Here is a 123,591-nt window from a genome sequence, read left to right as displayed (position 1 = left end):
GAGGGTGACAGTGTTGTCCCCACACCTGAGGGTGTACAGTGCTGTCCCTCACCTGAGGGTGACAGTGTTGTCCCCACACCTGAGGGTGTACAGTGCTGTCCCTCACCTGAGGGTGTACAGTGCTATCCCCACACCTGAGGGTGTACAGTGCTGTCCCTCACCTGAGGGTGACAGTGTTGTCCCCACACCTGAGGGTGTACAGTGTTGTCCCTCACCTGAGGGTGTACAGTGCTGTCCCCACACCTGAGGGTGTACAGTGTTGTCCCTCACCTGAGGGTGTACAGTGCTGTCCCCACACCTGAGGGTGTACAGTGCTGTCCCCACACCTGAGGGTGACAGTGTTGTCCCACATCTGTGACAGTGCTGTCCCTCACCTGAGGGTGACAGTGCTGTCCACACCTGAGGGTGTACAGTGCTGTCCCCACACCTGAAGGGTGTATTCTCCCCATTTTGCAGCTGGTGACAACCAAGACTTGGGCGACCTCCCTCAGAGGGAGAACACGGTACTGAGAGATGAACCACGTAAGTGAGGCCACACGGTGGCTGCCTCTGCTCTGTGGCTTCTCTGTCACGGGCTCCCTCCCCGCACCTGCCTGCTCCTCTTCTCTCCAGGACCTCGCCTCTACCTTCCTAGAAGTTCTTTTCCGTCTTGAGATGTGCAGCCACCTTCCGTTCAGCACAGGAGCCACCCTCACTCCTTACAGAGCTCTCGGACAAGGACCTGTTAGCCCCAACTGAGGAACTCAGCAGGACAGGGGGGCAGGGGGCACAGAGGGTGCCTTGGAGAGGCTCAGAAGAGGGGCCCCCAGCGCTGGGTCTCGGACCCTGAGGAAGGGTCCCGTGTGAGTCTGAGGGGGTGAGGAGGTACTGGGCAGCGTGGAAAGGAACAGGAAGGACACAAGAACTGGAGGTTGAGACAGGAAGCAAAGAAAAATCAGGAAGCAGAGCAGGAGCAGGAAATGAAGCAGGAGTAGGAAGTACAGCCGGGACAGGAAGTACAACCGGAACAGGAAGTACAGCCGGAAACAGGAAGTACAGCCGGAACAGGAAGTACAGCTGGAAGAGGAAGGAAGGAAGGAGCAGGAAATGAAACAGGAGCAGGATGTACAACAGGCTAGAGAGCAGAGCAGGGACAGGAAATGAACAGGAGCAGGAAGGAAGGCGGGACCAGGAAGCCCAGCCGGAACGACGGCTGGAGCCGAGTGCCTGTCCCTCGTGCCTCAGGCGCTTGCCGTGTCCTCATTACTCCCCTAACCACCATGAGGGGGTGTTGCTGTCACCCCCACTCCGTAGATGAAGACATGGAGGGCGGAGGTTAAGCCCGCGGTCACCCAGGGCTGGGTTGGGATGAAGCACGCGAGGCTGGTGGCGCCGAGGCTGACGGGGCCTCTGCTGGGGCCTTGCCCTCCTGCAGTCTGGCGTCCCTGGCACCTCGCCCCCCTCACCTGTGCCCTGTGGTCTCACAGCTAGTACCCGCAGGGTCAGGACTGAGGTCCGAGCCCAGACTCCCTGCTCTTACCCACGAGGCTGAACTTCGCAAACACCTTAAAGGGCACGAAAACGCACACCTACGAGGGCTCATTAGACGCCGCTGAATTCCGCCCTCTGAATGTGGAGTGTCCATGGTGGTCATGGCCTTGACCAACCTCTGCTCTCAGGACAGCTTCCCCCAGGTACCTCGTTTGCTGCTGGGATTCCTGCGACCCCTCCCCTCCCGGGCAACCACAAGGGAAGCTGGTCTTCCAAGTTTCCTCCAGCCAAAGGCCAACTTAAAATCACAGAGTGACTGCAAACAGCTCTGCTACGAACGCCCCTGCTTTATTGTCCTTGGCCCTGCTTTATTGTCCACTATCACGGACATGAACAGGGTTCAAACCCCCAATGTGTGACTTTTTAAAAATATTGTTATTTATTTATTTGAGAGGCAAAAGCTACAAACAGAGGGAGAGAGAGAGAGAGAGAGAGAGAGAGAGAGAGAGGGGAGAGAAGAGAGGTCTTCCATCCGCTGGTTCACTTCCCAAATGGCCACAGCGGCTGGAGCTGAGTCAATCCAAAGCTAGAAGCCAGGAGTTTCTTCCGGGTCTCCCCTGCGGGTGCAGGGCCCAAGCACTTGAGCCATCTTCTATTGCTTTCCCAGGGCATAGCAGAGAGCTGGATTGGAAGTGGAGCAGCTGGGACTCAAACCGGCGCCCATATGGGATGCAGGCACCGCAGGCGGAGGCTTAGCCCGCTGTGCCACAGCACTGGCCCCTCAGTGTGTAATTTAAAGATTTTTTTTATTTGAAAGGCAGAGTCACAAAGAGGGGGGCACACGCACATGCGCGTGCACACACACACACGGGGTGGGGGAGAGAATATTCCATTCACTGGTTCTCTCCCCAAATGGCCTGGGCTTAGTCAGGCTTAAGCTAGCACCCTAGAACTCCACCCAGGTCTCCCACAGGGGTGCAGGGACCCAGGTATTTGGGTCATCTTCTGCTGCTTTAGCAAGGGAGCTCAATCAGAAGTGGAGCAGCCAGGACTTGAACCGGCGCCCATTTGGGATGCCGGCACTGCAGGTGGCGGCTTTACCCATTACGCCACCAACGTGCGACTTAACACTACCCCAAATGAGCCCAAGGGCCGTGGTGGCAACATCCATGGCCAGGTACCCAGTAACCGAGGCTGGACTTTTCCACGGAAGCGCCAGGTTTTAACAGTCCTCACAGAGGCCAGTTCGGGCCGGGCTTGTCTCTCTGGCCTTGGACTTGACTTCCAGCGACCCAGTAGTTTGTTGTCCACAGGGAAAGGCAGTTCCCCTCTCCGTGAACAGGAGACAGGAAATTGAGCCAAACAGATGCATTGCTTCTGCTAGGCCTGTCTGTGAGCAGGTGAGTCCCGGCCACGTAAAACCACGGAAATGGTGCTGATCCCACCCCCCAGGACCTTCCTCTCCTGCCAGGTCGGGGGCAGGTCTGGAGACAGAGGACAGACAAGGCCCTGCCTGGGTCCTGTGCTGGGGCAGCAACACCCCACATCTGGACATCTGACCTGCGGGCCGACCACAGCCTCAGCTGGCCACAGGGGGCCACCAAGCACGGAAGGTGCAGCCACTGAGCCTGCAAACCTCACTTTCCCTCGTGAGTTAGTATCTTACGGCCACGTGTGGCCAGTGGGTTCCCTGTTAGTGCAGGTCTGAAAGGACAGAGGAGACAAAGTCCAGAAAGTGCACCTCCCGTGACGGTGCCGTGCCAGGCGCGAGGGCCACGGCAGGACCGGGCCTCCCTCGGGCAGCCGACACTGCAGGACGTGGGGACAACAAGCCGAGGGGCAGAGGGAGGAACCCCAGGCAGTGGGGAGTGCAGAAGGGACAGATGCGACGGCAGGGCCTGGGGAGGTGGCCAGGGAGGCCGTGCTGAGGCGGCGACACCCGGGCAAGATGCAAACTGCCAGAGAGGAGCCGCCAGGCAGAGACCCCGCATGGAAGGGAGGGCCCAGCAGTGGAGTGTGGGAGCGGCTTTGCCACGCCCCTCGACGCCTCCCGCATGGCGGCGGGAGGGAGGGACATTTGCCACACAATGAGGCTGCTAAGAAGGTTGGACGCTGTTCCTGTGGGGCTGGGTCCGTTTCCACGAGTACAAGAGTGCGCCATTACAGAGGGAGCCCACGTCTCGTGGGGCGTTTGGCCTCGCTGTTAGGAGCCAATCAGTGAGGCTGGCGTTGTAGTTTAAGCTGCCTGTGACGCCGACAGCCCATGTGAGCACAGTTCACGTCCCGGCTGCTCCACTTCCGATCCACCTCCCTGCTAACACACCTGGGAAAGCAGAGGAAGATGGCCCAAGTCGTTGGGGCCCTGCACCCTTGTGAGAGACCTGGATAAAGCTCCAGGCTCCTGGCTTTGGCCTGATCCAGTCCTGGCCATTGCAGTCATTTGAGGAGTGAACCAGCGGATGGAAAAATCTCTCTCTCTGTCTCTCCCTCTCACTCTGAAACTCTGGCTTCAAATAAATAAATAAATATATTTTTAAAAAGAGCTGCGTCAGACGCCCTCACCTCCCACAGGAGAGCCCGGGTTCAACACCAGCCCCAGCTCCTGACTCCACTCTCTGCTAATGCATTCTGGGAGCAGCGCTGGTGGCTCAACAGCTGGAATCCTGCCGCCCACGTGGGAGACCCAGACGGAGTTCCAGGCTCCCAGCTGCGGCCTCAGCCCCACGATTTGTCAGCACCTGGGAGTGAGCCAGAGAATGGAAGCTCTGTCTCTCTTTGCCTCTCAAGTTTAAAAAGAAATGTTGTGTTTTGCCGTTCTCCCTGGAAGTTTTGAAGTCAAAATGGAGGCCCCTCATGTCTCCCTCACGCACACACCGCGTGCCTCTCTGTTCTCCACCGGAGCCACAGAGGCCCCGGCACCAAGAGCTCAGGAAGCTCCCTCCCGACAAAGCAGCCGTCTCAGAGGCTCTGTGACAGCAACAGCGGAGGATTGAGGCCTGCACGCCACAGCTCCCGTCCTCTGCCACCCCCTGCAGCCATGGTGCCACCGCTCACCACACACTGCACCCCTCGTCTCCCAGACCTGAGCCACGCCAGGCCCAGCCAACACTGAGGAGCCACAGCTCTGGCCCACGCCACAGCCTCCGGTTCCTTCCACAGCTGATGCACTCCCCCTCCCTTCTCGAGGGTCCAGGATAACTGTGCACAACACGCCTGGGGCCATCTACTCCCGCCCTGGGGTGCCACTCGGCACGCCCCGTGAGAAACCGCTCACGGCGAGAAGGACCATCACTCTCGGTCTCCAGGCCACAGAGCAGGGCTGAAGGGGGCTCGGGGCCCCATTTGCACTGTTTGGGAAAACGTGCGGGGCGCCAGTGCCACACAGACCCGGACACGCCAATCACCCCCACCTGTTCCAACAACCGGCCTTTAAACACTCGCTCCACGCTTGTTAAGAACAGACTGGAGGTGGGAAGGACCAAGCCCAGGTCACCGGTAGCCCCAGCGAGTCAGCTCTGCCCCCACTCAGCAGAGTGAGTGTCCAGCAGGATGGGAGCCGGGCCAGCACAGCCCCGACATCACTGAGCCAGCAGAGCGAGCAGGACCCCAGGATGGGAGCCGGGCCAGTACAGCCCCGACACCACTGAGCCAGCAGAGCGAGCAGGACCCCAGGATGGGAGCCGGGCCAGCACAGCCCCGACACCACTGAGCCAGCAGAGCGAGCAGGACCCCAGGATGGGAGCCGGGCCAGCACAGCCCCGACATCACTGAGCCAGCAGAGCGAGCAGGACCCCAGGATGGGAGCCGGGTCAGTACAGCCCCGACACCACTGAGCCAGCAGAGCAAGCGGCACCCCAGGATGGGAGCTTCCGTTCCCACCACCGCTCCAGGCCCAACAGAACCGGTGACCGCCAAGACTTCAGGCTGCCTCTCCCTCCCAATGTGCCCGTCCTCCAGCCCCCAGGACAGGCCTGCAAGCCGCCCCAGCGCCCAGAGTCCATGTGCTCCTGAGCCTCCGAATGTGGCCTCATCTGGACGTGGGGTCTGAGCAGGTGCAAGCAGCTAAGAAGAGGCCTCTGCACGCAGTGACCGGTGTCCACACCGGAATAGACAGACACACGGGGCGAAGGCCACGGGGCCCTGCAGCCACAACACAAGGAGCTGGGAGACCCAACGGGGCTCTCCCTTGGAGCGGGAAGGGAGGGGCCTGGGGACACCCTGGTCTCTACCGCTGGCCCCACACTGTGAGGAAGGACATTCCCATTGTTTGAAGCCACCTGAATTGTGGTCATCTATGGTGGCAGCCAGGGCACAATGGAAGACAGTGGGGAGCTGCCGCCAGCCCCGGGGTACAGGATGGATGGGGGGAGCTACCGCCAGCCCTGAGGTACAGCACAGGACAGGGGGAGCTGCTGCCAGCCCCGGGGTACAGGATGGGACGAGGGGGTCTGCCGCCAGCCCTGGGGTACAGCACAGGACAGGGGGAGCTGCCGCTAGCCCTGGGGTACAGCACAGGACAGGGGGAGCTGCCGCCAGCCCTGGGGTACAGGATGGGACGAGGGGGGCTGCCGCCAGCCCCGGGGTACAGCACAGGACGGGGGAGCTGCCAGAGTACAGGATGGGACGAGGGGGGCTGCCGCCAGCCCTGGGGTACAGCATGGATGGGGGAGCTACCGCCAGCCCCGGGGTACAGGATGGGACGAGGGGGTCTGCCGCCAGCCCTGGGGTACAGCACAGGACAGGGGGAGCTGCCGCCAGCGCTGGGGTACAGCACAGGACAGGGGGAGCTGCCGCCAGCCCTGGGGTACAGGATGGGACGAGGGGGGCTGCCGCCAGCCCCGGGGTACAGCACAGGACAGGGGGAGCTGCCACCAGCCCTGGGGTACAGCATGGATGGGGGAGCTACCGCCAGCCCCGGGGTACAGGATGGGACGAGGGGGTCTGCCGCCAGCCCTGGGGTACAGCACAGGACAGGGGGAGCTGCCGCCAGCCCTGGGGTACAGGAGGGGACGAGGGGGGCTTCCGCCAGCCCTGGGGTACAGCACAGGACAGGGGGAGCTGCCAGAGTACAGGATGGGACGAGGGGGGCTGCCGCGAGATGGGGCAGGGTTGGCGGGGGGAGCTGCCACAGGGCCGCCCTACACACACCTTGCAGCAGTGGGATAGAAATGAAGACATGCTCCTCTCAGCCCTGGGCTTCCGAGCTGTGTCACCGAAGCTGATGAGGACGGGGGGCAGCAGAAGCCACAAGGGGCTGGGCTGGGGGCCCCGAGACGGGACAGGGTTGGGTCCTGCACTCCCTCCATTCCCGACCACAGACAGCAGAGTCCGGCGGAAGCAGCTCAGAAGACGGAGCCAGGACAGCAGGACTCACCCAGAGGGCCTCCACGGGACGCCCCCACAGGGGCCCCTGGCCTGACCTCCTGAGGCTGGGCCTATCCATGGTCCCTCAAGTCTCCCGACACAGCACGCTGGGACCTGTGCGCCCACCTCTCCCCCCAGCTCTGCCACCACAGGCCCTTCACACCTCGGGACCCCTCTCTGCTCCTGGAGCCCACCCAGCAAATGCCTGGCCCGGGGTCTCCACCCCAGCAGGGCCTGAGTCAGGCAGCTCAGACCCCTGTCCCTGGTCTCTCTGGCGACCACCTCCCTCTACCACCAGCCAGTCACCCCGCCCCAAGACCAGGTGTGTGTTTCTTTGTAGTTCCTCACTCAGAAATGGGCTGTACTTGGTTTCTTGCTGCTGTGTCTACGGGGGAATTTAAGCTCGGCTGGGCAGGCTCTCAGCTGCTCAGGGCGGAAGCCCACCAGCAGCAGCAGACTTGAGGAATATTTGAGGGTGTGTCTGAGGCACTGGCCTGGGACCCACAGGTGTGCTCCATGCTTGCTGAGACCTCCTGCCTCAGGGCACTGCCGGGCACAGAGGAACCAAGACCCAGCTGCGTGAGCAGCCACAGCGGGGCCAGCAGGGTTCACACCTCGGAGACGGTCGGCAAGAGCGGGCACAGACAGCCTGCCGCCGGGCAGGCACCACCGACTTGGTCCCAGCCCTGCTCTCGATGGCTTCACTGCCCACTTCCTGAAGGTCAGTCAGGACCAGCACAGCAGTGGGCGTGGCGCAGCAGGGGGAGCCGCTGCTCAAGACACCCCCATGTCGTATCACAGGGCCCGGTTCAAGTCCCGGCCAATCCAGCTCCCTGCTAATGCACCTGGGGAGGCAGCAGAAGACGCCCAAGTGCTTGGGCCCCTGCACGCACGTGGGAGGCCCGGGGGAGTTCCAGGCTTCAGTCTGCCCAACCTTAGCTGTTACAGGCATTGGGGGGCGAGCGCCAGATAGGAGGCCTGTCTGTCTCCCACTGTCCGTCCTGTTACTCTGCCTTTCAAATCAACCGATCTTCAAAAGGGGTTTAGGGACTCAGGGTGAGGACACCGAGACTCGAGCTTCCCAGGAGGCCGTCCCACAACAGTGGAGCAGGGATGGGGAGGCAGGGTCCCTCGCCCAGGGCTGAGCAGGCCTGGGTGGTAGGCCCAGCACGGGAGAGGGGCAGCACGGGACAGACCCCGAGACCAGGCGTCCTGAACCGGCCCCGGCCTCTCAGGACACACGAGGGCAGGGCCCAGCAGGTCTGTGGGAGACCAGGCGTCCTGAACCGGGCGCACGGGGAGGGCAGCGCCCAGCAGGTCTGTGGGAGACCAGGCGTCCTGAACCGGGCGCACGGGGAGGGCAGCGCCCAGCAGGTCTGTGGGAGACCAGGCGTCCTGAACCGGGCGCACGGGGAGGGCAGCGCCCAGCAGGTCTGTGGGAGACCAGGCGTCCTGAACCGGGCGCACGGGGAGGGCAGGGCCCAGCAGGTCTGTGGGAGACCAGGCGTCCTGAACCGGGCGCACGGGGAGGGCAGCGCCCAGCAGGTCTGTGGGAGACCAGGCGTCCTGAACCGGGCGCACGGGGAGGGCAGGGCCCAGCAGGTCTGTGGGAGACCAGGCGTCCTGAACCGGGTGCACAGGGAGGGCAGCGCCCAGCAGGTCTGTGGGAGACCAGGCGTCCTGAACCGGGCGCACGGGCAGGGCAGCGCCCAGCAGGTCTGTGGGAGCCGTTCAGAGGTGTTTATTTCAGCGCAGATTCCCTTTGAAGTCCGGGCATGGTTTCTCACAGCGTGCACGTCCCTGGAATTTCTGAAGCCCCCGCTCCACCACGGTGGAGAAGTCACGGCACCTTCGCCCTCCCACGGGGTGACTCGTGGCCCAGCTCCCCACTCTGTGCCCCAGGACACCTGCACGGCGGCAATGCCCGCAGGGTGCTGGCACTAGGCCCTGCACAGAATCGCAAAGCAGGCAGAGGCCGAGCCACACGGAAGACCTCCCTGCCTCTGGGGCTCCACACACAGGAGCCCACGACCCCCAGGTCCCTACCCCAGTGCTCCGGCTTTGAGAAGCAGCGGAGGGGAGGCTGCTCCCCACGCCCTTCAGCACCTTCGACAACATCAGCACTAACTCCGACCATCGAACACCCAGCTCTGGCTTCAATCCACCTCCGCTCACGGGCAGAGTTGATTTGTGTGTTTTTGTGTGTGTGTGCTAGATTTATTTATGTGAAAGAGTGACAGAGGGAGGGGGGGAGGGAGGGAGAGAGTCCACCTGCTGGTTCATTCTCCAAATGCCCACATCAGCCAGGGCTGGGCCAGGCTCTCCGTCCCTGTCTCCCATGTCGGTGGCAGGGGCCCAGGCGGGCGAGGATGCCCTCTGCCCTCTGCCCTCTACCCTCTGGCCCCAGGGTCTCACCGCGGAGGGTGAACCCCACAGGCACCACGCTCTGCTCCCTTCGGGCTGCGTCCTTGGCTCTGCTGCCACTTTGCTCTGATGGGGGGGGGGGGGGGCCTTTGGCCCCAGACACAGATAAAGGAGAGCGAAGATGTCCAGAAACCAGAAGCCTGGGGCCACGCGGTGAGAACCAGCACCGGGGACCCCTTGACATCAGAGGAAGCTGGGGCACAGGGCGGCCACGCAGCCCGCGGACCGCACGGCTGCCTGGCCGCGGGACTGGCTGTAGACCCCGGGGTCCCCTTGGGGTGCCACCATGAGAACGCGTGTCTGGGCTGGCGGCCAGGGCCAGCTGCCCCCCTGACCTCCGCCGCCCAGGGGCCGCCGCCCAGGGGCCGGGGCCAGCTGCCCCCCTGACCGCCGCCGCCCAGGGGCCGGGGCCGGTTCCTGGGAGGGCCGCACAGACCCTGCTGAGTGAGGCCGCTGTGGTCACAGCCGCGGGCAGCTGCTCCCTGACTGAAAACTGCCAGTTTAATCACCTTTAAAGTTTAAATGCCGACTCTCACAAAACAGACCAGTGAGCACGTGGCGCTGCGGCTCCCTTCTTGGTTCACAGATGGCGTCCCTTCTGATTGGTTGGCCCCTGACCACTGTCCATTCTGATTGGCCAGTACCTGGGTAGCCTCTGTTCTGACTGGTTAGTCCTTGAATAAGCTGCGTCCTGATTGGTCAATGGCGCTCAGTGTCGGTGCCTGGAGGCGTTCCAATTACAGAAATGAGAGCGTTGGTTCGGTGGAGAAGGCTCGCTGACTCCCGCAGGTTCTGCCCCCTCTTCTCCGTCTGGGGCCTCGACCTTCTCTCCGGGGACCCAGCAGCCTGGGCCTGCACCCACCCTCCCCTGGCCTGGGGCCTCGGCACCTTCTCTCCGGGGACCCAGAGGCCTGGGCCTGGCACCCGCCCTCCCCTGGCCTGGGGCCTCGACCTTCTCTCCGGGGACCCAGAGGCCTGGGGCCTGGCACCTTCTCTCCGGGACCCAGAGGCCTGGGCCTGGCACCCGCCCTCCCCCGGCCTGGGGCCTCGACCTTCTCTCCGGGGACCCAGCGGCCTGGGCCTGGCACCTGCCCTCCCCTGGCCTGGGGCCTGGCACCTTCTCTCCAGGACCCAGCGGCCTTGGCCTGGCACCCGCCCTGGCCTGGGGCCTCGCACTTTCTCTCCGGGGACCCAGAGGCCTGGGCCTGGCACCCGCCCTCCCCTGGCCTGGGGCCTTGACCTTCTCTCCGGGGACCCAGCGGCCTGGGCCTGGCACCCGCCCTCCCCTGGCCACTGCACCCATTAGCAGCCCCGGCGGGCTCAGCAGCCTCAGCCAGGCCACGCGGCCAGGAGCGAGTGCGGCACTGGGGTGTCCGGCAGGAGCAGGGCGGGCTGCCCTGGGGGGTCTTCCCCAGCCTGCACACCTCCCGGCCTGAGCGCCAGAGGTCCGGCCTCCTCGGCGGGCCCAGACACAGAGAACTGGAGCTGTCCTGCTCCCGCACTGCTGACCGGCAGGTGACAGGTGCCCTGCCTGTCAGAGCTGTCAGGTGGCTTCCAACACTACCGCAGGTGCGGGAGGACCCTCGGGGGTCCTGCAGCCGTCACCCGGGCGGCCCACGGCCGTTTGTGGGCAGACACGTCTGCCTTCCGTTCTTGCTCGGCCTGGGTCTCCGGCCCCCTGTCGCGGGGTCCTGGTTCCCACAACTACGTGCTCCCCCTCTTTCATGTGGTTTCTCCTCTCTACTGCCCACACTTCCACGACCTAACCCCTCCCACCCCCGCTTCTCCTCGGGTGTCGTCCAGGCCCTCGCCTCCCTTCACTGTCGAGTCCACCCCACGCAGGCTTTCGTCCCCAGCTCCCTGTGGACGCCTCGGCCCCGTCGCCTCCCAGCCCGGTGGAGCCTCTTCCTCCCCTCCCACAGCCGAGTGCTCCTCACACCCTCCCTGTCCTCCTGCCACCATCCCAGCCTCCTTGGAGTCCTCCGCTTCCAGACTTTTAATTCTGTTTCTTTCTCCCTTTGGAAGGCAGTGAGACAGAGGCAGACAGAGCTCCCTGCTGGCTCCCTCCCAAGAGCTTGCAGTGGGCTGGGCAGGGCCAGGCCGCCCACGTGGGTGCAGGGAGCCAAGTCCTCGAGCCATCGCGGCTGTCTCTCAGGCACATTAGCAGGAAGCTGGCACCAGGAACGGAGCTGGGGTTCAAACCCAGGCGCTGCAGCAGGGAGTGAGGGAGTCCCACCCCGGCATCTCAGCACCCCAGCTCCCAGCCCTGCAGCACTGAGTAGCCTCTCCACGCTGGGACTTTCAGTGTTACTTCATCCACCCTCTCCCCCAAGCTCTAGCCTCCTATATTAACTTTAAAAATATATATATATTTATTTATTTGAAAGAGTTACAGAAAGAGAGGCAGAGAGAGAGAGAGAGAGAGAGAGGTCTTCCATCTGCTGGTTCACTCCCCAAATGGCCCCAGTGGCTGAAGCTGGGCCAATCTGAGGCCAGGAGCCAGGGACTTCATCCAGGTCTCCCATGTGGGTGCAGGGGCCCAAGGACTTGGGCCATCTTCCACTGCCTTCCCGGGCCACAGCAGGGAGCTGGATGAGATGAGGAGCAGCCGGGACTTGAACCGGCGCCTATCTGGGATGCTCGTGCTGCAGGCAGAGGCTTAGCCCGCTGTGCCACAATGCCGCCCCCCCCCCCATTACCTGTTAGCTTAGTCTCTAATAGGCTAATAGGCTGATTATTTGCCAGCAAACACTTTTCCCCCGTTTTCTCCCCCTAGCACGTGACCGGTTCACAGGGTGGGATTCCTGGGAGCCATCTTTGGCTCAGTGTCCCACCCAGGAGCACAGGTTTCTGTGAAGAGCTTTCCAGAACAGCAGCTCTCAGAGATGTGAGCAGTGAGGGAGCCGGAGGCCAGGCTGGAGGGCAGGAGATGAGCAGGATCCTCACGGGGACCCTGCCAGCAGCGGGGCCCTGGGAAGACACCCGACCCCTCCTCCTCTCCTGGTGCCTCCTGTGGGCCACACGTGGGAGTCAGCGTCTGCCGTCTACCGAAGATCTGAGCGAAGCCACCTGGGAAGGAGGGCGGCTGCTTTCTCTCCCACACAGGGAAGTTCCCGGCCCGACACCCGGTGGTCCCGTCTGTGGACGTCCACTTAGGCCAGAGGACAGCACTGGGGAGCACAGCGAGGAAGGCTCACGGGACAGCCAGGAGCAGAGACAGGGAGCACTCATACGAGCCCACAGGACCCCTCCTCAAAAAGCCCCGCTGACTCCACCAGGAAGGCTCCGCCCAGCAGCCTAATCCAAACGGATCGCTCCCGGAAACCCCGCCTTCAGATACCAGGATTGGATCCAGTCTGCACCCTCCATCCATGAACCATGAACACAAGACTGTGGGGACCAAGGCTTTAACCCACGGCCTGGGGGACCCCAAACCACCCAAGAACCAGAAGGAAGAGAACAGGCTGGCACGGCCCACAGGGCCCAGGTAGGGGCAGAGAAAAGCAAGCCCACAGCCACAGCCTCACTGCGGCACCTGGCCCCGCCGAGCCACCCACCTCCGAGCCCAGGAGAAGGCCAGGTGGAGGACTTGACCACGGCCTGTCCCCGACAGCAGAGGACAGGAGCCTGCCCGGCTCACAGCAGCCGACACTACCTGTGTCACGTTACTGGCTGTCTACCAACCCACACACAGGAACAGCTCTGGGAGGAGGACTTAAAATAAAAACAAGAAATTTCAAAAACTGATCAGGAACATGACCACTGCATATAATAGAACAAATTTTCTAGACAAAGAAAGAAACATAAAATCGACAAACAAAAATACAGCAAGAACCACCATGTTTGAGTGGGGCATCGGATACTAGAATCACTCTATCATTTCAGATGATCAGCTTTGAACAAGAAATTATAGGCCATGTCAAGAAGCATGGGTGTGGGAACCCCCGCCCCGAACACACACAGGACAGAAGGCCAGAACAGAAACCACCCCTCAGGCCCCAGATTTTCAACTTATGGGACAAAAGAACAAAAGGAAACCAAACACCTAAAAGTGTGACAACAATGAATCAGTAGAGTCTCAAGTATGCAAAATTTTTTAAAAGAACCCCATGAAAGTTCTAGAGTTAAAAGTTCAATAACTGGACCAGCATTGTGGCCCAGAGGGTTAAGCCACCGCCTGCAATGCCAGCACCCCATATGGGCACCAGTTTGAGTCCCGGCTGCCCCACTTCCAATCCAGCTCCCCGCTAATGCACCTGGGAACGCAGTGGAAGCTGGCCCCTGCTCACCCATGTGGGAGGCCCTGATGGAGTTCCAGGTTCCTGGCTTTGGCCTGGCCCAGCGCAGGCCATTGTGGCCACTTGGGGAGTGAACCAAAGGATGGAAAACCCCTTGCTTGCTTTTTCAAATAAATAAGTAAATATTTTTAAAAATAATTTAACAGTTCAGTAGTCAAAATGAAAAATGCAGTAGGTCTCAGCAGGAGACTGGAGCTGGTGGAGGAACAACGCACCTCAAGTCAGAACAGAAATTGTCCAGGACCACAGACTGGAGAGGAGTACTGGATGTAAACGAACAGACCCGGGACAGGCAGGCGACGTCGGCCTGCCAGCACACCCGGCGTCAAGCTCGGGACGGTGTGTGGTGCTCTTTTAACTAGGCATGGTTTTCAATTCTTTTGGACTAGAATAACCCTATCTTTTAAGTCCATTTTTCCACAAACTCTTTTTAAAGATTTATTTACTTCTATATTCATTTGAAAGGCAGAGTTACAGAGAGAGAAGGAGAAACAGAGATTTTCCATCCACTGGTTCACTCCCCAGATGGCTGCAACGGCCAGGAGCCAGGAGTTTCATCCGGGTCTCCCATGTGGGGGCAGGGGCCCAGGCACTTGGGCCATCTTCCACTGCTTTCCCAGGCCACAGCAGAGAACTGGATCGGAAGTGCAGCAGCCGGGACTCAAACCAGCACCCGCCCATATGGGATGCCGGCATCACAAGTGGCAGCTTAACCTGGCCACAGCGCCAGCCCTCATGAACTTTTGGGGTTCCTGCATACAATACGGGTGTCAAAAGAAAAGAAGACGGGGGGGGGGCAGAAAAAATGGTTGAAACACAGTGGCCAAAAACCTCCCACACAGCGACCCACACTCCGGCACAGCCACATCCTGAGAGGTAAAGCTGTCTTGGAAGCAGCGACATGACGGCCAGGCAGTGTGCACAGGACACGGTTGGGGGGGGGGGGGGGCGCTGGGAGAACAGAACCAGACACCCAGCAGCACTGACCTCCGGGCCGAAGGGCACTTGGACACTGCTGGCAGACCCGGGTACGAGAAACGCTGCAGGAAGCCCTCCGAGCTGCGGAGGGAGTAGAGCGCCCCAGGCGGCCCCGTGTGGGTGAACTGAACAGCTGAGCGGAGCGGCCTCCTTAGTTCATTAACTCCCTCAGAAGACACCAGAACGCGGACCCTAACATGACCCAAAAGGTGTGACGAAGTCTCACAATTCAAATAAGAAGACAACCAATGTAAAAGGTGCACACCTTCTCGAGGAACCACGGGAATGGCTTGCGAGCACATGACCCAGGTCACCTCACCAGTCGGGAACCAGAGACCCGATGGGGGGCGCTGCCGCCTCCAGCGCAGCTGTGTGTAGACAGGGAGGGGGCCGGCGCCACGACTAGGCCACCGTGTGGGCTGCCTGGGGTTCGAGTCTCGGCTCTGCTCTCCACGCCAGCTTTCTGCTAGCGCACACCCCAGGAAGCAGCCGGCGATGGCTTGAGAGGTTGGGCCCCTGCCCCTCGCTCCTGGGAGACACAGGTGGAGCTCCCAGCTCCTGGCTCCGGCCTGGCCCAGCCCCAGCTATTGTGGGCATTTAAGGGGTGAACCAGTGGAGGGAAGGGGTGTGTGTGTGTGCGTGCCCACACGCCTCAGCCGTGGCAGGAATGAACCAGCAGATAGGAGTCTGTGTCACCTATGTTCTCCCTGACCTGTGAGAACTGACAGAGCACCTAAAAGGCGATCTACAGACATGAAATTGACACTTTGAGAAGCAAGGACTTGACAGCCCTCCTCTCGACTATTGTGGGACAGGTTTGGTTTTTTTTTTCATACTATCTGTTCAACTCTTAACACAGAGATAATCATATGTGTATAAAGTTAATTGAAAATAGATCATAGTAAAAAATACAAATGGGAATAGGAGAGGGAGGAGGAAGGGGGTGGGAGAGTGGGGGGAGGTGGGTACAGTGGGAAGAACCACCCTGTTCCTAAAGTTGTAATTATGAAATGTATGAAGTTTGATTCCTTAAACAAAGGTTTCTGGGGGAAAAAAGGTAGACCCCTGAGGTCTCAGCGCCCCACTCCTCACTTTGAAAAAAAAAAAAAAACCCTTCTTGAGGGGCAGGCATTGGCCCCTAGGACACTCACGTCCTGCAACGGAGAGCTGGGGTTCAAGTCCTGCCTTCTGCCTCCAACGTGCTGCTAATGTGGACCCTGGGAGGTGGTGCCTGATGGCCCGAGTAGCTGGGTCCCTGACACCCACGTGGGAGATCTGGGTCCAGTTCCCGGCTCCCAGTTGTGTGTCCTCCCCTCCTCACCATCATGGACATAATATGGGGTTGAGCCAGAAGTTAGGGGTTCAATCTCTTTCTACCTTCCAAACTTTTTTTAAAAATCTTTAATCCTTTCTCTCTCTGCCTCTGCCTCTCTGTAACTCTGCATTTCAAATAAATAAATCTTTTTTAAAAATTAAAATTAAAAAACAAATAATCATAATAATAAAGGAACCAAGTCTGGTAGCTGCCATACACGGCTGGGCCGCCCTAGCCCAGTGCTAGGAGTCAGAGACTTCATCACACGGGCGTCCACTCGTGAGCAACGCCCAGGAAGACAAATGTGCAGATCGAGAGCAGTGGGGCTTAATGGCAGGTGGACCAAGAACCCCTCGGGTGGCAGATGAGAGGGCCGAGGAGGTCACGGGACGCTATACATCTACTCAGTTACGACGGATGGATTCCTCATGGAAGACCGACCTGGGGGTGGGCTGCCAGGAGCCGCGCGAACCTCGTCACAGGACCCAGCCCTGCGTGGCCCACGTGGGCTGTGCACCACGCTGGTCCCCACCGTGTGCCCACAGAGCCCGCTGCATGGCTGCCAGCACTTCCCTCCGCACACAGCCTCTGCTGCTTCTCTAGGTTTGACCCTTGAAACCAGGGCTCACTGGCTGAGAGGCACAGCGGGAGAACTAGCCCAAAGCCAGGCAGCGCACACACCCCCTCCAGGGAGCCTGCCGGGATGCGTCCATCCCCGGATCTCCACTCCTCTTCCTCACTGCCCCCTCTCACACAGCCAGAGGCCTGTAGAAGGGACACAAGCACAGAACGATGGGCCTGTAGCCCGGCCTTCAGCTTACAGCTCCAAGGAAGTTCAGGGCACACTCCTGACGTTCCCTGACAAGGCTGTTTCCAAAGCTCCCCCGACAACAATGAACTCAGCTCTAGCTAATGCTGCTGCCTGGGACGCCCACATCCCACGGCAGCGCCTGGGACCACTCCTGGCTCTGCCTCCAGCTGCATCCTCCTGCTAATGTGGACCCCGGCAGCAGCAGGGACGGCTCAATGAGTTGGGTTTCTGCCACTCACGTGGGAGACCCGGCCCCGCTGTTGTGAGCATTTGAGGAAATGAACCCGCAGATGGAAGATGAACATTTTTTTGAATACATAAACCAAGTGCCACATCCCACCCATTCTACACTGCACACACAGCAGCTACTGTGAACGAAACAGTAAAACCTGAACCGGACAAAAGAAACATTGCACGCTCTGTCTCATACTCACCACGGCCACGTTGCAGCGATAAAGCTGGCCCTGGAGGCTGGGCTTCTGCACTTGCTCGAAGAACTAGACGCATCTTTGTATGGTCTCTTCTGTTCCTTGGTCTGCTATGGCCTGGGAAAGCAGTAGAGGATGGCCCAAGTCCTTGGTCTCCTGCACCAACGTGGGAGACCTGGAAGAAGCTCCTGGCTCCTGGCTTCGAATTGGTGCAGCTCTGGCCATTGTGGCCACCTGGGGAGTGAATCAGCAGATGGAAGACCTCTCTCTCTCTGTCTCTACCTCTCTATATAACTCTGTCTTTCAAATAAATAAAATAAATCTTAAAAAAAAAAGATGGCCCAAGTCCTCGGGTCCCTGCACCAGCATGGAGGACCCAGAAGCTCTGACTCCTGGCTTTGGATTGGCCCAGCTCCAGCCATTGAGGCCATCTGGGGAGTGAACCAGCAGATGGAAGATCTCTCTCTGTGCCTCTCTGTAACTCTGCCTTTCAAATAAATAAATAAACCTTTAAAAAAAATTTTTAAGGGGCCAGAACTGTGGCACAGTGGGTAAAGCTGCCACCTGCAGTATCAGCATCCAAATGGGCACTAGTCGGAGTCCCAGCTGCTCCCTTTCTGATCCAGCCACCCTGCTAATGCATCTGGGAAAGCAGCAGAAGATGGCCCAAGTCCTTGGTCCTTGAATCCATGTTGGAGACCCAGATGAAACTCTGAGCTCCTGGCTTCAGTCTGGTCCAGCCCTGGCCATTGAGGCCATTTGCAGAGTGAACCAGTGGATAGAAGACTTTCTCTCTCTGCCTCTTAAATAACTCTGCTTTTCAAATAAATAAATCTTAAAAAAATTTTTTTAAATAAAAATTCTGGTTTTTGAACATCACTTTCACTTAAGGGTTAAGGAAGTAAAGAAATCCCTCCAAAAGAGGGGGTGCAAGGAGAGAAGGCCAGCACTGCCCTGACCAGGACGGACAGGCCCTGGGCCCGACACTTCCTGTCTGTCGTCCGTAGTACGTTCCGGTGCCCCACAGCACAGTGGGCGACTGCCGTCCACAATCACAGCCCGTCCTTGGTGAGGGCCTGCAGGAGGGCTGCCAAAGGCCTCAAACAGAAACCGTAAGATGGACATTAAAGACCCCGACCTGGACAGAGCGCGCCATGTGCCTGTGTTCACACACCACCCCGACCCCAGAACACGTACAACTGCAGTTAATCCAGAAATTTCTTACAAGGGAAAAAAAGGAAAAACCCTAAAAGAGAACTCAGAAGTAGGGAGGATGACGACACAGGTCCTGGGGCCAGGGGCCGGGCAGACACCACTAAGAACCTGACAACGGACAGTGAACTGACAGGGTCTGAGACGCGGCCTCGTCATTGGTGATGAGCAGCAAGAATTCAGGCAGTCTCCTTAACACACGGTGCTGCCATCCGAACAGCACATCAGAAAATAAGGCTCAGAATCACCTGAATTAGTCTGCATCCGTTTACGTAACAGTAGACACAGGGAAGAGGGATGTTCTTAGAACAATTTATTAACGGAACGGATATGCAACAATGTAAGTTCCCAAAATCTTTCCAGAAACGACAACGTAGAAAGCAAGTATTTCTTTTTTGCTCCTCTGGGAAGTTTTTAAATGTAAACACGAAGTATTTGAGGAAACAATAAAAAAGTAACAAATAAGTCTGTAAATATATTGCTAAAAATCTGATTTCAAATTGGTACATGAGGCTTCAACATAGAAACACGTCAGCTACAGGAGACAGCAGTATCTACACGTAAATCAGGAAGCATTTCCGTGACTTCAACAATGAAACTCAGGTGCAGGACTACCTCAAGTCCATGAAGAAGCCCGTGAAGGGCGGGACGAGCCTGAACTTGGACACGGAGGGACGCGAATGGGACGGCCCACCCAGCGCAGAGGCCTCTACCCGGGACATAATCGTGTGGACAGAGACGTGGCGTCACAGCAACACAAGCATGATCTGTAGGTAGTCAAATACCCTCAAGGCAGGCACGAGCCAGCGAGCACTTCCTACCTCCTGGCTGTGTCAGAGCTGGGTTCCTCCCACAGTGAGCCCAGGGCCACGTGCCTAGAGGCCACTGATGCAAGGCACACATACAGTGGGACGTGTGAGGCAGGACGAGTGGGGAACACGGCTTCTGGTCTGTTCACTGAGCGCTCACTCTCTCTGGAATCAACCACATGGTGTTGCGTTCCAGCCGGAGGATGCTGCAATACAGCCGCCTGCTCACACAGTCACCCACGGGAGTTAGAGGACTCAGCTACCTCCTGCGTGCCTCTCACGTGGTCACTGACAGCCTCACCAGTTCCTCTTTTCACAGATGTCCATCGTACAAGTCTGAGAACGAGCCCTGTTGTTACACTGAAACATTAACAAGCAATCAAAGCCTGACTCTGGATTCCCATAAACTCTGGGATCACCTTCCTACCTCCAGCAACATACGAGGCACGCACCAAGGGCACTCGAGGGATGCGTACAGCAGTGTAGGCCTGGGAGAACACTCCATGTCTAGCAACAACTTTCTGGAGCCGAGAGAGCACTCTCACTGGGTCATGTGCCTGAGCTTAGCATCATTAACTTACACAGGGCAGCACAGCCCTATCGTCATGAACAAAGAAGAGACCATGTCTTTCCAGAGCAGTAACTAGGTGTTTATTATCGCGGGTGGTGGGACATAGAAATGGAGCTAAATACAATCATCCGGAGTTTTCTGGGGGACCTGCGAGTCAGCACGAACAAAGGCACTTGGCGGGAGTTCTAAGGGCCGTGCAGCCAGTGTTCCTGCGACACCAGCCAAGCTGTAAACAACGGGCAATGACGGCGCTAGCGTCATGAAGCCTCCTACTTCACTCAGAAGGCAACAGTGAGCACAGAAAAGCAGGGTAATGACGACATTAATGTATCAAACACTTACAAATGCTCAAAATTACAGGTATCTTACAAAACAATTCTGTGATAGTGAAAACTATTTCTGCAAACAAGACCTAAACACAAATTAAACACAGTACAAAAAATATCTTATTAGCACATATTAGCTGGGAGAGGCGGAAGAGAAAGCCTTAGACCAGAAATCTAACAGCTTCATAACCTAAAGTATTCCTAATCAAAACTTCACTTACATTTTTAACACTGAAATGTTTTTAAAAATTGAAATTTTCAATAATTCCTTATTTCAAGGCCACTGAGACAGGTTTCACATTGTTAAGCATCCGCGGCGTGCGGCTCGGAGTCCCAGGACGCTGGGGCTCCCTCCGAGCACCCACCTGCCCGTGGGGCTTTCCCTGAACACACCCTGCTGTGCTCCACTGACACAGGAGCCAGTGTCAACGTCACAGTGGCTGCGATGCCTTCATCAAAGGACAGGATGTGGATTTTGTTGCTGATGTGGTCTGGGTCTCCAGGGATAGACAGCTCTTGGGAAACGGTTGCTAGGACAACGTTGTTGCTAGGATAATTCCAAGGATCACAAGCAAAATAATTACACAAATAATAATGAACATCATTTTCTGCAAGATAAAGAAAAACATTAATTTGCAATGTATCAAAGAAATCAGCAATGTCATTTCCCACAAAATCCTTCTGAAATTGTGGGTGTTTAAAAGACACGCCTGTTATCAGGAAAGGGAAGGAAACTCCGGAGCAATGCCTGCCATCCTAGTTACAAGTCCATGAGTCAGAATCGGTAACTAAAACCACAGGGAGGGGTACCATGTGGTTACCATGTGTTTGTTAACAAAGACCTTCCTTCAATCTTAACAAAATTCCAGAACTGCTGATAATGGGTGTACTGTGTATCTTTCTAGAACTTTCAATCTATTTCTCACTGGCTGAAAAAATTCGATTGATCCATTTTCTTTACCTTTTGATAGGATGCACCTTAACTCAGTCTGCCAGCCCACCCATGGCCCGGAAGCAGGGCGCACAGCTTGGGTTTTACTTCTGATTAACAAGGTCCTCACACTACGGATGGGGAGCGCGCCTCCTCAGGAAACCTTGCTGAGGGAGAAGGGAAGGAAACGAGGACGAAAGGCCCAGCGCTTTGTAGAAGCAGACACTCCTCGCTCTCAGTTACGAAGCACACAGCCACAGGGACCCGCAGGAACCCCCAGCTACCCCACGGACTCGCAGCCGAGAGCTCAGCTGGCCGTGCAGTGACCAGTCCCAGACAGCCACTCTCAGAATGTGGGGGAGTCGTGGCGGGATACCCCTGCCTTCACGCGCTACACCTACTGATGGGGTCTGCATTTCCCAGACAGCCCCAACCACTTCTTCACGCTCACAGACTCCACAGGGATCCACACCTTTCTGTAGACCTCCATCGACCTCCCCCTTCCCTTGTATCTCGACAGCCGCCTCTCGGGCCCAGCAGGCCGGAGCCTCCGTGCAGAGCGACCTGCATCGGACACAGGCCCCGACGCCACTGCGGCGATGCTGTCTGCCATCTCCTGGTCCCTCACGTGTGTCCTTGCCACAAACAGCTCTCAGACGGCTGTGAGGCCCCTGGCATGTCCTGTGCAGGAGTTCAGCTGTCTTTCCTGCACCCTAAGTGCCCTGTGTCTAAAGAGCCATTCCAGCTCTAGCTAACGGTCACAGACAGATGCATGGACTTCTCTCTCAGCAGAGAGAACCTTGAGAGTCAACGCGGTCCTGGGTTCAAGTCATGACTCTCACTGACCATGGACCAGTGTCTCAACCTGTCTCCTTACACATGCAATGGGGCACCACACTCGTGGTGCAGGGTTCTGCACGTTAGGACTGTCTCTACCAGGAGGCCTTAACCCTGCCCATCCTCCAGGGCAGGCAGGTGGGAACAGCACCCAGACTGCAGGTAGGCACTAAACAAGTATCTACTGAAAATGAGAGAATGAATCAACTTTTAAAGCATAATTACAGGGGCCGGTGCTGTGGCGTAGTGGGTAAAGCTGCCATCTGCAGTGCTGGCATCCCATATGGGCGCCGGTTCAAGTCCCAGCTGCTCCACTTCCCATCCAGTTCTCTGCTATGGCCTGGGAAAGCAGTGGTTGATGGCCCAAGTGCTTGGGCCCTTGCATCCACGTGGGAGACCCGGAAGAAGTCTTGGCTCCTGGCTTCAGATCAGCACAGCTCCAGCTGTTGTGGCCAATTGGAGAGTGAACCAGCAGATGGAGACCTCTCTCTCTCTGCCTCTCCTTCTCTCTCTGTATAACTCTTTCAAATAAATAATCTTTTTAAAAAAAAAAGTGTAATTACAGCCAACAGCCTCCACTCCATATACAGAACAGGAGGCATGCACTTTGACCTGTTTCTCTTCCATGGAGAAGCACCTGTGTTTACTCTTCTTGACAGGCAGTAGGGTGAACCCACCAGCCAGGCCCAGGGCAGAAGGCATGTCTACTCCCCATGGGTCAGACCAAGAGGAACCTTCCAAACTAAAAACTGTAATTTTTCCTTACTATACCCACCTTGAACTAATCGTGTATTATGGTTATTGGGAAAATAAAGAAAATACATACTTGAAGAAGAATTATAAAAAAGTATTGAAAAATACCATAGTGGTAGTGAAGAAAAATCACATCCGATTTTTCATCAGAGCTAAGCAGAAAGCATGAAGGAAGACAGAGAGACTCTGCCGATGAAGACAGGCTCTGAGCACTCTTCGCCCTCTCAGAAGGGACTGGACAAGCCTGCCCGCCCAGAGCTTCCTGCTGGCATCAGTGTTCAATGAGACCTGCAAAAGCTGCTCATCTACTACCTGGGCACTCAATGTCACAGGACTCGCACTGAAGAATCTATCTGAGAGACAGGACAGCAGGGACCAGCACCGAGGTACGGTGGCTTAAGCTGCTGCTTGTGTTACCAGCATCCCACAGAGTGCCAGTTTGAGTCCCAGCGACTCCACTTCCACTTCAGCTCCCTTCTAATGTACCTGGGAAAGCATAGGATGTTAGCCCAAGTACCTGGGACCTAAACGCCTACGTACCAAACCTGGAGCTCCCGGCTCCCGGCTTTGGCCTGGCCCCGCCCTGGTTGTTGCATCATTTGGGGATTGAACCAGCGGATGGAAGATCATTGACATCTGTCTTTCCCCCGTCCCCCATCAAATAAATAAATCTTAAAAAAAAAAAAAAAATTTGAGGGGCCAGCGCTGTGGCACAGCAGGTTAAAGCCCTGGTCTGAAGCGCCAGCATCCCATATGGGTGTCGGTTCGAGTTCCAGCTGCTCCTCTCCCCATCCAGCTCTCTGCTGTGGCCTGGGAGAGCAGTAGAAAATGGCCCCAGTCCTTGGGCCCCTGCACCCACGTAGGAGACCTGGAAGAAGATCCTGGCTCCTGGCTTCAGATCGGCGCAGCTCCAGCCGTTGCAGCCAACAGGGGAATGAACCATCAGATGGAAGACCTCTCTCTCTCTGCCTCTCCTTCTATCTGTGTAACTCTGACTTTCAAATAAAATAAATAAATCTTTTGAAAAAAACTGAACAGCAGGAGTGAAATTCAACCATATAAGTGATTTCTTCCTGTTTTATCTTATTTTAATAAAAATACCAGTGACTACCAGTCTGCAGCCACCTGCATAACATCTAAGGGGCTCAGCAGGGACCACCTGCTGTGCACCTGGGGGACTGCACACATTCTCATCAGCGATGACACCAACCCAGAAATAGCTGGACGTGCAGACTTAACACCAGGCAGCATTCTAAGAGTTAACGCCAGTAGGATGCTCTAATGCTTAAGAAAACGTGAGGGAAAACACAAAGCTGAGCTAGTGTGTGGCACAGAGGGTTAAGCCACCAACTGTGCCACAGGCATCACGTATGAGTGCCAGTCCAAATACAGGCAGCTCCACTTCCGATTCAGCTCCCTGCTAATGTGCTAATGTGCTTGGGAAAGCAGGGAAGACGGCCCAAGCGCTTGGGCCCCTGCACCCACGTGGGAGACCCAGGTAGAGTTCCAGGCTCCTGGCTCTGGCTTCAGCCTGACTCAGCCCTGGCTATTGTCTGGGAAGTGAACCAGTGGGTGAAAGGTCTCTCTGTGTCTCCCTCTCTCTCTGTAACAATAAATCCTTCTGAAAAAATGCAAAGTCAACTCAAGTCTGGGAAGAGGTGATACACAATGAACAAAAACAATGATATTTTAATAAACTGAGTTTCTTTTACATTCAGAATCTTGTTAAGAATCAACAGGCATGTCAACTAAATAAACATGGTTTTCATTTTAATAAGGATATTTTAATATAAAGATTAATTTAGTTGCAAGGCAGTTACACAAAAAGGGGCGGGGGGGGGGGGGGAAGATTTCTTACATCACTGGTTTACTCTCCAGATGGCCACAATGATGGGGGCTGGGCCAGGCCAAAGCCAGGAACCTAGAACACTGTCCACTTCCACAACACGGGTGCAGGAACCCAAGAACTTGGACCATCTTCTACTGCTTTCTCAGGCATATTAGCGGAGAGCTGGATCCAAAGTGAGCAGCCAGACGGAAGACAGTACGGAGATACCTCAGAAATCTGAATACAGACCTACCCTGTGACCCAGCCATCCCACTCCTGGGCATTCACCCACGGGAAATGAGATCAGCACATGAAAGAGCTGTCTGCACCCCCATGTTTACTGCAGCTCAATTCACATTACCTAAGACACGGAGTCAACCCAAATGCCTGTCAGCAGAAGACTGGATAAAGAAATTATGGGATGTGTACACCATGGAATACTACACAGCAGTAAATAAAAAACCAAAATCTGGTAATTTGTAACAAAATGGATGAAACTGGAAAATATCATACTTAGCGAAATAAGTCAGTCCCAAAGGGACAAATATCATATGTTCTCCCTGATATGTTGCCTGTCATAATTAATAGAGCACCTAAAAGGCAATCTGTAGAAATGAAATTGACACTTTGAGAAGCAATAACTTGAACAGCCCTTGTGTCTACTATTGATGAAGTTTTTTTTTTTTCATACTATTTGTTGAACTCTTTACTTAACAGAGTTAATCATATGTGTATAAAGTTAATTGAAAATAGATCTTAGTGGGGCCGGCACTGTGGCACAGCAGGTTAAAGCCCTGGTCTGAAGCGCCAGCATCCCATATGGGTGCCAGTTCAAGACCCGGCTGCTCCACTTCCTAACCAGCTCTCTGCTATGGCCTGGGAAAGCAGTAGAAGATGGCCCAGTCCTTGGGCCCCTGCACCCACATGGGAGACCTGGAAGAAGCTCCTGACTCCTGGCTTCGGATCGGCGCAGCTCCAGCTGTTGCAGCCAATTGGGGAGTGAACCATCGGATGGAAGACCTCTCTCTCTGCCTCTCCTTCTATATGTATAACTCTGACTTTCAAATAATAAATAAAATAAATATTTAAAAAAAGAAGAAAATAGATCTTAGTAAAAAATAAGAATGAGAATAGGAGAGGGAGGAGGAAGAGGGATGGGAGAGTGGGTGGGAGGTGGATACAGTGGGAAGAACCACCATGTTCCTAAAGTTGTATTTATGCAATGTATGAAGTTTGAGCTGGCACCGCAGCTCAATAGGCTAATCCTCCGCCTTGCGGCGCCAGCACACCAGGTTCTAGTCCCAGTCGGGGTGCCGGATTCTGTCCCGGTTGCCCCTCTTCCAGGCCAGCTCTCTGCTGTGGCCCGGGAGTGCAGTGGAGGATGGCCCAAGTGCTTGGGCCCTGCACCCCATGGGAGACCAGGAGAAGCACCTGGCTCCTGCCTTTGGATCAGCGCGGTGCGCCAGCCGTGGCGGCCATTGGAGAGTGAACCAACGGCAAAGGAAGACCTTTCTCTCTGTCTCTCTCTCTCACTGTCCACTCTGCCTGTCAAAAAAAAAAAAATATATATATATATATATATATATATATAAAGTTTGTATTCCTTAAATAAAAGTTTCTGGGAGGGAAAAAAAAAAAAGAAAACAAAGTATAGCAGCTGGGACTCGAATCGGCACTCATATGGGATGCCAGCACTGCAGGCAGCGGTCTAACCCGCTGCACCCAATGCTGGCCCCTGATGATATATTTTTAAAGAAAATCGATGTTGCCAAATAGAAAAGTTATACAAAAGATTTTAATTACAACCAATGTTTTGTATAAGTTAATTTCAAAGTTACAATTGAAGAGAACCAGTAAGATATTAAGTGCTGGCTCTAACTGACTAGCCCTGACCAGCGTGGGTGGTTCTGACCTCTGGGCAGGGCTGCTGTGTGGAAGAGACAGAGCTGGCGTCTGCCTGCCTATCCCAGCACACTGATGGACGAAGACTCAGACATTTAAAAGGACCTAAGGGGGCGAGTGCTATGGCACAGCAGATCGAGCCCCTACTTGGGACACCCGCATCCCATATGAGAGCCAGCTTGTGTCCCAGCTGCACCACTTCCATTCCAGTTCCCTGTTAATGGCCTGGGAAAGAGTGGAAGATGACCTAAGGGTTTGGGCCCCTGCCACCCACTTGGGAGACCTGGATGAAGCTCCTGGTTCCTGGATTCAGCCTGGCCCAGCCCTGGCCGACATGGCCAACTGGGGAGTGAACCAGCAGATCGCTCTCTGTCTCTTCCTTTCTTTCTCTGTAGCTCTTACAAATAAGTAAATAAATAAATTTAAAAATATTAAAAAATCAAATAAAAACCATGTAAGGCAGCACCTTTGGATTAAAAACAAATGGCCACGTGGCCTGTGATCAAGCTCAGTAAGCAGAGCCGCTCGGCTGGAGACCAGAACCCAGCGTGCGGGGCAAACAGGTCAGGATTGCAACAGCCAGCAGGCAAGCGTTCACAATCTGAGTAAATTAAGGTCGGGCAGGCGCAACGAGTGGCTAACGATGAATTAGCTGGTTAGTTACTTACTGCCACCCTGGCAGAGAGCCATGCACAGTGATGTCATCCGCACCATCATTTGCCAACTGATAAACCAATAATTAGAGCAATTATGGCAACCAGAACCACCGACACAGCAACAATTATCCACTTTTTCTGTCAAAGAAAAGCAAGCTGGTTACATCATGGTTAATGTTGTGTCACCATATAAACACACATTCTTCATTTAAAATAAACGATCTGTCAGAACTTACGTTAACATCCTACTAACAGGACATCTGCCTCCTGTGGTCGGTGGGCTCGGTTCTCAGGGGTTTAACTGAAGGTCGCTCAGAATGCCCGGTGCAGGGCCTCACTGCTGCGGAGGGAGCAGCAGGGCCACGGCACGTGCGGCAGACCCACTGCTAAGCGCTGCACCGGGCAGGGCACACGGCCTGCTCCGCACACTCCGGGATCAGTCACCTACCAGGAAGACGTTCCAGCCACACTGTGGGCCTCTTGGGCCACAGTTCCCCGGGGGAACAGCACAGGACACCAGCAGAGGGCGTGATCCACATGCAGCCAGAAGCGATCAGAGCAGTGCGGGATGAGCGAAGCAAGGAGGTCTTAGTGACCTCCTCTGGCCAGGCCACAGTCGGGGGAATGTGCACCCCCAACATCGGACACAGCCGCAGCCACTTCCCTCTTGTAAAAACAATGACCTTTAGACGGTGTGTCCGCAGGGTGACACCAGGTCATGGAGAAAAGGAATGCAGCTGCCTTTTCTGGGAAAGGCAAGGCTACTCGGTGCTTGGACCTACGCCAAGCACTTCACACCTGGCAGCTCAGCACCACGATGTATGCCGGGGTAACTTACAAAGTGGGAACACAAAATAGCATGAGGAGCCATGTCATCCATTTCACACAGTGGACAAGCTCCGAGGCTGAGGCTGCAGCCCACAGACGGCTCTCCACGGCGCACGCTACACGCTGCACGAGCAGCCCCACTGTACACGTGCCCCTAGCTCTGTGAGGCTCTCTACTCAGCCTGTGCTGGCACCACTTTTGAAACACTCCCCTGGGGCTGGCGCTGTGGCACAGTGGGTAAAGCCGCTGCCTTCAGGGCCAGCATCCTACATGGGCGCTGGTTCTAGTCCCAGCTGCTCCACTTCCAATCCAGCTCTCTACTATGGCCTGGGAAAGCAGTGGAAGATGGTCCAAGTCCTTGGGCTCCTGCACCCACGTGGGAGACCCAAAGGAAGCTCCTGGCTCTGGATAGGCGCAGCTCCGGCTGTTGCGGCCATCTGGGGAGTGAACCAGTGGAAGGAATACCTCTCTCTCTCTCCCTCTCTGCCTCTCCTTCCCTCTCGGTGTAACTCTGACTTTCAAGTAAATAAATAAATATTTTAAAAAAAGGAAGAAACATCCCCTGCCCTGAGCACTGAGCAATCAGCCTCTGAGGAAGGCACTGAAAACCCAGGTCACCCGCAGGGAGGTGGGAGCACAGCACCCAAACCACACAGGCGTCCTGTGTCATTGTTGCTCCACGCGAGAAGACAGCGGAGGAGAGGGGCCGGTGTTGTGGTGCAGTGTGTAAAGCTACCGCCCACAATGCTGGCACGCCATATCAGAGTGCTGGTTCCAGGCCGGGCTGCTCTGCTTCCAATTCAGCTCCCTGCTAATATTCCTGGGAAAACAGCCAAGCACTCAGCCCTGCCACCCTCGTGGTAGATCCGGATGGAGCTCCTGGCTCCTGGCTTCAGCATTGCCCAGCCATGGCAATACGCAGCCATTTGAGGAGTGAACCAGGGATAGCTCTCTTTCTCTTTCTCCAATTCTCCACCTCTCTCCATCACTCTCCCTCTCAAACAAATAAATCTTAAAAAAAAAAAAAAAAAAGTCAGAGGCAATAATAAAAGATCTAAACAAGTAGAATCACTTTCAAACTCTGGCCCCAGTAACAAAAAAAAAAAAAAAAAAAAAAAAAAAGAAAGAAAAGAAAAGAAAAAAGAAAAAGATGCACAAAGGAGCCCTTTACCCTTGTGAAACCTCTGAAGCAAAAGGGGCTCCCTTCCTCTGAGGACCCAAACGGGTGCTACGCAAGGTGTTAGGCCACAGTCTCAGACCATTCTCTCCTCCAACCAAAGGATTAGCAAGTCATCTGAACAGGAACAAATGGATAAACGGTCGCAGCAGCTGGGTAACCAACAGTCTAGGAGACTTTCCATCTCATCAGTTTGCAGCTCCCTGCAAAGAGCGACCCAAGAAACAGAACTCAAAAATTCAATTCCATCCAACCTAGAGGAGGAAACCAGCCCTGGCTGTTCGTAGAGGGTTCTGATTCCCTGGAATACAAAACGGCCTGCAGGCTACAGGACTCTGGAAACTGTTAGCAAAAAGAACCATTTCAGTTTTAAAACAAACATCATTAAAGGAGTTTTTATTTCTTGGAAAACCTTTCAGGCAGACTTACATTACTGTATTGAGGACTGAAATCAAATGAGGAGGAAAAGACACATCAACTTAATTTAATTAATTTGATTTGGTTAATGAGACCCAAACTTACCCTTCTGGCTTTGCTGTGATATTTAATAGCTTTCTTAGTTTCTTCTTTAGCACGTTCTACATAGTCCGCAGCATTCATAACGTTTTTTTCTATGTTGTTGATCATGTCACCCTTAAAACAAAAGTTTCAAACTTAGAAGGTTTTTCAAATGACTTTACATATCTTAAGACAGCCACATGACAAAGTGTTCACACATGACGTGAGCATGTAAGGTGCATGAACTTTTCCACGTTCCCAGCGAGGTGAAGGGTGAGAGCACCATGAAGGGGCCGACACAAAGCAGCCGACATCCACTGACATTTCAGAAAGGACTGAAGGGACGGGCAACAGTGCCGGCCCCGAGGCCACCTGAGACGGCTCCCCCAGAGCACAGCACAGATGAGCCAGGCGAAGGCACAGCAGGGGGCTTGGGTTACACCAAGAGTTTACCACTGTGGACAAACAGAACATACAAAGGATGACATCCTTTCCAACAGGTAGAAAACGGCGACTTCTTTACAACAGCACTAAACTAAGCATGGCTTCTGTTTGACACTAGGTTGGATACATTAATGAACAAAAATGTAAACGGAGGTGAAGCCAGTGAAATGTTAGGGAAGAAACATGTACCTGTTCTCTGGCCAGCAGCAGACAGGATCTGCAGCACAGCATTGAAAAAGAAGGACAATTAGCTCACTCGTTCACAGCAACTGACCAGCAAGTGACCACCTGCCATGGGCCTCAGGCAGGTGCCCACGTGGCAACACTGACTGCTCACAAAGCTAAGAATACAGCGGCTTTCTATAGAACAGGATGGTGAAAACTTCAGGTGCAGTGCCATCCTGAGCAGTCACAACAGCCTCCTATTCTGTCTACCTGGTCTCCTCTGGACTACGTCCTGAAATGACACACTGGTGGGCGCCTGGTGACCATGTCTTAGATCACAAACGCAGAGTTAGAACAGACTGAAACTGAGCCACCCCTGCCCCTGGGTGCACGGTAGCTTTTCTAGCAAATTCATGATTCCTGAGCTTTTCATACAGAAGTCCCTCAAAATAAACAATGTTCCACAGGTCAGGAAGCCCTGAGGTGGCAGTCACAGGAACAAGCCCATCACATGGGAGCCCTGGCAGAGGACAACTCCAGCCAAACTGGCCCTGAACCCCTCCCATGAGGACCACCGGTCAGGCGCCTGCCCTTCCTCTGGTGGTCAGCAGAGTGCCTGCCTCCCCTCGGGGGGGGGGGGGGGAGGGACACAGCTGGGAGTCACAGGAGCACACCCACAAGTCTCACGGAAACGGGTGATCAGGTGTTTTACACGGGAACTGTGTTCTCACTAAAAACTGCACTCATTCTTTAGTCTGCTCAAAGGGCCTTTCCCTGCCACCTGGCACTCCTGGCCTGGGCCTCTGCACAGCCTGAGACGTGATGTGATCACATGAGCTGTGACTTGTGGGAGGGGCCGTTTCCCCTCTGGGGCTTACGGTTTTACATGCTCTGCCAAGTCACTACAACAGCTGTCCTTGTAGGAAACTTGAACATACAGCTATTTAGAGGATAAAATTAAAATTCCACTGTCCCCCTGTGACCATGCTGTTTGTTTTCTCTGTGAAGCCTGTTTTATGTAGCTAAGTTCACGCTTTACGTTGTGTGTGTGTGCGTACACGCACCTGTTTTTGTGTATATGTATGGGTATCTCCCTTTCGCTACTGTAGCAGAAACATTTGTCTGTCTCATTAGAAATCTTCCCTGAACAAGCGTGGTGTTGCTGTGGCTGGGGAAAGGCGGACCCACACCCATACCTTCACTGTTCAGAGCTCAAGTTGTTCCTAGCACTCCTACATTACATATAACAGTGCAATTCACTTTTGAATTTTGAGATTAGATCCAAAATAACGATGATTCCAGAGCGTGGGGGTCACATACAAGATGTGGAGGGAGACTGCTGTGCCACCACCTGTGTCTCGACGAACATGGCCATGTCCATGAACATCTCGTGCAGCTCCCGGATGCTGCTCTCCAGCTTCATGATGTCTTTGTGGCGCGACTCAATCTCATTGAGAGCTTGTCTAGTAATCTGCGAGTCTGATAGAATCTTTGAAAAACAGGAAAGAGAACTCATGAGCTGCGGCTGGTCTGGAAGCTGGAGGGAAGCAGCGTTTAGCGAGGAGCCCACGGCACTGTGTGCACACTCACGTCGGAGATGAAGACGGAAGGCTTCCCGCTCTCCAGCATCTCCTCCAGCTCCTCATTGGTTGTCGTCCTCCCAGCTGGAGAGCAACAGGCAAAGGCTCCACTCAGGGGCGGCCTCTGACTACGAGACCACAGGGCCCACGGTGGAGCACCTGGTTCTACACCCGGCCCCAGCCTAGCCCCAGCTTCCCGCTGATGCTGACCCTGGGAGACGGCAGGCATGGTCCAGCACATGGGAAATCTGAGTTGAGGCCGTGGGCCCTCGCTTCAGGACCCCAGCAGCTGAGTGAGCTCGCACACAGGAGCACTTTCCCTCTGTCGCTCTGCTTCTGTACCTCTCCCTCTCAAAGAAATAATTTTAAAAAATCTCCACCCAGAATGTAGAGTTACTAAAAACCAATGACTTGCTCAATGATAAGTAAACAACTAAAATCTAACAGAGTCATTAACATTTTTCAACTGTATTTTTGTATTCCTTCAATATATTTTGTTAGGCAGGTGTGACAGATGAGAGAGAAAAGAACCCGAGACTCAGAAGCAGAAACCTTGTAACTGGGGTGAAGGAAACCTGACTTTGGTGTTAATGACAACTAAGTGTACAAAGGAATCAGTAACAAAGGAAATCAGGAGCTCAGGCTTTGGCACAGTTTTCCTAAGAGTTTACTTCCGGCTCCCACAAAAGGGCACTGTGCTGAACACAGCACCTAGGACGTGGACAGGCAGAATCGGGAGGTGGCCACCCTCCAGACACGGCAGGACAGGCTGAAGGACAAGGGATGCACAGAAATGCACTGCCCCGACTTCCCATTTTCTGAGAGATGTAAATAATAACCAATAAAGTTTGACTTATTTGGGGCCGGCACTGTGGCGCAACAGGTTAAAGCCCCAGTCCACAGTGCTGGCATCCCATTTGGGAACCGGTTCGAGTCCCGGCTGCTCCACTTCCAACCCAGCTCTCTACTGTGGCCTGGGAAAGCCGTAGAGGATGGCCCAGGTCCTTGGGCCCCTGCACCCTCATGGGAAACCCGGAGGAAGCTCCTGGCTTTGGATCAGCTCAACTCCAGCCGCTGTGGCCATTTAGGGGGTGGGCCAACGGATGGAAGACCTCTCTCTCTGTGTCTACCTCTCTCTTTAACTGTCAAATGAATAAAATAAATATTTTTTAAAAAAAAGTTTGACTGATTCAAGAACAGAAACCTATGAAAAGTTGAAAGTAGAGATGCAATTCCTTTTATGAAGTTGAAGTACTCTGAGGAGACTGGGGGGGGGGGGGGGGGCAGGAGACAACTCCAGACAGAAGCCCAGGCACTCACTGATCTCCAGCTGGCGCTGTATGCGGCCTTTGCTGCGCTCCCGAAACAGAGTCTGTGCTTCGTTGTACTCCGTCATGACTTCCACAAACTTTCGAGACAGCACTGAATGCTGACAACACAGAAAACAACTACATGAATATGTAAACGCGCAGTTCTACTAAAAGTCATCGATAAGACCATGACGCTTTGGAAACTAAACTACTGCACCGTCCCTCAGGTGAGACGTGAGAGCAACAGCGGCGTACTGCAGCAGAATGGATGCGAGAACGGACCTGCACTCCCTTCCTCACGTTCAACGGCCCCACTCTACTCTTCATCTCTCCCGCACAGAGGAGAGAAAACATGAATGAGAGAGGTCAACAGACCACAGCTCAGATTTTAGTAACCAAGACTTTACTAGGCTGTCCACAGGGCTTACATGCGTGGCCCGGCTACAGGCGTGGAAGCCAAGCAGGCTGTCCACAGGGCTTACATGTGTGGCCCAGCTACAGGCATGGAAACCGAGCAGGCTGTCCACAGGGCTTACACACATGGCCCAGCTACACGCGTGGAAGCCAAGCAGGCTGTCCACAGGGCCCATCTGCCTGAACACTGTTAAAAAGAGGGCCAAGTGCTATGGGCTCCTCTTGGCTGCTCCATAAACTTATGATGAGAATCTTCCCAAAAGTGCTGAGAATAAACACATCAATGAGAACGCGAGAGAAGAAGGTGAAATATCTACCCACGGACATAATCACAATATCAGTGAGGTTGTCAATCAAACCTGGGTTCTTCGTATCCGAAGATCCACAGAAGTTCGGGTTCCACTCTCATCCTGATCAAAACTTTGTTCAATGGCTAGAAACATACAGGAAAGAGTTATCTTTTCAATTTAAAAACCAACGTTTTTCAAGCCAAACCTCAAATTGCTTTTCTTTCTTATCTTGGAAGCATATCTTCAAAAAACTGAATGTTAAAGCCTAGGTGACCTTTTAAACTAATCCACTAAAAAGACTATCCATCGGCCGGCACCGCGGCTCACTAGGCTAATCCTCTGCCTGTGGCGCCAGCACCCCGGGGTTCTAGTCCTGGTCGAGGCACCGGATTCTGTCCTGGTTGTTCCTCTTCCAGGCCAGCTCTCTGCTATGGCCCGGGAGTGCAGTGGAAGATGGCCCAAGTGCTTGGGCCCTGCACCCCATGGGAGACCAGGAGAAGCACCTGGCTCCTGCCTTTGGATCAGCGCGGTGCACCAGCTGCAGTGGCCATTGAGAGGTGAACCAACGGTAAAGGAAGACCTTTCTCTCTGTCTCTCTCTCACTGTCCATTCTGCCTGTCAAAAACAAACAAACAAGAAAAGACTATCCATCAAGAGAAAAGTGTTTCACTGTTCCTGATGGCTGTGTGTGTGTGCACACATATGTAGTACACATGCAAACATATTTACCCATGGGGGGAGAAATGGAAAGGTAACCCACAAACTTTAGCAAAAAAAAAAAAAAAGGCATCAGTGGGAAAGGCAAAATAAGGTGGGGAGGGAAAGAAAGAAGCTAGACTTCTTTGAGTATGTTTTATTTTATAGATTTGTGTGACACAGATAATTCACATAACTATAACACAAAATTAAGTTTTTAAAAAAGTAACCCTTAAAAGTCAAAAGAAAAATGAAATAAGGAAATCTAACAGTAGGTCTATTTAACAGCAAAATCACACAGAACCACCACTGAACGTGACTTTAAAACAAAACCATCTGTACAACCCAGTGGGAAACACCTAGAGACATTTTAAGTAACCCACACTTGACGGCAAGTGTTGGCATAGTTATTTTGGATCTGGTGTGTTTTTAGGGCAAAAAGAATAAATATCAGGAAAGCTAGGATTTCAGGAATGGCTAGAAGGAAGGAAAAATGCAACGCCTCTCAATTAAGCAAAAACCCTGCCTTAGTTCTCTAATTTGAAGAACTGCAATAAAAAAAATCATGGTTTATTTTATCATTAAAAAAAAAAAAAAAAAGAACAAGAAGAAGAAGAAGAGAGTTCTAGCTCTGTCCATTGGAGGAAAAAAGACCAAGACCTGCCCCGCGCCATATTCCCAGCATGCCACTCTCGGCTCTAATCGTCCCTCTCAGCTAAGGGCGCAGCCTCCTCAGAAAGCAGGTGGCCCAGACCCGGGGCAGGAAACGCAGCGATGGTGAGGGTCACCTCGCCATGCCAACAGGGGCATCGACAGGACTCGGGCGGCAGCACCCTGCTCAGAGTCGGGAACGTGAGTTTTAAGGTTAACTGCAGCAAGGCAAACACCAGGTATGTTTGGGTCCACATACCCACCAATAGGAAAAACAGAAAGTCTCAATGGTTAGCCAACAGCCCACAGAAACCACACAGAAGAATCTAGCACTGATCCTGTCTCTCCCGTGGAGTCTGTAACTCAGACAGCCCACACAGTGAAGACAGAAGTTTCTTCACAAAGAACTGTTCCTGGGGTGGGCGTCTGGCCTAGAGGTTAAGAAGCCTGCAGTCCGCATCAGAGTCTCTGGGTTCAATTCCCGGCCCCAGCTCCTGAGTTCAGCTTCCTACCCTAGGAGGCAGCAGGGAGGAGCAGATAACACCACAAGCACTTGGGCCCCTGCCATCCACCTGGGAGACCCAGATGGAGTTCCAAGCTCCTGGCTTTAGCCTTGCCTAGCCCTGCCATTGCACTCATCTGGGGAATGAACCAGTAGATGGATGAAAGTTGTCCTTCTCTCTCTCTCTCTCTTTCTCTGTAACTCTTTCAAGTAAATAAAATAAATTTTTAAACAAATAAATGAAAAATAATAAAAACAAAACCAAAGGCAACAGGTAATGGCTCAAGTTGTTGGGTCTCAGCCACCCATGTGGGAGACCTGGACAGAGCTCCAGGCTTCCAGCTTCAGGCCCAGCCCCAGCTGTTGTGGGCACCTGAGCACTAAGACAACAAAGAAGAGCTCCCTCTCTGTCTGCCTCTCTCCCCCTCTGCTTCTCTAATTGATTTATTAATTGTTTAAAATAAAGAACTATCCCAGCTACTAAACCAAGAGGGGACAGTAAAGTCAGGGTATCACTGCTTCGGACTCCTAATAAACGTATGGATCTTGGAATGATTATCAGTCATTGATGATACAATGAAATAGAATGTTACATCTTAATGCAACCATTAACATTTTTTTAAAAAATTATTTGATAGATAGATTGTTGGAGAGAGATCAATCTTCAATCCACTGATTCATACCCCAAATGCCTGCAACAGCCAAGGCTAGGCCAGGCTGAAGCCAGGAGCCAAGAACTCCATCTAGTCTCCCACGTGAGCAGCAGGCACCCGAGAATTTGGGTCCTCATCTGTTGCCTCCCAGGAGCACTAGCAGGAAGCTGAGTTAGAAGCACAGAGTAGGGATGCAAGCATACTACACCATTGCCCCAACCATCAACATCTTAATGTAGCCATTAACACACAGATCTGGAGTCCGATCTTGTATCTCAACATTAAAACCCACAGAGCCACCTGAACCTGATCCAGCTTGAAGAACTCGTGACAAACACAGCAGCAGAGGACAGTGAAGCTCGTGAAACGACAACACACAAGCAGCAGCAAACGCTGAGACGAATGCCTGCGGTTCCTCCAACCAAGGAGGAAGTGCTGGGGAAGACGGAGGGAAAACCTGACCCAAAAAAGCCATCACCAACCACAGTGCAGAGCCCTGATTCGGGGCCCCGTTCAGGCACAGGGTCAGAAGCAGCGTGAAACTACTGGAGACCAAATAACCACCGTGGGCCGGAGTGGGACGAAGCTGAGGAAGCCCAGGGCCCGCCATCTGCCTCCCAGTGCCCAGGGGGCCGCACAGCCCAGCAGTCGGCCCAGGAAGCAGCTCTCTGCTTCTGAGAGTCCAGCTTTTCCATAATGAAATCTACAGACTGTTCTTGATTTCAACGATATTCTGTAAAAAGTAAATATAATTTGTCTTTAGCTTATCAAGAAAGTTTGAAAGAACTCATCAACTAAGAGAGTCATTCAAGAACTTGGCAGTTCACTTTCAAGGCAAATTCCCCTTCTCAAGTATCTGCAGTTAGCCTACCATGTCATCATGTAATAGTATAACAATTGTAAGCAAACAATCTTATTGGATATAAATTAAGACTTTCAAATATATGCAAGTAATTTTTAAAGAAAATGGAAAAGAAGAAAAAAATGTAAAGAAAAAAATAACAATTACTCATATTCCCATGATCAATAAACTTCACACTTACATTTTAATTTGGCTCGAATTTTATTGGCAGTTTTCTTGATTTCTTTGTTCAGATCTTCAAGCTCTTCTTTTATTTCTTTAAAAATGTAACATAAGGCATCTCAGCTTTGACATCCAACATAAATAATATTCAATAAATTTAAATGAAACAGCACTCTTAGCACATGTAAGTCTATTTTTCTTTCTCTGTAAGAAAAGCTTTTGGGGCCGGCATTGTGGCATAGCAAGTGAAGTCATCACCTGCAGTGCCAGCATCCCACATGGGCACTGGTTCAAGTCCCAGCTGCTCCACTTCTGATCCAGCTGCCTGCTAACGGCCTGGGAAAGCAGTGGAGGATGGTCCAAATGTTTGGGCCCCTACACCCACATGGCAGACACAGATGAAGCTCCTGGCTGCTGGATTTGGCCTGGCCCCACACTGGCCGTTGTAGTCATTTGCGTAGTAAACCAGTGGATGGAAGATTTCTCTTTGTCTCTCCCTCTCTCTCTCTCAAAATAAATAAATAAATCACTAAAAAAGAATACTTTGTACATTCTAAATATAAATTCTTAAACAAATATATATTAAAAAAAAAAAAAACACTCTTGGGGCCAGCACTGTGGCGTAGTGGGCTAAGCCTCCACCTGCAGCACCCACATCCCATATGGACGCCAGTTCTAGTCCCAGCTGCTCTTCTTCCAATCCAGCTCTCTGCTATGGCCTGGGAAAGCAGTAGAAAATGGCCCAAGTGCTTGGACCCCTGCATCCACATAGGAGGCCGGGAAGAAGCTCAGCTCTGGCCATTGCAGCCATTTGTGGAGTGAACCAGCAGATGGAAGACCTTTCTGTCTGTCTCTCTGTCTGTAATTTTACCTCTCAAATAAGTAAATAAAATCTAAAAAACAAAAACAAAAAACCACAAACTCTTGCTGGTACCAGGGCCCTGCAAAGTGCAGGAGGCAGATTCAGCAGGAGCACCCAGTCAGAGACGTAGCTGGGGTGGGGTCCGGGCACCAGATGTAACCTGACCTCCAGGAGCACCCAGTCAGAGACGTAGCTGGGGTGGGGTCCGGGCAGATTTAACCTGACCTCCTCATGATGACAGCACACACCAAAGTCTGAGAATAGCTGGTTTATGTCAACTATTTGGTGAAATAGTTTACCAGACCCACAGCTAACACCCAGGTCTGAAAAATGAAGCAGAGATTCATCATCTTTTTGTTGGTGGGGTGGGTGGGTGTCCCTACATGTGTCTGGTTTTTTCTTCTGCTGTCACTGTCTGACCAAGGCATATACATTTGTCCCGGGTACCTACTGTGCGCTGTAGGCCCCAACTGCTGGTGCTGTCTCTCAACCTTGTTACTGCCAGCTAAGAAGTGGGAGCCACCCTCATCCTCAGGGATCCTGGCACTGCAGAGCCAGATCAGGTACCATTATTCTCCAGAGGTGAAAGGTCACGATCCCACAATTCCATGAACATTTTCTGAGCACTTGTGTCATCTAGGGAAGGTATAAAGATCACCAAGGAGTCTGTTTGCTAAGAGATTAGAAACAAGCATGACAGCCAATGAAAAACAAACACATCAGGCAATCAATCCAGAGGGCAGCTCTAGAATGGCACCCTGCAGGGGAGCCGTTAGACTCCGGAGGAAACCGGCAGCAGCTCTGCTGACATGCTGGCTGTCTCATCTCCAAGACAACCCAGCCCCCTCGGTTTGCATTTTAGCTGTCACCTTCCCAAGCATTCTCTGACTTATCCAGTACAGTCATGCGTTCTGGATTTCAATATGTAAACTGTTTCCATTTATATCTCCTTCACAGCAGTTTGGCCTTTTCACTTTTTTTTTTTTTTTTGAAGAGTTATTTTTATTTATTTGAAAGGCACAGCTACAGGGCTCTGGTGTAGTGGGTAAAGGTGCCACCCGCGGCGCAAGCATCCCATATGGGCAGCAGGTTCCAGACCCCACTGCTCCAGCTCTCTGCTATGGTCTGCGGAGGCAGTAGAAGATGGCCCAAATGCTTGGGCCCCTGCACCAGCATAGAAGACCCAGAAAAAGCTCCTGGCTTCAGATCAGCTCAGCTCTGGCCGTTGCGGCCATTTGGGGAGTGAACTAGCAGATGGGAGACCCCTCTCTCTCTCTCACTGTCTGTAACTCTACCTCTCAAATAAATAAAAATTTTAAAAAAAGAAAGAGGCCGGCGCTGCGGCTCAATGGGCTAACCCTCTGCCTGAGGCGCCGGCACTCCAGGTTCTAGTCCTGGTCCAGGCGCCAGATTCTGTCCTGGTTGCTCCTCTTCCAGGCCAGCTCTCTGCTGTGGCCAGGGAGTGCAGTGGAGGATGGCCCAGTGCTTGGGCCCTGCACCCGCATGGGAGACCAGGAGGAAGCACCTGGCTCCTGGCTTCGGATCAGCGCAGTGTGCCAGCCGCAGCACGCTGGCCACAGCGGCCATTGAGAGGTGAACCAACGGAAAAAGGAAGACCTTTCTGTCTTTCTCACTGTCCACTCTGCCTGTCAAAAAAAAAAAAAAAAAAACAGAAAGAAAGAAAAGAAAAGAAAGGCATTGGGGCTGGCGCTATGGCACAGCGGGTTAATGCCCTGGCCTGAAGCACTGGCATCCCATATGGGCGCTGGTCCTGACTGCTCCTCTTCCAGCCCAGCTCTCTGCTGTGGCCTGGGAAAGCAGTGGAGGATCGCCCAGGTCCTTGGACCCTGCACCTGCATGGGAGACCAGGAGGAAGCACCTGGCTCCTGGCTTCAGATCAGCGCAGCACGCCGGCCGTAGCAGCCATTAGGGGGTGAACCAACGGAAAAAGGAAGACCTTTCTCTCTGTCTCTCTCTCTCTCTCTCACTGTCTAACTCAACAACCTAGGTATCTGAAAAGAATGTCTAACAGCGCAAGTCCTCTGGTCTAGCATACACATTCCGGGGATCCAGGGCACGGAGAAACGGGACAGGTATGCAAAGTCACACGTGTAGGAGGCTGCTAGATGACAGCAGCTTACGGCTCAGACAGCTCCGGACACTCAGGACACAGCATCACAGGGTAGGCACTGCACAGGCCTCAGGGTAAAACAGCAGACTGGGTAGGAGAGCTGGCTGCAGGATCAAAACTGCCTGATGTCTGCTCAGCAACCAAGGCGCTAGAGACTTTACACCAACTGCTTAACCTAAGCTCAACATCCTCTGCTCTGAAATTGATTAAATGACATTCTCAGCTTCACATGTTTATCTCAAAGAAAGATGCCGTCTGGTGGGAGGGGCTTGGAGGAACGGAGCCCAACTCCCCCTCCCCGACCAGACAGGAGTCAGGGCCCCTCCTCCTCAGAAACAGGGGCTGGGAGGGGACAGAAACCCCACAGTCATTACCCTGGGCACATTTTCCCAGGACCCACTACTGGGAGACAAGAATAACTGAAATAATTTGCTGTCTAAAGACCAAGTAGAGGTGCCGGCACAGTAGCGCAGCAGGTTAACGCCCTGGCCTGAAGCACCAGCATCCCATATGGGCACCGATACGAGGCCTGGCTGCTCCACTTCCGATCCAGCTTTCTGCTATGGCCTGGGAAAGCAGCAGAAGATGGCCCAAGTCCTTGGGCCCTTGCACCCACTTGGTTGACCTGGAAGAAGCTCCTGGCTTTGGATTGGCACAGCTCCAGCCATTGCAGCCATTTGGGGTGTGAACCATCAGATGGAAAACCTCTCTCTCTCTCTCTCTCTGCCTCTCTTCTCTCTGTGTGGCTCTGACTTGCAAATAAATAAGTAAATCTTAAAAAAAAATAAAAATAATAAAAAATAAAGACCAAGTAATAAGAATTGGACATTGCTTCTGAAATTTTGGTTCACATTCTGTCATAAAACAAAACACAAAAGGCAAACATTTTAGTCAGAGCCCAGAAGGGAATATTGTGAAACATTTACAGCTCTAAATTTATCCAAACAATAGTTGTAACTACCATTACTGGGCAGCAAAAATATCTTGGAGGTAAATTACTCAAAAGAAAAATGCACTGATATTTATTCAAATTCAATTAATTCAATTTCCCTAAGAATTCAGCAAGATGGTAACAGATGTTACACAGAAAGTTCTGGGTAAATGAATGTGAGACACTAACAAAGTTTTCCTACTGAGGTTTCTTGGCACCTTCATCATCCTAAGGATCTAAGGATCCTGCAGGATGAGCACCCCGGCCTGAAACCTGAAACTCCCGGCCTCCAGCACCCCGCAGGCGAGGACACACTGCCCTGTGGCCAAGGCGTGCACTCCGCAGCTCTGGGGTCATTCGTGCTCAACAGACGCTGGCACTCGCCCACTCCACAGCAGCCTTTCCTTCCTACCTGGGAAATCCACTCGCCTGACCTCATCTTTCAACGGCCCAGGAAACGCTGTGTTCCACGGCAAGCTCTGACTGACTGCTCTCCCACCTCCAGCTTCGTCCTTCCTGTCTGACTGGCCTCACACAAGGCTGCCTTCCGGGGCTCTTCTGGACAGACCTCAGGAGTCCCAACGCTGGGTACCGGAGGCCGCAGAGAGCTTCAAAAGCCGCAGCGACACCTGCCTCCGCCCAGCCAGTATCCAGAACCCCAGGTGTTTTCCACAAGTTCCCAGCCCGGCCTGAAGTAGAGCCAGGTGGCTCTGTGATGCAGACAGCAAGAGAGAGGCACACAGGCCGGCAGTGTTTCCCAGAGCAGCAACGTACTTCCTTCGGGGTTTGGTGCGGACAGAATGATGCTGTGGTCCTTCTGCACGGCTTCCACGTCCTGGGCTATCTTTGCGATGCTGTTTCTAATCTCTTCAACCTAGGAGAGACACATACAGTCAGACACTGCAGCAGCTCCAACTGCACTCCCATCTTCCGAGGCCTCGGAAGAGAAGGACAAAGGAGGGACAATCACCACATAAAGAAATACAAGCTTTTCCTGTTCCTACACCATGATCATTTCATTTAAAAATAAAGGAAAAGTTACCATAATAATATTAGTGACTTTCATGCTATGGCGTAGCGGGTAAAGCCACCACCTGCAGTGTCAGCATATCATATGGGCACCAGTTCAAGTACCGGCTGCTCCTCTGCCAATCCAGCTCTCTGCTATGGCCTGGGAAAGCAATAGAAGATGGCCCAAGTGCTTGGGCCCCTACACCCATATGGGAGACCAGGAAGAAGCTCCTGGCTCCCGGCTTCAGATCAGCCCAGCTCTGGCTGTTGCAGCCATCTGGGGAGTGAACCAGCAGATGGAAGACCCCCTTCTCTTTCCCTCTGCCTCTCTGTAACTCTGCCTTTCAAATAAATAAATAAATCTTTAAAAAGATATATATTAGTGTCTTTCAGAGCATGGGAACACCAACCAACACTAACAAAACCCACTAGGCTGTAAAGATTTCCACTAGTGGGCTGGTGCCGTGGCTCAATAGGCTAATCCTCTGCCTGCGGCACCGGCACTCCGGGTTCTAGGCCCAGCTGGGGTGCCGGATTCTGTCCCAGTTGCTCCTCTTCCAGGCCAGCTCTCTGCTGTGGCCAGGGAGTGCAGTGGAGGATGGCCCAAGTGCTTGGGCCCTGCACCCGCATGGGAGACCAGGAGGAAGCACCTGGCTCCTGAATTCGGATCGGCGCGGTGCGCCGGCTGCAGCAGCCATTAGGGGGTGAACCAATGGAAAAGGAAGACCTTTCTCTCTGTCTCTCTCACTGTCCACTCTGCCTGTCAAAAAAAAAAAAAAAAAAAGATTTCCACTAGCAAGCCCCAAGTATCACCCAGATGGAGCCAACTAGCAGCACATTCCATGCAAACGGCAGTCAGCTCACCCCGCAGGACACGCCCACAATAACGAGCTCATGGGCTCACATGGCCAGTCCTTCAGCTCCCTTATCTTTGACCTCGATAAGGTCTAAACTATTCGGGCCCGACGCTGTGGCGTAGCGGGTGGAGCCGCCGCCTACAGTGCTGGCATCTCATATGGATGCTGGTTCTATTCCCAGCTGCTCCACTTCCGGTCCAGCTCTCTGCTATGGCCTGGGAAAGTAGTAGAGGATGGCCCAAGTTCTTGAGCCCCCGTTCCTGGCTCCTGGCTTCAGATCAGTGCAGCTCCAGCCATTGTGGCCATCTGGGGCATGAACCAACGAACAGAAGATCTCTCTCTCTCTCTCTGTCTCTCTCTCTGCCTCTCCTCTCTCTATGGAACTGTGACTTTCAAATAAAGAAATAAATCTTTAAATATAAACTATTCAATATTTTCCCAAATGTAATGTTCTCATCAGCTGATTGATCCAGATTGATTAAGGAGGCCCCACAGGGCTGTCCATGAATGTTGCTTTCTCCATGGCAAAGGGAATTTGCAGACGTGACTAGAACAAGCTCTGGAGGAGGGGAGTGCCCAGCAGGCCTCCAGGTGCAGCTCGGGCTCAGCAACACGGGCACCGAAGCAAGGGCTGCGCTGCTGAGTCCTTCCCCTTCCGCATTTACAACAGCAACACCAGACTCACTGCACTGTGGTCCACAGCCACACCCAATTCCCGGAGCCTGTGACTGCCACCTTCCATGGCAAGAGGGACTTTGCAAATGGGGTTAAGTGCTGGGCCTTGAGATGGGAGATTACCCTGGACAGCCTGGGCGGCCACAAGGGAACCAGAGGCATTCTTACAGAGCACAAGAAGTGCTCATGAGAACACAGGCTGCAGGGATGTGCTGTGAGGACAGAGGACAGGGTCTCTAGGCTCGAGTTCCTCAGAGCTGAAAAGCAAGAGGACACAGCCCTGCATTTTCCCGTATGCACACTGGTGGCCTACAGAACGCTAAGACAGTAAACAAGTGCTGTCTCAGGTCACCAGCTCTGTGGTAATCTGTTACAGCAGCACCAGGCAACATGTTAACATAAACACATTTTTATTATGAAAAAGTATTTTCTAGGGCCTGGTGTTGTGATCCAGCGGGTTAAGCTGCCACCTGCAGTGCCAACATCCCATGTGAGTGCTGATTCGAGTCCCAGCTGCTCCACTTCCAATCCAGCTCCCTGCTAATGCACCTAGGAAAGCAGCAGAAGATGGCCCACATGCTTGGGCCCCTGCACCCACGTGGGACACCCAGATGGAGTTCCTGGCTCCTGGTTTTGTCTTGGACCAGCCCTAGCTGTTGCAGCCATTTAGGGAATGAACCAGCAGATGGAAGATCTCTGTCTCTCCTTCTAACTCTGCCTTTCAAATTAAAAAAATACATTTTTTTTAACTTTTATTTAGTAAATATAAATTTCCAAAGTACAGCTTATGGATTACAATGGCTTCCTCCCCCCATAACTTCCCTCCCATTCGCACCCCTCCATCTCCCGCCCCCTCTCCCATTCCATTCACATCAAGATTCATTTTCAATTATCTTTATATACAGAAGATCGATTTAGTATATATTAAGTAAAGATTTCATCAGTTTGCACCCACACAGAAACACAAAGTGTAAAATACTGTTTCAGTACTAGTTATAGCATTACTTCACATTGGACAACACATTAAGGACAGATCCCACATGAGGAGTAAGTACACAGTGACTCCTGTTGTTAACTTAACAATTTGACACTCTTATTTATGGCGTCAGTAATCTCCCTAGGCTCTAGTCATGAGTTGCCAAGGCTATGGAAGCCTTTTGAGTTCGCCGATTTCGATCTTATTCAGACAGGGTCATAGTCAAAGTGGAAGTTCTCTCCTCCCTTCAGAGAAAGGTACCTCCTACCTTGATGGCCCTGTTCTTTCCACTGGGATCTCACTCGCAGAGATCTTTCATTTAGGTGGGTTTTTTTTTGTTTTTGTTTTTGTTTTTGTTTTTTGTTTTTTTTTGTAAGTGTGTCTTGGCTTTCCATGCCTAAAATACTCTCATGGGCTCTTCAGCCAGATCCAACTGCCTTAAGGGCTGATTCTGAGGCCAGAGTGCTGTTTAGGACATCTGCCATTCTATGAGTCTGCTGTGTATCCCACTTCCCATGTTGGATCGTTCTCTCCCTTTTTTATTCCATCAGTTAGTATTAGCAGACACTAGTCTTGTTTGTGTGATCCCTTTGACTCTTAGACCTATCAGTATGATCAATTATGAATTGAAATTGATCACTGGACTAGTGAGATAGCATTGGTACATGCAACCTTGATGGGGTTGTATTGTACAATCCCAAAAATACATTTTTTAAAAAGTGTTTTCCAAAAACACTTGGTGTTTTTTTGGTACCTGTAATTTCTAACTTAATAGAAGGGAGACTGATTTTCACATGAGACTTCAAAAATGTTGAATAAGAGGTGGGCATTTAGTGCAGCAGTTACGACACTGCAACCCGTATCAGAGTCCCTGCATTTGAGTCCCAGTTCCACTTCTAATTCCAGTTTCCTGTTAATGCATACCCACGGAAGTAACAGGTGATGGCTCAAGTACCTGGGTCTCTGCCCCTTACATTAGAGACCCCGATGAAGTTCCAGGTTCCTGACTTCAAAATGTCCCAGCCCCAGCTGATGAAGGCATCTGGGAGTGAATTAGCAGACAGGAGGCCGGCACGGTGGCTTAACAGGTAAAGCTGCCGCCTGCAGTGCCAGAATCCCACATAGGCGCCAGTTCGAGTCCCGGCTGCTCCTCTGCCAATTCAGCTCTCTGCTATGGCCTAGGAAAGCAGTAGAAGATGGCCCAAGACCTTGGGCCCCTGTACCCACATGGGAGACCCGTAAGAAGCTCCTGACTCTTGGCTTCGGATCAGCACAGCTCCGGCCATTGTGGCCAACTGCAGAGTGAACCAGCAGATGGAAGACCTCTCTCTCTCTCTCTCTCTCTCTCTCTCTCCGGCCATTGTGGCCAACTGCAGAGTGAACCAGCAGATGGAAGACCTCTCTCTCTCTCTCTCTCTCTCTCTCTCTCTCTCTCTCCGGCCATTGTGGCCAACTGCAGAGTGAACCAGCAGATGGAAGACCTCTCTCTCTCTCTCTCTCTCTCTCTCTCTCTCCGGCCATTGTGGCCAACTGCAGAGTGAACCAGCAGATGGAAGACCTCTCTCTCTCTCTCTCTCTCTCTCTCTCTCTCTCCGGCCATTGTGGCCAACTGCAGAGTGAACCAGCAGATGGAAGACCTCTCTCTCTCTCTCCTCTCCTCTCCTCTCCTCTCCTCTCCTCTCCTCTCCTCTCCTCTCCCTGTGTAACTCTGACTTTCAAGTAAATAAACAGCTCTTTAAAAAAAAAATTAGCAGATGGAAGAGCACTGTCTCTTTCTGCCTTTCAAATAAATAACGAATAAATATTTTAAACGTTGGAAGAAAAGGGAAATTAAAAATTAAATTTATATTGGTGCAAAAACAGCCATCATAGCGATGTCTATCTTTGTGCTTAGCAGTTGCTTCTGAAAGCTCCACAGGATACATCCCTGAGACTTACAATGGGACAGCAAACAGCACCTCAGAATCACCAAGAAAACAGTCCTGACTGCAGGAGCCTCTTGAAAAGGTCTTGCAGGGGGTGGGGGTGGGGGTGGGGGTGGCGCTGTGGCACAGCGGGTTAAAGCCCTGGCCTGAAGTGCCGGCATCCCATATGGGCGCCGGTTCTAGTCCTGGCTGCTCCTCTTCCAATCCAGCTCTCTGCTGTGGCCTGGGAAAGCAGTGGAAGATGGCCCAAGTCCTTGGGCCCCTGCACCCACGTGGGAGACCCAGAAGCTCCATTCAAGACCCAGCTGCTCCACTTCCAATCCAGCTCCCTGCTAATGGCCTGGGAAAGCAAAAGATGGCCCAAGTGCTTGGGTCCCTACTCTCACTTGGGAGACCTGGAAGAAGATCCAGGCTCCTAGCTTCGGTCTAGATCAGCCCAGCCCTGGCCATTGTGGCATCTGGAGAGTGAACCAGCAGATGGAAGTCTCTGTCTGTCTGTCTCTCTCTCTCTTTCTCTCTTTCCCCCTTCCTTTCTTTCGTAGCTCTGCCTTTCAAATAAAATAAATAAATAAATCTTAAAAAACAAAAACAAAAAAGGCCATTCTGTGACTACTCTTTAGAGGCCAACTTTAGTCTTTAAACACTGGTTGATCTAGGGGCTGGCACTGTGGCTTAGTGGGCTAATCCTCCACCTGTGGAGGTATGGGTACTGGTTCTTATCCAAGCTCCTGGCTTCAGATTGGCCCAGCTCCAGCCATTGTGGCCATTTGTGGAGCAAAGCAGCAGGTGGAAGACCTTTCTCTCTCTCTCTCCTGCTCTATTAACTCTGCCTCTCAAATAAATAAATAAATCTTAACACACACACACACACACAGGTTGATCTGATACAAAATCCACATCTCTGTGAAATTTAAGATCTGAAGGCCATTTTTGAAAAATGACCTCGTATTAACAAACATCATTTCCTTCTCTATTCATCTAAGAGTCATTTCAAAAAATAGCTGGGTTTTTTTTGTTTTTGTTTTTGTTTTTTTAGCAAATGAAAGCTTGAACTGCAGTTAGAATCCAAACAAGGCTGATCACTCTCAACCCTTCCTAAATCAAGTGTGGCCTATTCCTTGTGTGTCCCTGAGACCCCAGCTGCAGAGGCAGAGCAGGCCCACATCAACCAAACTCAGCCAAACAGAATTCAGGGAACTGGTCCCTGTCACTCTCCACCAAATGTAGCAACAGCAGTCAGTGCCAGGAGACACTTTAGAATGAGAGCTGCATGTTAGTGACACCCTGCACGGAGGAGCTCAGCGCCAGGTAAAAGGGATACATCCAGACTGTGACAACTGGACAACGTGGGCAGGGGGATAAAACAACAAAGAGTCTCATTGCCAAGAAGTGGAATCAGGAAATCCAGTAACTGAAGTTTTGATACTACTTTCAGTTAATTTTCTAATGATTTAATCTCAAGGCTTTCCCATTAGATAAAATGAGGAACAAATTCTTAGAAACCAATGAGAAGGCTCGTACTAGGGATTCAAGAACTTCTAGCTGAATCTGAAAAAACTGGTAACTTTAAAATATTTTTATTAGCATTCTATTCATGCACTTACGGGTTGGCTGTGCCTGTCAGCTGGTTTGGAACCCAACTGAAAGTAAGCAGCTATATTCAGCCTCATCAAAACCAACGGCACAAACGGAGCTTTCACCACTGACTGCACACGCTTCTCTACTTCATGTTCAACCAAACCAAAGTGTTTGTGACTCAATTTCTCTTCTTTTTTAAGATTTATTTACTTATTTGAAAGGCACAATTACAGAGAGGGGGAGAGGGGGAGAGGGAGAGAGAGGTCTTCCATCTGCAGGGCCAATGCAAAGCCAGGAGCCTGGAGTTTCGCCCAGGTCTCCCACATGGGTGCAGGGACCCAAGCACTTGGGCCATCTTCTACTACTTTCCCAGGTGCATTAGTGGGAAGTTGGATTGGAAGTGGAGCAGCTGGGATTCGAACCAGCATCCATATGAGATGCCAGCACTACAGGCAGAGGCGTAACCTACTATAACACAGCATCAGTCCTGTGATGCAATTTCAAAAACTGTGAAGTTACCAACAAGCATGGGTAAACCTCAGAGCAGCCAGCAGCGGGCAAGAGGGAGGGGGAAAGGCAGTAAGGAAGCACCAGGTGCACATCTGAGGGACAAAGGTCCAGGCATGGGCTGTGGGCTCCACCTCAGGTACAGGCCAAACTGACCGATGGCACTGGCTGAGCAGAACACCCACGGTCATATAGTTGAACATCACCACGTTTCAAAATCTCAGTCACTAGATCATCTGTGACTCGCTCCATAGAAGATTCCAGAGAAGTGCCACGCGAGCTTTGTATCGCAGCGACTGCCCTGCAGGATGACCAGGCAGCCAGGTGCCCAGCTCACCTCCACTGCCTGACTCCACCTTCCGAAGGACCAGGGGCCCCTCAGGCCTGAGAAGCCATGGGTCCTGTGGTGAAAACATTTACAAAGCCGCCAAGGAGTGTGGAAGGCTGGAGGAAGTATTATCTGGTACCAGCTGGGGACAAGTCACTGACAGACACGGCCACAGACAACGCACATCCCAAGACCTCCTCATCTGGGGAGGGGCTTCCAAGCCGCACCAATCCCTCCTGGGCCATTATCAGGCACAGTGATTTGACACTTTCCTCAATGCTAATATTTTGATAGTACTAAAAATCCTAGAGAGCTTGCATAATTCAAACAGCAATGTTAAAAATAGATTCATCTCAATATCATTTCAAATAGGGCAAATGCACAATTACACTGATATAACACATTTAAAGAATAAAATATATGATTGGGTTTCACTAAATGCTCTTACCTGATGGAAGAAATCATCCATAAAATGGTCCTTTTCAACAACAATTGTGTCTCCATCATCATCTTTCCGACACTAAAATGGAAACATTTTAATGTAAAAGATAAATTTTTAAGATTTTCATTCAGGCACAAAAATGAATGAAAAACAAAAGCAATTCAGGACCCAAGATTTCAACTGACTAGAGCACCAAACTGCAACAAACCAGCAGAGCCCCACATCTAGAACAATTTAATCCTCCACAGCCAGAGCTGAGGGGCAGCGGGGAGCCTCCTCCCACACCTGCTCTAGATCTACCTGCAAGAATGGAAGTGCCTAGTGCATGTGTTCTGTAAAGACTGAAAATATTGACGCTACTAATTTTTATTGAGTGTGTAACTCAATCATTTTTACTGAGTGTGTAACTTCCAAATGCTCATTTCTCCAGAGTAACTCCCCATCTTGGGTCGTGTTTAATAACCAACGAACGCTCTAAGAAAAGACACGGAAGACTGGTATAAAACTCAGGAGGAAGCGACCGTAGCCGGCGGAGCCAGAGCCACAATGATGACAGCTACTAGGAATCAGCTCAGCACAACACCAAGGCCACAGAATCAGGAGACACTCAGTCCACCATTCTCACCCTGTAGCCGCACCACAACCTCCAAGAGGGCTGATCAAGCAGGGACAAGAGGGGCCCTGCCCGCTGACTGGCTCGGCTGGCCTCCACACGCATCTCAGTGCAGGTGACGCTTGGGGACCCCACCTGAACACCATCCATCTGGGCAAAGTCAGCTTACAGGAAAGTCTAAATTAGGAAGAGCCTTCTGTCTATAGCTACAGAGGACAGGAGATGGTACTGTAAGCGAGGGCACTGACATCAACAGGGCGGCACGCACTCCAGCAGGCACGGGGAGGTCCTGCCGAGTCCTGTCCCCCAGGACATGCCACATGCAGACCCTGAGGCAGTGATGGGGTCAGGAATTTTCATAATCCTCAGAAACTGGACAGTCTCTGCCCAACCAAAGGCTGAAGCGCAGCCTCACTGCTCCACAACCAGGAAATATTATAAACATGCTACTAAAACTTAACTAGGAAAAACCTGCAAAATGTGATAAGTGTTAAAAAGTACAGCAAACCCTCCCTCTGTCCAATGCAGGATCCTAAGGCAAAATCAATGTAGCCTAAAACATCAATAGTAGGGGCCGGCACCGTGGCACAGTAGGTTAAACCTCTGCCTGTGGTGCCAGCATCCCATGTGGGCGCCAGTTCGAGTCCCGGCTGCTCCTCTTCCAATCCAGCTCTCTGCTAAGGCCTGGGAAGGCAGTGGAAGACGGCCCAAGTCCTTGGGCCCCTGCACCACATGGGAGACTGGGCAGAAGCACCTGGCTCCTGGCTCCTGGCTTCAGATCAGCGCAGCTCCAGCCAATGCGGCCATTTGGGGAGTGAACCAACAACAGAAGACCTTTCTCTCTGTTTCCCCCTCTCACTGTCTGTAACTCTCAAATAAATAAAATCTTTTAAAAAAATAAATAATAACCTCTTCACAATTAGGATTTATTTATTTGAAAGTCAGAGTTACAAAGAGAGAGAGAAGGAGAAGCAGAGAGAGAGAGAGAGAGAGAGGTCCTCCATCCACTGGTTCATTCCCCAGTTGGTCGCAATGGCCAGTACTGCACCAATCCAAAGCCAGGGGCCAGGTGCTTCTTCTAGGTCTCCCATGTGGGTGCAGGGGTCTAAGGACTTGGGCCATCTTCTACTGCTTTTCCAGGCCACAGCAGAGAGCTGGATCAAAAGTGGAGCAGCCGGGACTAGAACCAGCGCCCATATGGGATGCCGGCATTGCTAGGCGGCACCTTTACCAGCCATGCCGCAGCGCCGTCCCCAGGGGTTACTTTTTGTCCCTTCCTTCAGGATGGCCCTGTGTGTGTAGAAAAGCGGTTCAGTTAGCTGGGAGGAAAGGACACCTGCAGCTCTACTATAGCGGGAGCTTACATGGGACTCTAAGGATCCTTCAGCATGGAGGCCTAACAACTGGGAGCCCAGGCAGAAATCTACCCGTGTGAGACCCTCAGACACCCGCGGAGCCGCGGGCAGGGAGCCCAGGCAGAAATCTACCCGTGTGAGACCCTCAGACACCCGCGGAGCCGCGGGCAGGGAGCCCAGGCAGAAATCTACCCGTGTGAGACCACCTCAGACACCCGTGGAGCCGCGGGCAGGGAGCCCGGGCAGAAATCTACCTGTGTGAGACCCTCAGACGCCCGTGGAGCCGCAGGCAGGGAGCCCGGGCAGAAATCTACCTGTGTGAGACCCTCAGACACCCGTGGAGCCGCGGGCAGGGAGCCCGGGCAGAAATCTACCTGTGTGAGACCCTCAGATACCCACGGAGCCGCGGGCAGGGCGCCCGGGCAGAAATCTACCCGTGTGAGACCCTCAGACACCCGTGGAGCCGCGGGCAGTGAGCCCAGGCAGAAATCTACCTGTGTGAGACCACCTCAGACATCCGTGGAGCCGCGGGCAGGGAGCCCGGGCAGAAATCTACCTGTGTGAGACCCTCAGACACCCACGGAGACGCGGGCAGGGAGCCCGGGCAGAAATCTACCCGTGTGAGACCCTCAGACGCCCGTGGAGCCGCGGGCAGGGAGCCCGGGCAGAAATCTACCCGTGTGAGACCCTCAGACGCCCGCGGAGCCGCGGGCAGGGAGCCCGGGCAGAAATCTACCCGTGTGAGACCCTCAGACACCCGCGGAGCCGCGGGCAGGGAGCCCGGGCAGAAATCTACCCGTGTGAGACCCTCAGACACCCGCGGAGCCGCGGGCAGGGAGCCCGGGCAGAAATCTACCCGTGTGAGACCCTCAGACACCCGTGGAGCCGCGGGCAGGGAGCCCGGGCAGAAATCTACCCGTGTGAGACCCTCAGACACCCGTGGAGCCGCGGGCAGGGAGCCCGGGCAGAAATCTACCCGTGTGAGACCCTCAGACACCCGTGGAGCCGCGGGCAGGGAGCCCAGGCAGAAATCTACCTGTGTGAGACCACCTCAGACACCCATGGAGCCGCGGGCAGGGAGCCCGGGCAGAAATCTACCCGTGTGAGACCCTCAGACACCCACGGAGCCGCGGGCAGGGAGCCCGGGCAGAAATCTACCCGTGTGAGACCCTCAGACACCCGTGGAGCCGCGGGCAGGGAGCCCAGGCAGAAATCTACCCGTGTGAGACCCTCAGACACCCACGGAGCCGCGGGCAGGGAGCCCGGGCAGAAATCTACCTGTGTGAGACCCTCAGACGCCCGTGGAGCCGCGGGCAGGGAGCCCAGGCAGAAATCTACCTGTGTGAGACCACCTCAGACACCCATGGAGCCGCGGGCAGGGAGCCCAGGCAGAAATCTACCCGTGTGAGACCCTCAGACACCCGCGGAGACGCGGGCAGGGAGCCCGGGCAGAAATCTACCTGTGTGAGACCACCTCAGATACCCGTGGAGCCGCGGGCAGGGAGCCCGGGCAGAAATCTACCCGTGTGAGACCCTCAGACACCCACGGAGCCGCGGGCAGGTAGCCCAGGCAGAAATCTACCTGTGTGAGACCACCTCAGACACCCGTGGAGCCGCGGGCAGGGAGCCCAGGCAGAAATCTACCTGTGTGAGACCACCTCAGACACCCATGGAGCCGCGGGCAGGGAGCCCGGGCAGAAATCTACCCGTGTGAGACCCTCAGACACCCGTGGAGCCGCGGGCAGGGAGCCCGGGCAGAAATCTACCCGTGTGAGACCCTCAGACACCCGTGGAGCCGCGGGCAGGGAGCCCGGGCAGAAATCTACCCGTGTGAGACCCTCAGACACCCGTGGAGCCGCGGGCAGGGAGCCCGGGCAGAAATCTACCCGTGTGAGACCCTCAGACACCCGTGGAGCCGCGGGCAGGGAGCCCAGGCAGAAATCTACCTGTGTGAGACCACCTCAGACACCCATGGAGCCGCGGGCAGGGAGCCCAGGCAGAAATCTACCCGTGTGAGACCCTCAGACACCCACGGAGCCGCGGGCAGGGAGCCCGGGCAGAAATCTACCCGTGTGAGACCCTCAGACACCCGTGGAGCCGCGGGCAGGGAGCCCAGGCAGAAATCTACCCGTGTGAGACCCTCAGACACCCACGGAGCCGCGGGCAGGGAGCCCGGGCAGAAATCTACCTGTGTGAGACCCTCAGACGCCCGTGGAGCCGCGGGCAGGGAGCCCAGGCAGAAATCTACCTGTGTGAGACCACCTCAGACACCCATGGAGCCGCGGGCAGGGAGCCCAGGCAGAAATCTACCCGTGTGAGACCCTCAGACACCCACGGAGCCGCGGGCAGGGAGCCCGGGCAGAAATCTACCCGTGTGAGACCCTCAGACACCCGTGGAGCCGCGGGCAGGGAGCCCAGGCAGAAATCTACCCGTGTGAGACCCTCAGACACCCACGGAGCCGCGGGCAGGGAGCCCGGGCAGAAATCTACCTGTGTGAGACCCTCAGACGCCCGTGGAGCCGCGGGCAGGGAGCCCAGGCAGAAATCTACCTGTGTGAGACCACCTCAGACACCCATGGAGCCGCGGGCAGGGAGCCCAGGCAGAAATCTACCCGTGTGAGACCCTCAAACACCCACGGAGACGCGGGCAGGGAGCCCGGGCAGAAATCTACCTGTGTGAGACCACCTCAGATACCCGTGGAGCCGCGGGCAGGGAGCCCGGGCAGAAATCTACCCGTGTGAGACCCTCAGACACCCACGGAGCCGCGGGCAGGTAGCCCAGGCAGAAATCTACCTGTGTGAGACCACCTCAGACACCCGTGGAGCCGCGGGCAGGGAGCCCGGGCAGAAATCTACCTGTGTGAGACCCTCAGACACCCACGGAGCCGCGGGCAGGGAGCCCAGGCAGAAATCTACCCGTGTGAGACCCTCAGACACCCACGGAGCCGCGGGCAGGGAGCCCGGGCAGAAATCTACCCGTGTGAGACCCTCAGACACCCGTGGAGCCGCGGGCAGGGAGCCCAGGCAGAAATCTACCTGTGTGAGACCACCTCAGACACCCATGGAGCCGCGGGCAGGGAGCCCAGGCAGAAATCTACCCGTGTGAGACCCTCAGACACCCACGGAGCCGCGGGCAGGGAGCCCGGGCAGAAATCTACCTGTGTGAGACCCTCAGACATCCGTGGAGCCGCGGGCAGGGAGCCCAGGCAGAAATCTACCCGTGTGAGACCCTCAGACACCCACGGAGCCGCGGGCAGGGAGCCCGGGCAGAAATCTACCCGTGTGAGACCCTCAGACACCCGTGGAGCCGCGGGCAGGGAGCCCAGGCAGAAATCTACCTGTGTGAGACCACCTCAGACACCCGTGGAGCCGCGGGCAGGGAGCCCGGGCAGAAATCTACCTGTGTGAGACCACCTCAGACACCCGTGGAGCCGCGGGCAGGGAGCTGACAGACAACCTCAGCTGAGACAGTTCTGTGGGCAGTTACTGTAAGCACCCTTTCTCAGGCCACCTCTCTTTTTTTTTTTTTTTTTTAAGATTAATTTATTTGAAAGGCAGAATTACAGAGAGAGAAGGAGAGAGAGAGAGAGAGAGAGAGAGAGAGAGAGAGAGAGATCTTCCAACTGCTGGTTCACTCCTCACATGGCCACAACAGCCAGGGCTGGGCCAGGCCAAAGCCAGAAGCCTGGAGCTTCATCCGGTCTCCCACGTGAGTGCAGGGGCCCAAGGACTTAGGCCATCTTCTACTGCTTTCCTAGGCACATTGGAAGGAAGCTGGATTGGAAGTGGAGCAGCCAGGTCTTGAACCCATACCCCTATGGAATGACAGCACCACAGGGAGTGGCTTCACTGCTATACCACAATGCCAGGTCCAGGTCATGCCTTGAGTCACACTGAATCAACACCCTGCTCTCACCAACACCCACTGCCAAGAAAGGCACCTGGAACTAAGGCGCACTGGGACTGCAAGGCTTACATACGCTATGTTAACAGGTCAGCAAAACAGATCAGAGACCCCCACGCCCATGGATGCTGAAGTCCGAACTCCCAGCAGCTCAGGGAGTGCTCTACGTCTGGAAGCAGGGCTGCCACAGGTGCCACTGGTTAAGATGACATCGTTCTGTAACAGAAGGGTTCCTAATCCATTATGACTGCATCCTTACTGCAGACAGACTCCAGACAGGGAAGATGGCCTTGTGCTGAGGCCACAGGGCTCGGCTGAAGCGCCTGCAAGTCAAGGCGTGCTCAGCTCTGCAGGTCGCTGTCAGAAACTAGAGGAGGAAAAAGACTCCCCATGGCTCCCAGGGGGTTAACACCTCCATGTCAGACCTCTGGCCCCAACCTGTGGGAGAATAAATTCCCACTGTTTTAAACCATCCCATGTACTATGGCCGTAGCCCAAAGACACTACCACAAAACGTAGGGAGGGATGCACGTTAGCCCCACCCTTCCTTAAAACGCGCTAGCTGTTTCCTTTCATTCGTTCAGCTGGAGATCTGGATTCCAGCCGCCTCCCCAGCAGCCCATCGGGCGGCCAGCACCTCTGCCTCCATGCAATGGAGATGGTACTTGCTACCCCTTAAGAAGCAGGGTGTAAAATAAGCTATCCACCAGTGGGGTACAGGGGCGTATAAACCAATCAAGGCCCTAACATTACTGCAGCGCACACTCCCAAAGAGTCAAACCACTCACTCACAAGCAGCAGAAACACACAGCAGGGTACACCCACAGACACCGCCGTGCCTTCTCCAGGATCCCACGCCACTCCTAAGAGCTGTTAACGGGGCCTGAGTGCTGGGGCCCAGGGCTGCAGGACGCACTTCAGGCGCATTAAGGGAGCTAATCCTAGCTGCCAGCATGTATTCTCTCTCACACACACATTACAACACCAGCCCAAAGGCTAAGGAAAGCCCCCACAGTCTCAGGGAAGGTGGTATTGCTAGTATTTTGAAACCAGGTCTGTCTGACCTCAAAAACTCTTCCATCCTAACCACAGCATCGTACCGCCTCATAAAAACACTAACAGCTGTCCTCTTGCTCCAGCACAGGGCCAGTGGGCGACTTAAAACACTCCCAGGGGCTGGCATCACAGCAGAGCAGGCAAAGCCGCTGCCTGCGGTTCCGACATCCCATGTGGACACAGGTCTGAGTCCCAGCTGTTCCATTTCCAGTCCAGCTCCCTGCTAATGGCCTGGGAAATCAGTGGAAGATGGCCCAAGTGCTTGGGCCCCTATCACCCTGTGGGAGACCCAGAGGAGGCTCGTGGCTCCTGGCCCGTCTGGGGAGTGAACTAGGAGATGGAAAATCTCTCTCTCTCTTCAAATAAATAATTTTTTAAAAAATACTAAAATACTTAGAGAGCAAGCACGTGGCACAGCAGTTAAGTCACTGCTTGGTACATCTGCATTCCATATTGGAGTGCTGGATGGAGTTCCAGCTAATCCACTTCCAAACCGATTTCCTGCTAAGGCATTCCCTGGCAGGCAGCAGGTGATGGCTCAAGTACCTGGGTTCCTGCCACCTATGCGGGAGACCCAGATTAAGTTCTGGGCTCTTGACTTCAGCCCAGACCAGCCCTGGCTGTTGCCGGCATTTGGGAAGTGAGCCAGCACATGGGAGATTTCTGTCTCCCTGCCTTTCAAATTAAATGAAAATAGTTAATTTTTTAAAATGAAATACTTCACACCCATGTCCTACTAATTTTTACTATCATCACCCTGCCAATGAGGCTCCAAGACACAGTGCAGGGTGCAAGGTGTCCAGCGTGTAAACAAATCTTCCCAGGCAGACGAATCAATTAATTCACAAGCTTTTATTGGGATTCCGCTCCCGGGCGAGGTTCCCTGGTCCCAACAGAGCAGGGCCCAGGGAAGTCGCGCGTCAGAGGCTGGGAGGGCTCCTTTTATAGATTCAGGGCATGGGGGTTAAAGGTTGAGGCAGGTCTGATCCTCATTGGTTGACCTTTAGGCACCTGCAGGGACCTTGACAAGGACTTTTCTTCCCCGGAAGTGCGGGTAGAGACTCTCCATTCCTGGAAGTGTAGGCCTTCCCTCCCTGCGGATCCCAAAGCTACCACAGGGCTGCCCAGGGTCACCCACAGGGCGCAGCAGAAGGCGGCTGTGTGGCTCTGGCTCTAGGAGCCCTGTTCTGAACCTACTCCTCTGAGAGGGGCCTGCTGCCTGGCAGAGCCTGCCTCTGGGGGCAGGTGTTTGGCCCAGCAGTCAAAATGCCATGTCTCATACTAGAGTACCTGGGTTTAACACACAGCTTGCTCCTGACTCCAACTTCCTGCCAATACACGCCCTGGAAGGCAATGGTGTTAACTCAAGTAACTGGGTTCCTATCTCCCACATGGGAGACTTGAACTGAGTTCGCAGCTCCCTGCTTCAGCCTCTTGCCCTATTTCAGGCACTGGGAAACAAACCAACATATGGGAATTCGCTCACTCACTTGCTCTCCTGTCTCTCTCGATTTCTTCCTTTCTCTCTCCTTTATCTGCCTCTCGAATTTTTTTTTTAAATGCTTTAATAGTGATTAAGGGGGCCGGCACCATGGCATAGCAGATAAAGCTGCCGCCTGCAGTGCTATCATCCCATATGGGTGCTGGTTCAAGTCCTGATTGCTCCACTTCCAATCCAGCTCTCTGCTATGGCCTGGGAAAGCCGTAGAAGATGGACCAAGTCCTTGGGCCCCTGCACCCACGTGGTAAACCCACAAGAAGCTCCTGGCTCCTAGCTTCAGATCGGTGCAGCTCCGGCTGTTGTGGTCATCTGGGGAATAAATCAGCAGATAGAAGGCCTCTCTCTCTCTGCCTCTCTTAATTTGGCCTTTAAAATAAGTAAATTAATGTTGAAAAAAAAAAATAGTAGTTAAGATCCCTCCCTTGGGCCCTGCAGACCAAACCTACCTCCAGGCTGCTCAGCCTTCCCTCGGTAGGCCACACCCATAGCACTGTCACTTCTATAGGCTCTGCCCCCTAAGGCGCCTCCACTCCCAAGTGCCTCCAGCTTGCTCCCTTCCCCCCTGACTCCCAAAGGCTCACCATTTAAACACCACCAGCTGAGCATGGGGATTTCAGTTCCCATGGTTATCTGTCCTGACTTTTCAGCTGAGACGTCTCCACAGAAAATGAAACATCACCAGTGAATTCAACCCACAAGCATCGGGGAGGGAGAACCACCATCCACCTGCAATTGCACTTAAGGCCCAGGGTCCGAAGGGATGGGAAATGAACCGTTCACCTGCTGGCTACAAGGCTCTCACTGGGAATCTCACATATCACCACTCTGAAAGTAACTCTAGGATAAAGGATGACTAGTTTTTGTTTTCCTTTGTGTTATGAAAACTGCAAACATACATGCAAGTAGAAGGAATAATACAAGGATTCCTCAATGTCACCCATCACCCAGGCTCAACAATGGTCAACCCATAGCCTGTCTTGTGCCAGGTGGATATCCCCCTACTTCCCACTCCTGTGCCCTGAAGTCATCTTGAGGCAGATCCCACTTGGCCAGTGCTACCGTGTGTCTGTGTGTATAAAATGCAGCAAAGCCCACACTACCTTACCTGCTGTGCCAGCGTTAAAGCTCAGGAGGGCTGGTCTCCAACATGATTTTTCCTGAGGAAAGTGGATCATTTTCTGATAACTGTTCCATTTTTACAACTACACTCCATAGCGGTACAGAATAAACAACTGTGGCTTGCATTATGGCATAACAGATAAAGCCTGCAGGGACAGCATCCCATATGGGCGCGGGTTTGAGTCCTGGCTGCTCCACTTCCAATCCAGCTCTCTGCTATGGCCTGGGAAAGCAGGAGAAGATGGCCCAAGTGGTTGGGCCCCTGCACCTGTGTGGGAGACCTGGAAGAAGCTCCTGGCTTCAGACTGGACCACCTCTGACTGTTGCAGCCATTTGGGGAGTGAACCAGTGAATGGAAGACCTCTCTCTCTCTCTCTCTCTTTCAAATAAACAAATCTTTAAAAATAGACAATAGAATATCAACCCTCCCTGATTCTGAAATTCATATCACATACCATTCTTGTTCACAAAGCCATTCACTTGCCAGTAAATAATTTGTTTCCATACTGGAGACCAGGAAAGAGCCATACAACTTGGATATACTTTCTCTGCTGTCATTACTTCTACCTAGAATTCTCAAAACCATTAAAGATTAAAAACACACACACAAATGGTATCTTCGGCTGTCTGCCTAAGAGAAGTACACTATTCCTGTCATCAAGGAAGGCCCACTTTCAATCTCCCATGATGAGAAAGTACAACATCTGCTCAAAAGCCAGACTTATGACCGTATATTCCTGTAAACAGCACAACTGCCATGGCAAACATTTACTAAAAGCACTGGAAATACTGTTCAACATGACACACTTAGTTTCTAAACGGTCAAAGCACAGGATAAATGCTCAAGTATGAACATTTTATTTCTGTGGATTTTGCTACTGTTTAATAACAGTATAATAAAGATACACTTATCCTTATACAAATACTATGATCAAGAGTAGGCAGCAAGGGGCCAGTGTGACACTGTCATCTACGACATCAGTACCCCATATAAAAGTGTATTCCAGGGGCCGGTGTTGTGGCCTAGCGGGAAAAGCCACTGTCTGCAGTGCCGGCATCCCATATGGGCGCTGGTTGGAGTCCCAGCTGCTCCACTTTCGATCCAGCTCTCTGCGATGGCCTGGGAAAGCAGTAGAAGGCGGCCCAACTCCTTGGGCCCCTGCACCCGCTCGAGAGACCTGGAAGACACTCCTGACTCCTGGCTTGGACGGGCCCAGCTCTGGCCATGTGGGGAATGAACCAGCACATGGAAGACCTCTCTCTCTCTCTCTCCCTCACCCCCCTCCTCTCCCTCTCCCCCCTCCCCCTCTCTGCCTCTCTGTAACTATTCCAAATAAATGGTCACTAGTGTTGCTAATGTGCCTAAGAAGGCGGAGATGGCTCAAGTATCTGGGCCGCCAAATGCCCAGATGGGGGTCCGAGCTCCTGGCTTTGGCCTGGCCTAACCCTGGATGCTGTAGGCATTTGGGGGAGTGAACCAGCAGGTGGAAGCGCGTGCATGCGCGCATGCTCTCTCTCTCTCCTTTTAAATAAATAAAAATAAAACAAGCATTTTAAAAAATATAAGCAGCAAGTAACATGTGGGCTCCGCGGCGATTTAACACATACAAATGACTTATCATGGAAATGCTCATCACTCAGAACTCAGTGACAGCTGAGCTACCACAAATGGGTAGAATCCACCGTTGGACGGAACACTTGCTCTAGCTTTGCACACTGTTCTCTAAGCACATATACTAAAGACCTTCCATACAAGTAATAATCCTAGGGAAATGAATTACTACCTTGACATACGTACAGTGACTGCAGTACCTTTGTTGCTAGAACACATTTTTTAGAAAAAAATGCTACATTTTTCAAAACTTTGTATTTTTACTGCATACTTGTCTCCATTATTAATATTACACAAATTCTGTTTGACAGATACAAAGGCTATTTTTTTTTAAGATTTATTTATGTATTTGAAAGTCAGAGTTACACAGAGAGAGGAGAGGATGGGGGGGGGTCTTCCATCTGCTGGTTTACTCCCCAATTGGCCACAATGGCCAGAGCTGCACCAATCCAAAGCCAGGAGCTTCCTCCAGGTCTCCCACACGGATGCAGGGGCCCAAGCACTTGGGCCATCTTCTACTGCTTTCCCAGGCCACAGTACAGAGCTAGATCAGAAGTGGAGCAGTCAGGTCTTGAACCGGCGCCCACATGGGATGCCAGCGCTTCAGACCAGGGCGTTAACCTGCTGTGCCACAGCACCAGCCCCTACAAAGACTTTAAATATTATTCTGCCTTAATGCTTCTGTAATTTGATTTCTCTTTTCTGTTAATGACAGGCTTAGAGATTTCTCCACACTGAGCTACACAGGTAGCTCGTGTTAGGTTAAACCACATCATACAATTCAGGCCAAACATCTGCGAGGCGTTCCGTCCCACGAGCATGGCACAGTGCATTCGGCCATGCCCCTCCTGTTTGCCAACAGCACAGCAGGAAGCCTCTTGAACAGCTCCCTTCACACGTTGGGACTGTTCTCTGGGACACACACACAGCCAGGCAGAGAACTGCTGAGCCATGGAGTGTGAGCACCTTCAGCCTCACTGAGTTATACCAACTGTTCTCCAAAGAAGTTGTAATAAATTTGAAGCCCAACAGTCTGATGTTTGCATGTGGACACCGTTGGGCTACTGTGCCGGAGTGGCCCCTCACAGGGCCAGTCTCATCATCTCCCCAGGAATCAGGATCAGAGTGGAGATGGTGGGTGCCATGACAGCTTGAAATGAGAGGGCATGTTTAATGCTCATTATTTATTTCCATCTTATTTGAAAGACAGAGAGACAAAAAGAGACCAAGAGAGATCTTCCATCTGCTGCTTCACTTCCCAAGTGCCCGCAACAGCCAGGGCTGGGCTAGGCCAAAGCCAAGAGCCTAGAACTCAATCCAGCTCTCCTGCATGGGTGGCAACGTTCCCACTACTTGACCCATCATATGCTGCCTCCCAGGGTGCCTTCAGCAAGAAGCAGAGGAGCCAGGACATGAACCAGGCATTCTAATATGGGATATGACATCTTAACCACTGTGCCAAGTGGTGACTCCAATAGGAGAGCATTTCCACTCAAGAGTTGGGATGGCCAACTGCCCCTTGTCACAGACACTGAGACCCACACAAGCTGGCTCCTCCCGAGCTCTCCACCTCATCCACCTCTCACCTCCTGACAGTCAAGCTAGCCTTCTTTGTCCCTGACATCACCCTGCCCCAGCTCAAGGCCTCTGCACCCCGTGCCGTCTGCCTAGGTCTCGTCCTTAGCCTAGCCCACGGCTGGCTCCTTCTTAGTGAGATCTCAGCTCCTGACTGGCCTATCTAGTAGCCCCCATTTACATCCACTCACCTAGTTCTATTCCCTTCACAGCAAAAGACCACAAAAGATATTTTACTACTCATTTGCTTAGCTGTTTATTGTCCATTTTCCCCACTCCAAGTCTCACAAGGACAAGGACTCCTTTTTCTCACAACTCGTGTATCATGCCTTAAAAAGCGCCTGGCACAGAGCAAGCCATTCAGTAAAGATCTGTTGAATGAATTGCCAACAAAGAGGGCAAGCAGAGATAAGGGTGGAGTGGAGACATCACAGGCAGAAACCAGGCCAGAGACACATGTGCATGGACGCACACACGTGCACACACACGAGTCGGGTGCAGTGAGAAATGTGCAGGACAGCACAGGGCAGCCTCAGATACTCACTCTGTCCTTTTTCCATGCTTCCATAGAGGCTGACCCGACCTCCTGTCCCCAAGTCCAGGAGCCACACTCTGCCTTTCAGTAAACCTGTCTGTCCCAGCTAATGGGTTTCTCTGCCTTACAACAGAAAGAGCCTCGAAGACAAGACTGCACTGGATCCCTGTCTGACCGTGGGCAAATTCAGGCGCTCTGGGTCGGTCCCTCTGCAGAATCTGAGCAGGACAGCACGCGTCTGTCCTGACAACAGCTGAAGAACAGAGAAAAACAGGATTGCCTCTGTGCCCAAGCACTCCGAGATCAGAGTGTTAGCACGTCTGAGGACACAGGAGAGGAGGAGACGGGAAGACTTCCTGTCCAAGCACTCCGAGATCAGAGTGTTAGCACGTCTGAGGACACAGGAGAGGAGGGCTGGAAGACTTCCTGTCCAGCACTCCGAGATCAGAGTGTTAGCCACGTCTGAGGACACAGGAGAGGAGGAGGCGGGAAGACTTCCTGTCCAGCACTCCTAGATCAGAGTGTTAGCCACGTCTGGGGACACAGGAGAGGAGGAGGCGGGAAGACTTCCTGTCCAGCACTCCGAGATCAGAGTGTTAGCCACGTCTGAGGACACAGGAGAGGAGGAGGCGGGAAGACTTCCTGTCCAGCACTCCTAGATCAGAGTGTTAGCCACGTCTGGGGACACAGGAGAGGAGGAGGCGGGAAGACTTCCTGTCCAGCACTCCTAGATCAGAGTGTTAGCCACGTCTGAGGACACAGGAGAGGAGGAGGCGGGAAGACTTCCTGTCCAGCACTCCGAGATCAGAGTGTTAGCCACGTCTGGGGACACAGGAGAGGAGGAGGCGGGAAGACTTCCTGTCCAGCACTCCGAGATCAGAGTGTTAGCCACGTCTGGGGGCACAGGAGAAGAGGAGGGCGGGAAGACTTCCTGTCCAGCACTCCGAGATCGGAGTGTTAGCCACGTCTGAGGACACAGGAGAGGAGGAGGGCGGGAAGACTTCCTGTCCAGCACTCCGAGATCGGAGTGTTAGCCACGTCTGAGGACACAGGAGAGGAGGAGGGCGGGAAGACTTCCTGTCCAGCACTCCAAGATCGGAGTGTTAGCCACGTCTGGGGGCACAGGAGAAGAGGAGGGCGGGAAGACTTCCTGTCCAGCACTCCTAGATCAGAGTGTTAGCACGTATGGGGGCACAGGAAAAGAGGAGGGCGGGAAGACTTCCTGTCCAGCACTCCGAGATCGGAGTGTTAGCCACGTCTGGGGACACAGGAGAAGAGGAGGGCGGGAAGACTTCCTGTCCAGCACTCCGAGATCAGAGTGTTAGCCACGTCTGAGGACACAGGAGAGGAGGAGGGCGGGAAGACTTCCTGTCCAGCACTCCGAGATCGGAGTGTTAGCCACGTCTGGGGGCACAGGAGAAGAGGAGGGCGGGAAGACTTCCTGTCCAGCACTCCTAGATCAGAGTGTTAGCACGTATGGGGGCACAGGAGAGGAGGAGGGCGGGAAGAATTCCTGTCCAGCACTCCGAGATCAGAGTGTTAGCCACGTCAGGGGGCACAGGAGAGGAGGAGGCGGGAAGACTTCCTGTCCAGCACTCCGAGATCAGAGTGTTAGCCACGTCTGAGGGCACAGGAGAGGAGGAGGCGGGAAGACTTCCTGTCCAGCACTCCGAGATCAGAGTGTTAGCCACGTCTGGGGACACAGGAGAGGAGGAGGCAGGAAGACTTCCTGTCCAGCACTCCGAGATCAGAGTGTTAGCCACGTCTGGGGACACAGGAGAGGAGGAGGCGGGAAGACTTCCTGTCCAGCACTCCGAGATCAGAGTGTTAGCCACGTCTGGGGACACAGGAGAGGAGGAGGCAGGAAGACTTCCTGTCCAGCACTCCGAGATCAGAGTGTTAGCCACGTCTGGGGACACAGGAGAGGAGGAGGCGGGAAGACTTCCTGTCCAGCACTCCGAGATCAGAGTGTTAGCCACGTCTGGGGACACAGGAGAGGAGGAGGGCAGGAAGACTTCCTGTCCAAGCACTCCGAGATCAGAGTGTTAGCCACGTCTGAGGACACAGGAGAGGAGGAGGCAGGAAGAATTCCTGTCCAGCACTCCGAGATCAGAGTGTTAGCCACGTCTGGGGACACAGGAGAGGAGGAGGCAGGAAGACTTCCTGTCCAGCACTCCGAGATCAGAGTGTTAGCCACGTCTGGGGGCATAGGAGAGGAGGAGGCGGGAAGACTTCCTGTCCAGCACTCCGAGATCAGAGTGTTAGCCACGTCTGAGGACACAGGAGAGGAGGAGGGCAGGAAGACTTCCTTGTGCAGATGCAGGTGTGAGGCAGGCAGAGAAGGGGGAGGGAGCAGCCCAGTGGCTTAGACAAGTGGGACAGCACCCGCGAGGGCACCTGAGAAGAGCACGTCAGGAAGTGCTGGCGACAGGAACACAGCACCCATGCTGAAGGGAAAACTCGCCATGGATCAGTCACCTCTTAGATTTCTTCAGCCTTAACATGAGGTCACGCTGGGGCCGGCGCCGTGGCGCAACAGGTTAACCCTCCGCCTGTGGTGCTGGGAGCCCATATGGGCACCAATTCTAGTCCTGGCTGCTCCTCTTCCAATCCAGCTCTCTGCTGTGGCCTGGGAAAGCAGTAGAAGAAGGCCCAAGTCCTTGGGCCCCTGAACCCACGTGGGAGACCCATAAGAAGCTCCTGGCTCCTGATCGACATAGCTCCGGCCGTTGCAGCCATTTGGGGAGTAAAACAACAGAAGGAAGATCTTTCTCTCTCTCTCCCTTTGTCTGCAACTCTACCTCTCAAATAAATAAATAAAATCTTTTTTAAAAAAAATAGATCATGGCCAGCGCCGTGGCTTAACAGGCTAATCCTCCGCCTGTGGCGCCGGCACACCGAGTTCTAGTCCCAGTTAGGGCACCGGATTCTGTCCCGGTTGCCCCTCTTCCAGGCCAGCTATCTGCTATGGCCCGGGAAGGCAGTGGAGGATGGCCCAAGTCCTTGGGCCCTGCACCCCATGGGAGACCAGGAGAAGCACCTGGCTCCTGGCTTCGGATCAGCGAAATGCGCCGGCTGCAGCGGCCATTGGAGGGTGAACCAACGGCAAAAAGGAAGACCTTCCTCTCTGTCTCTCTCTCTCTCACTATCCACTCTGCCTGTCAAAAAAAAAAAAAAAAATCTTATTTCCAATTCATTATCTTGAAACCATGGACAAAAAATAATTTTCTGGGGTGGGCACTGTGGTGCAGCAGGTAAGTGGCTGCTTAGGATGCCTGCACCCCAAATCTGTCCTAGTTCAAGTCCTGCTCCTCCAATTTTGATTCAACTTCCTCTCAGTGTGCCTGGGAAACAGCAGATGATGGCCCAAGTGTCCGGATTCCTGACATTCAGATGGAGTTCCTGGTTCCTGGCATTGGCCTAACCTGGCCAGCCCAGCGGTAGCCGGCATGTGAGGAGTGAACCGGTAGATGGAAGATCTCTGTCATTCGGCCCTTCAAATCAATTTATACATACACACACACACACACACACATATATATATATATAGAGAGAGAGAAGCAAACAATTCCCACAGTTGGAATCTGCAGTTTTTCTACACTTTACTATAAAAAACACATTCTTTTGTGACCGCACTTTTTACAAAGGCAATCAGGGCCATTATCCGGCGGAGTGACTGTCCCTCACACACTGAATGCACTCCCTGTGCCCCTGCACTCCTGCTCCCTCAGCTACACACACTCCATTCACGGCTCTGCCTCTGTACCCGGCAGGTTACCTAGCGGAGACCTGGCACTCAGGTATCTGCTGAATGGCTGAGTCTTCTATGTTTGCAAGTCAAAAACAGTACCTTTCTGCATTTACAGCCTAGGAGATCTTGGGAAAGCCTCTCCAACTCCATCCAGGAGGGAGAAGACAATTATTTGCCTCAGATTGGACATTTGCAGAAGCAGACACTACGATTTGCTCTCCAGCTGCTCTGTCCCTCATCTAAAGCAGGACTAGCGCTTCAACTCCAGGGCAAGAGACTGGCAGGCTCGCACTAACACTGCTAAGAAAGGCTGGGCCGCACAGGGCTGTGATAACAGCCTACTTCCTGCCATCCAAGCCAGGAAAAGCTCATGTCCAGAGAACATACACAGGCACACATGTAGATAAGCACATATACAGTCCACTGACGGACCTTTCCTACTTCCCTGTATTACATAAACACATCTATCTTTTGCTCCAACAACCAAAGCTCTCAAATGATATTGAGCATTTCTTCATTTAACAAACGTGTGAGCTGCCTCTCGCGCCACCGGAGGACACTGGACCACAGTGACGCAGGAGCCATATGGGCCATCAGCTGTGTGGACATGGTCTGCTCCTCAGAGCAAGGGAAGCCAGCACATGCCCACCAGGAGCGCTCCGGCTTTCTTTCAACGTGGCCAAACGCCCACGACCCTAAGGCACCCCCACGGGAGCCTCCCCTGACCCCCAGAACACTCAGGATGTGAGGGACTCCCTCGGTTCTGCCCAGCACGGCACACCACCGCCACGTGCTGGAAGCCAAGAAGAGGGGTTGATTCACTCCGTGCAGTGGATACCACGGGCTCTGCTCCACCTGCATCTGTGTATTGAAAGACAAACCTGGCTGGCGCCGCGGCTCACTAGGCTAATCCTCAGCCTTGCAGCGCCGGCACACCGGGTTCTAGTCCCTGTCGAGGCGCTGGATTCTGTCCCGGTTGCTCCTCTTCCAGACCAGCTCTCTGCTATGGCCCTGGAAGGCAGTGGAGGATGGCCCAAGTGCTTGGACCCTGCACCCCATGGGAGACCAGGAGAAGCACCTGGCTTCTGCCTTCAGATCAGCGCGGTGCACCGGCCGCGGCGGCCATTGGAGGGTGAACCAACGGCAAAAAGGAAGACCTTTCTCTCTGTCTCTCTCTCACTGTCCACTCTGCCTGTCAAAAAATAAAAAGAAAAGAAAAGAAAGACAAACCGCAAACACCCGGCACGAATCAGTGCTTGTATTTGGAAGGAAAGCAAGGGAGCCGGACCAAGTACGGTTGGACCTTTGCACTTTCCACAAACACCGTGGACAGCCCCAGGTCGGGACTGGCACCGGCCCACGTCTCCAGTGTCTCCACACTCGGGGGACCTAGGAGAGCACGCGGCGCTCGCTGCCAGCTGGGAGTGGAGGCAGCGACCGCGCAGCTCTGGCTCCCGTGGGGGTGCCTACATCCCCGCGGGTGTCACGGTGCCCTATCAGGGGCGCCCAGCCCTTTCTGGGTGCACCCAGGGCGAGGCTGCGGCCCCAGCAGACCTGGCGCTCTGGGCCAACTGTTTACACCACACTTCGAGTCCCACCTGTCGGGGAGCTACGGTACACGCGGGGAGGCCACGGAGACCCCGGCCCACGCCGCCGGAGCCCCAGCCCAGAACGCTGCGAGGTCCCGTCCCGGGGTCCCCACCAGAGCCCTCGCCCTGGGACTCGAGGTCCCACCCGGACACCCTTCCTCAGCAGCCCCCGCCACAGCGGTCCCGGCCCTAGGACGCTCCGGGGACCCCGCCTCTGCAGCCTCTGACCCAGAACCCCCGAGGTCCTGCATGGGGTCCCCGCCACAGCGGTCCCGGCCCCAGGACCCCCAGGGTCCCCGCCCCAGCAGTCTCTGGGGACCCCGCCTCAGCAGCCTCCGGGGTCTCCGCCTCAGCAGCCCCCGCCCCTGGACCCCCGAGGTCCGGCCCGGGGACCCCGCCTCAGCAGCCTCCGACCCAGGACCCCCAGGGTCCCCGCCCCAGCAGCCCCCGCCCCTGGATCCCCCCGCGGCCCCCCTCAGCAGCCCCCGCCCTGGACCCCCGAGGTCCGGCCCGGGGACCCCGCCTCAGCAGCCTCCGACCCAGGACCCCCAGGGTCCCCGCCCCAGCAGCCCCCGCCCCTGGATCCCCCCGCGGCCCCCCTCAGCAGCCCCCGCCCCTGGACCCCTCAGGGACCCCGTCTTAACAGCCCCATCCCAGCAGCCCCCGGGGTCCCCGCCCCAGCAGCCCCCGCCCCTGGACCCCCGAGGTCCTCCCGGGGCCCCCGCCCCAGGACAGCCCCGAGCCGCCAGCCCTGGACGCCCGAGGCCCCGCCCCGGTCCGGACCGCTACCCGCCGCTCACCGCCGTCAGGTCGGGCAGCCGGTCCCGCATCCCCGCCGGCCAGGCGGCGCGCCCCGCCGCTTAGGCCTGCCCGTGCCTCCTCCGGCCGGGCCGCGGGGCTCCCGGCTCGCCGCGTCACCGCCTCAGCGAGTCGCGGCCCCAGCTTAGCGCCCGCCGCCCTCCCCTGGGGCCGGCGCTGCCACGGCAACGGCGACCGGCGTTCTGCGCATGCCCGGCCCGCGCCCTCTCCCAGCCACCCACGCGGCGAGCCTTCCCGCGGGAACCCGGAGCGCAGGGGCGTGGCCCAGGGGGCGTGGCGGCCGGAAAGTGGGCGGGGCCTTGGCGGAGGGGCGGGGTCTGACCTGGGCAGCTCTTCGTTTTCGTGCTCGCGCGCTCCTTTTACGGAAAAACCTTCAGCCATTCAGGGAAAGTGACAGGCTCCGCACGGCTCCGGGAGAGAGCTGGTGCGGCTCCGGAGAGCACGCACGGTCCGGCAGCGCGCACCGCAGCTTTGGGCGCGAACGCGCTGCGGGCCAGGCGCTGGAGTGCGGTTCTCGGGGTGCGGCCCGCGGTGCGGTTCTCGGGGGCGGGGAGCGGCCCGCGGTGCGGTTCTCGGGGGAGCGGCCCGCGGTGCGGTTCTCGGGGAGCGGCCCGCGGTGCGGTTCTCGGGGAGGGGCCCGCGGTGCGGTTCTCGGGGAGCGGCCCGCGGTGCGGTTCTCGGGGAGGGGCCCGCGGTGCGGTTCTCGGGGAGGGGCCCGCGGTGCGGTTCTCGGGGAGCGGCCTGCGGTGCGGTTCTCGGGGGAGCGGCCCGCGGTGCGGTTCTCGGGGGGGGGGGGGTGCGGCCCGCGGTGCGGTTCTCGGGGGGGGCGGCCCGCGGTGCGGTTCTCGGGGAGGGGCCCGCGGTGCGGTGTTCGGGGTGCGGCCCGCGGTGCGGTTCTCCAGGGAGCAGCCCGCGGTGCGGTTCTCGGGGAGGGGCCCGCGGTGCGGTTCTCGGGGGAGCGGCCCGCGGTGCGGTTCTCGGGGAGCGGCCCGCGGTGCGGTTCTCGGGGGAGCGGCCCGCGGTGCGGTTCTCGGGGAGCGGCCCGCGGTGCGGTTCTCGGGGGAGCGGTCCGCGGTGCGGTTCTCGGGGAGGGGCCCGCGGTGCGGTTCTCGGGGGGAGCGGCCTGCGGTGCGATTCTCGGGGTGCGGCCCGCGGTGCGGTTCTCGGGGAGGGGCCCGCGGTGCGGTTCTCGGGGGAGCGGCCCGCGGTGCGGTTCTCGGGGGGGGGGGTGCGGCCCGCGGTGCGGTTCTCCAGGGAGCGGCCCGCGGTGTGGTTCTCGGGGTGCGGCCCGCGGTGCGGTTCTGGGGGGGGGGGGCGGCCCGCGGTGCGGTTCTCGGGGAGGGGCCCGCGGTGCGGTTCTCGGGGAGGGGCCCGCGGTGCGGTTCTCGGGGGAGCGGCCCGCGGTGCGGTTCTCCAGGGAGCGGCCCGCGGTGCGGTTCTCGGGGGGAGCGGCCCGCGGTGCGGTTCTCGGGGGGGGGGGGCGGCCCGCGGTGCGGTTCTCGGGGGGGGGAGCGGCCCGCGGTGCGGTTCTCGGGGAGCGGCCCGCGGTGCGGGTCTCGGGGAGCGGCCCGCTGTGCGGGTCTGGGGGAGGGGAGCGGCCCGCAGTGCAGAACTGACGCTGGAGAAGACAGGAGCGCGGGCGGAGAAGACAGGAGCGCAGTCGTGGGCTCCTGAGAGGTGGGGCCTTGGGCTGCGGGTGGTGACAGTGCAGCCTGGGCCTGCAACCCGGAGGGAACAGTCCGAGTCCACGTCACCTCCGCGCCGGCTGCAAGTTGCGTGGCTCTCGGCCCTCAGTGGGATAATTCACCGGCAGAATCCGCTGAAAACTATTGTGCTCGCAGTTTTTCGTTTTTAATTTGAAAGGCACAGTGACAGAGCAAGGGAGACGTCGTCCATCCGCTGGCTCAACCCCCCCCCCCCCCATGCTCACCACAGCCAGGGCTGAGCCAGGAGGCTCGTGGGGTCTCCCAGGTACACCCTCGGCACGGCTGGTGCATTGGCAGGAAGCTGGATGGATAGCGTAGTATCTGGGACTCGTCCTTGCGCTCCAGGGCGGGATGTGCCCTTCCCGGGCCGGGGCTCCAAGTGCTACACTAGCATGGCCGCTCGGGTTACGGTTCCTCACTGGGGGAGGACACAGGCTAGCAGCGGCCAGGAGCACGGGGTGGGGTCCTGGGAGGCCTGCGAGGAGCTCCCGCTGTGCAGTGAGCCCGCGCGGTAGGAAGTGCTGCCCAGACAGCGGACCTCCCCTCAGCCAGTGGCCGGAGCTGGGTTTGGATTGGGCTGCATTACCTGTGCTTGCTTGGCTGACCACTGCCCACGGCCAGCATGCCCCAAAGGCCCCCCAGGCAAAGCCGACAGTGCAGGAGAGAGGAACGCAGGGACAGGTTAAACTCCTCCCACCTTCTGGAGGACACGACTGAAGAGGACACAGCCTAAGAAATCTATTGAGGGGAGTAGCCGGGAAGGCCACTGCCTGCAGTGCTGGCAGCCCACAGGGACAGCGGTTTGAATCCTCGGTGCTCCTCTTTCGATCCAGTTCTCTGCTATGGCCTGAGAAAGCAGTAGAAGATGGCCCGAGTCCTTGGGCCCCTGCACCTGCATGGGAGACCCGGAAGAAGCTCCTGGCTCCTGGTTTTGGATCAGCACAGCTCTGGCCATTGCGGCCAGTTGGGGAGTGAACCAGCAGATGGAAGACCCCTCTCTTCTTCTCTCTGTGTAACTCTGACTTTAAAATAAATTTTAAAAAATCTAATTGAGGGGCAGACGTGTTTGTCCCAGTGGTCCTGCCACGATTTGGGATGCCCGCATCCCGTCCTGGAGAGCCTGGTTTAAGTCCAGGCTCCACTTCCAGCCCAGCTTCCTGCCCAGGTACACAGGTCCCTGCTACCCATACGGGACACTCCGATTGAGCCCAGCTCTTGGCTTCGGCCTGGCCCAGTCCTGGCTGCTGCAGGCATTTGAGGAGTGAACCAGAGGACGGGGATCTTTCTCCCTCTGTCTCTCTGAGTCTGTCTTTCAAATAAAATTTTAAAATAAAGCATGTTTAAAAAAAATCTGAGAAGAATCACTTTGGATGTGGTTCTAGATGACATTTGGATGTTGCTTTTCAGCAGGGAGTATATGATGGTGCTCGGGCTGACACAACAAATCTGTGGACTGTGTGTCTTACACAATGCACATTTATTTTCCCACAGCTCTGAAGGCCAAAAGTCCACAGCGGTGGCGCCGGCCAGTTTGGCTTTGGTGACTGCACACGCTCAGTGTGCACACTCGTGGCCTTTGTCTGCAACCCTTCCTCCTCTTACAGGGACGCCAGCTTGGCAGACCTTGGCCTTGGCCTTGTGGCTTCATTTCACCTTTTTTTAAATTTGTCTGAAAGGCAGGATGTCAGAGAGAGGAGGAAATTCAGATCTTTCATCTGCTGGTTTACTCCCCAAATGGCCACAATGGCTGGAGATGGTCCAGGCTGAAGCCAAAACCCGGGAACTTCATCCGGACCTCCCGTGTATGGGGGCAGGGGCCCAAGAACTTGGGTCATTTTCTGTGGCCTTCCTGGCACATTAACAGGGAGCTGAAGTGGAAGTGGAGCAGCCGGGTCTCAAACCAGTGCCCCAGTATGAGATGGGCGCCTCACAGGTGGCAGCTTGACCCACTGAGCCTCTACACCAGCCCCTGCACTTGACCCCGTTAATTCCCTAAAGAGCACATCTCCTGTCAGAGCCTTAACTTCCCAAAGCCACCCTGGAGGTTAGGGGTCCGGGCCTCAGCGTAGGAATTGAGAGAGAATCAATTCAGTCCATCGTGGGGAGCGAGAGACCAGATGAACCAGAACAGGTGACAGGTGACTTGGACATGGTCACATCAGGGGCATGTTTGTCTCACCTGACTTTATGACCTTGATTTTTTTTTTCTTAATTTAAATCAAAATCAATCATTTGACAGAGGTGAGTTGAGCAGAAATTAGTAAACCACAAAAACGGGGTTTTGGCAGTGGTCCAGAGCTTGTCGGAGAACGGAGTTGACACAGAGGAAGCAAAGCTGAGGGAGGCTGGGGGCCGCCTGGGTCCCGAATGCAGCTTTGAGCTTCTGTGTCCAGCAGGGCCTGAAACCAGCGCATCCCAGGATGCTCTCACCTACAGCCTTCCTCTCTGGCGCCTTCTCGTCCAATGGAGGAGCCCGATCCCTTTCCCAAGTCCTGGAACGGGGGCGGTACAGGTCACGGCCCGTGCAGGAGGCTGCTGGGGCGTGAGGCCCAGGGGCAGGGGTCTGGGTCTGTGCTGCTCGCCGCTGTCTCAACAAAGTCTGGCATGGTGTGGGCACTCAGTATGTAGTCAAAGAATTAATAGAAGAAAAAAAAACGAGGGATGACTGTTGGGGGAAGAGAAACCTGAAACCTGGGCTGAGACGCTCACATCTCCTTCCTGAGCGCTCGGGTTTGGTTCTCAGCTCTGGCACCCAGTCCCAGCTTCCCGCTGGCGTGGGCCCAGGGAGGCAGCAACAGTGGCTCCTGGATTTGGGTTCCCACCACCCATGTAGGAGACTCAGACTAAGGTCCTGGCCCCTGGCTTCAGCCCAGCCTAGCACCTGGGGAGTGAGACACGATGAGAGCCCACTCTGGCTGTTCATTTGTCTATGTCTCTCTCTCTCTCTCTCTCTCTCTCTCTCTCTCTCTCAAAATAAAAGATGTTTTTAAAATCATTTAAAAGAGGCCAGCATCGTCATGCAGTGTTAAGCTGTCACTTGCGATGCTGGCCTCCCATATGAGACAAGTTCATGTCCCAGCTGCTCCACCTCCAACCCAGCTTGCTGCTAGTGTGCCTGTGAAGGCAGAAGATGACCCAAGTATTTGGGTTTCTGCCACCCACGTGGGAGACCTGGATGGAGTTCCAGGTTAACAGCTTTGCCCTGGCCCAGCGCTGGCCACTGTGACCATTTGAGGAGTGAACCAGTGGATGGAAAAGATCTCTCTCTCTCTCTCTGTAACTTAGCCTTTCAAATAAATATTTTTTAAAAAATAATGTAAAAAATGGGTATTCAGAGGGGTCAGTGTTGTGATGTAAGTTAAAGCTGCCACTTGTGATATCTGCAGCCACATTGGAGCACCTGTCCAGCTCCTGGCTACTCTGCTTTGGATCCAGCTCCTGAACAGTGGGACATGGCCCAAATGCTTAAACCCTGCCACATCTGGATGAAGTTCCCGGCTCCTGACTTCAGCCTGGCCCAGCTCCAGCTGTTGAGGCCACCTGGGGGGTGAACCAGCAGTGGGGACATATCACACCGCACTCTGCCTTTCAAATAAATAAATAAATCTCGGGGCAGTGCAGGCATCTCTCTCCCTTCGTCGCTGTCACTCTTCTTTTCAAATAAATAAATATGGGCCGGCACTGTGGCGCAGCGGGTTAACACCCTGGCCTGAAGTGCCAACATCCCATGTGGGCGCCGGTTCTAGTCCCAGCTGCTCCTCTTCCGACCCAGCTCTCTGCTATGGCCTGGGAAAAAAGTAGAAGATGGCCCAAGTCCTAGGGCCCCTGCACCTGCATGGGAGACCCAGAAGAAGCTCCTGGCTCCTGGCTTTGGATCGGCACAGCTCTGGCCGTTGCAGCCAACTGGGGAGTGAACCAGTGGATGGAAGACTCTCTCTCTCTCTCTCTCTCTCTCTCTCTCTCTCTCTCTGTAACTCTTTCAAATAAATAAATAATAACTAAAAATTTAAAAATAAATAAATAAACCTTTAATAAAGAGACACTGGTCTCTCCAGCCTCAGTTTCCCCGTCTGTGAAGTGCTGGTGATAAAGCCGTCAGGTTGAAATGCTGTGACTTCCCCGCTCTGACTCCGCTGTGGCTCCAGAGACTAAAGCTCACCAACCACAGCCAATAAATGAATGGAATCGCAACTCACATGCCTTTTCAATCACAGCCACAGTTACAGAGAGATCGATCTTCCATCTGCTGGTTCTCTCCCCAGATGGCCACATGGCAGGGTTGGGCCAAAACCAGGAGCCAGGGGCCTCTTCTGGGTCTCCCACATGGGTGGCAGGTGTCCAGACATTTGGGGCATCTTCCACTGCCTTCCCAAGCACATTAGCAGGAAGCTGGGTTGGAAGTGGAGCAGCCGGGACTCGAACCAGCTCTCCTGGGATGCTGGTGTCACAAGCGGTGGCTTAGCTCATTGCCCCTTTGACCTGGAGAAACTACTGAGGAAGAACAATTCACAAACCTCTACCTGCATACACCCTCCAAGGCAGCAACCTTGATGATTAAATGTCTGTGCTGAACCGAGTAACGATGGTTACAAAAGGAACGTGGGAAGCCCCATGTGGTGGCACAGCAGGTTAAGCCACTGCTTGTGACACTGGCTTCCATGCTAGTTCGAGTCCTGGCTACTTCCAATCCAGTTCCCTTCTATGGCCTGGAAAAGCAGTGGAAGGTGGCCCAAGTGCTTGGACCCCTGCTACACGCATGGGAGACCTGGATGGAGTTCCTGAGTTCTTGACCCTTGGCTTCCACCTGACTGTTAACAGCCATGTGGGGGGCTGGCGCCGTGGCTCACCTGGTTAATCTTCCGCCTGCGACTCAGGCATCCCATATGGGCGCCGGGTTCTAGTCCTGGTCGCTCCTCTTCCAGTCTAGCTCTCTGCTGTGGCCCTGGAAGACAGTGGAGGATGCCCCAAGTCCTTGGGCACCTGCACCATGGGAGACCAGGAGGAAACACCTGGCTCCTGGCTGTGGATCGGCGTGGCGTGCCGGCTGTTGCAGTCATTTGGGCGTTGAACCAACGGAAGGACCATTTGGGGAGTGAGCCTGCGGCTAGATCTCCTTCTCCTTCTCTATCACTCTTTCAAATAAATCAATAGTTTAAAAAGAAAAAGGTATACAGGAAAGAAGGAATTCCTCTTAGGTTTGCTGTCCTTCGATAGCAGCAGATGGGCTCAATCCAGGTACCCAGATCTGTCAGCTTCTCCCAGGTACCCAGATCTGTCAGCTTCTCCCAGGTACCCAGATCTGTCAGCTTCTCCCAGGTACCCAGATCTGTCAACTTCTCCCAGGTACCCAGATCTGTCAGCTTCTCCCAGAGGGGAGCCCAGGGCCAGGTTCTACTTCCCTAAAAAAGCTAAGGGCGGGGCTGGCGCTGTGGGTGGCACCAGCCTCCCCATGGGCCCTAGTTCGAGTCCTGGCTGCTCCACTTCTGATCCAGCTCCCTGCTAATGGCCTGGGAAAGCAGTGGAAGATGACTGGAGTACTTGGGCCCCTGCACTCATGTGGGAGACCCAGAAGAAGCTCCTGGCTCCTGGCTTTGGCCATTGCAGCCCTTGGGGAGTAAACCAGCAAATGGAAGATCTCTCTCTCTCTCTCTCTCTCTCTCTCTCTCTGTCTCGCTGCCTTTCAAATAAATAAATAAATTCTTAAAAAGAAAAGAAACAGGCATCTTCCTGTGTAGCTCCCACATGATGTGCAAATCTCATTCTGATTGGATCGCTTTAGGTCATGTGTCTGCCAGTGAGCCAATCCCTGGTCAGCATGCTGTGTGGCTGTGATAGGCCAGGCCTGGGTCATATGAGCACCCTGAGACTGGAAGAGCCTCCCCGGAACTGGCAGGGAGTGGATGAGCCCTGCCTGGGGGCATGCAGGTGCCTGGAGAAGCACAACAGCATCTGGGGGCAGAATAAGCCCTGGAGGTCGCCTCCAGCCCAGTGAGGGCAAAGCCCTTTGTAAAGGACCGTAAAAGGAAGAAGTGGGATCTTTTCTTGCCATTGTGTAAAAATCACAATTAGTATGTAAATGACATTAATCAAATTTCCTCCAGAAAATCTTAGTTTTTAATAATTCGCTCTTTATTTTTATTTGTTAAGAGGCAGACAGCAGAGGACAGAGCTTCCGTCTGCTGCTTCAGTTCCCAAACACCTGCCACTGCTGGCCTGGGCCAGACCCAAAGGCCCCAGGAACACAGTCCAGGTCTCCCCCCCGGGTGCCGGAGCAGTCCCTGGAGCCATCCCTGCTGCCTCCCGGGACACATTCCAGGGAAGGGGAGCCTGTTTTCCGCCAAGGGCCATTTGGATATATATATATTTTTTGACAGGCAGAGTGGACAGTGAGAGAGAGAGACAGAGAGAAAGGTCTTCCTTTTCCGTTGGTTCATCCCCCAGTGGCCGCTGCGGCCGGTGCACTGCGCTGATCCGAAGGCAGGAGCCAGGTGCTTCTCCTGGTCTCCCATGCAGGTGCAGGGCCCAAGGACTTGGGCCATCCTCCACTGCACTCCCGGGCCACAGCAGAGAGCTGGACAGGAAGAGGAGCGACCGGGACAGAATCTGGCGCCCCGACCGGGACTAGAACCCAGTGTGCTAGAACCCAGTGTGCCGGCACCACAGGCAGAGGATTAGCCTATTGAGCCGCGGTGCTGGCCGCCATTTGGATATTTATAGCATCATTCAAAGACCACGCACAATTGTCAACTTAGAAATTAGCCTGCGTTGGTTTTATTGAATTTTGAGTCCCTCCTGCAGTTGTCTGGGCAGAGCCGGACACAATGATTCACAGCCCGTGGGCCACCCCTGCTAGCAGGAAACTGGAATTGGTAGCGGAGCCAGCTGGGAGTGAAGCCAGCACTCTGTGTGGGATGCCAGCATCCCAATCAGCATTTTAACCAGTAGGCAAAACACCTGCCCCAAAGCCACTGAATTCTTTTTTTTTTTTTTTTAAGATTTTTTATTTATTTAAATGACAGGTGGAGTTACAGAGAGTGAGAGAGAAAGGTCTTCCTTCCGTTGGTTCACTCCCCAAATGGCCGCTATGGCTGGCGCTGCGCCGATCCAAAACCAGGAGCCAGGCGCTTCTTCCTGGTCTCCCATGCGGGTGCAGGGCCCAAGCACTTGGGCCGTCCTCCACTGCTTTACCGGGCCACAGCAGAGAGCTGGACTGGAAGAGGAGCGACCGGGACTAGAACCTGGCGCCCATATGGGATGCTGGCGCCGCAGGCGGAGGATTAGAAAAGCCACTGAATTCTTTTAGTAGTTGTTAGCAGCAACGGGAAGCCAATAGTCCTTTACAAAAATTAGGCACTTAGCTCTGGAGAACAGGGTGCATAGCCCATAGGATACGTGACTGATACGTCACCTACCCGTAGGAGAGAGGAGCGCAGAGAGTAAAGATGGGGGGGGGGAGGGGAGAGAAGCCAAGAGAGAGCAGAGAGCAGTGCAAAGAGAGAGCGAGACGAGAGAGAGAGAGAGAGGAGAGAGCAAGAGAGCGCCACGTGTTCAGTGGCCACCTGGCTTCCAGCAATGGCGGCGGCGGTGGGGGGGGGGAGCCTAGGATGGTGTCAGAGTGTAGATCGCGCTATAGATAAGACTGTGCCATTGTCCTAACATCGCTGGTCTGTAACCTGCATCTCCATTCATACAGCCATGATTGTGGGCAACATGAAGCGAGAGAGCCATTCCGCCGCCGAGGACGAGATGTGCCTGGATGAAGCTGGAGCAGGAACCCGCTGGTGTGCCAGCAGGAGCAGGTGCAACGGCTCACAGGACGGATCAGCGAGGGCCCGCGGGAGCACGCTTCCTGTCTCAGGCCTCACATATCCAGCTTCCTCTGTGCAATCTAGGACCTTCTCTAGAGCATTTTGTTTGTTTGTTTTTTGTTTTTGTTTTTGTTTTTTAAAGATGTATCTATTTCTTTGAAAGGCAGAGTTACAGAGAGGCAGAGCCAGAGAGAGAGAGAGGTCTTCCATCCGCTGGTTCACTCCCCAGATGGCCACAACAGCTGGAGCTGAGCTGATCTGAAGCCAGGAGCCAGGAGCCTCTTCCAGGTCTCCCACATGGGTGCAGGGGCCCAAGGACTTGGGCCATCTTCTACTGCTTTCCCAGGCCATAGTAGAGAGCTGGATTGGAAGTGGAGCACCACCACAAGAAGGCATTTAAACTCCAAGGATCCAGGCTTTGGTTATAAGGATTGAGATTGCCTTATAAAAAGTAACAGACAAAACATTGAACACTCTTGACCGCTCTCTACAGGAAACTTGAGAAAGTTAGCAAAGAATGAGCAAGAGGAGCAACACGTTTGGCAAAGCTTGTCGTGCCCAAGAAGAGACCACCTTGACTGGGGCCAACGGCCGGCCTTGGGAGCTCGTGAACCAAAGCCCCGTCTCAGGTGTCCAGGGCTTCGGGCACTGCAGCAGTCCAGTGCCCAGGCTCTGGAGCCCCAAGTCCTCCCAGAAACGGTGTGGCCACAGCCATTTAACCTCCCTGGATTTGAGTTCCCGTTTGCATGGTGTGCCAGTATATGTATACGTGCTCACCACGGGCTGAGCAGGGCGAGAAGCAACACCCTCAAAGAAGTTCTCTGCTTGTATTGGCCTGGACAGTGTGCACAAGTCTACGCAGCCAGAGTGCGCGGGACCCCCGGGTGGGCAGCTGCATCCGCTGGGGCTCCCTGGCGACACCCGACTGTCAGGCACCTATTGTGTGTCATTTTACACGTGTGTGAAGATGTGCATCACGTATGTTAACATGACCTGCATTATTTGTACATGTTAGGAGATATATCCCACAGCTGCAGGGCGAGTCAGCAGGCTGGAGACCTGGGGGGTGGGGACAGGGCTGTAAGCTCCCAAATGACGCCCAGGCTAGGAACCTGGACGGCCAGCCCAGGTGCACTTAGGTCTGAACGCCAACAGACTGCAGCCCAGAAGAGCCACTGGTCCAGGCCTTGTGTAAGGCCGGCAAAAACCGGGTGCTCCAGCTTGAGGGCCGTTAGTCAGCCAGCAGGAAGGAGGTCAGGCTTCTCGCTCCATCCAGGCTGTCAGCCAACCGGCATGAGGCCTGCCCACACTGCTGGCCCAGAGAGGGCATCCGCTTTACCGGGGCTGCTGATCCAAATGCCAAATTGATCTCGCCCCAAGACACCCACAATAATGCCCGACTGGTGGCCAAGGAGAATTGACACAGGAGGCTACTGACCACGGGGCTGGGCCGGCAGTTAAGACACAGCTAAGACGCCTTTGTCTCACGTTGGGGTACCTGAGTTCAAGTCCCCACCCTGCTCCCAGTCCCAGCTCCCTGGGAGGCAGTGCTGACGGGTGCCTGCCACTCACGTGGGAGACCTGGATGGAGTTCCCGGCTCCTGGGTTTGGCCTGGTCCAGTTGCTGGCATTTGGAGAGTGGATCAGCTGATAAAAGCTGTCTGCCTCTCCCCTTCTCTATTCCCCTCCGCGTGCATCTGAATTCCCACCTGTATGAACTTCCTGTGGCTGCTGTGGCAAATTGTCACAAACCTAGAGGCCTGAAACGACACCTCTCTATTGTCTCACAGTTCGGAGGTCAGAGGTCTAAAAATGGCTCCTCCGTGCCCTGGCGGAGGTGCAGGCCGGGCTGTGTTCCCGCTCCTCCCTCTCTGGAGGCGGAGGCTGCTCCGGGCTCCTGCCCCTTCCAGCAGCCACGTCGCCGCCACCCCTGCTCCTGTCCTCATGTCGTCTCTCCCACCTCCCTCTTAGAGGCGCCCATGACAACATCAGGCCCACCTGAGTGTCAGTCCCACCTCAAGGTCCTTAAAATAATCTTACTCACTAGTTAGAAATGCGTAGTAAGGCCGGCGCCGCGGCTCACTAGGCTAATCCTCCGCCTTGCGGCGCCGGCACACCGGGTTCTAGTCCCGGTCGGGGCACTGGATTCTGTCCTGGTTGCCCCTCTTCCAGGCCAGCTCTCTGCTGTGGCCAGGGAGTGCAGTGGAGGATGGCCCAAGTCCTTGGGCCCTGCACCCCATGGGAGACCAGGAGAAGCACCTGGCTCCTGCCTTCGGATCAGCGCGGTGCGCCGGCCACAGCACACCAACTGCGGCGGCCATTGGAGGGTGAACCAACGGCAAAAGGAAGACCTTTCTCTCTGTCTCTCTCTCTCACTGTCCACTCTGCCTGTCAAAAAAAAAAAAAAAGAAAGAAAGAAAAGAAAAAAAGAAATGCGTAGTAAGTACCAGACACTGTTCCGTGCTCTAGAAATGTAGACTTCTGTGGAATATACAACCCCTACCTTCTCAGAGCTTATATCAAGGAGGGGGAAGACAGAGAGCAAAACAAACCAGAGGAAAGAGACAAACCTAGGAGTGATGGGATGAGTGCCCCGGGGCAGGAGTTGTGTGCAGCAGGGTAGGCCACTGCTTGGGGCACCTGCATCCCACGTCCAGGGCCAGGGCCAGTTCCAGTCCCAGCTCCTCGGCTTCCACTAATGCATCCTGGGAGGCCCTAGGTGATGGCCTAGGTACTTGGGTCCCTGTCACTCCTGTGGGAGGCCCAGATGGAATTCCCAGCTCCTGGCTTTGGTCTCCCTAGCCCTGGCTGTTGCAGGCCATTGGGGAGTACACCAGCAGATAGAAGATCCTCTCCGTCTCTCGCTCTCGATCGCTCTCTCTCTGCATCGCTCCTTGTCTCTCTGTCACTGTGCCTTTCAAATAAATAAATACAATGTTTTTAAGAAATAAAGACGAGAGTGCTCTAGAGAACAACAGTGAAGGGGGAAGGGGCACAGGGCCTGAATGCCTATTGGTAATGGAAGGGCTGAGTAAGTTAGCTGCACCCGTATGAGGACCACGATATAAGGCAGACAGCGACACTAGGCAGCCCGAGGGGCCCCTGCTGCCCAGCCTCATTGCAGGGGGGCGTCCTGGGACCTGAGACGCTGTCAGGACCAACAGAAGACGTTGTCAGGCAGCCGAGCCACTTGGCCAAAGTACACTGCAAATTAACGTACATTTGCGTAAACCCTGTGTTATGGGTTGAATGGTGCCCCCCACAGAGATACCTTGAAGCTGGTCTCTGTGAGGAGGGCCTATGCAGCTGTGGTCAGAGCAGGACGAGGTCCTGGGAGCGGACCCCAGTCTGTGACTGCCGTCCCCTAGCAGAGACAGCAGTGGGTGTGAGGACGCAGGGGAGGACAGCCGTGAGGCTGAGCCCTGTGTCCGGCAGCCAAGGACACGGTGGCCGGTGACACCAGGAGCTGAGGGAGAGGCAGGAAGGGCAGACAGTGCCTAGCAGCTTGGGGAGAGAGCAGAGCAAGCCTGCGGCCACCTTGAGCTCACACGTCTGCCCCCAAGCTGTGAGAGAATAAACCTCTGTTGGTTTCAGGCCCTGGGCTGTGGGATCTTGTTGTTGCCCTGGGAAAGCAGCTGCACCCTGTGGTTATCTTATAAATAGCAGTTATGTTGCACTGGCTGTTGGTCTAAGAGTCAATTTGTTCAGAGCAAGCACTTAGAATGTACTACAAATTTGGAAACCTGAAAAAAAAAGTATAAATATAAACTGAAACTTGAAATATACACGCACTGAGCTATATGCTAGGGAAGCATGTTCTGGAACAGCTAACGTACTTCTCAGCTTTCCCACACGCCTCTGTCTGCACACGCACGAGGCGTCCCCGCCCCTCTCAACCCCTGAGAACCCTGCTCTGTTTCCTTTCATTTTTTTAAAAAAGATTTATTTATTTATTTATTTGAAAGGCAAAGTTAGAGAGAGGCAGAGGAAGAGAGAGGTCTTGCATTCGCTGGTTCACTCCCCAAATGGGCACAACAGCCGGAGCTGAGCCCATCTGAAGCCAGGAGCCAGGAGCCTCCTCCGGGTCTCCTACGTGGATGCAGGGGCCCAAGAACATGCGCCATCTTCTACTGCTTTCCCGGGCCATAGCAGAGAACTGGATTGGAAGTGGAGCAGCCGGGACTCGAACTGGCACCCAAATGGGATGCCGGGGCTGCCAGCGGCAGCTTTACCCTCTGCACCACAGCGCCGGCCCCTTGTTCTGTTTTCCTATAGCTGCTTCCATCCTCTTTGCTCAGACTGGCTCCCCTCAAAGTGACACGGGATGCAGAGTGCAACTTTTTATGTTTTTTAAAGATTTTTTTAAATTTATTTGAGAGGCAGAGATAAAGACACAGAGAGGGAGAGGCAGAGAGAAAGGTCTTCCATCCGCTGGTTCGCTCCCCAAATGGCTGCAATGGCCAGAGCTGGGTAGATCTGAAGCCAAGAGCTCTATCTGGGTCTCCTACCTGGGTGCAGTGGCCCAAGCACTTGCACCATCTTCCACTGCTTTCCTAGGCCATTAGCAGAGAGCTGGATCAGAAGAGCAGCAGCTAAGACTCGAACCAGTGCCCACATGGGATGCCAGCACCACAGGCAGCAGCTTAACCTACTATGCCACAGCGCCAGCCCCAGAACGCCACTCTCATCCAGAGTGTCTGTCCTTCCAGGACCACCAGCAATCTGCGTTTACGTTCTTGCTGCTACAAGGCAGCCCTTAGTCCTCACCGGGGCTGCCTTTGTCTGTCAAGGCTGTTGTCATGAGATGCTGTAAGTGGGACCTTAGACACCACAGAAATCTACCTCTCAGCATTCCCAGGCCCAGTCGGATTTGGTGTCTGGGGGTGGGATGGGGGTGCTGCTTCCGGCTGTGTCTTCGCCTGGGGTCAGGCCGGGACTCTCTGGGGCCCCTTCTATAAGGGCCCTGCTCCCCTTTACAGCCTCCACCAACCTATCACCCCAATGCCCCACCTCATCAGCATCACCTTGGGGACCAGGATGTCAGCTGGGGAATGAGCGTGTGGAACACAGCAGGGGTTTCCAGCCCCTCCTCCTTGCTGAGTTCTCCTTGGCCTCTTAGCTCAGCTGCTCAGCTCCTCTGCCCCAGCAGGTGCCACCCCTGCCTCTGCACCTGCCGCCCTCTTCCCTCTGATGTCTTTGTCCCTGCTCTTAGGGACGACCTCTGGCTCACCTCCCCGCGTGACCACTTGCTTCCTCTGACCATCAGCATCCCTCATACAGTTGTCCCTTGTGACCTGGGGACACCCCTGGAGATCCCCAAATCCACAGGTGCTCAAGTCCCGTAAGCAGCATCTGTAGCCCACGCACATCCCCTCTGTATTTTGATCCGTCCTAGCTCACTTCTCATTCATAAGAGCACTCACGTGCTATGCAAATAACAGCTGCACACATTGTTGAGGGAGTGGCGATGGGAAAACAGCCCGTACCTGTTCAATACACGGGCGCCACCTCAGGTGTGCACACACAGCGCACGGACCAGATGGAAGTGAACGGTACTCGAAGAAGTGGTGCTGGAGAGAGACCGAGGGCCGTGAAGGGCAGGAGCCACAGCCAGGAGGGCCTCCACCTCGCTCCATCCCAGCGTGACTGTGTCTGGATTCTGACGTGAAATAGCCACACGTCATCTCCAAGCTAATGGCTCGAAACTTTTTATCTCACACAGCTTCTGCTGGCTGGAGCTCAGCGGCCGTGTCACAGGGTCCAGTAGCAGACTGGACGGCAGCCGGGGGACCTCACAGAGCTGCCACCTGTGTCTGGTTCCTGCAGGGGACCTTGGCTCTCATCACGTGCCCCTGGCCACAGCGCCGTGGCTGTCCTCGGTGTGGTGACCAGCACCCCCCATAGAGTGGGACCCAGTCACTTCTGACACATCCCATTCCTGAGAAGTGAGTGGCCACGTCCCACCCGACATGAGGAATGCCCTTCTAAATGCGGTGGGCATCACGGGCTCACGGACATATTGCTGCCACGGGGTCTTCAGAGGCCGGCAATTAGCCTGACATGTGCAGGGGCGGCACCAGGACGCTCCAGTTCAATGCGTGAAGGGAACATGGCGGGTGCTGAGATGGGGAAAGGCTAGGTGGTCAGAGAGGTGGTCACGGAGAGCCTTGCCCAAGAGCTGCGACCTGAAGAGTGAGAAGGAGCCAGGCAGGCAAAGTGAGGGGAAGAGCATTTTACACAGAGGGAGTGGCAAGTGCAAAGGCCCTGAGGCAGGAACAGAGTTGGCTGAGTTAAGCTTCAACAGGGCTGTGTAGGGGCAGTGCTGTGGTACACTGGGTAAAGCTGCCACCTGCCATGCTGGCATCCCGTATGAGCACCGGTTTGAGTCCCGGCTGCTCCACTTCCAATCCAGCTCTCTGCTATGATCTGGCAAAGCAGTGGAGAATGGCCCAAGTCTGTGGGCCCCTGCACCTGCAGAGGAAACAGGGATGGAGCTCTGGGCCCATAGCTTCAACCTGGCCCAGCCCCACTTTGCAGCCGTGTGGTGTGTGAGCCAGTGGGTAGATCTCTCTCTGTAGCTCTGCCATCCAACAAAATAAACACATCTTTAAAAACAAAACCAAACTGTGTGGCTCCTGCAGGGTTCCAGAGAGAGGGTGGGAGAAGCAAGCAGAGCAGGACCACACAAGCACCTCCCAGGCCGTGGGTCACACCCAGGTGAGGTGGCTTCAGGCCGGGAGGAGGATGTGCCCAGGCCGTGGTCACACCCAGGTGAGGTGGCTTCAGGACAGGAGGAGGACGTGCCCGGGACGCAGCATCATTTTTATGGTATCTCTATCCAAATTTCAGAACCTGACTCTGATCACAGGAAATAGGAGACAACTCCAAAGGGCAGAAATCCCACAAACATGGCCACAAAACTCCCTGCGAGAGCGCAGCAGACAGACGGAGGGGCGGCTCCAGCCATGGCGAGGCCGGGGGCCTGAGCTCGCTGTCCTCCTGGACTGGATCCGGGCCAGGTCGGCGGTCTCAGGGAGGCGAGAGCATGCTACCAAGGTGGATTCCTGACTTGGCGGCGCGCGTGGGGGGATGTCACAGAACGTCACTGCCTGTGCAAAATTCACACTGGGGGGTTTCCTGTCTGCTCCTTCCTCTCAAACGTTTCAGAGAAAAACAACCATGATTTTAAAAGTCATATACCTGTAGATGCGCATGCATGTGTACATATATGTATAGCTGTAGATACACATGCATGCGAACACATACATGTATACCTGTAGATGTGCACACATGCATACATATATGTATACCTGTATATGCGCATGCATGTGTGCATGCAACACATACCTGTAGATACGCACATATGTATACATGCATGTATACACATGCAGATACACACATGTGTACAAATATGTATGCCTGTAGATGTGCACACATGTGTGCATGTATGTGTATACCCGTAGTCATGCACGCATGTGTACATATATGTATATACCTGTAGATACGCACACGTGTGTGCATATATGTGTACACCTGTAGATATACATGCACGTGTGCATGTGTGTATACCCCTAGTCATGCACGCATGTGTACATATATGTATATACCTGTAGATACGCACACATGTGTACATATATGTGTGTACCTGTAGATAGGCATGTATGTGAACACATATGTGTACACCTGTAGATATGCATGCATGTGTACATATACCTATCTACAGAGAGAAAGGAGCGGGGTGGGGGAGATTCCGGCCCACCGGTTCATCCTTCGATTGCCGGCAGTGGCTGGGGCCAGGCTGCAGCTGGGAGCTGGGAACCCAATCCAGGTGTCCCACATGGGTGACAGGGACTCAACTACCTGAGCTGTCGCCTGCTACCCCCAGGACGCACATCAGCAGGAAGCCGGAGTTGGGAGCAGAGTCCAGACTTGAACCCAGACACGCGGATATGGGATGCCGGTGTCACAGGCAGTGGCTTTCCTGGTGTGCCCAGTGCCAGCCCTAGCTGCATGCTTACACCGCAGGCCGAGCCAAGGTCTGTGAACGGCAAAGCCTGGAGCCCAGCGGCTGCGCCAGCCTGCGTGCTTCTGCCCCGGGCTCCTTCAGCTGCGAGTTTGGGCCACAACGAGGCTCAGCTAAGGCTGGGGCCGAAGCAGCAGTGCTCTGGGACTCTGCAGGGAGAGAAAACACCACTGGTGTCTTCAGCGCCTAGCGTCACACAATGGTTAATACGTCATCACGCGGGGCCAGCACTGTGGCTTAGCAGGTAAAGCCACCGCCTGCAGTGCCAGCACCCCATAGGGGCGCCGGTTCAGGTCCTGGCTGCTCTACTTCTGATCCAGCTCTCTGCTACGGCCTGGGAAAACAGTAGGGGGTGACCCAAGTCCTTGGGCCCCTGCACCCGCATGGGAGACCCAAAGAAGCTCCTGGCTCCTGGCTTCGGATCAGCACAGCTCTGGCCGTTGCGGCCAATTGGGGAGTGAACCAGTGGATGCAAGACCCCCCACCCCCACCCCGCTTCTCCTTCTCTCTCTGTGTAACTCTTTCAAATAAATCTTTAAAAAAGTATATGTCGTCATGGCTGCTTCTGCTTTTTTTTTTTTTTTTTTTTTTTTACAAAATAACCGACGGCAGGGAAGGTAAGAGCCGTCACCTCTGGCCCCAGCTCCATTCTCTGCCTTCCCTTCAGCCAGTGAAAGTCTACAGAGTCAAGGCTCCATAAACTGTTACCACATCTTCTTCCTCCAGCGTCCGTCAGCGCTCGGCCTCCCCTGCCTGCTTTCCCCTAGGAGCCCGTGACCTTCACTCCTGAGAAAGGTTGGGTCCCGTTCAGGGAGCGAGGGTGCAGGTGAACCTTCACTCCTCTGCGCTGCCAGCAGGCGTCCCAGGTCGTCCCAGGTCGTCCCAGGTCATCCCAGGTCACCCCAGGTCGCTGCTCGCAGAACGCCACCCAGCACCCATCGGCACCTGGGTTCCCCGCACGTGTGCCCAGGAGCACGTGGCTAGCCTTGGGTCGCTGGGTCCCAGACCCAGGGCAGCCAGAGAAACCCAACTGTTCCGACTGGGCCTCTATCAGCCAGACGTCACGGGCAGTGCCAGTGGCTGGGCACACGAGGCCAAAAACCCCGCCTGGTTTGCCCCACTCCGAGAGGCGCCTCTGTGGGCGCGAGTGTGGCCAGAGCCCACTTTCTCTTCAGAGATTTATTTCAGTAACGGAGAAAGGGGACATATAGAGAAAGAGCTGCCCCCTCCTCCCGAGCTGGTTCATTCCCTAAGGACCCACCCGGCGGGCACGTGGGTGCAGAGCCCCAGCCTGGAGTCACCGTGCACCAGGTTCCTGGGTGCGGGAGGGCACGTGGGTGCAGGGCCCCAGCCTGGAGTCACCGTGCACCAGCTTCCTGGGTGCGGGAGGGGACACCGGCGGGGCACGTGAGTGCAGGAGCCCAGCCTCCAGCCACGGTGCACCAGCTTCCCCGGCGCGGGAGGGCACGTGGGTGCAGGGCCCCAGCCTGGAGTCACCGTGCACCAGCTTCCTGGGTGCGGGAGGGGACACCGGCGGGGCACGTGAGTGCAGGGGCCTAGCCTCCAGCCACGGTGCACCAGCTTCCCCGGCGCGGGAGGGCACGTGGGTGCAGGGCCCCAGCCTGGAGTCACCGTGCACCAGCTTCTTGGGTGCGGGAGGGCACGTGGGTGCAGGGGCCCAGCCTCCAGCCACGGTGCACCAGCTTCCCGGGCGCGGGAGGGGCGTGCAGGCGCCAGGGCTCCAGCCAGGCGGGCCATGCGGGCGCCCCCGCCGCGCGGCCCCCTCAGAACCCGGACACCTCCCTGCGTGTCTCGGGTTAGCGGAGCTGCGGCGTCCGCAAACACACGGTCTCCCCAGCCCGCCCGCAGGAGGCGGCCACGCTGCAGCCGACCCCCAGGACCCGGGGGCGGGGGCGGCCGGCTCTGCGGGGGGCTCCGCGCCCCCGCCAAGGCCCCGAGGCGGCCTCGGCTTCCGACACCTTCGCCCCTTCCTTCCCCCATTCATTCTGCGGACACGCGGGCGCCTCCCCAAACTCGGGGCGCCCAGGCGAGCGCGTGTGCGCCGAGGCACGCGCCCAGGCCCAGAGCCCCCGCGTGCGCGCCGGCGGGCCCCACCCTGCGCCCGGGAGGAAGTGGGGCCTGGCGCTTCCCGCCCAGGCCCCGCCAGCCAGAGGCCTGCCGCCGGCGTGACCGCGGCGGGAGCAGGGCGGGGCGACCCGCCGTCTGCGCACGCGCGCCGGGAGCCCGCTCTCAGAGCCGGCGCACGAGGTCCCGCGGCCCCGGCGTGCGTGCGTGCGTGCGCGCTCCCGGGCGGCCTCCCACGTGAGCCGCCGCGGACACCGCCCCGGCGGTACGTGCAGGGCAGGCCACCCTAGGCCCGCCGGGGAGCGTGCGTGCGCGCGCGCGCGAGCCACGTGGTAGGCGCCGCGCCGTTGGCCCCGCCCCGCGCAGGCCCCGCCCCCGCGGCCCCGCCCCGCCCGCGCGCCGGCGTCGGCTGCGTCTCCGGCATTTGAATTGCGCTTCCGCCATCTTTCCAGCCTCAGTCGGACGGGCGCGGAGACGCTTCTGGAAGGTAGCGGCGGGGAGGCCGGCCGGGCGGGCCGCGCCGGGCGTGGCGGCGGGGCCGGGGCGCGGGCCGCGCCGGGGCGGCTGGGGCCGGGCTGCGGGGGGCGGCGGGCCGGGCGGAGGCGGTTGGCGGGGCCGGGCCGGGCCGGGGCCGGGGTCGGGGCCGGGATCGGGGCCGGGGCTGGGCCGGGGCTGGGCCGGGGCCGGAGCGGGGCCGGAGCGGGGCCGGAGCGGGGCCGGGCCGCCGCCGGGCCGCCGCCATCCGCGCCTCAGGCCGCCCGCCGCCATGGCGCCCAGGCGGGCGGGCCGCTTTGTGGGCGCACGTGGGCCGCAGCTCGCTGTCCTCTTGCAGAAGACGCCGCGATGGCCGCGCAGGGAGAGCCCCAAGTGCAGTTCAAAGTAGGTGCGGGCGGCGGGCGGGCGGGCGGGCGGGCGCGCGCGCGCGGGCCTTTGTGCGCGGCCGCGTCCCAACTCTGGCTCCCGCAGCTGGTGCTGGTCGGCGACGGCGGCACCGGGAAGACGACCTTCGTGAAGCGCCACCTGACCGGCGAGTTCGAGAAGAAGTATGTAGGTAGGTGGGCGCCGGGCGGCGGGCGGCGGGGCGGCCGCGCGTCCGCGCGCTCACGGCCCTGCCGTTGCAGCCACGCTGGGCGTCGAGGTGCACCCGCTCGTGTTCCACACCAACCGGGGCCCCATCAAGTTCAACGTCTGGGACACGGCCGGCCAGGAGAAGTTCGGCGGCCTGCGGGACGGCTACTACATCCAAGGTGGGCGCGGGGCCCGGGCGGCCGGCGGCGCGGGGCTGCTTGCTGTGTCATGCCGGGCGCGGTGCTCGCAGGGCCGCGGCGCGGGGCCTGACACAATGGCAGGCGGCGGGATGGGCGCCTCCCCGCGCGTGGTGCTGTTGCCGAGGGGACCTGAGCGGGCGGCTCCGCCAGGCCGGAGGAGCCGGGTTCTCTGGACGGGTGGGAGACTAGCAGGCTGCCGCCTGACGGCCTGCGCCGAGTTTTCCTGGGACTTAAAAAATTGCCAAGGGCAGGGTGCCCGTTGGGTCAGAGCGAGTAGAAATGAATCGAGTCTCACTCTCCCGGTGAAGGATTCTGGGGAGCCCCAGCACGTGGTGTGCTTTCCTAAACCTGGGGGTTTAACACGCACCTCCCCCACCCCCGAGCTTTTTTTAGCCCGCGAGTGGTATTGTTTTGTGGGTGGTCTGCCTCGCGGACTGTCCGGTCAGTCCCGCCGGTCAGTGCCGGTTGGAAGGGCTCACTGGGCTGTTCCTACTGTGCGCCTGGTGTCCCGGTGTGCGCAGTCATTGGAGGGCCTCCCTAGCAATGCGGCCCCCGCCTTGAGAAGCCGGTTCCCTGGAGTGCTCATTCATTCATTTCAGGTTGTTTGAGACTGAGGGAGTCTGGGAGATGAGGGGAGGGATTTGAGAGGGGAAGCTGGTCTTCCAGGCTCTCTTGGGAAGAAATCAGTGTGATAGTCACAGTGCCGTGACTTTTAGAATTGGAAGGGACCTTGGGGTTGCGTGGAGATGACTCAGACCCAGAATCGGCCTGATTCTGAGTTTCTTCATCGATGTGCTGAACTCCTGGCTTTGTGCCCCGAATTTGTTTTTCAGCCCAGTGTGCCATCATAATGTTCGATGTGACATCCAGAGTGACCTACAAGAACGTGCCGAACTGGCATAGAGACCTGGTGCGCGTGTGTGAAAACATCCCCATCGTGCTGTGTGGCAACAAAGTGGACATCAAGGACAGGAAAGTTAAGGCAAAGTCCATTGTCTTCCACCGAAAGAAGAATCTTCAGGTACTTGCCGAAGCTGGGCCCTGGCAGAGTGCGTTGGTCCTGGGCCCGCTCTGTGACTGGTGGGTGGGTGGGTGGGAAGGGTGACCGCAGCCTGGTCCGTGCTTGCTCGATTGCTGTTTGAGTAGTGGATTTTCCTCTCTGTTCCGACAGTACTATGATATTTCGGCCAAAAGTAACTACAACTTTGAAAAGCCCTTCCTCTGGCTTGCCAGAAAGCTCATCGGAGACCCCAACTTGGAGTTCGTGGCCATGCCCGCTCTTGCCCCACCAGAGGTGGTCATGGACCCGGCCTTGGCGGCGCAGTATGAGCATGACTTAGAGGTACCGTGCGCCTTGCGTCGGGCTGGTTGTGTCCCTGGCGGGGCCCAGCCGCGTTGTGAACCTCTTGCCTCCTTCCCTAGGTTGCTCAGACGACTGCTCTCCCCGACGAGGACGACGACCTGTGAGTGCGTGAAGCTGGAGCCCGGCGTCAGAAGTCTAGTTTTATAGGCAACTGTCCTGTGATGTCAGCGGTGCAGCGTGTGTGCCACTCTTATTACCTAGCTAAGCAGAACATGTGCTTCATCTGTGGGATGCTGAAGGAGATGAATGGGCTTCGGAGTGAATGTGGCAGTTTAAAAAAATACCTTCATTTTTTTGGACCTCTGCATATTTAGCTGTTTTGGAACGCAGTTGTTCTCTCTCAAGTTTCAAATCCAAGACTGCTAACAGTCACATCACAACATTCAGTGGTGGACTCTTGTTTGTTACTGTCATTCCCATTCCTTTTCGTTTAGAATCAGAATAAAGTTGTATTTCAAATATCTCAGCAAGCGAACTCATCCCTTGTTTATGAGCATTTTAAAATCACTGGAATTGGAAAACAATGCCATGTTATGATTAAATCAGGTTACCTGTTAACTGCCGGTTAATTGGAAATCTATAATTTCTCCTTATGTCTACTTTGTATGTATTTGAATCATGTCACAAAACTAGGCATGACAGGCAATGAGTTGAGGTAGAAGTGTTAGTCTGGTTCATCTTGGCCAGGTGGTGTCCCTGGGGAAGACCTGTCAAACAAGTGATGGGTGATTTGTACATACAAGTAGCTATTTTAAGCGTTATAGTTGCTTTTACGACAAAGGAAACCATGTTTTAATGTACACCTTCAAATTTGGACAGTGTGGTTCATAATGGCAGCTTGAGAGGGTTCTCTATTAAAAAATGAAAATAAATTTGTATTTGATTTTTGTTTAAATGTCAGGTGTTTAAATGTGAAGTTGATAATTCTAGGGGGATGTCCCGATGCTGCTCACAAGGTTCCCAAGCTTTAAAGAAGTCTTGAATGGGTGAGGACACTCAGTGTCGGGTGATGGAGTGGAGGGTGTCTAGAGGCAAGAGGGTGAAGAGAACAGGAACAGTGGCAGTGGGGAGCAGGTTCCAGAATTGGCTTCTGTTGGACTGAGCCTTTAGTCTGTCTGCGTCAGGTGTCCTCCTCCATGAGTTGAGGCCTCCTTACTCCAGGAGTTGGTCCTGTAACTGGGGAGTCAAACAAGCGCCGGGCTCCACCCTGGTCCAGTTCCCCAAGCTTTCCTTAGGTGTCCTTAGACAGTTACCTTCTCAGCTTAACGGGTAGAGAGGGTCGTTTAAATGGGGAAGTGGGACGGGTGAAAGTAATACCATACAACTTAGCTTCTGTATAAACTGGCATCAATAGATTTCATTTAAAGATCTGAATCGCTGTGTATGCTATGCTATATTCAGAACCAGAGTTCATCAGCCTGTGTGAGATGTGAAGTTTTTTCCCCATAATTGGGATGATCATTCAGAAATTTTGAATTGAATATAAGGTATATGTGATGTTTGTAACCTTATGTAGAATGCAAGTACCATATTGATAATTCTGGATCCTATTATGTAACAGTTAAAATTTGGAAGCTTTGTTTAACAGGTGGGAAAGGATTTACAGATCATTGGAAGAAATAATTATTGCAAAATATATTGCTTCTACTCTGCCTGGATCTTCTCAGTCATCTCTAGTATTTGCCATAGGAACTAACTGCAGAGGCCATTTTGGGGTGATGGGATGGGGTACAATCCAGTCCAGATTATATTGAAGGGGAAGTGTTTCCCTTTTGTTTTCTTGAAATTGTGTCCAGTGGGGAAGACGATTTCATACTGAACAGTACCGTGAACTAGTAATAGTTTATTAAAGTCTTGAAATTGTGTCCAGTGGGGAAGACGAATTTCATACTGAACAGTACCGTGAACTAGTAATAGTTTATTAAAGCAAAGTTGCAGACAACAGGCTTAGTTGATGTGCTTTGTACAGACAGGATGTGGGTTAGGAATGATAGGGTTTGGGCCGGAGCCAGTAAAAACTGGCACAGTGGGTCTTGTAGTTAAGAGATGTCCAGGAAAGAGCAAGACTCCGCTTCCCAAGAGCACTTGGGATTCTGGACTGGTCGTGCACACCTGGAGCGAGTGGAGTAGAATTTCTGGATCCTTTGTGGAGATTTCCAGAATGCAGGAGATAGTGTTGAAGTTGAGTATCACCTTGGGCTGCTTGGGTTACAGCATCAGCAGCGTGAGGACGTTACTGATAGATGCAGTGCCTGGACGAGGGCAGGTGCACCAGCCCCTGAAGCTGCCATTGGTTGAGGCTTGGAGTTCCTGGAAAAGCTGATCTTCCTAACTGGGAGGCCTGGAGAGCACCGAGCCTGCCCGGTTCCTGCAGACAGTCGCAGCCCGAGCACCGTGCCTGAGTGTGCCGCTGTGCCAGTTGCCACCTTAGTACCGTACATCCTGCTAGTTAGGTGCTGTGGTTCCTTAGGTGCAGCAGAGTCCCTACCGTAGATGGGCTGCTGGGTAGGTTTGCAGAGGGGGTGGGGGTGCTTTCCCTGGATAGTCTGATTAGCAGGAGGGAAAGTTGCTGCTATACCTGTAGTGTTGATGTACCGTTGGAACCCTGAAGACTGGAAGAGGACTTGGGGTCTGTTACGGGGGCGGGGAGGGCTGTTGGCTTTAGCTAATGCTGTTTGCGGGGCCCGTGTGGATGCGTCAGGTGCTGGGTCCACGTGAGGCTCCAGGGCTGGAGCGTGTGGGTTGTCCTGTGACATGGATGGTTTTGTGGGATCTGGCCTTTGCCGCCTTGTGTGAGTGCCAGGACAGATGGCTTTGGCGGCACCCTAGCACCCTGGTGTGTTGGAGAGGCCCGGGGAGGAAGAGGTGAGCGGAGAGGGCTTTGGGACAGAGCACAGGTTGGGAGGAGGATGGCTGACTCGGGCGGCTGTGTGCCCAGGTGCAGGTCGGGTAGCGTTGTGGAGATGTTGGCAGTGGGCGTGGGTTCCTGGGGAGCAGTGACGGCGCGGCCTTGCCCAAGTGTTCAGGTGGCAGCCTTGTTAGGAGGAGTGTGCCAGGGCTGTGGCAGCCTCTGTGGGACCCGTCTCTGTCCACACCCGTTCGCGTCTCAGACGCGGTCAGTGAAGTTTTTTTTTTTTGACAGGCAGAGTTAGACAGAGAGAGACAGAAAGGTCTTCCTTCCATTGGTTCACTCACCTAATGGTGCTACAGCTGGCACTGCGCCGATCCGAAGCCAGGAGCCAGGTGCTTCCTTCTGGTCTCCCATGTGGGTGCGGGGACCCAAGGACTTGGGCCATCTTTCACTGCCTTCTGGGCCACAGCAGAGAGCTGGACTGGAAGAGGGGCAACCGGGACAGAATCTGGCGCCCTGACCGGGACTAGAACCTGGGGTGCCGGTGCCACAAATGGAGGATTAGCCTAGTGAGCCACGGCGCTGGCCGGAGGTGCCAGTTCTGCAGCACGTTAGAGCCGGTCTGCCGCCTGCTGGAGTTGCTGACGGGAGGTGAGCATCCACCCGCTCATGGCGACAGAACCACACAGAAGTGAAGTGCGCAGAGGCCAGCCTGGTGGCCGCTTAGGGGTGAGTGACCTTTGTGTTCTCTTTCCCTGATGTGTCTGAAGACTTTCCTCATGTAGTTTGTAGGGATATGGGTAACACATGCTCAGCCACCACCGTGTTGTCTCACCTCCTTCCTTTTTTTTTTTTTTTTTTTTTTTTAAAGATTTATTTATTTTGAAAGAGTTAGAAGGAGAGGCAGAGAGAGAGAGAGAGAGAGAGAGAGGTCTTCCATCCGCTGCTTCACTCCCCACTTGGCCGCAACGGCCGGAGCTGTGCTGATCCAAAGCCAGGAGCCAAGAGACTCCTCCAGGTCTCCCACGCGGGTGCAGAGGCCCAAGGACTCGGGCCATCTTCTACTGCTTTCCCAGGCCATAGCAGAGAGCTGGATTGGAAGTGGAGCAGCTGAGGCTGGCGCTGTGGCTCAGTGGGTCAAAGCCCTGGCCTGAAGTGCCGGCATCCCATTTGGGCACCAGTTCCAAGACCTCTCTCTCTCTTTGTCTCTACCTCTCTCTGTAACTCTGTCTTTCAAATAAATAAATCTAAAAAAAAAAAAAAAAGTAAGTAGAGCAGCCAGGACTCGAACTGGCGCCCATATGGGATGCCAGCACTGCAGGCAGCAGCTTAAACAGCTAAGCCACAGCACCGGCCCCATCACACCCTTTCATGAAGGTCCTCAAAAGATGGGATTGCCAGAATATACTGTTTCTGTGTTTTTTTTTTTTTTAATTTATTTATTTGAGAGGCAGAGTTAAGAGAGGTCTTCCATCTGCTGGTCCCTTCCCCAGATGGCCACAGTGGCCAGAGCTGAGCTGATCCAAAGTCAGGAGCCAGGAGCTTTGTCCAGGTCTCCCACATACGTGCAGGGGCCCAAGGACTTGGGCCATCCTCTGCTTTCCCAGGCCATAGCAGAGAGCAGGCCTGGGAGAGGGGCAGCAGGGACATAAATGGGCGCCCATAAGGGACGCCAGCGCCACAGGCAGAGGCTAAGCCCACTGTGCCACTGTGCCAGCCCCTTGTTCCCAGCGTTTTATCACAGGCTTCTAACTGTGCAGTAAACCTGTGGTGTGGCTGGATGGCTCATAAGCCAGTCTGGTAAAGTCTTTGATTCCAGACACATTGGGCTCCTGTCTATGTTCCGCTCTGTGGACCACTCTCAAAGTGGGCTTAACTCTTGAAGGGAAGTTTGTTTCCAAATACTCAAGACCTTCCGTGTTCTTTGACTTCATGAAATCCTAACAGGTGGAAAACCAGGGTTGTTTCTTGAAAGTCCCGTGTGTTTGTGTTTCTTTTTGCCATGTTGTCGACTTTCTTGCCCGCCGTGGACGTGGTACCAGGTGCAGACACTGATGGGTGCTGGGTTAAACGTGCTCCGTCCGATGACTCACTTGGTGCTGTTTACTCTCAGTGCTTACGTGTTCAGTGATTGGCAAAGCAAAGTGGGTACTCTGACCTCTTAAGACAGTTTTTATGTATTTGGAAGGCAGAGGGCTTCCATCTGCAGGTTCACTCCCAAGTGCCCACACCAGAGCCGGGCCAGGCTGAAACCAGGCCCTCGTGGGTGGCAGTGACCCAAGTACTTGAGCCACCACTGCTGCCTTCCAGGGGGCACGTGAGCCCGAAACTGGATTGGAAGTGGAGCCGATCCCCAAGGCAGGCACTCCGGTGTGGGGGGTGGGCGTCCCGAGCGCAGCTTTACCACTGTGCCGACACCTGGCCCCCGCCCTTTAAGCGCCCACTTTCCCCGGTTTGGAGCTCAGAAACTACTGATGGCTGATGTTGGGGTTGGATTTGTAGGGCCAAATCTAGGTGGGGGAGGGTAGATTGGATTAACCAAAGAAAAGGGAAAGGCAATTGAACGCTCACTATGGCAGGCCCAGGCCTTCAGCCTTTTTCCTTTGTTAACCGCCGCCAGTTACTGGGTTGGAGCTCAGATGCGCCACCCCTTTCTGAGACAACGTTTGGCTGTTCCGGTATTGAGTCCCTTCATGATGGATGGAAGAGGGGCGGGTAAGTAGGCGACACAGGGGTCTTCTCCCCAGTTCTGATGGAGTCCCTACAAGTATGGGAGTGTGTGAGCTTTCTCACAGTGGAGTTACTGGTTCAAAATGCAGTCTCCTCCGCGCACTCCAGACCCTCGGCCACGGCTCTCTGCACTCAGTGGCCGTCCCTGCCTGCAGAACCGTGTGTGCTGTGCTCGGGGACAACTTCTGGCCCAGAGTCGGGGGTTGAGTCAGCTAAGGGCAGAGTCCTTAGACCCTTGGCCACTTCCTGGCTGTGGGGGTGCTGAGGGGAGCATGTGGCCTATTGCCACCCCTAGCAGATTGGGGCTTGAGGTGTGGACACAGGGTGGAAAGGCATTTAAGTGTCACACAGTGTGTTCAAAATGATTGTGGGAGGGCTGGTGCTGTGGTGCAGTAGGTTAATCCTCCACCTGCAGTGCCAGCATCCCATGTGGGCGCCGGTTCTAGTCCCGGCTGCTCCTCTTCCAATCCAGCTCTCTGCTGTGGCCTGGGAAAGCAGTAGAAGATGGCCCAGGTCCTTGGGTCCCTGCACCCGCATGGGAGACCTGGAAGAAGCTCCTGGCTATGGATCTGCCCAGTTCCAGTCATTGTGGCCATTTGGGGAGTGAACCAGTAGAAGGAAGACTTCCCTCTCTCTCTCTCTCTCAAATGTAACTCTACCTCTCAAATAAATAAATAAATAAAATAATTGTGGGGTTTTCAAATACTTGTTAGGGCCAATTCATATTTTTTACATAATTGCTATGAACACTTTTGTGTCTGTGCTGTGAGCATTTTTTCCCCTTGCAAAGCAGTGGAGCTTATAAAAGTCACTGTTCATAAATCATTGTCAAATGATTTCTTCTGGATCTTGATTGGGGTGATTATAATCAATCAGTTGTAATCCATTGATGCTTAAAGTAAGCACCCAGGGAGTAGCCGCTCGGCCTGTGTCTGGCCAAGTACAGCGGCCGGCAGCAGCCTCTTTTTTTTTTTTTTTTGTAAGATTATTTGAGAGGCAAAGTTAGGGAGGGAGGGAGGGACAGAGAGGTTTTCCACCCACTGGTTCAGGCCCCAAATGGGCACAGTAGCTGGAGCTGGGCCAATCAGGAGCCAGGAGCTTCTTCACGTCTCACCTGTGGGTTCAGGAGCCCAAGCACTTGGGCCATCTGCTGCTGCTCTCCCAGGCCACTAGCAGGGAGCTGGACTGGAAGTGGAGCAGCCAGGACTCGTACTGGTGCCCATGTGGGATGATGGTGCTGCAGGCCAGAGGCTTAACCCGCTGTGCCACAGTGCTGGCCCCTTAAACCAGGCTCTTTAGAACAGGTGTACTGCCTCGTGGTTCCGGAGGCCAGAGCTGAGGTCATGGATGGACCAGATTGTGCCCACTGACAGCTGCAGGGGACAAAGTGTCTCGGGCCGTGCTCCAGCGTCTGTCACCTCCCAGATGTAGATGGGCGGCTCCTGTCCCTGTCACAGGCTCTCCCTGCGTGCAGGCTTGTCTGTGTGCCTCCCCACAAGGGCAGCAGGTCTACCCACCCCCTCCCAGTGTGACCTTGTGGTAACTCCTTGACCTCTACAGCTACCCTGTCTCCTAACAGAGTCACGCAGAGCCTGAAGGGCCAGGACGAGAACACAGCTTTCTGGGGACAGAGCTCAGCTCCCCAGTCTCCTCGCAGTGATCAGGTTGTCCCCAGGTTGGCTGGCTGGTTTTCATTTGAGAGGCAGACACAGAGAAAGTTCTCATCGCTGGTTCACTCCTCAAGTTCCTGTGACGGCCAGGGCTGGGTTGAGGCTGAAGCTGGGAGCGAGGGACAACCCAGATCTCCCGCGTGGGTGACAGAAACCCAGGCACTTGAGCCGCCACGTGCTGCCTCCCAGGGTCTGCGTGCAGGAAGCTGGAGTTGGAGCTGGGACTCAGACCCGGGACCTCCAGGGTCTTGGTAGGCGTCAGCTTTTAGACCAGATGCCTGCTTCCCGTCTTCTGGGCTTTGACCGCCAGCACACGTTACACAGGCGCAGGATGAGCGGGGACACGGCGCGCGACGCCCCCGCGGCACCGAGCGGGGACCCGGCGCGTGACGCCCCCGCGGCACCGAGCGGGGACCCGGCGCGTGACGCCCCCGCGGCACCGAGCGGGGACACGGCGCGTGACGCCCCCGCGGCACTGAGAGGCTGGACCAAGGGGCGCATGAGTGTGCAGCTGCATGGAGTAATACTAGCCTTTTTTTTTTTTTTTTTTTTTTTTTTTGCGAGAGTTACAGATAGTGAGAGGGAGAGACAGAGAAAGGCCTTCCGCTGGTTCACTCCCAATTTGACCGCAACGGCTGGAGCTGTGCCGACCCGAAGCTAGGAACCAGGTGCTTCTTCCAGGTCTCCCACGTGGGTGCAGGGGCCCAAGGACTTGGGCCATCTTCTGCTGTTTTCCCAGGCCATAGCAGAGAGCTGGATCGGAAGTGGAGCAGCCAGGACTTGAACCGGTGCCCATATGGGATGCCGGCACTGCAGGTGGAGGATTAACCTACTGCACCACAGCGCCGGCCCAAGTGATACTAGTCTTCCCGAAGTCTCTCACTTCACTGACCTTGGACCTTTGTCCTCATCAACGCTTGGTTTGTCAAACCTATAAAGTGTGTGTGGTTTTGTTTTGTTTTTTTGTTTTTTTTGTTTTTTTTTTTTTTAAGTTTTATTTATTTGAAAGAGCAACAGGGAGAGAGAACTTCCATCTGCTGGTTCACTCCCTAAATGGCCACAACAGCTGGGGCTGGGCCAGGCCAAAGCCAGAAGCCTGGATTCCATCCAGGTCTCCCACGTGGGTGGTAGGGACCCAAGCACTGGAGCCATCACCTGCTTCCTGCTGGGCCCCTTGGCAGGGAGCTGGATCCCCAGCAACCCTGCTGCGCTGCGACGCCGACCCCAGAACTTACATTTCTGACAACCTCATGGGGGTAAGGTGATTTTAGTCGAGGGGTCTGTGTTTCACTGATCTCTAATGTTGAACTTCTTCCTGCATTCATTGACTGCATTTTCTGTTGGATTTCTGTTTATGTCTTTGGTTCTTCTTTCTAGTGATAAGTTGGTTTTTCTTTTCTTCATATTTATCTATGTGAAAGAGATAGCTTCCATCTGTTAGTTCACTCCCTAAGTGGCCACAACAGAACCCAGAACTCCACACGGCTAGGCCAAAGCCGGGAACCCAGAACTCCACACGGCTAGGCCAAAGCCGGGAACCCAGAACTCCACACGGCTAGGCCAAAGCCGGGAACCCAGAACTCCACACGGCTAGGCCAAAGCCGGGAACCCAGAACTCCACACGGCTAGGCCAAAGCCGGGAACCCAGAACTCCACACGGCTAGGCCAGAGCCGGGAACCCAGAACTCCACACGGCTAGGCCAGAGCCGGGAACCCAGAACTCCACACGGCTAGGCCAGAGCCGGGAACCCAGAACTCCACACGGCTAGGCCAGAGCCGGGAACCCAGAACTCCACACGGCTAGGCCAGAGCCGGGAACCCAGAACTCCACACGGCTAGGCCAGAGCCGGGAACCCAGAACTCCACACGGCTAGGCCAGAGCCGGGAACCCAGAACTCCACACGGCTAGGCCAGAGCCGGGAACCCAGAACTCCACACGGCTAGGCCAGAGCCGGGAACCCAGAACTCCACACGGCTAGGCCAGAGCCGGGAACCCAGAACTCCACACGGCTAGGCCAGAGCCGGGAACCCAGAACTCCACGCGGCTAGGCCAAAGCCAGTAGCCCAGAACTCCCTAGGGCTCCCCTGTGAGTGGCAGGGAGCCACGCACCGCAGGCCGTCTTCTGCAGCTCCCTCAGCACATTAGCAGGGACTCAAACCAACACTGCAGTAGGGGATGCTGGTGCCCCAGGGGCGCTCTATCAGCACCACAACACCTCCCCACTCCACCCCCCTTGTTAGGGATTCTTCATTTGCTTTCAACATGATTCTTTTGGTCTGCATCTATTGCAAATGATCCCTTTCCAGGCTGCAGCTCGTCACCGTAAGGCTTCCCGAGGGGCCAAAGCTACTGAAATCTATTTTAGCGAATGCTTTTGTGCTTAAAAACTACTTTTCTGCCCCATAGTTGATAAACTGTTCACTCATGTTTTATTTTTGATCATTAAAAAAAATCTTTAAAATTTTTAGTTTATTTTCACTTTATATGAAAGGTAGACAGAAGAAAGCAAACTCTCTTTGCTGGTTCACTCCCCAAATGCCTGTGACAACCAGGACTGGGCAGACCCAGCCAGGAGCCAGGAACCCCATCTGCATCTCCCACAGGGGTGGCAGGGACCCAAGTCCTTGAGCATCATCCGCTGCCTCCCGGGGTCATTGGCAGGAAGCTGGCGTTCACCCGGGCCCTCCAGCGGGAGGTGAGGCGTGGGCGTCCCAAGTGGTGTCTGTTTATTTATTTATATCTTGAGAGGCAGAGACAGAGATAGCTTCCACCCGCTGGTTCACTCCTCAAATGGCCGATCACTAGCCGGGGGCTTCTTCTGGGTCTCCCACGTGGGGCAGGGCCAAAGGCCTTGGGCCATCTTCTGCTGCCTTCCTAGGTGCAGAGCAGGAGGCCGGGTCAGAAGTGGAGCAGCCAGGACTCGAACTGGCGCCCATGAGGATGCTGGCACCGTAGGTGGAGGCTTCACCCACCACGCTGTGGCAACACCCCCACCCCAAGTGGTGTCTTAACCGTTATGCCAAATGTCCACCATGTGCTGGCTTTGACAGGTAAGTCTTGAGGCATCAGGAGTTGGCTTTTGGTGTGTAGACGGAGGTGTGACTTTGTCATCCTCCTTGGCCACCAGCTTCTCGGGCTCCATCCCACGAACCACCCCCTTCCCCGAGCCACTCTGCCTCGCCTCGCCCCGCCCTGCCTGTCGCACACGGAGGTCACCTGCTGAGCGCGCTCCTCCCTCTGGCCAGTGTCCTTGTTCTGGCCACGGTCCCGGTCACGGTCACGGTCACGGTCACGGTCACGTTGCCTTAGTCCCGGTCGCTTTGTACGTGCTGATTTCTGACCAGCCAAGATCCGTCTCTGTTCTTGAAAAGGGTGTTGGCTATTCTTGACCCTTCCAGGAAAATTCCACAAAAGTCTGAGTTGGAGGGGCCAGCGCGGTGCCACAGTGGCTTAACACCCTGGACTGAAGCACTGGGTGCCGGTTCAAGACCCCGCTGCTCCATTTTCTATCCAGCTCTCTGCTATGGCCTGGGAAAGCAGTAGAAGATGGCCCAAGTCATTGAGCCCCTGCATCCGTGTGGGAGACCTGGAAGAAGAAGCTCCTGGCTCCTGGCTTCAGATTGGTGCAGCTCCGGCTGTTGTGGCCAACTGGGGAGTGAACCAGCAGATGGAAGACCTCTCTCTCTCTCTCTGCCTCTCCTCTCTCTGTGTAACTCTTTCAAATAAAAATGAATAAATCTTTTTAAAAAAATTCTTGTTGGAAATTTTGGCTGGACTCACCCTGGATATTTGTATATGGGGGGGGGGATGTAAATTTGCTGTGATTCATTTTGAGGAACAACACATCACATCAGAATGTAAGAATCCCTGAACTTTATTTCTAAAGATTCGTTTATTATTTGAAAGGCAGAGAGACAGGGAGACAGAAAGAGAGAGATCTTCCATCCAGTGGTTCACTTCCCAAATGTTGCGATAGCCAGTGCTGGGCTGAGCCAAAGCCAGGAGCCTGGAACTCCATCTGGGTCTCCCACATGGGTGCAGGGACCCAGGTACTGGGGCCGTCCTCTGCTGCCTTCCCAGGCGCGTTAGCAGGGAGCTGGATTGAAAGCGGAGCAGCCAGGACTTCAGCTTGGGCTCAGATGTGGGTACGAGTACCCCAAGCAGGGACTTAACCCGCCGAGCCCAGGGCTCGCTTGTTACTGCGCGTGTCCACGATGCAGGTCCTCGCAGTAGTCGGCCTCCCGCCCTGTGAGTGAAGCACGCGAGCTCCTGGTGAAGGAAGATGTTTTTGTGAGAAGTGGTTTTGATTCACGGTTCAATACCAGGAGCCCCACTGATCCGGCATCTGATGAGGGTGGGGTTGTGGACGGAGGGTTACATGGAGAGCCAGGGGGAGAGCCAGGGAGCGGGGGATCCAGGGAGCTGCTCTTCCTCCACTCCGACCCCACCCCAGTGACTTCCTGAAGGCCCAGCCCTGTGGGTATCAGCAGTGCCTGACTTTGGGGCTTACATGTCTGCGTGAGCTGGAGGGTCAAATCCTGTTCAAACCAGAGCTTAATGTTATTATTTATTCAGATAAAATTAGCTGGTTTTTTTTTTTCAAAACAAGAAGATAGTCCATAGACTGGGGAAAAATATTTGCAGAAGATGCATCAGATAAAGAACTCAAAATATGAAAAGAACCCCTAAAAGTTAACAGCAAGAAAATGGGCAACCTGGTTTTTAAGATGGGAAAACGCCCCCATACATAATTCACCGAAGACACAGGGGTTCTGGAGTGGTGAAGGGAAATATGCTTCCCAGGGGCAGGCACGGCAGCGCAGCGGGTTAACGCCCTGGCCTGAAGTGCCGACAGCCCATGTGGGCGCCGGTTTGAGACCTGGCTGTTCCACTTCTGATCTAGCTCTCTGCTGTGGCGCGGGAAAGCAGTACAGGATGGCCCAAGTCCTTGGGCCCCTGCACCTGTATGGGAGACCTGGAGGAAGCTCCTGGCTTCGGATTGGCACAGCTCTGGCCATTGCGGCCAATTGGGGAGTGAACCATTGGATGGAAGACCTCTCTCTTTCTCTCTCTCACTCTCTCTCTCTGTGTAACTCTGACTTTTAAATAAACAAATAAATCTAAAAAAAAAAATAAAATATGCTTCCCATCTACGCCATTAGGGAATTGCAAAAGGAAAAGTGAGGGGTGCCACACCCCTTATTGGCAAGGCTAAAACCCAGGGCACCATCGGATGGCGATGAGAACGTGGAGTAGGGGGACTTTCGTTGCTGGTGAAATGAAGTTGGAATATAGTTTGGCAATTCTTGGAAATGTAAACGTAGTTGGTTTTTTTGTTTTTGTTTTTAAGATTGATTCATTTGAGAGGCAGAGTTACAGATAAAGAGAGGGAGAGACAGAGAGGTTTTCCATCTGCTGGTTCACTCCCCAAATGGCTGCAACAGCCACAGCTGGGCTCCAATCTGAAGCCAGGAGCCAGGAGCTTCTTTCAGGTCTCCCACGTGGGTGCAGGGGCCCAAGAACGTGGGCCATCTTCTACTGCTTTCCCAGGCCATCAGCAGGGAGCCGGATTGGAAGTGGAGCAGCCAGGACTTGAACTGGCACCATTATGGGACGCTGGCACTGTAGGCAGAGGCTTAGCCCACTACGCCACAGCGCTGGCCCCCGGTGGGCTCTTCTGGAGGGCAGGATATTCTCATTTTGATGACGTGCAGTAATGATTTCTTTCACAGCTCTCTGCCATGGGACTGGGCTCTTTCTGCCGCCCACGGCTTTCTACTTGAGGACTCTATGTGCCCGTGCCTGGGTGATGCGTTTCACGTGAAGTTCGCACACGCTGTGAGGTGCGGGGATCTCCCTCAGTGTGGGCCTCCTGCTGACCTAGCGTCGTTGGTTGACCTGAGCTCCTGTCTGCGTCGAGTTACCTTGAGTTCTCATCAGTAGCAGTTGATGGAGTGTGCGGCCTGGTTGACCTCTGTGCCTGTCTCCCCGACAACCAGGCGCTGTGACTCGTGTGGCTTTTGGTCTTGACACCAGTTGGGTTAAGTGTTCCAATTTTTTCATTTTTTAAAAAAATTTTATTTATTTATTTTTTGACAGGCAGAGTGGACAGTGAGACAGAGAGAAAGGTCTTCCTTTTCCGTTGGTTCACCCCCCAATGGCCACTGCGGCTGGCACGCTGTGCTGATCCGAAGCCAGGAGCCAGGTGCTTCTCCTGGCTTCTCCCCCGGGCCCAAGCAGAGAGCTGGCCTGGAAGAGGGGCAACTGGGACAGAATCCAGCACCCCGACTGGGACTAGAACCCAGGGCGCTGGCGCCGCAGGTGGAAGATTAGCCTAGTGAGCTGCGGCACTGGCCACCAATTTTTTCATTTTAAAAATGAATGACTTGGGGTGGCGGTGTTACAGCCGCTGGGATGTCACGATGTTGGAGTGCCTCGTTCGTGTTCCAGCTGCTCTGTTCTGATTCGGCTTCCTGGGAGGCAGTGGTGACGGCTTGAGTATTTGGACCCCTGGCACTGATGTGGGAGACCCCGACTGAGTTCTGGGCTCCTGGCTGCAGCCCGGCCCAGGCCTAGCTGTTGTGGGCATTTGAGGAGTGAACCAGAGGATGGAAGATCCCCTCTCTCTCTCTATCTCTCTCTCTCCCTCTCTCTTCCTCTCTCTCTCTCTATCGGTTTGCCTTTTGGGTCCTACCCCAAGGCTTCATGGAACCTGATTTCTTCATTAATCCCCACACGGCCATGCTGGGGTTTGACTGTACGGATACTGGGGTCACGGACATTCAGTCGCTAACAGCGTAAGGCACGGCGCCACCCTGCCCGCTCTCCTCTGGCCCTGCGCTCCGTGGTGCTGGTTGCTGCCACGGGAGCTCTTGCTGACGACTTGGGGTTCTGCTTTCAGGAGCTGCAGGTGCCCTGTCGCTTCTTTGTGCTTTCGCTGCAAAGACGCTGGTGCCGAGACGCCACGGAGAAGTTCTGTTTCAGTGAGGTTGGACCCCAGTCTCCTGGAGCTCCTGAACTTCGAGACCACCTCGTGGAAATGAGGGGTCAGAGGAAGAGGTTAAGTGACACGACACAGAGTAAATCAGCAAAGCGCAGAGCATGCGAAGCTCAATGAGGAACAGCTTCCTTCTAGAAAAGCAGCAAAGAACACAGGGAATTTAGAGTGAGGACCTTGGGGCCATGGGAGCCGAGAGCAATCTGCGCGACCCCGATGTGGGTCGCTGGTGTCCCTAGCAGTGGCTTAGCCCTGCACCACAACGCCTGCCTAGCAAACATTTTCCTTCCTCTGTTTGCTAAATCAGGACCCAGGCATGATCTGTAGAGTCAGGGCAGCGCTGTGGCATAGTCGGCTAAGCCTCCACCTGTGGCGCCAGCATCCCATTTGGGTGCCAGTTCGTGTCCCGGCGGCTCCTCTTCCGATCTAGCTCTCTGCTGTGGACTAGAGAAGACGGCCCAAGTGCTTAGGCCCCTGCACCCACATGGGAGACCCGGATGAAGCTCCTGGCTCCAGCCTGGCCCAGCTCCAGCTGTTGTAACCATTTGGGGAGTGAACCAGAGGATGGAGAATCTCTCTGTCTCTCCTCCGTCTGTGGAACTCTGCCTCTCAAATAAATAAATAAATCTTTAAAAAAACAAAAAGATCCATAGGGTCCTGGCTGCTCTTCTTCCAATCCAGCTTCCCGCTAGTGCACCTGGCGGGCAGAGGACGATGGCCCAAGAGTTTGAGTTCCTGCCACCCACATGGGGGACCCAGATGGGGCTCCTGACTCCGGCATCGCCTGACCCAGTGCTGGCTGTGGCGGCCATTTGGGGAGTGAACTGGTGGATGGAAGATCTCTCTCTCTGTCTCCCCAACTCTGCCTTCCAAACAAACATTTTTTTTTTTAAGACATATGAGCAGGCTGGCACTGTGACACAGGGGGTTAAAGCTCCGGCTTGTAGTGCCGGCATCCCATATGGGCGCCAGTTCAGGTCCCAGATGCTCCACTTCTGATCTAGCTCTCTGCTATGGGCTGGGAAAGCAGTAGAAGATGGCCCAAGTCCTTGGGCTCCTTCACCCACATGGGAGACCTGGAAGAAGCTCCTGGCTCCTGGCTTCAGATTGGCTCAGCTCCAGCTGTTGCGGCCACTTAGGGAGTGAACCAGCGGATGGAAGACCTCTCTCTGTAACTCTTTCAAATAAATAAAATAAATCATTAAAAAAAAAAAAAAGACATGAGCACTGACTTTTGGATGACGCTAAGGACTTGAGACTTTTCATCATGGTCACTAGTCTTAGCAAGCCCACCCTTCTCTGCATGAACGTTCTGTGGTAAAGTCCTGTGTCCGGATCTCTGCCGACACCTGCTGTGCTCGCCTGGCCTTTCCCTGGGGTGTGCGCTGGTGACTTCCTCGCTCGTCACTCTGTCTCAGCGGGGACTCTCAACAAGAACAGCTTCTCTTCAACCATTCGGCCACCGGAAGCCCCGTCGCGTGTAGAACTAACTCGGGTTCTCTTCCTTAGCTGCTTTCTGGGTGACAATGTGGTTCCGCCCAAGCCTCCGGAGCTGACGGGGAGCACGTCCCCTGGCGGCGTCTCTGCTCGGAGGCTTATCTGTGCCGTGCTGCAGTGTGTTCTCTGCGGCTGACAGCGAGGGACCACACGTGCTTCTTCCTGAAACGGGACCATCACTTCCACTTCAGCTCGAGATGTATGGCTTTTATTTGCTTTCTCGGATTTCATGTGCACACTTTTTTTTCCCTCTTACACTAAATGTTGGATTTTTTTTTTTTTTTTTTTTTTTTTTTTGGACAGGCAGAGAGAGACAGTGAGACAGTGAGAGACAGAGAGAAAGGTCTTCCTTTTTCCATTGGTTCACCCCCCCAATGGCTGCCACGGCCAGTGCATAGTGCTGATCTGAAGCCAGGAGCCAGGTGCTTCTCCTGGTCTCCCATGGGGTGCGGAGCCCAGGGACTTGGGCCATCCTCCACTGCACTCCCGGGCCACAGCAGAGAACTGGCCTGGAAGAGGGGCAACCGGGACAGAATCTGGCACCCCGACCGGGACTAGAACCTGGTGTGCTGGAGCCGCAAGGCGGAGGATTAGCCTGTTGAGCCGTGGTGCCGGCCTAAATGTTGGATTTTAACAGTGTTAACATAGTTATTTCATTGCCTTATCCCACTACACCACCACTTAGAGCAGTGACACCAGAGGTGGTTTGGGATTTCTCTCTTTCTCTCTCTCTCTGTCTCTCTCTTCTCTTCCTCTGTTTTGTGTGCAAAGCAAAATCAGTGTTCTAAAGTCACTTAAAATAATTCTTTGTGTGGTTTACCATCATCCTGACATTTGGTTTTCTTTACTTATTTCAGTTTTTAGACTTTTAAAATAAATTATTTATTTATTTTTGAAAGAGTTACAGAGAGAGTGGGAGAAACAGAGAGAGAGAGAGAGACAGAAAGAGAGAAAGATCTTCCATCTGCTGGTTCACCCCCTGGGTGGCTGCAAGGCCAGGGCTGGGCCAGGCTGAAGCCAGGAGCCAGGAGCGTCAACCAGGTCTCCCACGTGGATGCAGGGGCCCTGGCACCTGGGCCGTCTTCTGCTGCTTCCCCAGGCCATCAGCAGCCTGATCCAAAGTGGAGCAGCCGGGACATGAACCAGCATCCATATGCGATGCTGGCAGCCCAGGTGGTGGCTTTAACCGCTATGCACAATGCTGGCCCCCAGTTTGTTTTCAAAGGATTGTTTTCATTTTGTCTGATTTTTTTTTTCTAGAGAAGAAACATTTAATGATTCTAAAGCCAAAACTAGAAAACAGGTGTTGTTAGCGGGAGCTGGCTTTTCTTTCTTTTCTTTTTTTTTTAATAACGTATTTATTTTATTTGAAAGGCAGAGGTAGAGCAGGAGGGAGAGACAGAGACAGAGATCCTCCATCTGCTGGGTCACTTCCCAAATGCCTGCAACAGCTGGGGCTGGGCCAGGCTGCAGCCAGGAGCCAGGAACCAGAAACTCCTTCAGAGCCTCCAGTGTGGACGGCAGGACCCACAGCCTCTGAGCCGACGGCAGGACCCACAGCCTCTGAGCCGACGGCAGGACCCACAGCCTCCGAGCCGACGGCAGGACCCACAGCCTCTGAGCCGACGGCAGGACCCACAGCCTCTGAGCCGACGGCAGGACCCATGGCCTCTGAGCCAATGGCAGCACCCACAGCATCCGAGCCGACGGCAGCACCCACAGCATCCGAGCCGACGGCAGCACCCACAGCATCTGAGCTGATGGCAGGACCCACAGCATCCGAGCCGACGGCAGCACCCACAGCCTCTGAGCCGACGGCAGGACCCATGGCCTCTGAGCCAATGGCAGCACCCACAGCATCCGAGCCGACGGCAGCACCCACAGCATCCGAGCCGACGGCAGCACCCACAGCATCTGAGCTGATGGCAGGACCCACAGCATCCGAGCCGATGGCAGGACCCATGGCCTCTGAGCCAATGGCAGGACCCACAGCATCCGAGCCGACGGCAGGACCCATGGCCTCTGAGCCAATGGCAGCACCCACAGCATCCGAGCCGACGGCAGCACCCACAGCATCCGAGCTGATGGCAGGACCCACAGCATCCGAGCCGACGGCAGGACCCACGGCCTCTGAGCCAATGGCAGCACCCACAGCATCCGAGCCGACGGCAGCACCCACAGCATCCGAGCTGATGGCAGGACCCACAGCATCCGAGCCGACGGCAGGACCCACGGCCTCCGAGCCAATGGCAGGACCCACAGCATCTGAGCCGACGGCAGGACCCATGGCCTCTGAGCCGACGGCAGCACCCACAGCATCCGAGCCGACGGCAGGACCCATGGCCTCTGAGCCGACGGCAGCACCCACAGCATCCGAGCCGACGGCAGGACCCATGGCCTCTGAGCCGACGGCAGCACCCACAGCATCCGAGCCGACGGCAGCACCCACAGCATCCGAGCTGATGGCAGCACCCACAGCATCCGAGCCAATGGCAGCACCCACAGCATCCGAGCCGACGGCAGCACCCACAGCATCCGAGCTGATGGCAGCACCCACAGCATCCGAGCTGATGGCAGCACCCACAGCATCCGAGCCGACGGCAGGACCCACAGCGTCCGAGCCGACGGCAGGACCCACAGCATCTGAGCTGATGGCAGGACCCATGGCCTCTGAGCCAATGGCAGCACCCACAGCGTCCGAGCCGACGGCAGGACCCACAGCATCCGAGCTGATGGCAGGACCCACAGCCTCTGAGCCGACGGCAGCACCCACAGCCTCTGAGCCGACGGCAGGACCCACAGCATCCGAGCTGATGGCAGCACCCACAGCATCCGAGCTGATGGCAGCACCCACAGCATCCGAGCCGACGGCAGCACCCACAGCGTCCGAGCCGACGGCAGCACCCATGGCCTCTGAGCCGCCGCCTGCAGCCTCCCAGGGTATTAGCAGGGCGCTGAGAGGGTGAGGAGTGGCTGGGACGTGTGCCATGGCTCTGATGGAATGCAGGTGTCACAGCCACAGCCTAACCCCCCTCCCCCATTCCACAATGCCTGCTCTTGCAGGTAACTAGTTTGATTAGTTGTGAGTTTGTTTTTTCCATTGTTTCCTTTTTAAAAACAAAAATGTCAATTTTAATGTGTTTTGAAAATGTAAGCACATGTCTGTGTGTGAGCATTTAGTCCCTCCCATACTTCCTTACACAAAAGCTCACGCTGTGTCCACTTTCCTACATCCTGGACACACTGCATCACAGTGAAGGAGATCTGTGTTCATCACATTAATTTATCATTATTATTTTTTAAATTTTATTTGACAGGCAGAGAGACACAGATCTTCCATCTGCTGGGTTACTCCCTAAAGCCCACATGGGAGCCAGGCACTCAATCGAGGTCTCCCACGTGGGTAGTAGGGACCCAAGTCCTTGAGCCCTGCTTCTCGGCCTCCCGGGGTGCATTAGCCGGAAGCTGGAATTGGGAGTGGAGCTGGGACACAATCCCAGGCACTCTGATGTGCAGTGCAGGTGTCCTGGCTGGTTTTTTTTTTTTTTTTTAAGATTTATTTACTTATTTGAAAGGCAGAGTTACAGAGAGGCAGTGACAGAGAGAGAGAGAGAGAGAGAGAGAGAGAGAGGTGTCTTTCATCACTGGTTCACTGGTTCACTCCCCAAATGGCCGCAATGGCCAGAGCTGCGCTGTTCTGAAGCCAGGAGCCAGGAGCTTCTTCCAGGTCCCCCACGTGGATGCAGGGGCCCAAGGACTTGGGCCATCTTCCACTGCTTCCCCAGGCCACAGCAGAGAGCTGCAATGGAAGTGGAGCAGCCGGGACTTGAACCGGCGCCCATATGGGATGCTGGCGCTGCAGGAGGCAAGCCCTCCCCCAGGTGGTTTCTTGACAGCTGCACCGACCACTGCCCTTCTGTATTGACTTCCAGCACTGCTGGGGGCGCAGTGGTCGCTGGGTGCCCTGTGGGGCTGCTTCCAGGACACCCAAGCCTGTGGCTCCTCGGGCCCTTTGTACAGGACATAGTATTTGCATTTAACCTACACACGTCTTCCCATATGCTTTGAGTCCCCCATGCTTTGAGTCACCTCCTGATTTCTTTTCTTTTTTTTAAGTTATTTGACAGGTAGAGCTATAGACAGTGAGAGAGAGAGACAGAGAGAAAGGTCTTCCTTCTGTTGTTTCATTCCCCAAATGGCCGCCACAGCCAGCGCTGTGCTGATCCGAAGCCAGGAGCTGGGAGCTTCCTCCTGGTCTCCCATGCGGGTGCAGGGGCCCAAGCACCTGGGCCATCCTCCACTGCCCGCCTGGGCCACAGCAGAGAGCTAGCCTGGAAGAGGAGCAACCGGGACAGAATCCGGCGCCCCAACCGGGACTAGAACTCAGTGCCCATATGGGATGCTGGCGCCACAGGTGGAGGATTATCCAAGTGAGCCACAGCGCCGGCCACCTCCTGATTTCTTATAATACCTGATACAAGCAAAGGCTGGGTAAACAGCTGTTACATTGTATCACTTAGGGAATAATGCCACAAAAAAGTCTGTACATATTTATACAGGTGGGATTTTTTTCGTTTTCAATTTATTATTCAATTTATTAGAGAGAGAGAGAGAGAGAGAGAGAGACCTCTCCTTCCCACCCTCTGATTCATCCCCTAGATGCCTGCAATGGCTCGGGCCAGGCTGGGAACTCGCTCCAGGTCTCCCACGTGGGTGGCAGGGACCATCGCTGCTGCTTCCAGGGTGCGCCTTGGTGGGAAGCTGGCCTCAGGAGCCAGAGCTGGTGCTGGGCCCGGCACACTGATGTGGGTGTGTAATTGCTGATCCGATTTTCAGATGGATGAATCCCCAGATGCGGAACTGTGGACACGGAGGGCTGGGGGCGTGTTTTGTAGCCTCTGATGAACGTGTGGACTGTTTCCAGTCTTTTCTAAGGAGAGGCTGTGCACTACGTCTCCGGTTGTGTCAGCATGTTTGTAGCAGGCAGCCAGACGTGGGACTGGGGGTCCAGGCCGAGGCACAGCAGCGTTTGCTGGACACTGCCACATTCCCCCTTTAGGGTCGTATCAGTTTCCATTCCCATCAGTGATACATCTGCCCGTACACGGTAGTCTTATAGACACACACACACCCCTTACATAGTTCGTATCAAAGTTTGGATTTCCATTTCCTCTTGAGAGACGAGATTGACCCTCCCTTCCCATGCAGTCACCACACCGCCCCCTTCTGGAAGACGTGTGCGTGTGTCTCACTCCTGGCCCAGGCTCCCCCTGGCCGCTATGTGCATTTGTGAGTCCTGTGCCTAAGCGGCCCTGTGTCGTTTGCATTTTCATCACGGAACCTGTCTGTGCCCCAAGAGCGTTTACGTTTGTGAGAGTGTGTGTGACTGAGTGACAGGGTATGTGTATGAGCCGTGAGTGTGTGTGTACGCGAGAGTGTGAGAGTGAGTGTGAGTGTGGTTGTGTGAGAGCAGGTGAGTGTGTGTAGAGGAGGCGCAGCATAGTTTATACAGACTGTTGAGATAACGTGAACATCACTATTTTTTAAAAATTTTCTTTATTTGAAAGGCAGAGGTGAGAGAGAGAGAGAGAGAGAGAGAGAGAGAGAGAGAGATCTTCTATCCCATTTCACTCCCTAGATGGCAGGTATGGTCAGAGCTGGGCTAGGCTGAAGCCAGGAGCCAGAAACTCCACCCGGGTCTCCTACATGGGTGGCAGGGGCCACCTTCTACTTCTTTTCCCAGGTCATTAGCAGGGAGCTGGATCGGAAGTGGAACAGCTGGGACTGTAGAATGCCGGCATCTCAGATGGTGGCTTTAGCTGCTATCCCACACTGCCGGCCCCATTAATGTATTGTTGGATTGGAAGTGGAGCAGCCGGGATTTGAATCAGCGCCCATAGGGGAAGCTGGCTCTGCAGGCAGTGGCTTTACCCGATACGCCACCGTGCCAGCCCCTCATCAATGTATGGTTAAATTTATAGTTCTCCATACTTGTTCTTTTCATCATATTTGTTGTACAGAAACTGATGTGGGTTTGCATAGAAAGATGGCATTTTAACAAGAGGGCAGCATAGAGCAGATGTTCGTGTAGGTGAAGGCCGGGTCCGGGGCCTGTGGCTGGAGGTCGGCAGCCTGGAGAGCTCCGTCCAGCGACTGGGAATCACGGCTGGGGCTCCAGGCGGCCGGCTTAGGACGGCGCTTCTGGCGGCAGCGTGGTCCCCGACAGTGTTCAGAAAAATGCGGATTCTGCTGGCAAGTGAATCTCTTCAAAGTAAATCATCAAATATTTAGTACTATGAAATCTTCACCACATTCTGGTTTAACCAAGCCCCCTAATGTGTTACAACATAACAAGAAGGGCCTCGTTATCCGAGGGTAATTGGAATTAAAAGCAGTCACTTGAAATGAATCTACTTAAACCAAGGACCAACACTGCAGAGAGGATAGGACGAGTTTTTATTCAATGCCACTGAGCCTATAATCGAAATTATATGCTAATTCCTGGGACAAACCAGAAACGACTCACATTAACTTGGGAGGAACATCATTTGTGTGGTGGAATATTCTCATTTGACTTTCACAGTGAGAGCCCAAGACAGGGCATCGTCTGTGCCCTGGACAGCGCTGGCGGCCAGGAGACAGGGGTCAGCCTCTTCCGGAGCCCCGCCCGCCCTGGCTGGACCGCAGCTCCGACTCCGGCTGGGTTAGTTCTGTCAGGCCCTGTTTTCGTCTTGGCGTGGGTTGCAGTCAGTTCTCCAACAACCTTGTACCAGTTCACCAAATGTGGCTCCTTTGCAGGATTCTTGGTGTGTCTTTTAGCTGACCTCTGCTGAGTTCCGTCCATCCGAGACGGCAGGATGACCCAGCCCCGCTGACCTGGAGGGTGACAGATGCCACCACTAAGCAGGGGACGCTGGGAGTCGCGGGTGAGTCGTGCTGATTTTGCTGCCTGTCACACCGCAGTGAGGAATGCCTGGATAAGAAGCAGCTCCAGGGACACGGGACAGCGTCCACCCCACACCTGCACACCTTCCCTGGTGCTGTGGGGCGGGCGGGGCGTTGCTGCTTTACATCCACATGAACTCATGCTTGTGTGTAAAACGTCTTCCATGAGGATTTCATTTCAAAGATCTCTCTCTCTCTCTCTCTCTCTCTCTCTCTCTCTCCATTTATTTATTTATTTGAAAGACAGAATTATGGAAAGAGAGAGAGACACAGAAGAGAGAGAGAATCTTCTCTCTGGTTTACTCCCCAAATGTCCGCAACGGCTGGAGCTGCGCTGATCCGAAGCCAGGAGCCAGAAGCCTCTTCCAGGTCTCCCACATGGTGCAGGGGTCCAAACGCTTGGGCCATCTTCTGTGGCTTCCCCAGGCACATTAACAGGGAGCTGGATCAGAAGAGGAGCAGCTGGGACAGAAACCAGCACCCGTATCGGTGCTGGCATCACAGACATGGCTTTGCCCACAACACTGGCCCCCAGCCTCTTCTCATTATTTTAAAATATGTCATAACCTTTTCACCAAACTCAAGAAAATACAAAAAGCTTCAGGAAGAACCAGAGAGTGCATTTGAATCAAAGTTAAACAACTGGGGGCTGGTGCTGTGGCGTAGTAGATAAAGCTGCCGCTTGCAGGGCCAGCATCCCACACAGGTGCTGGTTCAGGTCCTGGCTGCTCCACTTCTGATCCAGCTCTGCTGTGGCCTGGGAAAGCAGTAGAAGACGGCCCAGTGCTTGGGCACCGTGTGGGAGACCTGGAGGAGGCTCCTGGCTCCTGGCTTCGGATCGGCGCAGCTCTGGCTGTTGAGGCCATTTAGGGAGTGAACCAGCAGGTGGAAGACCTTTCTCTCTGTCTCTCCTTCTCTCTCTGTGTAACTCTGCCTTTCAAATAAATAAATACATCTTAAAAAAAATGTTAAACAAGCAGCCTGCAATTGTGCCGCTCAGGGGACTTCTTATGCTCCTCCTGGATGCTGGTTTTGATCTGAGTTACAGTTTAACTCACTGTCTTCATGGGCAGCCCACCTGTTGGTATGTCAGTTCTGTGCTGATAACATATGATGGGGGGGGGGTGGCACTTGGACAGGTTAAGCTACTGCCTGCAGTGCCGGCATCCTATATGGGTACCAGTTTGGGTCTGGCTGATCCACTTCCAACCCAGCTGTCTGCTAATGGCCTGGGAAAGCAGCGGAGGATGACTCAAGTCCTTGGGCCCCTGTACCATGTGGGAGACCCTGATGAAGCTCCTGGATCCTGGGTTCAGACAGGCCCAGCCCGGCCATTGCAGCCATCTGGGGAGTGACCCAGGGGACGGAAGATACTTCTCTCTGTCTCATTTTCTCTGTAACTCTTTCAAAATAATTTTTTTTAAAGGTTTATTTTATTTATTTGAAAGACAGAGTTACACATATAGGAGAGGCAGAGAGAGAGGTTTTCCATCCACTGGTTCACTCCCCAGATGGCCGCAACAGCTGTAGCTGCTTGCTGATCTGAAGCCAGGAGCCAGGAGCTTCTTCCGGGTCTCCTATGCTTGTGCGGGGGCCCAAGGACTTGGGCCATCTTCTACTGCTTTTCCAAGCCATAGCAGAGAGCCAGATTGGAAGTGGAGCAGCTGGGGCTTGAACCAGTGCCCATATGGGATGCCAATGCTGCAGGCCGGAGCTTTAACCTGCTGCACCACAGCACTATCCCCAATAAATAGATGTTTAAACACACACACACACACACACACACGCTGTGGATATATTATATGAGTGCGTAAATGTGATATGGATACAACACACGAGTATACAAATACACCGTGGACGTTACATACATGCACATACAAGCACACAGCTATGCCATGGATGGAACTTATGTATAGATGTACACTAGGAGCGTGGAGAAATGCAGAGGCGTGATGGAGTAAGCACTAGAGAGGCACACAGACATGTGGCGGATACGAGTGCCTACGACGTAATTCACACACAGGAGCTCACGGCCGCGATGTGAGTGACGGAGTGGTTTTCACGGCACATGCATGCTTGCCCCCGCCATGTGAGTGCCTCAATGGCGTCTTACTTCCGGAGTGCCCTCTGTCTCCTTTAAGCTGTGACAAAGCCGCCGATCCACACCATCACATCCCTCTTGGAGACGGACCCATGGGCCCGGCAGGCGGCGGCTGGGCAGCAGTGGGCCCAGGCTGGACGGCTGTGGGGCAGGGACCCTGCCTCAGGCTGTCTGTTCCTACAAGCACTCTTGCCCTCCTGCCACTCACTGCTGTGTTCCTCGTTACTGTCCTACGATCATTTAGGGGCAGTAATTTAGGGCAGCAGGTGATCTGGGAACCAGGGAAAGGAAGACGTGTGGGTGCAGGAGAGACAGACTCTCGATCGCATGAGACTCACGGCCTGGACTCTCATCTGTATTGATTCCTTCTCAGTGCTCACGAAGCATCCGGGTTGCCATGGTTACAGCAAGCGTGGCGGCGGCCAGCGTGAGTCCGTGGAGAGGACTGACCACACTAACCACCCTTTATTCTTTCATTCTCCTGGACATCATGAAAGAAGCACCTGCTATTCTTTTAGCTTTCTGGAGAGGCTATCACACTGTTCTTGTTTTAAAAATGGCTGTGGCGGTCGGAGAACACCGGGTTTTTCTGTGCACCCCTGGACTCGTCTGAGGGAAGAGCTCACCTGGGTCACTCGCTCGTCTTTCCTGCTGCTTCCCGCCGATTTCACATCTCAGGGGTCGTTTCGAATTATGAAAAATTTCACTCACACAGAAAACTTGGGAATTCCCGACCTGCACCCTGAGCTGACAACAGTTCACAAAGACGCCCACACCCCTCCACACCCCTCACCCCGCCTCCCCAGGGGCTGGGTCTGGCAACCCCAAGCCTGGAGCGTTCGGGGCGCGAGGCCAGGCCGTGGGGCCCTCTCCCCGGCTGTCAGGAGGCCAGAGTCAAACAGGATGCGACACGACCACGGGAAACCGCGTTTGGAAGCCCGGACAGATGTGTTACGATGGCTCAGCAGGGGAGGAGCCCGTCTCCACCCCTGGGTCTGAGTTCTCTATTTTCTTTCTAAGAAGGGCTGGATGTTTTCTTTCCTCAACGTAAAACGGTGTGTAGGTCGCGTGCCCAGGCTCTCCAGCAAGGTCCACGCATGGCGGTGTCCTGTGTCCTCCCACGCGGCGACAGCGACGGCCTGGCAGGTTGGCTGTCCCTGTCTGGACAGAGACTCCTTGGATGCTCACCTGGCCTGAAGCCGAGAAGGGCTGGGAGGCGCCCGTCTCGCCCTGTGGGCGTCGCCTGTCCTGGGTTCCGTGGTGTCCTGCCACACTTTTATTCCTAAATAGACAAATAAGACCACAGATGCTCACGCTCCCACCGCTGAAGAAACACACAGAAGGTAGCCTAGCTAGACCGCACGCCTGAGGCTTTGCTCACGGCCAGCGGGTGTGACAGGTGCGGAGCGTGTGTGCCCTCTCTCTCTCTCTCTCTCTCTCTCTCTCTCTCTCTCTCTCTCTCTCTCCCGCTCACCGCCAGTGCATTGCAGATGCGTGAATGCCTACAGATTATGTAGCCAGTTCCCCCTTACAGACACGCGTGTGTCTACAGTGTTTTGCTCTTACAAACAATGCTGGGATGGATCCTTGCACACGCGTCGTTTCGCCTGTGTGCAGATCTGTCTGTAGGACAAACTCAGGCGTGGGCTTCCTGGTCACAGATTAACCTTAACAGCTGTTGCTTGATTGCCTTTTATGGCCACGGTGCCAGCCTGCGCGGCCACGGCAAAGCGTGGGAGTTCTAGTTCTCCCACAGCCTTGATAATGGCGCATGTGATTATACTTTTGGAATTTTGCCAGTCTGATAAGAAGAGAAGCGGAAATCCAGTTTGGTCTAATTTGTATTTCTCTTAGCACAGGAGATAGTGAACAGACCTCTTCCACTCCTCTCTGTGTAAATGATGTCCCCGATCTCCTACCTGTTTTCCTTGTGAGATATTATTTTAAATTTATTTTTAGGAAATCTTAATCATGGAGAAAACTGTGATGATTGGAGATATTTCCCCCATGTTGTCGTTTGTCTTTATTTTAAAATGCAGTTGTCTCTGTCTGTTGCCTTCCTTTATGGTTTCGGCTTTTGAGTCACAGAGAATCTGATCACTCACAGCACTGTCAGGGCAATTAAAACGCGAACGAGTGGGCGCCTGAAGGCTGCTCCTGGCTGCCCTCAGAGAAGGGAACGGGCGCCTCTCTGGTTTCTGGCGTCTGGGAGTATTTCGGGGATTTGCCCACCAACTCCAACCTTGTACCCAAGGCATAAAATGTTTACATCAAGCGGCCTCAAAATGGGGAGGGGGCCTGGGGTCATGCGCCAGCAGGTTAAACCGTGGCTCAGCAGGTTGAGTGGCTGCCTGCCATGCCGGCATCCCACACGGATGCTGGTTTGAGTCCCAGCGGCTCCACTTCCGATCCAGCTCCCTGCTAATGCACCTGGGAAAGCAACAGAAGACGGCCCAAGCGCTTGGGGTCCTGCACCCACATGGGAGACCCGGAAGATGCTCCTGGCTCCTGGCTTTGGTTTGGCCCAGCCCCCAGTCATCGCGGTCATTTAGGGAGTGAACCAGAGGATGGAAGACCTCCCTCTCTCTGTCTCTCCCCTTCTCTCTCTGTAATTCTACCTTTCAAATAAATAAAAATTTTAAAAATCCTTAGAAATTTTAAAAAAAAACATTATGAAAATGATTTAAAGAGGAGTGGCAGCAGCTGCTTTTGCCCTTCAAAGCCGGTGCCATCTCCACGGTTCTGGAGTTTGGGGGCACAGAGTGTGGCTTCTTCCTTGCAGAAAAACAGCAGGTCTGGCACTGTGGCGCAGCTGGTTACACCGGTTTCCCATACCAGAGTGCCGGTTCGAGTTCTGGCCGTCATGCGCCTGGGAAGCACAGGCAGATGCCCCAAGTACACAGGCTCCTGCCACCCACACGGAAGACCTGGATGGACTTCCTGGCTCCTGCTTCAGCCTGGCTCAGCCCTGGCCAGGCAGCCATGTCCTGAGTGAACCAGTGGATGGAAGATGGGTCTCTCTCTGTCTCTCTCTCTGTCTCTCTCTCTGTCTCTCTCTCTCTCTGTCTCTCTGTCTCTCTCTCTCTCTCTCTGTCTCTCTCTCTCTCTCTCTCTGTCTCTCTCTGTCTCTGTCTCTCTCTGTCTCTCTCTCTGTCTCTGTCTGTCTCTCTCTCTCTGTCTCTCTCTCTCTCTGTCTCTGTCCCTCTCTCTCTCTCTGTCTCTCTCTCTCTCTCTGTCTCTGTCGTTCTCTTTCAAATAAGCCTTTGGGAAACAAAGATGCGACAGGAAGTGCTGTCTCCTCACTGCACAGCTCATGCTCCCTCAGGAACTGCAAAGCCCTCGACCCTCCCGTGTCTCCCACGTCTCAGAGCTCACGACCGAGTTGGGATTTCTGGGTACTGCCGGGAAGATGGGGGCTTCTCTTCTGTGCCAGGGGAGAAGGCTCCTGCTTCCAAGGAGGGGTCTCGAACTGACAGCCGGAGCGCGGCTGTGTGCGGGGAGCGACCGCCGGGGGAGTCTGTGGCTATCTTCCTCACCCGGCGGGGAGGTCATTGTCCGAGACAGGCCAGGTCCTGTCACACGGGCACTCCTAACGTAGAGGTCATTGTCCGAGACAGGCCAGGTCCTGTCACACGGGCACTCCTAACGTAGAGGTCATTGTCCGAGACAGGCCACGTCCTGTCACACGGGCACTCCTAACGTAGAGGTCATTGTCCGAGACAGGCCACGTCCTGTCACACGGGCACTCCTAACGTAGAGGTCATTGTCCGAGACAGGCCACGTCCTGTCACACGGGCACTCCTAACGTAGAGGTCATTGTCCGAGACAGGCCACGTCCTGTCACACGGGCACTCCTAACGTAGAGGTCATTGTCCGAGACAGGCCACGTCCTGTCACACAGGCACTCCTAGCGCCATCTGGGGCACTTCACAAAAACCACAAAGTTCCGGTCTGGATATTGCACTCGCCTTTGTTAAAAAGAAAAACAAAGGTTTATATATTTCCATCCACTAGGAAGGCGGTTAGAGAGAACGAGCCAGGAGAGAGAGTTTACATCTGCTCAGTTACGCCGAGGCCAGGAGCCTGGGGCTCCATCCGGGTCTGCCCTATGGGTAGCAAGGCCCACGCACCTGAACCGTCACCAGGACACACCGGCAGGAAGCTGGGCCGGGAGCAGGGAGCAGCCGGCACCCGGATACGGTGTGAGCGCCCCTGGGAGCAGCTCAGCCCACGCTGCCGCGGCCACGGCGCCCTTCCGTCTCCTCTGAAGTGGCTCTGCGCGGCTCAGCCACGGCCTCTGCGCCAGGATACGCCAAGCTCACGCCCTTCCAGCAGCTCGGGTCTTCCCGCCCCAGCTCACGCAGTGGGCCAGGCCCAGTGGCTCAGGCGGTTGAGCCATCACTTGGGACACGTGTACCCCGTATCGGAGTCCCCCCTCCATTTCTGATCCAGTTTCCTGTTAATGCACCCGGGAGGCAGTAGTAAAACTCGGGACTTGGGTCCCCGCCACCCACGTGGGAGACCTGGATGGAGCTCTGGGCTCCTGGCTTCGGCCTGGCCCGGCCCCTGCTGCTGTGGGCTCTGGCGAGTGGACGAGTGGGTGGAAGATCTCTGTCTCTCCGGCTCTCTCTCTGCCTTTCAAATAAATAAATAAATCTTTAAAATAAAACAAAAGAATCTGACATTTCAGACTCTGCTCCCCTCTGCCTGGCAGATCGGCTCAGGCTTGGCTGTGGCTGGTCCCTCCGGTCTCTGCTGACCGCTTTGGCTGCGGTCCCTGCTGTCCGCGCGGCCAGCACCTGCCGGCCAGGTCCCGGAGCTGGGAGCCCCGCGCGCCGCCCCGGGCTGGCCACGGTGTGGCGTAGGGGCCGGTAGTCACCAGTCCACGGGAAATGACGCCCCAGGACGAAGTCGCCATCATCTCCCGTCCTCACTGTCCCAGCGCCTCTTCTGTGAGGACAGCAGGGCGCGGGGTCCCGGGAGGGGCCCGACCGCTCGTCCGCTCTGGCCAGCCGCGGGGGCGCCAGGTGACACCGCCAACGGCCCTGCGTCCCCGCCGGACGCGCCCGGTCCACACCAGGCACCCGCAGCTGGGTGACCCGACACGGGACAGCTCCGCGCCGGTCACGGCGCTCCTGGGACGCTGATTCCCCCGGCCTGGGACGTCCGAGCTGCTTCCAGCGCCGGGGACTGGGCCTTGGGCTCCCACGGGTCTCAAGTGACAATCGGACGGAACCGGCCTGACGAGCGAGGGCGCAGCGCCCCATCTCTCAGTGGCGGGAAACGCGCGCCGCGCGCCCCGCAGCGGCTGCGCCCGCGGCCGGGAGGAGCCCAGAGCTCGGCTCTGCGTCCCCGGCCAGCGTGCGGGGCGCGGGCCCAGGCTGGCCTGCCCCTGCCGCGGATCGCACCAGGGCCCTGTCCACGACCCTGCCTGGCCGCGGCCGCCGGACGCGCCGGCTCCGCCCTCGGCCTCGTCCTGTCTCCAGCCTCCTTGATCCACTGGATTCGTGCGCCCAGGACCCGCTGGGGAGCGCGCGTTCCGCCCGTGACGTCCACTGGCCACGGGCCGGCCGCCGGCACGCGCGGGCTCCGCGGACACCGCGGCGCATTCCCCGGCGAGCCACGCGGGGGCGCGCGCGCTCCACCGAGAACCGGCGGGCCGCGCGTGGGGTGGGCGCCGCGCGGCCGGGCGGCGGGGGAGGGCGGCCGCAGTGCGGCTCCGCGGGTCGTGGGGGGAGCCAGGCCGCACCGCAGCCGCCCAGGCTGCTCCGGGGGCCGCGTCCTCTCCCGCACCCCCTTCGGGTCCCGCAGAACAGCGATCTGGTCGCCGTTCACCACGTCCTGTGGGCTCCCGGGCGCTGCTTGCCCGAGCCCCAGCGGGTGTAGACGCAGGCGCGTCGCGGCGGCCCTGAGGGGAGGCACGGGCGCACGTGCCAGCCGCGCCCTCAGACCCTCGCTGCCCGCACCCTGAGAGGAATTGTGCCTCTCCAAGAAAGACAAGGAAAAACTCGGACGGGCAGAGCGAGACTTGGGAGCAGCGGCCCCGAGACTCCCCCAGGGCCCACGGGGCGCCAGGCGCCCCAGGGGTTTCTGAGGTTGGGGAGGGGGTGAGGTCCCAAGGCCTGGAAAGAGGAAGGGAGCCAGGCTGCAGCACAGGGGCCCACAGAAGCTGGGCTCTAGGCGGACTGACCATGGGACTCTGCCATAGCTTGAGAGAGAGAGAGAGAGAGAGAGATCTTCCATCCATTAGGTCACACCCCAAATGGCTGCAACAACCAGAGCTGGGCCAGGCAGGAGCCAGGAGCTCCATCCAGGTCTCCCACGTGGGTGCAGGGGCCCAAGGACCTGGGCCACCCTCTGCTACTGTCCCAGGCACATTCGCAGGGAGCTGGATGGAAGTGGAGCAGCCAGGACTTGAACCGGCATCCATATGGAAGCCGGCACTGCAGGTGAAGGCTTAACCCATTGTGCCACAGCGCCAGTGCCGGGATTCTGCATCCCTAGCCAGCTCCCGGCACAGACCACACTTAGTCTCCAAGAGTGGACGTGAACAGAGAGCGGCAGCCTGCGCAGACAGCTGCCCGGAGACGGTGGTGAGTGGAGCCGGTGCGGCCCCGTCCTGTCGAAGCCTACGATTGCTCTTCCGGAGCAGGTGCGCGGAGGCCCCTTCCTAACTTCCTGGATGCCACGAGGCCATTAAGCAGGGCTGTGGGCGAGCCCCAGGGAGCCTGCAGAGGGGCTGGTTCTCCCAAGGAGTAGGCTGGGCTGAGAAGAGAGACAAGGTGCCCACGCAGGAGGGGTGGGCTCGTGTGGAGGACTGGCAGGAGCATGAGGGTGGAGCCTGGGTCTGGGGGAGGCTGGGGAAGGAGCCTGGGGGGCCTGGCATCCCCACTGGCCGTGAGGGTATCCTGCCTGCTGGGGACTGGTGAGGACCCTGAGTGAAGACGACCAGTGGAACGAGGGTGCCTCTCATGCACCTGCGGGGCCCACACCAGACTCCCCGCCAGGGGGCAGCAGAGCAGAGGGCTGGGAGCGCCTGCATCTGAACCCGCTGGAGGGTTTGCGTCAGGGGTTGCAGCCCAGCCTTTCCTATCCATCCCCATTTCTCTCCGTTCTTCCAGGAAAACGCCACCTCCGTGCCCACGGTCTGCACTAGGCTCACCAGGACAGCGTGCGCTCTCTCCGGAAGTAATTCCCATCATGGGGCACTGTAGGCCTGGCAGACACACAGGTTTGCTGGATGGCAGCAGGGGTGGACAGATACACAGTGGGTCTTGAACCAGCCACGGGTGGAGCAGGGGCTCCTTTGACTCCTGGGTGGCTGGGTGGTGCCAGGGACAGGTGGCCACGTGCTGCGAGTGACCCCACCTCCCGGGCGGCAGGCCGGCCGTTCCCGTCCGTGCTTATGTGTCCCAGCAAGGAGCTCACGCAAGCAGACCTGCCGAGGAGGAGGGGCTTGGCTCCCGGCGTGGCCGCAGTGACCAAGTTTAGAACCGCAGGGCGGGCGTGTGCACCTGTCCTCTTGTGTTCTTTCGTGTGGCCCTTGTCGCGACGTGTGCACAGCCTGGCACGCTCAGTGCGCAGACTCCACCCACACCGGCGTCCCAGCCACCCGTTATCCTGGCCCTTGGAAAGCCCTGGCATTTGCCTGTGCCGAGACTGTGGCCACCAGTGGGGGTGCTGCACTTTAGCTCCCAGGAGTAGACCAGGTGCCACCAGCAAGGGCAGCCCTGCAGGTGACCATGCCCT

The 123,591-nt window shown here is 55.2% G+C and overlaps 2 protein-coding genes across 4 annotated transcripts; one reads left to right on the top strand and one right to left on the bottom strand.

The window, feature by feature from the left end:
• Positions 1-19,737: 19,737 nt before the first annotated feature.
• STX2 (syntaxin 2) lies at positions 19,738-68,934 on the bottom strand. Of its 3 annotated transcripts, XM_062182196.1 has the most exons (11): positions 68,779-68,934; positions 49,375-49,446; positions 41,844-41,943; positions 37,165-37,239; positions 33,689-33,762; positions 32,926-33,034; positions 31,616-31,689; positions 31,377-31,514; positions 29,441-29,551; positions 26,926-27,051; positions 20,526-20,614 (listed from the first exon to the last, which is right to left on the bottom strand). In XM_062182196.1, exons 1-10 carry the CDS (start codon positions 68,806-68,808, stop codon positions 26,971-26,973), a joined length of 864 nt encoding a protein of 287 aa, XP_062038180.1. In that variant the 5' UTR covers positions 68,809-68,934; the 3' UTR covers positions 20,526-20,614; positions 26,926-26,970. The 3 variants fall into 3 exon arrangements, with proteins under 3 accessions (XP_062038179.1, XP_062038181.1, XP_062038180.1); XM_062182195.1 differs by lacking the exon at positions 26,926-27,051 and having other exon boundaries at positions 19,738-20,553; positions 68,779-68,933; XM_062182197.1 differs by lacking the exon at positions 26,926-27,051 and having other exon boundaries at positions 19,738-20,614; positions 68,779-68,932.
• Positions 68,935-88,808: 19,874 nt separating this feature from the next.
• RAN (RAN, member RAS oncogene family) lies at positions 88,809-92,708 on the top strand. Its single transcript, XM_062182395.1, has 7 exons — positions 88,809-88,906; positions 89,252-89,298; positions 89,386-89,470; positions 89,541-89,666; positions 90,521-90,708; positions 90,859-91,029; positions 91,110-92,708. Exons 2-7 carry the CDS (start codon positions 89,263-89,265, stop codon positions 91,152-91,154), a joined length of 651 nt encoding a protein of 216 aa, XP_062038379.1. The 5' UTR covers positions 88,809-88,906; positions 89,252-89,262; the 3' UTR covers positions 91,155-92,708.
• Positions 92,709-123,591: the final 30,883 nt, after the last annotated feature.

The sequence above is a fragment of the Lepus europaeus genome, chromosome 23 (genome assembly GCF_033115175.1).
Source record: "Lepus europaeus isolate LE1 chromosome 23, mLepTim1.pri, whole genome shotgun sequence".
Classification (NCBI taxonomy): domain Eukaryota; kingdom Metazoa; phylum Chordata; class Mammalia; order Lagomorpha; family Leporidae; genus Lepus; species Lepus europaeus.
The sequence above is the reverse complement of the archived record's forward strand: the minus strand, read 5'-3'. Positions and strand labels throughout refer to the sequence as shown.

What these genes read in the sequence shown, in the direction of transcription:
- STX2 (XM_062182195.1), bottom strand. Translation starts at nt 68,808, where the DNA reads ATGCGGGACCGGCTGCCCGACCTGACGGCG. An exon ending in ACAGCGCCAGCTGGAGATCA is followed by an intron (nt 31,690 to 32,925) that starts GTGAGTGCCTGG and finishes GTTGCTCTCCAG; the next exon opens with CTGGGAGGACGACAACCAAT. An exon ending in ATCACAGCAAAGCCAGAAGG is followed by an intron (nt 20,554 to 29,440) that starts GTAAGTTTGGGT and finishes GAATTATCCTAG; the next exon opens with CAACAACGTTGTCCTAGCAA.
- RAN (XM_062182395.1), top strand. Translation starts at nt 89,263, where the DNA reads ATGGCCGCGCAGGGAGAGCCCCAAGTGCAGTTCAAA. An exon ending in GTTCGAGAAGAAGTATGTAG is followed by an intron (nt 89,471 to 89,540) that starts GTAGGTGGGCGC and finishes CTGCCGTTGCAG; the next exon opens with CCACGCTGGGCGTCGAGGTG. An exon ending in GGACGGCTACTACATCCAAG is followed by an intron (nt 89,667 to 90,520) that starts GTGGGCGCGGGG and finishes TTTGTTTTTCAG; the next exon opens with CCCAGTGTGCCATCATAATG.